The sequence below is a fragment of the Bacillus rossius genome, chromosome 1 (genome assembly GCF_032445375.1).
Source record: "Bacillus rossius redtenbacheri isolate Brsri chromosome 1, Brsri_v3, whole genome shotgun sequence".
Classification (NCBI taxonomy): domain Eukaryota; kingdom Metazoa; phylum Arthropoda; class Insecta; order Phasmatodea; family Bacillidae; genus Bacillus; species Bacillus rossius.
The window spans coordinates 9,637,533-9,781,711 of NC_086330.1; the positions used below are offsets into that span (position 1 = coordinate 9,637,533).

Consider the following 144,179-nt stretch of genomic DNA (forward strand, 5'->3'; position numbering starts at 1 on the left):
AACGTCTGCGAGTCTGTGTAGTGCCAGCGTATTTTGTCAAGTGTAATTGTGTAACTTGTGCCCATCCACACTATGTGAGATGCGGAATTAAAAACCAGCACCTAAATACCGTTTTCTTTATTTCGTAGACGCCTCCTGAACAATTAGTAAACAGTCCTCTACACTGTTTTGGGCCAGTGCATATTAGAAGCAGGGACTCCCTCCCACCATCAACAGCCGTCGATCCTAGTGGAACACGCAGGGGCAAAAACCCACGACCACCTCGGTTAATCTTCGAATTAACCTGGCGCCCGCCGGAGATTTCCTTTAGAGCCACTGAAAACCACTAGGACCGCCCCGGGTCTCGATCACGAGACCGCGGTTGACGGCAAAACTAAAACTTTTTATATTTTTAATTTTTATTAGAATAATGTTGATTCTGGCGCGTTTTCGTCATAATGCTGGCCGTCACCATCTTCCCGCGCTCCGTAAACTTCCGCGGGAGATAAAGCCCTCCTTGGCCGGGTCGCCAGGAAGTGGCAGTCGCAGTCAAACACTCATCAGGGCCGGCAGCCCTGCGAGCGTGGAGCATTTTTTTTGGCGCCAAAACCGACATGTAGTGTTCAATAGGTAAATTTTCTTAATGAGTTTTCATCCGTTCCACGGCTGGCCCAAACCGACCGTGCGATATTTTTTCGCGGTTCATAAATAATTCTTTGGCTCCAGGGAGTAAGAGTATAAGTCAAAATATTGAATTTTTTTTTTTTTCGGATATTAGTATTTTTTAAGTAGCCGACTATGTGTGTCTAAGAGTATAAGTCTCTACTGTACTTTGTTTCCAGTGTAATAACGATTTGAACCTAACAGTCCAAGAGAAATAAAGTTCATTATGTTGGGTGTAAGAGTACAAGTCAACTTATACTGTTACACCCAAGTCAAAATTATGTTGGGTGTAAGAGTACAAGTCAACTTATACTGTTACACCCAAGTCAAAATTATGTTGGTACTGTTGCTTGTTTACTGACTTATACTATTGGGAACAACTTCTCCCAGCTGTTGGTTGTGGTTAGAATTTAACTTATAAAGTTATAACAATAGTAGAAGATTCTGCGTTATTTTTCACTATTCCTCTGATTTTTACATTATAATGTATAGTGTGTAGGAGAAATAATGTATAGCAGAGGAAAAAAACTTGTTGAACTTGTAAAAACGAAAATAGCTAAAGAGAATACCTCCAGTTTAAATGCAGGTAAGTGCTAATTAAATTTAGTGTGGTACTCCATTTATGTCTGTAACTGCAGTAAAATCTTTTGCATTATTACTTTTGTCTTTTATTTTATTTCAGATGTGATTGAAAATGTGAAAGACATACCTGTTGTAACAAACGACCGAATTGAGGTTAGGGACGATATAGATGAGAAAGGAACTGTGAATATCGCGGAATACTGGTCAGGTAAGGACAAAAGTTATGTTGCTTTTATAGTGCAGTTATTCTCATGTTATGATAGTGCCCATATTTTATTTGTTTATTTATTGCAGAAAGAAAAACAAACGAGGACGATCATGTCTTTGTTCAAGATACTAGGAACACAATTTCGAATGGTATGGATGAAGAAATTTCTAATGTGACTGAAGAACAACTCGTTAATGTTGATGGCACACAGCTACCAAACACCTCATCATACAATTGGGAACTTGATGAAGTTTTATTTGAAGTTGTTGTTGAGGACACAGGCCTTGCAAGTAAGTTACATAGTATGAGTTGGCATGTAAGCGTAGATGTAAAACTATTATTATATTGTAGTCTTTGGCTTTATTGTGTGGTTATACTTACATCATTATTTTTATGTGTAGGTAATAATGAAGATGGAAGTTTGACAGTGCTCCAACCAATGGTTATTGAAGACATTGCAGATGCAAATAACAGAAATAAAGAAAATGAACCACATTATGAACAGAGTGAATTTTCCTATGATGTTGTTGATGAGGACAGAGGCCTTGAAAATACGCGGAACACATGGGCAGGTAAGAGAGTTGATACAAAACTAATCATTCTTTTAAAAGTCATTGGCATTATTGTGTGCTTGTAGCTAAAATAATTGTTTTACTTATAGGTAATAATGGAGATGGAAGTTTGACAGTGCTCCATCCAATGGTTACTGAAGACATTGCAGAAGTAAATATTGATAATGGAGAAATTGATCCAGATTATGAACCGATAGAAGAGAAAAGCTCAAGTGAAGATGATGTTTCCGTTAATGTTCCTCGCCAGAGGAAGGCTGGTCTCGGAGAAAAAGAAGACAATACACAAACAATTGAAGCTGAAGTGAAAAAATGTAGGTTTTCAAGAGCAAGAAAAAGAGAAAAGTGTGTAAACCGTAACAGAGGGGTGTCATACACAACTTTAAGCGGTAAAGTTGTCAAAGCTAGAGTAATGAAACCTCTTAGAGACTGTCGAGCAGAATGTAGAAAGAGACTTCCTGAAGACATAAGAGAAAGTATTTTTAAAGAATATTGGTCTCTTGGTAGTAGAGACAGGAGAGTAGCATATGTTGCCAGCCTTGTTGATACTATGGAAACCAAAACATCAAGAAAAAGAGCTTACAATCCTGATAAAGAGAAATTTAGAATGGTTACACATACGTTTCATTTTAAGATAAATGGGAAAAGAGAAAAAGTTTGTAGGGGATGTTTTATGAACACATTAGATGAGACACAAATGTTTGTAACTCTTGCAATCACCAACAGAAGTACCTCTACATCTGGTATCACACAGCAGGACAACAGGGGAAAAACATCACCTGGTAATGCAATTTCTGATGAACGACTGGATGAGGTTCGAAGGCATATACAATCATTCCCTTCTTACGAATCTCATTACACGCGAAGAACAAACAACAAGAAGTATCTTCCTTCTTTTCTGGATTTGAATACTATGTTCTCATTTTACAAAGAATCAACTTCTAATCCTGTGGGGCGTACTGTATATACTAGGGAGTTTAAGTCCTTGGGACTAGCCTTTAAAGCACCAAAAGTAGACACTTGTCATAGGTGTGACACATTACAAATGAAAGTGAAGCTAGCGAGTGGTGCAGAAGAAGAAGATATAAAACAGGAAATATCTGTGCATCATGCAGAAGCTGATAAAGCATACCTACAGAAAGATCTCGACAAGAAAACTGCTAAAGATGATCCTAGCAAAAGGTGTTTTACGTTCGACTTACAACAATGTTTGCCCACACCTTTTGTTCAGTCGTCTGTGTCTTTTTACAAAAGACAGCTCTGGACGTATAATTTAACTATGCACGAAACTAGTAAACCATCTGTTCGTTGTTATATGTGGCATGAAGGCGAAGGTGCTCGTGGAGCAAATCAAGTTGCCACATGTGTATTGAGAGAGCTTTCTGAGTTACCTGAAGATGTAACGCACATTATTTTATATTCAGATACATGTGGCGGCCAGAACCGTAACTCGCATGTAGCAGCAATGTTTCTGTATTTGATGCAACAGAAATGTAATCTTCAGTTGGTGGACCATAAATTTATGGTGAGTGGGCATAGTCATATGGAATGTGACACAGACCATGCACTTATAGAAAAGCAGAAGAAAAAACTGCGCTTCACTGTGTCACACCCCCATGACTGGTACCAGCTTGTCAGAACTGTTGGAAGGAAAAACAAATTTGAAGTTGTAGAACTTAATCATCAGGACTTCCTCAATTTTGCTGAGCTGTACAAAACTAGTCTCTTTCTTAGAAAGAAGGATAGTTCAGGAGAACCCTTCAAGTGGACTGAGATGAGATGGCTCAGATACACTCAAGAACGACGAGTGATTCAATTTAAGAACACACTTGATGAAGACGCACCTTTCAGAGAAATTTGTTTAAAACGACGGAACCGCAGTCCAGATGAGCTGTTACATCCAAAGAAATGTTATAACTCCACACTTGCCATTTCCAAAGAGAAAAAGAAGGATCTCTTGGAGCTGTTGCCATTGATAGACACAGTTTTTCACAGCTTTTATTTAAACTTGAAAACTACTGTGGATGCAAGAGATGTACTTCCTGATATAGAGGAATCCAATGAATGAATATTTTTGCACTTTCCGGAGCTTTACCTTCCAAAGGTTTTTGTAATAAGTATACGAATGTTGTCAATTAATCATTTTCTTAGCAAAAAGTGTCATCTAATTTAAGAAAACCTGCAATATTCTCACCAGTATAAGTCATGTAATTAATGGTCTTAAGAGTACATGTCTTTAAACCTGCAGTGTTCTCACCAGTATAAGTCATGTAAATGATGGGCCCTAACAGTACATGTCATTTATTTAATCTTTAGCAATAAAGAAAGAAATATTGTTGTAAAATGCTAATAAATCATTTACTAAGCATATGTAGCCATTTGGTTTATTTAAAATAATGGAAATTTGATATTGTCACTAATTTAAAATCTTTAAACCTCTCTCCTGAAAAATAGAAGTTTTTGACTTATACTATTACTCCCTGGAGCAATAGAATTGACTGTGGCTCAGACATGAGCATTTTCCTGTGTTACCTACGTAATTTCTCTTTGTTAAGGGTACCATGTCAATGGGCCAGTGCTTCACGCCTTAGTAAATCCACTAGGAGTCGGAACTTCGCCCACGCAGGGCCGCTTAGTAGCTAATTAAATGTAACGGTATACGACAGTGCAAACCAGACTCATGTATGTTATTTTGTGAATTTCCCCAATCCAGTTAGAGATCAGCGTGCTATGCTGTGTAGGGCCAATAGTGTATCAATAACCAGGGATCCCTCACACCACGACCACCGCCGCCATTCCTAGCGGGCCATGCAGGGGCATTCGCACCCAACGATCCACCTCGTGGTTAGCCATAGAGTTTGCCTGGCGCCCTCCCGGACACATTTTCAGTAAAAAACCAGCCTTCTCGCTAGGAACCACACCTGACCTCGAACACGAGAACCCGGATGACAGCAATGTCTTAACATAACTATAATACATTGTCTGTTCATATTTACAACTGCCGTCTGGTGACGAGTGGAATGTTGTGCCGCGGATAGGACTGTGACCCGGGTTTTAGTGTAAATAAAGAGGAGGTACGACGTCAAAGTAACATACTATTTAATTATATACTCTACTTTTTACAAAATCCAAATTTAATAAATCATCCAATAAATCATTACAAAAAAAATCATTTGAAAGATGATGGTTAAGTTTACTGTAATGATATAACATGATTTTGGTCAAGAACATATGGCGTCTATCAGCTACGCGCTCTTTCTCTCTCTTTCTCACTTTTTCTCTTTCTCTGTCTCACAAATATAGCTATTCTAGCGCTCGTTCGGCTCTGTATACAACGAAAATGAGGTTACATATATTCCATATTTAGTTCTTACCTCGTGTTTCAAATCTATGACAATATGTGACACATGCTATGAAAACATGAGGAAATGTAGTGGTATTATATTTTTATTTTTGTTGTGAAATTAATTTGTGTGGTAGTTTAACTGTTAAAATTTAGTATTCTGTGTATGTATAAAATGTGTCCTTACATTGCAATCATTTTAATTATATTTAAATTAAACTCTTTGGGTATGCGTGCAAGTAATGAGCACGCAACAGAATGGATTCAGAAACTTGGCAGGTAAACAATGGAACGTAAAGTTTTTAAACAATGGAGCACTAATATTTTAACTGGTTGACAAGATTTTACACAGAAGAACTATAGTTTACTGTTCATAATTGTTAGAATTTTCTAAATTTTATAATGTGCGTTTCTAAGACGGTAAGATAATTAGTTATGCGTTGGTAAAGTAGACAGTTTAGAAATCAGATGACGTATGTTAATGCATATTGTTTTGTATGTAGCACAACGATGAATAAGCCCTCAGGTGTGCAATGACAGTTGCAGAAGAATATTTGGCGTTCATTTTAGTGCATCCATTACATATTTTTGTTTGTACACGTTTATACAAAGATAATGGAAAAGTCATGTTATACCAAAATACAATTATACAATAACAACAATACATTTAAATCAATTAATATTATTTTATTTTTCTACTTTTTCTTTGTATCTGCAGCAAGTGTATCAGTCAGCAGTCTCCACATGTATGGACAAAAGATAAATTGGGAATGAACACAATTTTAATTACATGTTAAATTTTTTATTAGTTATTCAAATATTTTTGGATGGCATAGAATGGCCATTTAAAAAGTTTCTTTTGTTTGTAACTAGTTATAACTCAAGTTATATCTATGCCACGCATCTTGGTGGGTGAAAATCATTGGTGTGAGCCTGCGTCATTGCATTAAGGTGACAGTCTGTTAAAATTTTTGTCAGTGTGTGCTCACAGCCAAACTGTCATGAATGCCTACAATGCACTGTGATTTTTCAAGGACCAAATAGTAGGCGACTGGTGGATTCTTGCTGCATGCAGTCAACAAGTTAAACTTTGATATTTCAGTTTGTCAGTTTAATATAAGTATGTTTCCCACGACTAGCCAATAGCTCTGACTAGAGCTGCGAGTATTGAAACTACACAGATAAGGTCATGCCTGAGTTTAAGCTTTCAGTTACGTACTTGTGACCGTGACGTGTGACTTGTCATTGTAGTGTATTGAAATAGTTCAGACTTTACTACTTTTGGCCTCTGCAGGCGTAAACAAGTTTTAAATATTGATTTTTTTTCTTGTAAATGTTTATGTAATCCCTGCCAACAAATAAATAGAGAAGTGTTTGCACATAATCACCAAATTATGAATTTACTGCAGCCTACATAATTTTCTACCTTGGTTTCATAGGTTACAATCTGTATATGTGTGTTAAGTTTAGTTTATTGCATCTATTAGAACTTTACGACAATTTTTAGAAATCAGAACACTACAGGCATCGCTGTTTTCATGATACTAGCTGCAACCTGATCATGTGGTTCTCCAAAAATCCTTGAGAATACAGCATTGCTGCAAATGTTTTCTAAAATACAGGGATGTGTAATGTCAGAACGTTTCCCATCCTAATTGTTCCCAATTAGGGTGGAAAACAGTCTTGACCCCAACCATAACATCCTGACATGAAACATCTCTGCCTTTTAGAAGACTGTCTTGGCTACACTGTATTCCTGAGCATCTCTGGAGAATCACAGGATCAGTTTGCAGCTAGTATCAAGGAAACGGTAGGGCAGCGACAACAACCAGGGATATTTCTTGTGGAAAACAGTCTCAGCTGCACTATTAAATCACAACTTAATTTGACATCACTTAAGCGAGCACAGTCTACCATAATTAATTTGTCATTAGTTTTATATATTGGGGGCTCCTGGCCCTAGGTTCACGTGTATGGTGTCGGTTTTGGGGTCTGCCGTCTTGTATTGTGACATCATGGCAGCCATCTTGTATTGTGACATGGCAGCCATCTTGGATTACCTTGACTTTGGCCACAATCTTGGATGACCTTGACCCTGCCGGTGATATTGAATGACATTGCCCACAACTATAATCTGGGAATTGAGTGCCCCACTCCTGAACATTGTACTGTTCATTATGGTTGCATCACCATTAAGTGTCCCTTTCCAAAATGTTGCACTTTTCGTTACAATGGCATCAACATCGAGCCCCCTACTCCTGAGTTACATTTTTTCATCTGCTGGAGGCAAACATCTTGGATTCTGATTTCACAGCTGCCATCTTGTTTTCGTCTGCTGTAGGTTGCTATCTGGGGTGACATAATGTTCGCCATCTTTGTTTCCGCTGTTGCTTCTAGAGTGCGCTAGCATTATTCTATCTCATGCACGTAGGGTTGATGTTCCATTACCTACCAATGCTATTAGTGTTATAGATGTATTACATTTAATTTTTTATACAAAATATTTTGTAAGTGAAGTGATTCAAACCATGACAGCTTAGACCTCTGATATGCAAAACATGCCTTAGACCACACTGCCATTCAGACATTTACCAGATTGAGAATTAAATACAATATATGTAAAAATTGCACGTATTCTGACTTATTTGCGCCGAATGTATGTGGAATTGGTATAAATGATCACACTTGGACATCTGCATCACCTAAATTGAAAGTTAATGATATTCCAGCGTTGGTTAAATAGTGACAAGATATTGTACTACAGGAAGAAAATGTTGACAAGTTTCCTAATATGAGTAATGAAGGGATTGACTTTCCTACAGATCAATGTTATAAAAAGTCAATGTTCGGAAAACGATGGAGCCGGATCCTAACATAGTCTGTAAATGAAATCCTACCATATCCATTGATTGTATCCCATCGTTTGTATCCCATCGTTTGTATACTTCCATATCCTATCGTATCCTGTCAATCGTATCCTACCATATCATGTGATCGTATCCTACTGGCATATCTTATTGATCGTATTCTGCAGATTTTATTCTTTTTTATCCTGTGATTGTATCCTACCGATTGTATACTACAGAGTTGAATGTTCGTCCAAATTTGCATCCTTTTCGTCAAATGTCCATATTTAAGTCTGTAGTCAGAACTGAATATTCAATGGTTCAAATCTCTTAGTCTTATAGTAGGTGTAAAACATTAGTCAGGGAATCTTGGTCATACGGTAAGTGTAAAACATGCTTAGTTAGTTTGTCTGTTAGCTTATAATAGATAATATCCGTACCGTAGATCTGACAGTTTGGAGACTTGTTTTGTCTGCTTGAAATAGAACATGTTTGTTTGAAAAATATGACTATCAGTGAAGAAAGCCTGGTGGTTTGGAGAAACTTGGTCTTTATGCGCGATGTTCGTCATGGCTTGTTTGAAAGGCATGCCAGGTATCTAAATTGATGAAGAAGGCCTCATGGTTCGGATACACTTGGCCCAAAAGCGTGGCATTGGTCTTGGCTTTTTCAGAAAACAAGAAAGCCCTTCAAAGACTGACTCTGTTTGGTGGAATTTTTTTTAATTCGCAACCAAAGTCGAGTGACACATCTTGATTCAACTTACATTTGTAGGTATTAACAGTTATTAATGTAAAATCCTGAAATTCACGATACTTATTCAGAATTTTATGTTCATTTCAAATATCACTCGTAAAATGTAATTTAATGCCCAGAAGTACATAAAATTTATGTTAGCAGTGGAAAAAATGAATTACCAAAAAACTGTTAACATCAGTTCAGTAATCCTATTATAACTTTTTTCTATTAATCTTTACAATCTCGGGCTTAGTACCATTAGAAAGAGCACAAAATTTGTTACAAAATGGTAAATATAATCTGTGGATATTTACCTTTTCTCTTTATAAAAGCAAGTTCGTGGTAGGGCTCTGCTTTTACTTGCCAGGGGTCTCCTTCAGGTAGCCAAGGAAGAGGCATCTCTTACATCAGAGAGCTTGTATTTGTTCTCTGACAATATCATCCATTTGTTCAGTTCAAAATATTGTCATTTAGTTCAATTTTTTCTTTTAGTCTATTTAGCTTTAAAAAAAAAAACAACAAAAAAAACTCAATTCTCAGTTGCATAGCTGTGAAACTCAAATAACACCTTAATTACATAATTTAAGCGGTGATAGTTTTCCCGGAATGCAGCCAAAAGTGCCATTTCAAAAAGCAGAATTGAAATAGAGAGTTCTTGAAAGATATTAAATACCTTAACTTGAGAGTAAATTATTCTACATGTACCTGTGTAAACACATTTTCATCAATAAAAATTGCATTGTGTTTCTACCAAACAATAAAAATAAGTACTAAACACATTTGATAGTTAAGATCATACCAAAATATGATGACCACAAAACAATGTACTGCTTATATTTTCATACGCACACCCGCTCTCTCTCGAAAACTTACGTGTTCCGCCGCCTGTCTTAACTTTGCGTTGCCTTGCACTCTGCCTATAATATGTATTTATGTCTCATATGGATAAAATTATTTTTATTTGTAAAACTTGAACAAAATTTATGTGAATATCTACTTTTCAAAATTCATAGTTACTTTTATATTAAATGCAGTGATAAGCACTTCATATCAATTACAAGAAGCCATATCCAGTGAAAAACTGCCGTGAACGCTAGCTTTTTTACTGTTGGTTGCACAGATTTTGCAGAGCGTGACAGTAGGGTGGGGGGTCAATTGGGAAAGGGGGGGGGGGGGGTTATAAATGTGTGCAAGCCTGTAATGGCATGTTCTTTGCTTTGCACACTCATTAAGTGCATTTCTGCATACTTCACTCTCAGTTCAAACAGCTGTTGTGTAGTCACTTCTGGGTGCGCTAGGTGTAAGAATGTACTTCGCATGAATTCAGACATTGCCTTTTTTTTTATGAGGTTATTACGTATATTTATAAATACTTGTGTAAAGTGTTATTGTTCTATTAAAATGAGCTCTTTTATCTTTTAGTCTTTTGATAGTTTGTAATTGGTTCTTAGTTTAGATATTATTTTTAAACAACTATGAATATCACTGCAACTTTCATAAATGTTATGACCTAGGATCTTACTCTATGATGAATTAACTTACTTTGACAGAAATTGAAAATCTCACCTAGGGAAATGAAACTGATATATTCTTACTGTCTGCACATACAGTAGTCATATTGTATATGTGTCTGCCTGTGTTTATATTTGTCATTTTATATCAGTTATCATTATTATGTTATTCTATTGTATTATACAGGTAAAATAACTGTTGCTGCTGTGTCTATATATGTAAAAACTTAAGGTAAAAAGGGCTGGTATTGTCTGTTTCAAATCAATAAAGAAAAAGAATTTTTGAAAAATGTGTTACATGGAGTTCTGATAATCCGAACCCCGTTAATTTGAAAATCCGGCTTATCAGAATGAGGTTCATTAGGAATATAATACATTTTTTAGAATTATTTATGTCATCTTGACCCTATTGTTAACATGTGTAGTTAATTCTTGTTTGTAAAAGTGTTACAGGCTGTGTTACATGATAATGTTTATGTTTTATGGCAATTATTTGACTGATCCGAAAATATTTTAATCCAAACAGGTTTCGGCCCCAATTAGTTTAGATTAGTGGGACTTCACTGTAACAACACTGCATGATCTTGAATAAATAAAAAAAATTGCTTGTCTGTAAAGTTGGTTTACAGACGATAGTTTAACGCAACGTCATAACAAAACATTGATGAAATTATTGCATACTTTTATGAATAAAATTGAATCATTTCTATTTTGATAATTAAAGAATAAATACTTGAAATTATACTTGTAATCAGATATTTAAAATGCAAGAATAATTAACCTTTATTGCCGAAATTGTTGTTGTAATAAGCAATGAAAACCACATTAACTTTTCACTTCACTTTATAAACAGTCGACGAAACAGTTCACGTCTAGATGACTTGTAACTAATTTTAAAAACTGGCATTCAGCTATACAGTTTAAATATAATTATGAAAAAGTTTTCATATAAATTAACTGTAATCAAATATCTATCATAAATTATATGATTCACCATAATTCACAGCGTAACGGAACAATGTGCGTAATGGGACACTTTTTCGTGCGTGCAGCCGGCGTTCATCGATTTATAGATGTCACGTCAAAAGCACTACTTCATTCAAATTCATTTCTCTCGCAAAGTGCATTTCCCTTGCATATCTCCGTGGTGACGTGCGACGCGTCATTATGCCCCGGTCGGCTTGGGAAGCCGGAGTCTTGTTGCAACAGACAGCGCGCTAGACGCTGCTGAATGCCGGACTGTATCTCTCATGTGTCGTACACACTGTCCTAGAGGCCGGGACTTGCGACTGCTGACCGAATGATTTGGAAATGTAAACTGCAACATGCTGTGGTGGACTGTTCACGCCAAGTTGTGGTGAGAAAAGTGGTTTGTGGTTGTGCAGGATACAGAAGTAACAAAGGAGCATCTCTACCCGGCCTCTTAATGAAGTTCAAGGGGAGAGCAGACAGAAGCAACCAATGGGAAACTGTTTTTCTTGCTTCAAAGTCCCTCCGCCGGCAGACTTGTCCAACAATTCTTCCTTGGACAAGGGCAAGGACGGTGAGTGCCAGCGATGTTATATACTGGTTCGACACGATTGCCAATTGCAGTTAAACTCATTCGTGGACAGGATCTTTATTTCAGTGCTGTTGGTCTTTCGTAACCAATTAAAATAACGTGTCTTAAAAACAAAATTAAGAAACATATTAATGATATTAATAGAATAGAAAGTATACCAAAAAAAATTAAATCATCTGATTTGCTCTTAAGATATTTCCCATTCCCTCATTAACTTCACTAGCTGACCATAGAACTTAACTTTATTCTCTTATTGTTCAGAATTGCTATAGTTCTAAAATTAAATGTACCTTCCTCCTAAATAACACTGGTCTGAACGTTCCACAATTTAATAGTCGCCTCCCGCCAGCTTTCTGTACTCTCCATAATAATAATGATGATCTAATTTTAATTTCAAACTACCATAAATTAAACATGTAATCCTCTCTTTATTATGTAATTCATGATATTTAATCTAATTTGTAGAATAATGTATTTCATATTTACTAGTACATATTTCTAGTATGTCTTGCAGTTAATTAAAATTTTTCATTATATAAACACATTTCCTAATTCAATGTTTTGTTGATTATCTCATTGTTTTTATAACAACTTTGATGTTTTGTACCTTTATTCTGTTTTTTTTTTGTGTTATTTGTGATTGTGTCTGTCAGTTTTGTTGTTTTGTTTAGATCTCTGGCGCTGTATGGTGCACTCCCCCACTGTATGTAGGCCTTGTGTGTATCTGCCTACCTGTCATGGTTTCCCCTCAGATAGTGCTTAACTACTGTAGGTGCCAACAGTTGTGGGGTGCCCATATAGCGGCATGAGTTACTACTGTCCTCGTAATATATACCACCCAAGTCCTTGGCTGTTGGTGGGCATCTAACAAATTAAAAAAAAAAAAAAAAAAAAACATCTTTAGTTTTTTAAAGCTAATGTATTTACACCTCTTTGATATCTTTAAAAATTGGTTGTCTGTAAAGTCGGTATATACGGACGATAGTTTAACATGACATCATAACAAAACATTGATGAAATGATTGCATAGTTTTATGAATAAAATTGAATCATTTTTATTTTAATAATAAAAGAATACATACTCGAAATTATACTAGTAATCAGATTTTTAAAATGCAAGAATAATTAACCTTTATTGCCGAAATTGTTGTTGTAATAAGCAATGAAAACCACATTAACTTTTCACTTCACTTTATAAACAGTCAACGAAACAGTTCATGTGTAGATGACTTGTAATTAATTTTAAAAACTGGCATTTAGCTATAAATTTTAAATATAATTATGAACAAGTTTTCATATAAATAAGCTGTCATCAAATATCTATCATCAATTATATGAATCACCATAATTTTTTAGTCATTATTACTGCACTCCAGCGTAACGGAACAATGAGTGTAACGGGACACAGCGTAACAGAACAATGAGCGTAACGGGACACAGCGTAATAGAACAATGTGCCTAACGGGACACTTTCGTGCGTGCAGCCGGCGTTCATTGATTTATTAGACGTCACATCAAAAAGATCTTAATTAAATTTAATAAGGGTCCTTAAATTTCACTAAAACTGAGTGCTAGCAAGTAATCCGCTTTGCCAAACTCAAGAAAAGTTGTTTTCAGTTATTAGTATACAGAATATCAAACCATGTAGGCATGTTATTGCGATATTTAATTAAATAATGTGTTTTTGCTAATAATTTTTGTATTAATTTAGGGCAGTAACTTTTGTACCTTAAAAAATGTAGACAAAGATTCTATTTCAGCTCTAACATTTTTCTGTCTCATAATGTACAAATGTACATTCAACACCTGATTGTACATAAGTAACAGTACTCTATGAAACTGTTGTAGAGAGGGAGCTGGTGAATGTGATCGGCTCCCTGGAGGAACCGCTCCACTTGCCGCTGACTGCGGGGGAGCAGCAGGCCAACGGGAACAGGAACTCGGTAGCGGGCGTGGGCGACAGCGACACCTTGCCCCGGGAGAAGCTGACGCGCCCCTTCTACGGCCGCCTGCCGCCCCTGGGGCGCTCCGCCGGCGGCGGCGAGGCCAAGGGCAAGGAGGCGTCCGACGCGAAGCTCAACGCCCTGTTCGAGCACTACCGGGACGCCGGCGAGGACGCCATGCTGGCCGACGGCATCGAGAGGTTCTGCGCCGACCTGGCCCTCTCGCCCGACGAGTTCAGAGTGCTGGTGCTGGCGTGGAAGTTCGACGCCCAGCAGATGTGCCGCTTCTCCAGGTCCGAGTTCGTGGGCGGCTGCCGGGCCCTGCGGGCGGACACGCTCCGCGGCATCCAGTCGCGGCTGCCCGAGCTGGTGGCGGAGGTGGCCGGGAGCCCGGACCTGTTCAAGGACCTGTACCGCTTCACGTTCCGCTTCGGCCTGGACTCGGAGTGCGGCCAGCGCATCCTGCCGGCCGAGATGGCCGTCTGCCTCTGGAGGCTGGTGTTCTCGGTGCGGGAGCCGGCCGTGCTGTCGCGCTGGCTCTTCTTCCTGGAGACCCACCCCCACGTCAAGGGCATCCCGCGCGACACCTGGAACATGTTCCTCAACTTCTGCGAGGCCGTGGACGAGGACTTGAGCTTGTACGACGACACGGCGGCGTGGCCCAGTCTGTTCGACGACTTTGTGGAGTTTGAGAACGACCAAGCAAACCAGAATATTTCTAAAGACAGAGACGAACTAATCAAACAAGACTGTGAGTGAATGTTTTGCTGCGAAATTGTGAAATATATGAATGGTTAAAAAGTATTTTTGTGAGTTACATCAAAGACTGATGTTTATATTTAAAAAAATAATAATAATATTTTTTACAACATAAGGTAAATTGGGTTTTGTTTTGAAAAATAACTTAAAATAAACATACTGGTTTTCTAATCAACCTATATACTTGATAGCAAAATGTTATTTCAAATGTTGTTTCTGAAGAAAATACTGTTTTATGTTTAATTTTTGATCTTCATCCTTACTGAGCATGAAGTGTAAGCCAATCATGTTAACTTTATGTTGGATTATTTGTCAGAAATTGGAGGAAAATGTGATATATAAAATATTATTGTGTTCAGTTATCAGGGCAAAAATGTATAAACAGACCATCTTTCTCAAGAGAAAGACTGAATTGTGATTTTTATAGGTGTCAGCCTTTGTACATTGATTGATGTTTCGTCAGACATAATTCTTGGAAAAAAAGGTGCCTCGTAGAGAAATTTATTTATGTTGTAATATTTTCTATGCTGAAAGTGAGCGGGAACATTGGCAGTGTTATGATGTTATTGATTTTTGTTCTCATTAAGTTAGCTGCAAATTTTTAAGGCTTTGTAAATAAATTATATTATTTAGTTGTGGGATATTTCATATCAAGTGAATGTTCAGTGTTTGCTTGTAATATAAACAATGAATATTTTTGTTATTTTGGTAGCGGGGCATACAGTGCTCCCAGTTGCATATCTGCATGTTGGAATCTCGTGTGTCTTAACAATTTACTATATCTGTTAATAAACTGTAAAGTCAGTGATTGGTGAGAGTAAGCTATGTGTATCCTCCTCTTCCAAACAGCCAAGCAGTAACATTCATTGTAACGTGTACTAGTCGCTGCTGTTATACAAGAAAACTTTAAATTGGCACTCTTGTGTATTGTATATCATGAACACGTATTTTTGGGTTCAATTTTCTGTGCAGTCATTACGTGCTGTGGTTTTTGGAGGAGTCAACCCCCTTTTTGGCATACAATCCATGTTTAGCTGATGAGTAGTATGCACAAACTTTTCACTTTATTATATTGTAATGGGTGGAGTTAAAAAATTGAAAATCTAAGCGAAATTGTTCAATAATAAATTAATAGTTCTTGCGTCAACTTCTTACTTGGAGCAAAATGGAACTCAAGAGCATTCAGTAACTTATTCATCTTGCATCATCAGTACAGTGTGTTAAAACTTATTTATTATTATTTTTCAATCATTTAGAAGATTGTTTCCCGCCACACTATTTTATTCACATACCTACTTCTGTAAATCACTTAAAGGCATCCTTAGTTTTGGTTCAAACATTGTTTACATATGTTCCTATGACATTTGTTATGTCTGTTTGACATAATTTTTTAATTTCAGGTCCGGTTCTTGTTGACAAAGTTTTGAAATTGGCGCAGTGTGATAGGCCACAGTTTCAGTGGCGCGGCGTTCAAAGATAAAATTGGTTGAATCTGTGAGCGTCGCAGCCCGTTGCATTGTAGGAATTTGGAAGGTTCCTAAAAGTACAGTAGCTCTGGTGCCTAGCTGTTAGCATCCTTTACAAAACACAATTGACGTCAAGCACAGTGTGCCTTGCCCGCTTTTTCAAACTTCCTGCCAACATGTGCGCGTGTACATGTGCAAGAGGGGCGCACAGAGTCTGTGCCATGTACCCTCATTATTAATTAGGTTAATATGTAATTGTCATTTTTCACTTTTATCTTAACCTCCCGTGCATGTTTTCAGACTAGCATGTAAGGACGGAACAGTGCCATGCGCAACCCTTTTGGAAAGCACCCTCACGTGGGCTATTTAAATTTGAACTTGAATAACAAATAAGTAATTATAAAAATAACATTAATACAGCTTAAATACTTGCAAATAATAATCATTATTATTATAGGCTAAAATAGTTGTCATGCTATCTGTTCCTTCACATAATGGTTTCAAAACCTAACTGTAATTACGAAGCTTCATGTTGCCATTGTTCTCTTTCTCAAAAAATCAGTGCCACCCAACCGTGAGTACTCTGTCTATCGACCAAGTGTACCCCTGTATTGGGATGGGCATGTGGGACGTCCAAAGAGCCCACCTACAATCACCGTCCGATTAAGTACTAGTGTGCTTGCTGCTGAGAGCAGGCTGGAAGGTAGGTTTCAATGCCGTGTTGGGAGATCAGAGCTTCGCTACCCACACTGTCCACGTCACGACCCAGGGGCAGTGTTTAAGCCGGGTCCACGTGGTGGCGCCCAAGAACATCACCAGTCCGCGACCTAATTAATTACATTAATTCCCAGTGATGACAGAATTGTCTGTTAAGTGTATTTTCAGCAAAAAGTGTGTCCAGTGAAGTAAGTGCTGAACCGTACTGTAGAGAGTTTGTAAGAGAAAAACAAACTATTGATGTTTTCCGGACATTTATATGCGTGGTCAAGCATCCTGCGGCTGACCATTTTTGATTTTTTAAAGGACTGTGCAAAAATGAGGTGATGCCAACATGTTTTTTAGCTGCTTATTGCATGTCCAGCAGCAAATAAACAATTAGTATGCCTCATAGAAACAGCCAATTTCTAGTCTGAAAACTGTATTTAAATGGAAACATTAATACACCACCTTAGTAAGCGTTACAAACGTAAAGGTGTGTGTTGCCGGAGTAGGCTAGCCCTGTACAATAGTGTGATGATAACTTTACATTTTGAATCAAACAAAATTGAGCCATTTTCTTTGCCATAAACAATATTTTTGGAACTTTTTAACTGTTGCAGTCTAGTGCACATTGTACTGGCACCTATATCTAGCTTTTGAAAGGTTATCTTATGCTTTTCCTTCATTAACTGGCTCTCAGTTTTCCTAGAACTTCTGTTCACACAACCATATGCAACACACGATGCCATAATTTATTAATATATCATGCTTTATAGATTGTCACACTGGTTCAAAATCACACATTCTACTTCTAAAACTGCCGCACACGGCCTCTGTGGAAGGCCCGGGAAGTACCTGATGGGTGCTACGGGCATCGTAGTGCTACTGTTTTCTGGGGGGGGGGGGGGGGGGGCAGGCTAGTGAGACACTAGGCAGTTGATGGTGGGTCGTAGGTACTCTGCCCTCGCGTGCCCTGCCAGGTACGCGGCTTGAAGTCTACCCTGAAATCCACTTGGCCGTGTGGAGGACGGGGGTGGCGCGAAATAACTGTACGTGACACCGGTTACGTTGATTTACGTTTATGTTAATGCTCTATGCGGCGTCTGACGTTACTTACAGAACAAAACACGACACTAATATCACACAATGAACTCGCCGCGGCAGTCTCGCGGGACGCGGTTAGGAATGTTCTGGAGACAGCCAGTACCGAAAGTCTTAGGGTGGCTCAGTGAGCGTGACCTTAAATTACACTTGTGATCGCAGCCGGCAGGCGTATGCGCGGCGGTTTATGAAAAGCGTGTTGGCTGGAGTCGGACAGTGCCGTACGTAGCGTGGCCCGCGACGCGGTGCGGAACCACTAAGGCGGTCGGGATAAGCCTGGGCCCGCAAAATACACGCAAGTAGACGTGAGCAGCGATGAAATAAAAGAAAAGGTTTAGGTATTGAAATGACTGCAGAATGACCGGTCGGTGGAACAAAGTGAAAGGCTGCTCACGGACACACATCTTGACCCGGCGTGGAGTGGTTGGAGACTGCCGAACATGGCCGCTTCGCAAGGGAGGGAAACTGTGAGTCGGCACCAAAAAACTATATTAACTTAATTTACTCTGTTATAATTTAAAACACTTTCCAGGTGCCCAATTAAAAGGTAGCACCTGGTAATTGGGTGCTTAAGGCTTAACAATGGTATTAATGTATTTAATTATTTAAATTGTGACATCAAGTTGGCGACTGTAAATTTACTAACATATTGTCCCACTGTGAATTGTTTTAGAGGGATTTCTCCTAGTCTGACTCGATCATAGTCACGGGCACTTTAATTAAGGTCAGTGGCAGCGGTGAATGTTAATGAGGTTTGTTATCTGCTCCATACGAGCACCGCACGCACGGAGTGGCTACGACGCACTTGTTTCATGTCGGGTAATTAGTAATTTTGTCCTAATGACTTTTCCCTTAATTGTTTTATGAGTTCGAGCCCCCGGGGTTCCGTGCCCTTAAGTTTCTTTACGTCTATTAGGGTCACGCCCGAGGCGCTCGCCTGACTCAGTCCCGCTGGCCTGGGGGTGCGCTCCGAAAATGGGATCGGGTACTAACGGTGCGGAGCACAGGCTTAGAGGCCATGGTCGGTACGACGTCAAAACAACCAAACTTTTGAAAAATTACAAAAGATTCACCTACAACACTCAAAAACCAAATGAACAATACATAAATCAACAAACTTTCAACTACTCGCAATGTAATCAAGTGGCGAAATCAAAGATGTTATTCACTAAGTAATATGGCGGAACTTCCCCCTCACCATTCCTCTCATGACTTCAACCCCCTCCTCAAAACGATGTGTTTATGTTCCATCTGGTCCATTTACTTATCTCTGTTTTTAATTATTGCGGATGCTGTTATCTATGGACCATAGAGTGAATAAATACTAGTACTCAACTTAGAGACTTCGATTAGTAATATAGAGTAAGTAATTATGTACTTTCATAGACACTTAGGTTTTATATATATATAATATTATATAACCTAAGTTTCTATGAACGTAAATTATTATTTACTCTATAGTACAAGTCAAGGTTTCGATGTTGAGTATTAGTACTTTATTAACTATATGGTCCATAGATAAGCACCCACGTCCCACGAGTTATGATGTGTTTTTGGTTGCCTAGTAACCTTTTTAAATTTTGATTGCAACCTTGTGTTGCAATAGAGAATTGGAAATGCTTTGGGGTAAAATCGTTCTTTTATTTGAATAATATTTGTAGAGCAAGGACAAGGAATTTTGAAACAAGCATTTTCAGGCTGCCTAAAAGTGAACACTGAAAGAAGAAGAAGAAATGGTGTGGATTTAACTTACCATAGTTTTCAAAGCTAAACAACTTTAAAACAAAAAATCCAGCATTTTATATCTTTCGCAACAGTTAAATACCTGTTATACTTTAAGTGTTGCTTATTTTGTATTACATATAATATTACATTTTTGTAATAATGATATGTACTGTAAGGTATCATTATACCTACATATGTTTAAAAATACAAATGTTCTCTAGTTCTCCCATCCTGAATGTAGACAATGTAGGTAGCATCTGCATGTAGTATAGTTTCAACAAAATATAAAGACATGTGTGATGTGTATTGGTACAACAGATTTTTTTTTTGATGTTCAATTTATTTTGTACCCAGTAATTGCATTTTTCTTGGTGATGTTTCATACTGTAGCCTTATATTTTTATTTGGCCTAAAAAGAACAAGAGAGGCTAAATATTTTTATAAAATCACTTGAGTATACTTTTTTTTTTTTGCTGGAAGAACATTGTATGTATCTTCCTTTAATTTTTTCATAATTTCACTGTGGGTGTTTACATTTGTTTAATGACTGTTTGTGGTTATTGAAGCAGGTAGCAGTTGAGTTGTCTGTGGGTTGCAGCCGCCCAAGAAGAAGGGCGCGGGGGCCGGCAAAGGAGGCAAGAAGAAAGCCGAGGGCTACATGATCGATGGCGTGTCCACCACGGAAATGTCGCGAGAGCAGCTGGAGGTGTTCGCCCACAGACTGCGCGAGGAGATTGATCGGGAGAGGGAGGAGAGGAACTTCTTCGAGCTGGAGCGGGACAAGATTCACACCTTCTGGGAGATCACGCGTGAGCAGCTGGACGAGTCTCGGGCCGAGCTGAGGTGATTGGTAAACTATTTGAAATATTTGCGACACTCTCTTAGAATAAAATGACTGAAAAACACGTTGGGAAGTAAAAGAAAAAAAATTATGGAATTTGTTTTTATTTGGTTTTCCAGAAAAGTGGCTCTCGTTCAGAACTACCCTCTGTTAGACTGACCAATTTGTGGCTGATATACACTGTTAGACTGACCAACAGTCTTAAACTTTATGACTGACCGACTCTGTTAAACCAACACACTGGTAGACATCCAACACCAAGACTGACTGACGCAGTTTGACTAAAGCAAAACTATAAAACTGACCGACATTATAAGACTGACAGACTGTTATAATATTATAATGTTATTAATAAAAAGTAAAAAAAAAAGTTTCCAGTGATGAGATTCAAAACACGCCCCTTCGGGTTAACAAGTACATGCTTCACCGCTGGGCTACCTGAGCCCGTTGACATATAGCAAGGAGAAATGTGTTACAATCATTGTAATGCCAGTTTTCTTAGGTATTTTAAAACTTGGGATTACTTTTTACTATGACTATTTTAGTTCACCAAATATATTCCAGGGTAGTTTCACTATCATAAAGTTTCATTTGGCACACCATTACGTTTGGTATGTATGTTAGAGTTTACAAAAGTGACTATATACGGTTTTATGTTGCTACACGTGGGACGGCCATCTTTGTGACACGTTTCCGTTCATTGACCTCTGTTTCATTTTCACAAAATTACTCCCACCAAATGCAGTATACCGAGAGCTAAGATGTTTACACATCAAAAATGCAAGAAAATTTTACTGAAAGGTCCTGAAAAAGTCCTGACATAAAACTAATATTTTTCAAAAGAATGCTGTAGTCACTGTCCTCTTGCCTGTATACCTTAACAAACTGACATTTGACTGAACCCAAGGCAACACTTCAGTACTGCACATCTGTTGCAGGAACAAAGACAGAGAAATAGAAGAGTCTGAGGAGAAACATCAGGCTGAGTTGGAAACGTTGAAGCAGAAAGTTAAATTGCTCATGTATGAGCAACAAAACGATATCGCTGAGCTCAAGGTACAACAATTCGTGCAGCAACCTTTTAACAGATGAGAAAACAAATAAAATCATAGTGTAACTGATTTGGTGCACATAATTTCACAATTTTGGTATAAAAATATACTTAAGTGATAGACAGTGTGAAATCCCAATTAGTGGAGACAAGATTTTATGGTTTTATTTTTGACCTGTATGTGCGAAAGAATGGACTATGTAATAAAATCTTTCCATTCAATTTTAACCAAATTTTTGACATCCAAAAGTGTTGAAGTTTTGCATACATATAAAGAACCCCTGACAATACAATATTTTGATACATTATGTCCATAGAGTTAAAAGGGAGAGGGGAGGCCAGAAGGTCAAAAAACCACTAATTTCGAGCGATGGGTAATAGCCATGCTTTTTGTGCATGGGCATGGTGAGAATTTTCTCGGGGTCGACTCCCCCTGGGGGAAGACCCAAAATTTTGAAATTTTTAATGCTTTTTCGATTTGGACGTTTCCGATCCAAAAGGTCAGACTATGGTGGAAAATGTGTTCCGGGAAGCAGGAAAAGGGAGGGAGTGGGGTGTATAAGGCCCATAAATTTCGAAATTTTAAAAAATATATATATATTTTTTAAAATTTCGAAATTTTAAAAAATATATATATATTTTTTATTTAGAGTGTTTCCGAGGTCGGGTTATGGTGGAAAATGTGCCCGGAGTTCAACTTTCTTCCCCTCGGAGGGGGGTGGGGTTAATGAACCTAAATTTAGAAATTAAAAAAAATATATATTTTTTATTTTTATTTTTTGAAGTGTTTCCAAACAAATAGGCTGGGTAATGGTGGAAATTATGCCAGGGGAGGGGTTATAGCCCTAAAATCTTTAATGCTCCCTTAACTCTCCTTGGAGGCTTATTTTAGGAAAACGATGTGCTCAGTTAATGCGTATGTAATATAAAGCAAATCCCTGCTGAGTTTCAAGTCTGTGGACATATTCTTGAAAGACGGTCAAGAGCTTTCATTTCACCTAGAACTCACAAATTTAGTTCACTCTTACTTTAAATTAGTTTTTTCAAAACCATACACATTTCGTATTTAATTTTAAAATAATTTTTAACTGGCAGGCTAAAACCATTGTCGTCTTAATTTTTATTATATTAATCGATTCCTACAGTTCTGTGGTAGTGCTAATGTGCCGTGGTAAACAATTAAGTATGAAAGGGGTCATGACAACTGTATCGAACATGGCAACATTTTATTTTAAGACTAAAAATGATAAAATAAACTTATAGATAAACAAACTAAAAAAAAAAAATTATCATCAATGAACTAAAAAATAAGAAATAAAAATTAAATATAAGTTTTTGGTCCAACAGTACAACTGTGTACAAGTAAAAGCGTGTGTGGTTGGCTGCGGCAGGCGGAGGGGCGGGTGACCTTGAAGCTGGCGGAGGACGGCTTCAAGCGGGATGAGCAGGGGCTGCTGGAGAACAAGCGGCAGCTCAAGGCCAGCCTGCGGGAGCAGCAGCTGCTGTTCCACGACCAGATGAGCGAGCTGAGCATGGTGACTGCCCCCCCCCCCATCCCCCATTCCCCCCTCGCCGCGGCCAGGGTGTCCGCAAGGGAAAAAAAAATTTCCTACCAACTTAGGCGAGAAAAAAATTAGTACTAGATTTGATAAGAAAAGTACTAAATTATAATTTTTTTATGGTTTCAACAATTCAGGAAGTTATTACGGCATTGCAATGCTCGAACTTAAATATCACACCAAACACACACATACATTCCATAGTTTTTTTAAAAATAATTACGCTTAATAAAGAAAACATATTGGAGTTGCTGTAATATTATTATATTAAAGAAAAAAAGTACTAGATCCGAGTGTAAATGTACTAGACGACTAAAAAACTTATGAAAGTACTAGATCTGGTACGAAAGTACTAACTGTGGATACCCAGCGCACGTTTGCGGCACACTCTCAGTCCTGGCACTTGTCTTGGTTTGTTCGCCACTTTCACTTCCTCTTGACGATTTCCTCGAGATCAGAGTCTCGCATTCCTCAACACCTCCACAAACTTGTTTAAACTATTTCCTACAACCTTTGTAACAGTATCAGTGCTGAACTGATTATGCGTTTCACTTGCATGAGTAGGTGCCTACACGGTGCAGGTAAGTTAGTTAGGCAAGCCGGCGAGTTAAAAAAAAAGCCACTGGAAACTGTTCCGTTGTGTAATTTACTCGCGGGCTGGCTGGCTGGCTGGCTCCACCGGGACAACTTCTCGTCCCAGTAGAAGAGCGAGTTGTCTCCAATGCAATCAGTGTAAACTGGACTGTGTATCCGGGATAAGTCGGATGGTGACTTTCTTATCAAATAAAATTGTATGAAAATATAAATAAGGTTCCTAGGAGGTTTTTAGACTGTGGCCATAATGTAGCACGGGGCTATGGTTCATGCTCAACTTCCAACACACTTATAATTTATGAGTATTGGATTGGTAGTTGAGTGGTTCAGATTGAAATTACATTCTGTAGTGCACCAATGAGATTTGGACAATGGCCCTCCATGCTTGCTAAATGAGTACACTGTTATGTAAAATAAATGTATAAAATGTGCCGTTCTGTTTTTTTATCAGAGCATTTGGTATAGAATCATACAGGCGAATGACTCTTTTTTTATAATGATAAATGTGGAAATATAAATTCAAACAAACTTTTTTGAATGGTATTTGCAAACTGTGACAAGTATATTAATATATTTGCTTATCACATTTTCTTTTAGTTAGTGTGTTTTTTTAATCTTTCAGAAAACTGAAACACACTATAAGTTACAAAAAAGTCTACATAGTAAAAAAAAGAGTTTTCTGTACAAAATACTTCAGTTCTTTACATTTTTGTATTTTTTACTTAGTACCCAAGACAAATCATATCAGGTAAAATCTTAAGGATGAATTACAAAAATTTATAAAAAAAATAGAAGTCGGTCATGGGGACTGTCGACAGAAGTGAAAACTTGACATTTTGTTTTTAATGTGTAATATGACATCATTTCTACGTCAAATATACGCAAGAAAATTATTTTGGTATTATATCACTAGCATGTCGGTGACGTGAACCCATAAGTTTTGCCCCTACCAATAATAACTTTAAAACTAGAAGAAATGAAGTTTTTTCACTGAAAAAAAAAATTACTAACTTAAATCTACAAATAATCAACATTATCTCTAACAAATCAATAACCTGACATTTTAAGAAATTCAAATCGTAAGTAAATAAACAAAATAAAAACATTACCTCAACTTAACTAACTACTAAAAATTATCCAATACTCGCAATATGTAAGTACCACACAATAACGTTAAAGTTTCCTTGGGAAAATGAAGATAAAATTAAACACTTGTATCTTTAAAAATAGAACAAATTAAGTTTTATCCTTGAAATATAAAAAAAATTAACATGTCACGTGATCGTGTCGATGACGACTTACATGAATTTACTCCGTATCCAAACATTCCTACAGAAGTTTTCACTTCAAAAAAATACGTTTTGTGACAGAGAACATGAACATCAAAACATTCATGGATTTAAGAGCCCCTGGTTATACCTGTACGATGGTTCGCTCTTTCCAAATTTCATCTTCATCAATAGTACAGACATGAATGGAGGACCCCACGTACCTGCTATACAGGAGCAAGATCTCAAATTGGGTTAAAAAAAAAAAAGATTTGTGACAGAGATCGTGAAAATCACACTTATCGAGCATATCGGTGCCCCTGTTTAAACCTGTACGATGCGATGGTTCGCACTATAATTTTTAATTTTTTAACGATAGAACAGACATCAGATCGGTTTGATTTGTTCCTTGCACAGACCCTAATACTAACCCATTAGAGAACCTTCCGAAAGAAGTTTTCACTTCAAAAATTTGGGACACGTATGAAAACTCTAGAAGTTTTAAGTCCCTGGAAACTGAACGCGGGCGGGGCGTGGTGCGCAGCGACACAGCGAGGAGGCGAGCGAGATGCGGGCGGCCTTCGCGCTGGAGGCACGCACGCTCCGGGACCGGCTGGAGCGGCGGCTGGCGGAGACGCGCGGCGAGCTGGCCCTCAGACACCGGCTGGAGCTGACGCAGCTGGAGGAGCAGAAGAACCAGCACATCTGCGAGCTGACCAGGGGCCACGAGCGCGCCTTCTCCGACATGAAGAACTACTACGACGACATCACGCTCAACAACCTGGCGCTCAACGGCAGCCTCAAGGTACCGCCACTCCTGCTGCTTCCCGGGTTCCCCCCCGGCCTCGTCAGCCTATACCAGTGGCGGATCCAGAGGTTCACCTCTAGGATTTCAGAATAGCCAGAGAAAAAATGTCTTAAAATAACTAAATTTGTATTTAATCTACTCACACTACACATTACTAGGGACACCTGTATTTCGCGAATACATTTCGTTTCAAGGTATTTCACAAAATACTGTAGCTTTTCTCCTGTGGGTATTGGCTGAGGTCGGTGAGAGGTGTCGTCCCGCTCTTGACGGGGCCAATGAGAATGTGGTCGCCGCACTGCTGCACCTCACAATTTGCCATGACTCTTAGAAAAAGCTACATTGTTTTGTGAAATACCTTGACATGAAATGAAATCGCGAAATACAGGTGTCCCTACACATAACATCCAACCACCAGATTTTATGATTCTTCAAGAAATTCATTAATTATATTAAAATAGATTATTGGTTTCAGAAACAATCATTTTTTTCGGCAATATTAATGTAGCAGACAACTGGATTTTTTTTGGGGGGGGGGGGAGGGGGGGGCACTTGCCCCTGGTGCCTCCCTTGGATCTGCCACTGGCCAATACAGACAAATTCTAGCAACTTAGAAACTTGTGCTTATTTGTGTTTAATAATTTAGCCCGACTAAGATTACGTCATTCTCCGCACAAAACTTTGTATGTTTTTTTTGGTTGTTTGCATACTCAACATACAAAAGTCGGGGAAAATTGCCTGCACCAGATACCTACAGTTAGCTTGTGTGACAATAACCATTTGTTTTATGACTACCCACTATAAACAAAATAAAAATATTCCTTTTAAGTGTTGTTTTTAGATGCAGTTTTTTTAAACCTAGTAGACCTACCAAATTATACAAAAGATTTTTTGCATTTCCAGTGAATTTTTAAAAAAATTTCTAGAGTACATTTTTTTTATTTATTATAAGTGCAATAAGTGATTTGGGCACCAGCTTGCTCTGCCTTCGGACTACTTCACAACAAAAGCTGTTATATTTTAAAAGGAGGTATTGAAGTGGGCTAAATAGATTTTGGAGACAAGCAATATCTTTTGTTTGGAATTTTGAGTTTCGAGTGAGGGGCAGATAAACTTATTTATGTAATTTTTATTCACAGACACAATTAGTTTGTGAATACTGTACCAGCAGAAAATTGTCTGCAATGGTTTCATTCTCTTATGCAAGCTTCTGTTAATAATAATAATAATAATAATAATAATAATAATAATAATAATAATAATAATAATAATAATAATAATAACAATAACAACAACAACAATAATATAGTGTTTGAGATTAATAAACAAAATATGTTATGGGCTTTTAGCAAACTGTTGTACAAACAATTATGCCATTGGCATAAAACACATCAAACGTATACAGTAACACCGTCAGAATTGTCACTTTGACAATCAATAATAACAATTTTATAACATTTAACAGGGCTGTCTGTATCTCAATATCATATAATATCCAGACTGTATCAACTTAAACTTGCTAATGGTCCGGGGGTATGAAGGGCACATCCAGATACAGCTTTCTTTATTAGTAGTTTTGAGTCAACTAATATACCGTGCAGAACTCAGGTTATGATTGATTACTACACAACACATCTGGACATGAGGTCCATGTGGCGCAGTGGTGGGGTCACAGAGGGCTCGGGGCTACCCGGTCGCGGCCACCATGTTTTCCGACACCCTGCAGGCGAGGGCTGGAAATGCTTCCTCGCGATTGGCCGAGGCCTCTGGCTTCCCCACTGTCCCCTTGAGGGGGTCGAACAACTTGATTATTTCCACTTGTTGATGAGAATAATACCATTTTTTTAGCATACGCCCCTGTCCCTGTGGTCTGTATGGTCTGTGTGGTTGTCTCCAGAGCCTTGAGTGTGCGAGGTGTTGAGGCGGAGGCGGGCCCCGGGTTCAGGAGCAGCTGGAGAAGGTGAAGCAGCAGGCGGAGCGCATGGAGCAGCAGATGCACGATGTCCTGGCCAGGAACAAGCAGCTGGCGGAGCCCCTGTCCCTGTGGTCTGTGTGGTCTGTGTGGTTGTCTCCAGAGCCGTGTGAGTGCGTGGTGTTGAGGCGGAGGCGGGCCCCGGGTGTAGGAGCAGCTGGAGAAGGTGAAGCAGCAGGCGGAGCGCATGGAGCAGCAGATGCACGACGTCCTGGCCAGGAACAAGCAGCTGGCGGAGCCCCTGTCCCTGTGGTCTGTGTGGTCTGTGTGGTTGTCTCCAGAGCCGTGTGAGTGCGAGGTGTTGAGGCGGAGGCGGGCCCCGGGTGTAGGAGCAGCTGGAGAAGGTGAAGCAGCAGGCGGAGCGCATGGAGCAGCAGATGTATGACGTCCTGGCCAGGAACAAGCAGCTGGCGGAGCCCCTGTCCCTGTGGTCTGTGTGGTCTGTGTGGTTGTCTCCAGAGCCGTGTGAGTGCGTGGTGTTGAGGCGGAGGCGGGCCCCGGGTGCAGGAGCAGCTGGAGAAGGTGAAGCAGCAGGCGGAGCGCATGGAGCAGCAGATGCACGACGTCCTGGCCAGGAACAAGCAGCTGGCGGAGCCCCTGTCCCTGTGGTCTGTGTGGTCTGTGTGGTTGTCTCCAGAGCTGTGTGAGTGCGTGGTGTTGAGGCGGAGGCGGGCCCCGGGTTCAGGAGCAGCTGGAGAAGGTGAAGCAGCAGGCGGAGCGCATGGAGCAGCAGATGCACGATGTCCTGGCCAGGAACAAGCAGCTGGCGGAGCCCCTGTCCCTGTGGTCTGTGTGGTCTGTGTGGTTGTCTCCAGAGCCGTGTGAGTGCGTGGTGTTGAGGCGGAGGCGGGCCCCGGGTGTAGGAGCAGCTGGAGAAGGTGAAGCAGCAGGCGGAGCGCATGGAGCAGCAGATGCACGACGTCCTGGCCAGGAACAAGCAGCTGGCGGAGCCCCTGTCCCTGTGGTCTGTGTGGTCTGTGTGGTTGTCTCCAGAGCCGTGTGAGTGCGAGGTGTTGAGGCGGAGGCGGGCCCCGGGTGTAGGAGCAGCTGGAGAAGGTGAAGCAGCAGGCGGAGCGCATGGAGCAGCAGATGTATGACGTCCTGGCCAGGAACAAGCAGCTGGCGGAGCCCCTGTCCCTGTGGTCTGTGTGGTCTGTGTGGTTGTCTCCAGAGCCGTGTGAGTGCGTGGTGTTGAGGCGGAGGCGGGCCCCGGGTGCAGGAGCAGCTGGAGAAGGTGAAGCAGCAGGCGGAGCGCATGGAGCAGCAGATGCACGACGTCCTGGCCAGGAACAAGCAGCTGGCGGAGCCCCTGTCCCTGTGGTCTGTGTGGTCTGTGTGGTTGTCTCCAGAGCCGTGTGAGTGCGAGGTGTTGAGGCGGAGGCGGGCCCCGGGTGCAGGAGCAGCTGGAGAAGGTGAAGCAGCAGGCGGAGCGCATGGAGCAGCAGATGTATGACGTCCTGGCCAGGAATAAGCTGGCGGAGCCCCTGTCCCTCTGGTCTGTGTGGTCTGTGTGGTCTGTGTGGTTGTCTCCAGAGCCGTGTGAGTGCGTGGTGTTGAGGCGGAGGCGGGCCCCGGGTGTAGGAGCAGCTGGAGAAGGTGAAGCAGCAGGCGGAGCGCATGGAGCAGCAGATGTATGACGTCCTGGCCAGGTACAAGCAGCTGGCGGAGCCCCTGTCCCTGTGGTCTGTATGGTCTGTGTGGTTGTCTCCAGAGCCTTGAGTGTGCGAGGTGTTGAGGCGGAGGCGGGCCCCGGGTTCAGGAGCAGCTGGAGAAGGTGAAGCAGCAGGCGGAGCGCATGGAGCAGCAGATGCACGACGTCCTGGCCAGGAACAAGCAGCTGGCGGAGCCCCTGTCCCTGTGGTCTGTGTGGTCTGTGTGGTTGTCTCCAGAGCCGTGTGAGTGCGAGGTGTTGAGGCGGAGGCGGGCCCCGGGTGTAGGAGCAGCTGGAGAAGGTGAAGTAGCAGGCGGAGCGCATGGAGCAGCAGATGCACGACGTCCTGGCCAGGAACAAGCAGCTGGCGGAGCCCCTGTCCCTGTGGTCTGTGTGGTCTGTGTGGTTGTCTCCAGAGCCGTGTGAGTGCGAGGTGTTGAGGCGGAGGCGGGCCCCGGGTGCAGGAGCAGCTGGAGAAGGTGAAGCAGCAGGCGGAGCGCATGGAGCAGCAGATGTATGACGTCCTGGCCAGGAACAAGCTGGCGGAGCCCCTGTCCCTCTGGTCTGTGTGGTCTGTGTGGTTGTCTCCAGAGCCGTGTGAGTGCGTGGTGTTGAGGCGGAGGCGGGCCCCGGGTGTAGGAGCAGCTGGAGAAGGTGAAGCAGCAGGCGGAGCGCATGGAGCAGCAGATGTATGACGTCCTGGCCAGGTACAAGCAGCTGGCGGAGCCCCTGTCCCTGTGGTCTGTGTGGTCTGTGTGGTTGTCTCCAGAGCCTTGAGTGTGCGAGGTGTTGAGGCGGAGGCGGGCCCCGGGTGCAGGAGCAGCTGGAGAAGATGAAGCAGCAGGCGGAGCGCATGGAGCAGCAGATGCACGACGTCCTGGCCAGGAACAAGCAGCTGGCGAAGCCCCTGTCCCTGTGGTCTGTGTGGTCTGTGTGGTTGTCTCCAGAGCCGTGTGAGTGCGAGGTGTTGAGGCGGAGGCGGGCCCCGGGTGTAGGAGCAGCTGAAGAAGGTGAAGCAGCAGGCGGAGCGCATGGAGCAGCAGATGTATGACGTCCTGGCCAGGAACAAGCAGCTGGCGGAGCCCCTGTCCCTGTGGTCTGTGTGGTCTGTGTGGTTGTCTCCAGAGCCTTGAGTGTACGAGGTGTTGAGGCGGAGGCGGGCCCCGGGTGCAGGAGCAGCTGGAGAAGGTGAAGCAGCAGGTGGAGCGCATGGAGCAGCAGATGCACGACGTCCTGGCCAGGAACAAGCAGCTGGCGGAGCCCCTGTCCCTGTGGTCTGTGTGGTCTGTGTGGTTGTCTCCAGAGCCGTGTGAGTGCGTGGTGTTGAGGCGGAGGCGGGTCCCGGGTGCAGGAGCAGCTGGAGAAGGTGAAGCAGCAGGCGGAGCGCATGGAGCAGCAGATGCACGACGTCCTGGCCAGGAACAAGCAGCTGGCGGAGCCCCTGTCCATGTGGTCTTTGTGGTCTGTGTGGTTGTCTCCAGAGCCGTGTGAGTGCGAGGTGTTGAGGCGGAGGCGGGCCCCGGGTGTAGGAGCAGCTGGAGAAGGTGAAGCAGCAGGCGGAGCGCATGGTGCAGCAGATGCACGACGTCCTGGCCAGGAACAAGCAGCTGGCGGAGCCCCTGTCCCTGTGGTCTGTGTGGTCTGTGTGGTTGTCTCCAGAGCCGTGTGAGTACGTGGTGTTGAGGCGGAGGCGGGCCCCGGGTGCAGGAGCAGCTGGAGAAGGTGAAGCAGCAGGCGGAGCGCATGGAGCAGCAGATGTATGACGTCCTGGCCAGGAACAAGCTGGCGGAGCCCCTGTCCCTGTGGTCTGTGTGGTCTGTGTGGTTGTCTCCAGAGCCGTGTGAGTGCGTGGTGTTGAGGCGGAGGCGGGCCCCGGGTGTAGGAGCAGCTGGAGAAGGTGAAGCAGCAGGCGGAGCGCATGGAGCAGCAGATGCACGACGTCCTGGCCAGGAACAAGCAGCTGGCGGAGCCCCTGTCCCTGTGGTCTGTGTGGTCTGTGTGGTTGTCTCCAGAGACGTGAGAGTGCGTGGTGTTGAGGCGGAGGCGGGTCCCGGGTGCAGGAGCAGCTGGAGAAGGTGAAGCAGCAGGCGGAGCGCATGGAGCAGCAGATGCACGACGTCCTGGCCAGGAACAAGCAGCTGGCAGAGCCCCTGTCCCTGTGGTCTGTGTGGTCTGTGTGGTTGTCTCCAGAGCCGTGTGAGTGCGTGGTGTTGAGGCGGAGGCGGGCCCCGGGTGTAGGAGCAACTGGAGAAGGTGAAGCAGCAGGCGGAGCGCATGGAGCAGCAGATGCACGACGTCCTGGTCAGGAACAAGCAGCTGGCAGAGCCCCTGTCCCTGTGGTCTGTGTGGTCTGTGTGGTTGTCTCCAGAGCTGTGTGAGTGCGTGGTGTTGAGGCGGAGGCGGGCCCCGGGTGTAGGAGCAGCTGGAGAAGGTGAAGCAGCAGGCGGAGCGCATGGAGCAGCAGATGCACGACGTCCTGGCCAGGAACAAGCAGCTGGCGGAGCCCCTGTCCCTGTGGTCTGTGTGGTCTGTGTGGTTGTCTCCAGAGCCGTGTGAGTGCGTGGTGTTGAGGCGGAGGCGGGCCCCGGGTGCAGGAGCAGCTGGAGAAGGTGAAGCAGCAGGCGGAGCGCATGGAGCAGCAGATGCACGACGTCCTGGCCAGGAACAAGCAGCTGCAGAGCCCCTGTCCCTGTGGTCTGTGTGGTCTGTGTGGTTGTCTCCAGAGCCGTGTGAGTGCGTGGTGTTGAGGCGGAGGCGGGCCCCGGGTGCAGGAGCAGCTGGAGAAGGTGAAGCAGCAGGCGGAGCGCATGGAGCAGCAGATGTATGACGTCCTGGCCAGGAACAAGCTGGCGGAGCCCCTGTCCCTGTGGTCTGTGTGGTCTGTGTGGTTGTCTCCAGAGCCGTGTGAGTGCGTGGTGTTGAGGCGGAGGCGGGTCCCGGGTGCAGGAGCAGCTGGAGAAGGTGAAGCAGCAGGCGGAGCGCATGGAGCAGCAGATGCACGACGTCCTGGCCAGGAACAAGCAGCTGGCAGAGCCCCTGTCCCTGTGGTCTGTGTGGTCTGTGTGGTTGTCTCCAGAGACGTGAGAGTGCGTGGTGTTGAGGCGGAGGCGGGCCCCGGGTGTAGGAGCAGCTGGAGAAGGTGAAGCAGCAGGCGGAGCGCATGGAGCAGCAGATGCACGACGTCCTGGCCAGTAACAAGCAGCTGGCAGAGCCCCTGTCCCTGTGGTCTGTGTGGTCTGTGTGGTTGTCTCCAGAGCTGTGTGAGTGCGTGGTGTTGAGGCGGAGGCGGGCCCCGGGTGTAGGAGCAGCTGGAGAAGGTGAAGCAGCAGGCGGAGCGCATGGAGCAGCAGATGCACGACGTCCTGGCCAGGAACAAGCAGCTGCAGAGCCCCTGTCCCTGTGGTCTGTGTGGTCTGTGTGGTTGTCTCCAGAGCCGTGTGAGTGCGTGGTGTTGAGGCGGAGGCGGGCCCCGGGTGTAGGAGCAGCTGGAGAAGGTGAAGCAGCAGGCGGAGCGCATGGAGCAGCAGATGCACGACGTCCTGGCCAGGAACAAGCAGCTGGCGGAGCCCCTGGAGGCCACTCGGGCCGCCCTGGCCGACCTGCAGCGCAGGACTGCCAACTACGACCAGGACAAGGCCTCCCTCTCTGTGAGTCTGCTCGCTCGCTCGCTCCCGGCTACCAGTGTAAATTCATACAACATGCAAACCGGCATTTAAATATAGATTAAGTGGAAACACTATAGTTCCTGCCTTTTCTGTGTAAGAGGCATGTCTGGCTATAATGACAAGGAAATATGTTATCGATCCATGTAAGGATTAAAATAATCATTTCAAAATAATCTCTCTCCAACATCATATAGCTAAGTTGCTATTATTTTCTTATTCAGTATTTGCCTTTTTTTTTAAATCCTGAAAGGAAGGGGTTTGGAACCCAGCAACCCTCTCCCCCGGGCTATGTCCCTGCGTGGGGAATTGGTTAAGAATGCTACTTATTTTGAGAACTGTCTCTTCAGAGGCAAGTTATATGACTGACTATACCTTTTTGATGAATAGTCAGAAAACCATGCTTCCACAATTATATAAATTGTAAAAAAGGAAGTGGAGAAGTAATAAACTTGGGGTATCACTTCCATTTGCTGCAACGAAAAAAGCAGTGTATATTGTGTGTACGTTTGTAAATGTGTTGTTTGCTTGTTGAACACTCAACAAGTTTTCCTTACACTGGGAGAGATCATGTGAGTGAGTAAAGTCGAATTTTGTTTTTCGGAATGGAGCAGTGTGGGATCATTTCTTGTTGTAGAGTTACATGCACTGAAAAAAAAAGTCCAGCAAAGCTTTACCAATGATGTTTCTTTCAATATGTATTTAGTTTAAAATTGTATCACGTCTCATAGACAAAACTAGTTTTTCCAGCCGTAACTTAAGCCACGTGAAAGTAATTACCTCACTCTACGCTCTTTACTACTCTTGGAGTCTCACTATTGTTATGAGCAATTTGTTACATCAGAAGGGTGAGTTATTTATTAGAAAAAAAAAGGTTGTTATTTCAATAACTTACTTTTTTATTTATGTTTCAGAACATGAAGATTCGGCTGAACAAATGTTATAAAAAGCTGGAAGACTTAAAATGTGAAAATGAATTCCTGCAACTGCGCTATGAGAAGGTATCGATTCGAAACAAGTATCCGTTCTGGAAAAAAAACAAATTTAAATAATAAGGAGCATGAGTAAGGCTTAAAATAGATGTCCAGATAGTAAAAATGGACTTAAGTAAGTTTTAAGATGCTTTTTATTTCTGAATAATTTAATATTCTTGCCGGCTAAATCTGTGGCTGTGATAGCTAATCATTTATTTTTCAAGTGACAAAACAAGCATTATCATTCATTCCCAAGCCCGCTGTTCAGTAAGTGCTGTCATATATTGTATTAATTGTTGCCTTCATATTCCCGATGGCCCGCTCTTCATAGTCCTTCCCTGGTGTTCTAGGAGCCGCCGTTCAGTTGTGTCCGGTGGTACGAACGTCCTCTTCATTATCCTTCTGACTCTTCTGTTGCAGATGATCATTTCGTCAATGTTTTTGTAGTCGTATAAATTTTAACTTGGAGTTTTTCTCTTTATTGCATGAAAAAAATTAACAGCTTTGTTTGTGTGGTAACTGATTGTATCAATGCATCTATCATCCATTGGCGGAACCAGAGGAGGGGGGAGGCATAGCGTCAAGCCCCCCCCCCCCCCTTCTGAACCCTGAATAATTTCTGATTTTCCTAATCATAGTTTTCCAAAATTACTAAAGTAATTATTTTACTGCAGTGCTATAAATAATAGGACGTTTTTGAACCAGGAATCAAATGCACACGACTAAATCACAACTACAAAAGTATTATTCAGCTTCCAACCCACTGTCAAATACAGTAGCAAGCTTACTGTTCTGTATTGAAATTCTAAATATACTAGAATTTACTAGAAAAATTAATTTGGCCCCTCCCTGAGCCCCATTCTGGATCCGCCCTTGCTATCATCTGAATACGTATGTGATGTACAGTACACTCCCGATTATCCGTGAAATCAAGTGGCTGGGCCACTGCGGATAGTGAAGATCGCGGATAATCCGCAAAAGAGCCGAAAATGGAAAAAAAAAAAAAAAAAAAGGAAACAATTTCAACTTAAAAATCTAAAACTTTATGTACAGTAAAAGTTACAATAAATTAACCGTAAAATTTTTTTTAAATGATGCTGAAATTTTTAGTATTTTACTGAATAATTAACATACAATACATTAAAGTAATGCAAACATAAAAGTGCTCAACCATAGGACTAGAAACAAAGCGGCGACAGAGACAAAAATAGCAACGTATGCCAGCACCTACCAAGCGAGTTCCGAGGAAAGGCCTGTGGCGTTTCACTGTATACTGCACGCAATAGTACACTCGTCCGTACAGTTCAAATTTGCTCACTTGTAATAATATACAGGTTTACATGTGTGCTGTATTTTTTTCGTAGCATGCACGGGTAATAAGGAGTTTACTGTAGTTAGATTTGCTACTATTTGGCCAGTCATAACATCCACTCGAGCGGACGCAGGTTCACAGCGCGGGGGGCACGGCAGTTGCAGGCGGAGCGGGACGAGCTGCAGGCCCGGTCAGTGCAGGCAGCACAAGAGCTGCAGCAGAAGGCCGCGCTGCGCGTCGCGCTGCTCGAGGAGCGCCTGGGGGCACTCGCGCAGCTGCTGGAGCAGAAGGAGGCGCAGGTCGCGGAGGTGCTCGCGGCCGCCCAGCTGGACCCCGTCGCCACGGCCGCCCTGCGCCACAAGCTCGACAGCCTGCTCGACAGCAAGAACACCGTCATCAAGGTAGCCCTGTCCTCATTGCAGTTGGACATTCACCAACACGCTAGAGTACAGTTGGACATTCACTAACATGCTAGAGTACAGTTGGACGTTCACTAACACGCTAGAGTACAGTTGGACATTCACTAACATGCTAGAGTACAGTTGGACGTTCACTAACACGCTAGAGTACAGTTGGACGTTCACTAACACGCTAGAGTACAGTTGGACATTCACTAACATGCTAGAGTACAATTGGACATTCACTAACACGCTAGAGTACAGTTGGACATTCACTAACACGCTAGAGTACAGTTGGACATTCACTAACATGCTAGAGTACAGTTGGACATTCACTAACACGCTAGAGTACAGTTGGACGTTCACTAACACGCTAGAGTACAGTTGGACGTTCACTAACACGCTAGAGTACAGTTGGACATTCAATAACATGCTAGAGTACAATTGGACATTCACTAACACGCTAGAGTACAGTTGGACATTCACTAACACGCTAGAGTACAGTTGGACATTCACTAACATGCTAGAGTACAGTTGGACATTCACTAACACGCTAGAGTACAGTTGGACATTCACTAACATGCTAGAGTACAATTGGACATTCACTAACACGCTAGAGTACAGTTGGACATTCACTAACACGCTAGAGTACAGTTGGACATTCACTAACATGCTAGAGTACAGTTGGACATTCACTAACACGCTAGAGTACAGTTGGACATTCACTAACATGCTAGAGTACAGTTGGACGTTCACTAACACGCTAGAGTACAGTTGGACGTTCACTAACACGCTAGAGTACAGTTGGACATTTACTAACATGCTAGAGTACAATTGGACATTCACTAACACGCTAGAGTACAGTTGGACATTCACTAACATGCTAGAGTACAGTTGGACGTTCACTAACACGCTAGAGTACAGTTGGACATTCACTAACACGCTAGAGTACAGTTGGACATTCACTAACACGCTAGAGTACAGTTGGACGTTCACTAACACGCTAGAGTACTGCTGGACATTCACTAACACGCTAGAGTACAGTTGGACATTCACTAACACGCTAGAGTACAGTTGGACATTCACTAACACGCTAGAGTACAGTTGGACGTTCACTAACACGCTAGAGTACTGCTGGACATTCACTAACACGCTAGAGTACAGTTGGACATTCACTAACACGCTAGAGTACAGTTGGACGTTCACTAACACGCTAGAGTACTGCTGGACATTCACTAACACGCTAGAGTACAGTTGGACATTCACTAACATGCTAGAGTACAGTTGGACGTTCACTAACACGCTAGAGTACAGTTGGACATTCACTAACACGCTAGAGTACAGTTGGACATTCACTAACACGCTAGAGTACAGTTGGACATTCACTAACACGCTAGAGTACAGTCGGACGTTCACTAACACGCTTGAGCCTGGTGTGGCTAAGAGGCAGCAGTTGACTTCAAAACCTGAGCGCCAGGTCGCCGTGATGGCTAACTATTCAAGAAACTGGAATGGCATTTAAGCTAGTTTGCAATAATTTAATCTGTGGTGCACAGCATAACATAAGCTTGTACATAATTAAAGTATTTGGTGTAGATTGGTGGTCAGCATCCCCCATGTCAGACCCACTCAACACGAACACAGCACCATTGTGTACCAAATGCTTATGAGCATCGCACACTTGCAAACTAGACGATGAGCTCCTGGATCAAGTTCCTGGCTCGTGAACATGTAGAAATTGTGTAGACCTGTGGTTCCGAAACGTTTTCGGCTGGCGACCCAACTTTCCTTATAGGAATACCTCCACAGTCTATTGGTCCAGAGTGGAGTAAAAAAAACCTTATTTGTCACGTATCCCTTTCTTATGTATATATAATTTACCATCAAATATTGCATATGTGTGCTTTTTTTTAAGATACCGATTGATTATTGATAAACAGTTTGTGTTCTGATTTGAAAATGGTTGACAAAATATAAGTACTTTGTAGCAAAAAAGTTACCTATTTATTTAACAATAGATATGTGATTGCACACAATTCCATTTGTTTCGATTTTTGTCATCTTTTTTCTGATGGTTTTTTAAATGGTTATCGATAGTTTTAGGATAGAGTTGCGACCCACCTGTAACCCTTCTGTGACCCACCGTTTGGGAACCGCCGGGTGTAGAGGCCTGTTTGAAGTGTTTTTTTTTCCTTACCTAACCTAACTAATAACTAAGTGTATTTGGGAGGGGTCTGGGTGGGGAAGACTCTAAGTGCGTCTCAGGCCGAAGTATACTCTTTAAGCATGAAGGTTATGAACCATTCAGGAGAGGAAGCATGCATCATGTGCTAGGATGGGATTGGCCAGCCATGGCAACGTTTTAGCCATGACTAACTCCCCTCACTGACTATTCTAGGTTAAAAACTAGATAAGTTGGGCCCAGGTAAAACCTGCATAGACACGGGGAAAACCATGGGCACTTACATGCGGGATGCAAAATTTCAGACATTAGTTACATGCGGGTTGGCTACGGGAATAGAAGGATGGCTCAGGAAGAAGAGTTGGAAGAGTAGAAAATATCTACTGAGCAAGGGCGGGCACTTGGACGTTTTTGTCCGCATTGGGGGTTTCGGGCATGACTGGTAGTTAGGGAGCGACTACCGTCGTTTCCCGCCAGGCTGCCAGCCAGCCAAATTAGCTGTCAATTCTTTGTATCCTGCCTTCTGCAAGTTTTTGGTCAAAGTGGGTGAAGGGGGTACAGGCACAAGCGCACGAGCAGCTCTAGATCCTGACAACCGGAAATGTTCCCGCGCTTCTTAGATCCACACCGGCCAGAACACTCAAATCTGAGGTTACGTCTCGCGCCGCCACACGGCTAACGGTAAATAACACCGCGCCGGGAACACAAAAACAAGCGCCACCAAATGCGACGTGACACACACATCACAAATGTTTGAAGTGCTGGGGCCCTGAGTGGCGTGGCGTGGCGTGGCGTGCAGGAGCTGAGGTACGAGCTGGCCCGGGCACACAAGGCGCGCGACGACACGCTGCGCGCCGTGCAGGCCAAGCTGCGGCAGCACGGCATCCCCGCCGAGGAGCTGGGCCTGGAGCCCCAGGAGCCTGCGGTGAAGGGCCCGCGGCTGGGCAGGGGCCCCGCGGGGCTGGTCACCGCCAACCGCTGACCCTCCCGGAGACTCTCCTGTGGTAGCCAGTGTCCTGCCATCACACAGCCGGGGGATGGTGTACTAGTGCATAGTCATTCACACAATAAGTGTTTGAAGTGGGCCAGCAATGGGGATTGTGGACGCTGGAATTTTCCTAATTTTTTATTTTTTTTTTGACGTGATAACGTCTTATAAATGGATGAACGCCGGCTGCACGCACGGAAAAATTGTCACGTTCCGGCTGAGCCGAGCGTGCAAGAACCGGCCAACCACCGTGCGAGAAAATCTTCTATAATATAAAAGCAGGTAAAGGCAGGCTTTTTTTAACTAATTGTTCGTTAATTATATTTAAACAAATTTTTAAAATTAAATTTGCAAAAACTGTAAATAATATTTGAAAATTAAAAAAAGTATGCATTTTTTCGTCAAGGTTTTCTTATGACGTTATCACGTAAAATTATTGTCCGTAGACCGACAACCCCCTTTTTAAATTGCTAAATAGGTATTTAAGTTATTAAAAAAAATATATTTCTCAGGGTAGTTTGTAATTTCAATAATAGTAAGTGAGGGAAAAGTCAGGGAAATTTTATTGCAGGTCTGTGTGTACACCCTGCAGGGCGAAAGGGTAAGAGGTGGACTTGCTCTCGCTCCAGAACCACCCACGAGCAAGTTGCGAGGCAGTTCACGTATGGCTTGCAGTCAAGCACAACTGTGCTGCAGCGGCTGCTATGTCAGCGTGGTGGCACACCTGGAGCGGCAGCTCTCTGTCGCTGATCTTGCCTCCCTCGGGTCGTAGCTACCAGCTACTGCTTCTCTAGCAGGCCTGTGCCAAGCTTCCACCAAGTGAATCAATTTGAGCTCTTTTGACGTGACAACGTCTAATAAATCATTGAACGCCGGCTGCACGCACGAAAAAGTGTCCCGTTACGCACATTGTCCCGTTTCGCTGTGTCCCATTACGCTCATTTTATATTGCTCTTTGCTAACCTGAACCTACTAGCATTGCGACAAAATCCGTGGTGTGATTCTGTTTTCATGCATTTCAATGTAACATTTTCATTGCTCTTTGCTAACCCGTTCCTCCTAGCATTGCTGCAGAGTCCGTGGCGCAAATATATTATTTTTGACTGCGTCTTGGTGTTGGGTAAGCCATTTACCTTCACATCATCCTTGAAACACTCCCATTCGTTTCCTACTTTTCCTATCATCGTCCTATCATTAACAGAATAACACAGATTGGAAGAAGTTAAATAGCAAACATGTATAAAAGTTATAGTTAAAATAATCTTTGTTAAAGTAATAAACATATTTTAATTAATGAGTGCAAATAAAAGTAAATTCATCAATTAAATTGTAGATTTTATTTCACTCCTTCTTTGTATCCATACAAAATAGTGATAATTCAATAAAAATGATTCAATTTTATTCATAAAGTATGCAATAATTTCATCAATGATTTGTTATGACGTTGTCATGTTAAACTGTCGTCCGTAAACCGACTTTACAGACAACCAATTTTTTTAATATTCAGTTTGATTTTGTCAGTAAGTTTGCTATTTGTTTTATTTGACACTTTGATTGTGATGCAAAGCTTTGCGCCAGATGTGAAGCTTCATATTTGCTCGTAAAAATATTTAAATTTTTTTTGTTTTGTGTTGTATATGTTTTTCTTTAATAAAGTTTGTTTCTAAAAAAAATCGAAAGGTGGCATTCTGTTTGCTTTTGTGACAGTCAATATTAATATTATGCCTAGTTATTTTATAATATCCTATGAAAAGAACTGAAATGATGTTATAAATGGGGCCCAATTGGTTACTCACTTAATCAAATTGAACATTACAAAATTTAAATAATTTTTTTTTTTACTTCTATCCAGTATTTTATAAAAAAAAGTGTAAAGTATCTTTGCAGAGAATATGTTTTATGTGTTATGGTTCTTTAACCTTTGTTAGTGTTTTGTCTGTTTTGTTAATATCACTGCTAGTGTGTGGTACTCTTGCGCTCGTTTTTGGCCATCTGTAGATGTTTTCCTCCTATGGTACCGACGGAGGTGGGAGTCCATACACTGGTAGTGATAACTGTGTTCCTGTTATTACATGTAGTGCCCACCACCTAAGTCTACGACTGTTGATGGGCATGTGACAAATTACAAATAAATAAAAATAAATAAAATAAAATAAAAATATTCGCAACTTGATTCAACTTCGTGAATAATTTTATATACGCTTCGTATAAAAAAAATAGTACTCTCGCAGGCCTGCTCTCTAGCACTTCTTATGTCAGCATCTCTGATGTAATTCATTCAAGTTTACTTCCATAGTTACTGGAACCGTGCTGAAGTTACTTTCAGCTACCAACTGTGTATTCTTCCATTTGGCAGCTGTCACATTTTAAAACTATGTTACTTAGAACACAAAATGATATGTTTGTGCTGCCCTGTAGTTGCGAGGGTATTATATATTATTACTTTTACGTTTCCAGAAGTATGACAGTCATTTTGGAACAATATTACACTATATTTTATTATTTCAGCAATTAACTGAAAATATTATTGAGTGTTATTTCGTATTCACATCAAGAATTTTCTGTTATACGTGCTTAATGATGATGACACAATATATCTGAAAAAGTGCTACTATGTTTTTGTCAGTAAAAAAAAATCTACCCTTCTGTTAAAAAATACAGTTACATATTTCAAAAACAGCTGTTTAAAATTGGTTTTGAAATAAAGTTAGTGTTTAAATTTCTGTGATATTTTTTTTTAAAATTCTATTTACACAATTTTCCCTATCGCACAATTGCACAATTACACAGTTGCACAATTGCACAATTGCACAATTTTCCCCAGTGTTATTGAGGAAAATGGTAGAAATTAAATAAGTGAATGATGGAGACAAACAGGATTGCTCGTGAAAATTCTCGGAAGTTTGTAGTGAAGCAAGGAAAATGTTGAAAGAAACAAATGGTTGCATTGAAAATACTTACATGTATTGAAAATACTGTGCACATATATGTTTGGGTGTCAAAAAAAGTAATTAGATTTTAAAGAAACCAATCTGTGATTTAAGATTCATGTTATACTTTCTCCCTCTCTCTTCTTCCTTCCTCTGGAGCGGCCTTCGGGAGCTCGCTCTAGGGCTCCGGCTGACTCCCTTTCCTCGCACTTTGCCTGACCCCTCCCCTCCTCTTCCCCATGCCCAGCAAGAGGGCTGGCAAGAGGCACCTCAAGAGAGACAAGAGAGACAAGGAGCAGCTGTTGGCCTATCGACGAGGATACTTCTCGGTCCTGCGGACTCAGTGGCGCCCAGCCTGGAATACAGCCCCCTCCTTAAAGTAATTGAGGTTTTTTGGTTTTATCGGTAGAGCTCTACTAATGACTACTTTAATTGTTTTACACATATGTTTTTTTTTCCCTAAGTAGCCTTTATTTTTTAGACTTTATTTTGAATATGTGAATAAAATATGATTGTATTTTTTCTCTTAAAATTCCATGTAGATACTGTGAAAATGCATGTTGTGGCTCTAAAAAGTTGGAGATTCTATTTACTTAATAAGTCTGCCGACCCCTGACCTAGGGTATTTTATGGTGGTCTGGGAAGATGCCCCTGTAAGTCCATTATTGTGCTTACTGAGTATGCTCTCATGTTCTTCGGGAACTGCATACTTCGTATTGCCTGGTTCGACTGTGCAAATGCCAGCGTACAGACAGTCTCTGCTGTTTGTCAAATGACCACTCTGGGGGGTGCCCATCTACCTACTGTACAATATGTTCACTGTTTATACTATTTGTCATTTATTATTTCTTTAAGGGTGCTTTGAGAATACCTTTATATATGCAAGCCAACAGTAAAACTGATAAAAAAAAATAGTACTTTTTGATTTTGTGTCAGGTGATGGGATGCTATAGCTTTTTAATGTATGAATGAATGCATGGCCAATAAAATGCATATCACTAGTTGGAACGAAGCAAGTTTGGTGAAATATACTTTAAACATGGCATATAGAGTTTTATTGTTAAGTTATCACTCGCAGCAGTCACAATCTCTGTGGCCTGGTTAATGAGTGAGTTACCTACGTCCAGTTATTTCCATCCCACTCAAGTTGTTAGAGCTGGGTTTATTTGCTAAAAATAATTTTAACTGAATATACTTTAAAATTAAGTTAATTAAAGAAAAATAAAACTTATATTTTTATAAGTCAACTAAAAAAGTTGAAAATATTTTTTTTTTTTATGGCTGGCTCTACAAACTACACGAGGAACACTGTAACACGAGGATACAACATGCCTCTTTGCTAGAAGTCATTATCGTGCACAAAGCAGAGCAGTTGCAAGATGGCACCAACCCTACGACCAGAATTCGTTAAAGCCCAGGAAATCAATTTATTCTCCGGGCTGCTTTTCCAATTCCAGTTTATCCATGAAAATGTGTGAAACTGTCAGTAAAATTTATTTAACAACAGAGATCACGTTGCACACAAAAGAGAGAGTAGTACTTATAGAAATATATATACACACAAAGTTCTGCATCTGTAAAGTTTACGACCACTTCAAACATGGGCGCAACAAGTCCAAGAGCAATAGGCGGTAAAGCTGGCCGACGCTTGCGAAATGCTGGAGGAATTTATAAACTGTTATCGGAAAATGTCATTTTAATTTTTTTTGACGTGATAACGTCTTATAAATCAAAGAACGCCGGCTGCACGCACGAAAAATTGGTCACGTTCCGCCAGAGCCAAGCTTGCAAGAACCGGCCAACCATCGTGTGAGAAAATTCTTCTATAATATCAAACAGGTTTAATGCGGGGATTTTTTAACTAATTGTTTGTGATTATATTTAAACAAAATTATATAGGTAAATTAAACATTTTGCAAAAAAAAAAAAAAAAATGGTTGTCTGTAAAGTCGGTTTACGGACGATAGTTTAACGTGGCGTCATAACATAACATTAATGAAATGATTGCATACTTTTATGAATAAAATTGAATCATTTTTATTGAATTATCACTATTTTGTATGGATACAAAGAAGGAGTGAAATGAAATCTACAATTTAATTGATAAATTTATTTTTATTTGCACTCATTAATTCAAAATATGTATGTTTATTACTTTAAAAAGAGATTAGTTTAACTATAACTTTTATACATGTTTGCTATTTAACTTCTTCCAATCTGTGTTATTCTGTTAAGGATAGCACGATGATAGGAAAAGTAGGAAACGAATGGGAGTGTTTCAAGTTTAATGTGCCTCGAAAAAGTCAAATCGATGGTTGTTCCAATCGAGTGGAAGAGAGACAGATGCGGCGCAAGCTTACAATGAGGGTAACGGGACACAGCGTAACGGGACAGTTTGCGTAACGGGACACTCATCGATATATTAGACGTTGTCACGTCAAAAACTGTAAATAATATTTGAAAATTAAAAAAGAAAAGAATGCAATTTTTCATCAATGTTTTCTTATGATGTTATCACGTAAAATTATCGTCCGTAAACCGACCTTACGGACAACCCCCCTACGTTGCGCGGTGCAGGAGCATGTTTGGGATGCGCCGGAGAGAAAAGACCCGGGGGAAGTTTGGAAGCTCGCCGACCAGTAGGAGCAGGAGAGCTGGGCTGAAGTCACGTCAGTTTACAAATAGCCGGGGCGATTGTCTCCTGGCGCGGCCGTGCGCAGCGGGGGGGAATCTCTCCTGACCGGGGTCGAGCCGGCGGCCGGAATGCCAAGTCCGCGGGGGCGGGACCCGGGGGAGTTGCTATGGACACCGTCATCAGCGGCCGGTCCGCCCCCCTTCCCGGCCCTGAGACACGCACGAGCGGAGATACCTCGAGTCCGGCTCGGGGAGACTGAAGCACCGGCCGCGAAGAGCGAGAACAAATCCCGAAACAAACAACAACGGCGCTGGAAGTCGTCAATAGAGACCGGAAAAAATTCGCGCTTTCGATGACCTGTAGGATAGACAACACAACCCCCTACACACTCGGTCAAATTGCCACATGCTCATTGGCTACTGTACCGTGACACCTGTCGACTGGAATGCTTGCGATTCGATATTTTTTTTTTTTTGGTTGAAGGTTTTCCATTGGCTCAAAGTCTTTCAGATAAACTGTGAGCCAAACAGAGAAGCAATATAAAGGTACAGTTGGTTGGATTCTAGCACATCGTGAAATGAATGCGCGAATTTTTCCGGTCTCTAGTCGATAGAAACCGGAAAAAATTCGCAGATTAATTCGTGATAGTCCGAAATCCAAACACGTGTACAATTCTGCTCTTTTTGCTATTGGCTCGCAGTTTAACTTGAGCTCTTTGGGCCAATGAGATTATCGACCAAAGAATCGAATCACAAGCTACCTATTGGAGACGCCTCACAATTTAGTACCCAATGAACACGCGTGTTTACTTGAGAAATGCAGAGGATAATGGAGGCTATCCTAGAGGTAATTGAATCCGCGAATTTTTCCGGTCTCTATATATATGGGTTCCCCATTGGCCAAGTAGAATTTTAGCTCACCACAAAATGAATCCGCGGATTTTACAGTCTCTATGAAACAAAAAATTAGATATATGATAGGTAACAAAAATGTGTCGATGAATCATCAACTCTACTGATGCTCTTAACAAAGCGGTGTAAATGAAACTAATAAAAAAAAAGGGTTTTCATAGTCAAATTTTCATTACAATTCTAAGCCTGGAGCGCAACCGCAAAGGTAACAGAAAATATTTCGTGTCGGAAATACAGTCCATTCCGTAATTCCCCCGCGCATTTCCTCGTGCGAGTCACCAGGTGTCAGCGGGGAATAGGTGAGAGAGAGAGAGAGAGAGAGAGAGAGAGTGTGTGTGTAGGAGGAGGAGGAGGAGGGGTAGAGGAAAAGGGGGTGGACTTTTTTTTATATTATATATATATTTATATTTCCAGTGTGACACAATTTGCAAAATGCCTGACGCACACCGGGCGAAGTGTGGAAATCTAATTTCGGCCCTTATTTGATCACGTCGGGACCTTTTGATGGTTCGACGCGCGTTCGGCGTGTCAACTCTCTCCGGTGCTGATGTGCTTTTACCTCCCCTCCCCCCCACCTTCACCCCTCCCCCCGTCAACACGACCACCTTCCCTCCCCCTCTCGGGACTGTACCATCCTTCCTGACACCTCGACACCTCGACACCTCGACACCTCGACACCTCGACACAGCGGGCGAGGCGTCGCTCGCCCGCCAAGCAAATATAATTTTTGGCACTTTGAAATCTTAATTCGATCAGCAGCCGGGCAGGGCAGGTACAATCGCGCTCTGAAGCAAACGCTACCCGCCCGGCCTTGCATGTGTAGGCTGGACGGACAGCTGCCAGCTGCATCCGGGCGAGAGGCAGGCTCTGTAGCTGCAGCTGCAGCTGTATCGAGGGCCCGTCTCTCTCCTGGGACGAGCGACCACGGACGTGATTAGCTTCGCCGGGCAGCGCAGTGAAACCTTAGCAGCGGCTCGCGTTCTGAGACCAGCCGAGAGCTGAAACATCGTAGCACCGTCTGTGTTTCCCGATGGCGGCTTCAGGATGACTTTTTGGGAGGGGCTATCGCACAAAGAAAGGTCGTAGTTGCAAAAAAATTAAAGTGGTCAGATATTGGCCTTGTAATATTATTTACAAATTACAGGTTTCAAATACAGAACCTTAGTAGCTCCATGCAACTTTTGATGAAATAAAAGTTTAACATATGAAATTATATATTTAAGTAAACATAAATATACACTAATCAATGAAATTGGTCTCGGGAGGGGCTATCGCCCCCACCGCCCCCCTTCTGGAGCCGCGCTTGGTGTTTCCTTCAGGTGAGTGTCACGAAACATGGACGATGCTGCAGTTTCGTAGCTCTCAGCTAGCCTCGAGACATCTTCTCCGCGAGAAGTACATTTAAATTACAATTAAAGTACAATTAAATTCCTTTTATTTCATTACAAATGGGTTCTTTTGGTGCTTTTTCGTGTAATTTAACTTCATTTTATTTATTCGATTACATTCTGGGCACAGATCATTTCATTTGTATTGTATCAAGTCATTTTGTTTGTTGTATTAGTAGAGACCGGAAAAATTCGCGGATTCCTTTCGAAACAGCCTGGAATCCAAAATCGTTTAGCTTAATGCTGCGTCAGTGATTGGACCACAATTTACCTGAAGGACTCTGAGCCAATGGCAAACACTCAACAAAAGAAGTATCGAATCATAAGAATCGCAGTAAACAGGTGTCCCGAGTCGGTAGCCAATGACCAGGTGATAGTGGCCCGAGTACATAGAGAATCGAGGAGTCTATCCTAGTGGTCAGTGAAACTGCGAATTTTTCCAGTCACTACTTATAAAATAGTAACCATAATTATGTATTATCAGGTTGAATAACATTGTAATAAGAGTGTAGGTAAGAAATAACCATGTAATTATAAAGTAGCGCGTGACTGTAATATATTTTGGGGGGGGGGGGGAACAGTCTCCGATCTTGGATCCAGGGCCCGTGATCGAACGTGGGGGGCATGGCTCGGGAACATGTCGCGCCTGGGGCGTAACTGCTCGTGCCTCGTGGCCGGCGAGGGATTGGCGGGTAGTCGGGGGACCCCCCCCCCCTCCCTCGGGGCCCCACAGCCGGGCGAAGCCCTGCAAGGAGCGCTGCTTGCGGTACAGTTGCCGGCAGTTGCCAGGAATCCACCGCTGATCCGCCGCAGGCTTTGCCGGGTGTGCGGGCAGACACAGAGCCCAAGTTAAATTAACAGACTTCAAGTTCGGCGTAAAACGGTCTGCTTCTCCTTTGTAGGAACACGAATTATCTGGAATCGTCTGGTTGGCTGAGTGAGGCAGGGGGTGACGATGGTGTCTATGCTGGGATGGGTAGCCTTAGCCTCTGGACATAGCCTGATCTCTAACACCTCTCCTGTTACGTGTATACGTAGAGACAGAAAAATTTCGCTGGTTCAATGACCTCCAGGATAGACTCCACAATCCTCTACACACTCGGGCAAAAGCCAACTGCTCATTGGCTGTTGACTTGTGAGTCGTCTCGATTGGGCAGCCTGTGATTTGACACTTCCACGAGTGATGGGTCTCTAATTGGGCCTCATTATTCCAGATTAACAGTGAACCAATGGCAGAAGCAGCGCTAAGGTATTATTATTTGAGTTGTAGCATGACACGAAATGAATCCGCGAATTTTTCAGGTCTCTACTGATACGGCGTATCCGTATCCACGCCCGCGGGGGCCCCAGGCCGGCAGGGCCTAACGGCTAACAGGGCTGGGTTACCAAATAAAAGGGAAGAAATCCCTCAGACAGTCATGTTGCTGCAAAACCTACCATTCAAAATATTTATTTCAAAAACTTTCAATGAATGCTATAAATCAAAATCTCCAGAGCGTCAGCCAGGTGTTATTTACCTTACCATGCGGGATGGCTTGTCTCAAGACTCAAAACCAATATAATGCGCGGAACACTTAGCTCGGGTTTATATGCTATGCAAACAAAATGAAAGCTGCAAAAAGTTAAATAACGGAAGTTTTTTAAAATAATCTTTTATAAACTATACGCAGGATTAAAAAAAAAAAAAAAACAACCAAGAATCGATCAACGTTAACTATTGACGAGCGTTTCGGATTGCCTTATTTATCTGAAACGAAGTGTTAAGATGCAGATGTAATGAGTGAAGAAGGCTACGGTTTTCTTTTAATCACACGCATCACGTTTTCACTTAACAAACTATCGAACAGTGAAAGAAAATGACGCTTACAAAACAAATTAAAAATAATTTCATACTTTTTATGAAAAACAGTAACTATGAAAAATTGAAAAGAAGCCTAGTGAAAAAGATTTTCTACAGTTTTATAGTTTTAAGTACTTAGGGCTAGGATGTCGTGGAACTTGCGTAATTTACGAACTACCGTGGTTTTCTTGTGTTTGTTGAGTGTTTCATCCTTTGACTCTTTCGTTCTTTGCAACGTTATGAACCTAGCGTTGTGCTTGAGAGGAGTATTTCGACGTGAAAACGTTATTTTTTTTTATAATTATTCTTTAGACGTGTTTTTAAAAAAAATGATGAGAATGAATTTTTACGATGCGTGCACAGCATGCAATGAAATTTTCATAGGATGAAAAAAAAGGGTACATACATACAAATAAAAATTATACATATATATTTGCTTTTAAATATTTTACTTTAGTGATTGGTAATGAATATTGGTCCATATGATATAAAACATTTATTTATTGCGAATAGTATTGATATAAATTGTGTTTAGAATTTTTTTAAGTGTACCTATTTATATAAGTGAGGTTATGTTTCCGTGTGTATAATTTATGTGCATTATATAATATCACTTAAGTCCTTTTATTTCTTATTTATATTAATTATTTGTATGCAAAATTGAGTTAGTTTTTATCTCGCCAAGTAAATATAACTTCTAACACGCGTACATAAGTAGGCCTATTTCTTAGAAAAATTGGCGCGTAATTTTACATTTTAATTGAAGTTTCATTCCAGCATAAATTTTTTAAAACATGGGAAAAGAAATATAACATTCAATAATTTGACTTTATTTTGTTTTGCTGTGCTCATTAATATGCTCAATTAATACTGGCAAACTATTCAGGGAACTGTTTACAAATAACTATTAACTATCGGAGGCGATGGGACAACACAAAGCATGAATTCCCGGGGTGGAATCGGAACCCAGTATTACCGCAGACACTTTTTTTTTGTGGTTGTACGGTCGTATACGTGTAAACGTGCGTATATATGTAAGTTCGCGTGAATATATCGAGAAACCGGAAAAATTCGCGGATTAATTTCGCGATGGTCTGAAATCCAAACACAAGGTACAATTCTGCTGGTTTTGCTATTGGCTCGCAGTTTAACTTGAGCTCTCTGGGCCGATGAGAGATTATCGACCATATATAATCATCGAATCACAAGCTACCTATTGGAGACGCCTCACAAGTTAGCACCCAATGAAAACACTTGTTTGCTTGAGAAGTGCAGAGGATAACGGAGGTAATTGAATCCGCGAATTTTTCCGGTCTCTATATCTGTTCCGTCCGCGGTGCTAGAGGAGATGTTCCCGGTCGCTGGCTGCAGCTGCAGCTGCAGATGGACACGCGCGCAGTAGCAGGTGTAGCGGGGCGACGAGGCGACAGGCTGTCCTCCGAGGCGACTGGGCCGGCCGCTGCATGCCAATGACCTCGTCGTCCAGGGACCTGCCACTCTGCGCCTCCCTAGAGCTTCCACGCCGCAGCTTTCGTACAAACCCACACATCCAAAAATTGTAAATTGTTCGTTCGTTCGAAAATCTTGACTCTCCGAAAAAAATTCTTCACCGCGATTTCGTAGAGACAGGAAAAATTCGCGAATACATTTCGCGATAGGCTAAAATACAAATAGTTACACCTCATTGCTGCCTCTGCTATTGGCTCACAACTCACCTGGATGACTCTGAGCCGATGAGAAACACCCAACCAGAGCTGTATCGAATCACAGGCTGCTACGTTGGGACGTCTCACAAGACAGCAGCCAATGAGCGGGTGACATTTGACCGAGTGTACGTAGAACTATGGAGTTCATCCTACAGGTCATTGAACCCGCGAATTTTTCCGGTCCCTACCTATGAGTAGAGACTGGAAAAATTCGCGATTTCTATGACCTCTAGGATAGACTGCACAATCCCCTACACATTTGGGCAAATGCCACCTGCTCATTGGCTATTGACTCGTGACACCTGTCGACTGGGACGCTTGCGATTCGATACTTTTTTGGTTGAAGTTTTTTTCATTGGCTCAAAAGTCCTTCAGATGAACTGTAAGCCAGTCACAGAAGCAATATAAAGATACAGTTGTTTGGATTATAGCATATCATGAAATGAATCCGCGAATTTTTCCGGTCTCTACCTATGAGACTACAACAATAGTCATACCCGCATCAGAGGTTTCTTTCCTTGAGATTGGCGGCCGTCTGCCCAGAGAAGTCGTTGCCTTATTTTTGACCCGGGCCATTTCAGGACGCTTTTGCTTCCGCGCTGAACTAGGTACTGTGAATGGTTTAGTAACAATCGACATGTACCTGAAAGAAACTCAACCAATCACGAAACACAGACGATGCTACAACGTTTTTAACTTTCATCTCGTCTCGGGATCTTTTCGCTAAATAGGCCTATAGGTATGCGTGCCCCCAAACGAATTGCTTTGAAATTTTCACACAACGTTGCATGCGAATACGCGCGTGTTTTTGACGCGATAACGTCTTATAAATCGATGAACGCCGGCTGCACGCACGAAAAATTGTCACGTTCCGCCTGAGCCGAGCGTGCAATGAGCCGGACAACCACCGTGCGCGAAAATCTTCTATAATATCATACAGGGATAAGGCGGGCTCTTTGACTAATTGTTCGTGATTATATTTAAACAAATTATTTAAATTAAATTAGCAAAAAAACTGTAAATAATATTTGAAAATTAAAATAAGTAGGTATGCAATTTTTCATCAATGTTTTCTTATGACGTTATCACGTAAAATTATCGCCCGTAAATCGACTTTACAGACAACCCCCCTTTTTCTATATACCTATGTGTGTTCGTCTTCTGTTTTGTAAAGATGAAGATAGGAAGTTATATACACGGAGAGATAGAGAGAGTGAGATGTACATATATAGAGAACTAGAGTTAGAGGTATGTAGAGATACTATCTGTTGTCCCCGCGACTCCGTGTTCACGGATGTTGATAAGAATTACCGCCCAAGAGTGTAGCCAGGGAATGCAGCAGCCAAGATGGCTAGGGACCGGAAAAATTCGTGGTTTCAATAGCCTTCAGGATAGACTGCACATTCCCCTGTACACTCGGGCAAACAACGCCAGTTCATTGGCTGCCGACTTGTGAGTCGTCTCAGCTGGTTTGTCTGTGATTCGATCCTTCTTTGGTTGAGGGTTTATAACTGGTTGAGATTCGTACAGATGGACAGTAAGCCAATAGGAAAATAATCTAAAAGGTATATGTGTTAGACTTCTAGCCTATCGCCAAATGTATCCGCGAATTTTTCCGGTCTCTAAAGATGGCGGTGCGGCGGGGAAGACGCACGGCCGAGCTGGGTTGCAGGGCAGACCTCGGCCACTCCACTCCCCCGGGGGCCGCCGCCCCAAGTTCCCGCTCCCCGTCCACGGACAGCAACTACGTTACAAGTAGCCGGCTCGTTGCCTGATTGGCCGGCTGGGGGGCGGCGGGCAATTAGATTGCGCGCCGCGGACACCTCGGGCGGCGGTAATCCAATCAGCGCCGGCGAGACACCCGACACCAGCGCCCGCCCGGGGGATGCGGGAACTACGACGCCTGCTGCCTCGGCCGCCTCGAGGCAAGCCTTCTGTTCACAGACGAGAGAGCCTCACGCCCGATCGTGCATCTTCGGGTTTTCTTTTTTGTTCATTGCAACTCATGATAACTAATGGTCAATTAGGTTAGGTTAGCTACATTATAAATACTTTAAAACATTGTGGGACGGTTGATTTGGTTAGGATAGCTACATTAAAGATACTTTGAAATAATGTAAACGGTTTCCTAGCCCTGGATAGCTACATATTAAAAAGTTATTTGCTAAGCAACCATAAAATGATTTTACAGAATTTTTAATGTAGCTATACTTACCTAATGTAACCAACAATCCACAATGTTTTAAAGTATTTATAATGTAGCTAAACTATCTTAATCGAAAGCAAAATTTAATGCCACACCGGTTTATACAATGAGATAAAACGGGGAGGGAAAAAGCGAGCACGAACTTCGGGGAACTTCGGGCGTGTCTCTCTCGTCTGTGAAATGAAGGCTTCCCCTGCCTCGAGCCGTCTTCTCTGTTGTTTCGGACGTCACACTGCGCAGACACTGCGTGTTGCGTTCTGCCGCGAATACTTGTTCTCTGGAACCTACCTTCTTGTAAACGTAACGTATTTATTCGTCATCACACCTATTAAGCTGGATTCACGATTTAAAAAAAAAACTGGTTTTCTGTAAAGTCGGTTTACGGACGATAGTTTAACGTGACATAGTCATACGATGCTAACCGCACGGCCACGAGGCCATATTGAAAATAATTGTTTCAGATTATATATATATTTATAAAAATTTTGTTTTGTGCTGTGGGAGTTTTGAAAACGAATGTAGTCTGCCATATTTATTTCTTATAGTGGTAGGCGGGAAATTAAAAATTTATTGTCGGCTGCAAATCGGTGGACGATCGTTAAATTACATAATATTAATAATTCAAACGACGAAAATATGATTGAAAAGTCAAATCGATTGTTGTTACAATCGAGTGGAAGAGAGATCCCACGCATGCGTACAATGAGCATAACAGGACACATCCGTAGTGGGACATCGGTAGTGGGACAAGGTGCGTTACGGGACACTTTTTCGTGCGTGCAACCGGCGTTCATCGATTTATTAGACGTCACGTCAAAAAAAAAAAACGAAAAGGCAGTCATAAGGACTGTCGACAGAAGTGAAAACTTAAAACTTTGTTTTTAAATGTGATATATTACATATAATTTCTACGTCAAATGTACGTAAGAAACTCACAAGATTTTACCCATCCAAAAAAGAGTCCAACATGCACACGATTCAGTCGAGTATATATACAATGTATTAGTGTATATTCGCGTATACATGTACCCATGGGCGCAAATCTGTAGGATTTCCAGGGGGGGCCCGTGAATTCTGCGGTTTAAGAATTTTACGCTAGAGGTCAACCGAAACAAGTCTTCTCTGGATGATAAGCTCGTATGTTATACACTTTATTTTTACGTAAGTGATATTAACAATAAAGCAGAGCAAAATTTGTTTTAGTAATTATTAATTAATTACTATAAGCAGTGATCTCTCAAACATGTTTGAATAATTTGGTAACCTAAATACATAAAATATCCACGAAAAAAATATATAAAAATAATATACGTGAATATAATGCAAATATATAACACCCCACCGATACATTACCATTTTCCAAAAGTGTTTATTCTAATTTCAATTTAAAAATAAATGATTAAATTAAAATAAAACAAATATTTAAGGGGGCTCCCATACAATAAACGTGAAAACAGAAAAAAATTCACAAATGATGTATTTCTGTTGCCGCTATAACAAGAAATACTAAAACAGAATAAAATAAATATTTAAGTGGGGCTCCCATACAACAGACATGATTTTTTTTTTTTGCCGTTTTTATAGATAATGGTACGGAACCCTTCGTGCGCGAGTTAGACTCGCACTTTGTCGGTTTTTTTTATGCCACATCACATAATTACTGCGATTCAAATGCTGTTCGTGAAATTCTTTGTTCAAAGTTTTTGTTGCGCCCTAAAAACCCAAAGCGCCAAAGCTAATAAACGGATCAACATCAAATGAACGATCGAATCATATTAAAACCCTTAAAGAATATTTTATTTAGTAAAGGCATCAACCAGGTAAAAAAGAAAAAAAACTTAATGATACAAATGAACAATCTCGGAGATAGAACTATGAAATTTATCCTTCAGCTAATTAAACTACATACATTTCTCGGCTTATATTTAGTATAATCAGTGTTTTGGCAGTGAATTATTAAGTTAAAATATGCCGCTTGATTAGTTATTAAATAGACGCGTTTGCTTCCTTATTAACTTAAATACGGATGTGTAACGTTTAAATACTTATTTCTCACTCTTACTTCTGTTTACTCGTGCAGTGTTGCAGTTATCAAATAACAAATGTTATAAAGTGATTATCGGCCATGAATTGTGAAAATTATCGATTGATAATAAAAGGGGAGTGATTTTAAATTCCATATTGACGAGGAAAAAAATTATTCCCTGTATATTCACATGTAACGTACAGAGCAGCTAGCCTTACAGAATGAAGATGAGCTAAAAAATTTCAGAAAATGGTATATAAGTTTCAGTTCGTAAATAAACTAAATTCTGCTATAATTACTGTTAAAGTATTAAGTTGTTTATTTACTGGAAAAAATATTACATAATCACTTAAATAAAATATATTACCTAAATAATAGTCACTACTTATAAAACAATCAAGCTTACCAGGTGAGAAACAGATTCTGTTTTCCGTGTCTTCCGCGTCACGAACTTATCCATGTTGATGTTTGCCAAGAAAGCAGAAGACTGGCGCACACGAGAGCAAAACCACTTTAAAAACAGACTACCTGAAACCTATAATACTGTCGTTTCAGAGGACAAGGTAGTGTGGGTAACAATGGGGAGGAAATGCTAACGGAACCCTACCCTAGCTTCGTCCTTTGGAATGAACGGTTTCTAGGAATTAAGGGTTTCAAAGTTCTCACTGGAAAACTCCATACCATGGCTTTCGCAGAAGGGGTAGGGGAAAATAACTACGGAACTCGAAGGTATGAATGTAAAGCATGTCAAAGTGTCTGTCGTCGTTGTAAATAATAATCTGATATATATATGATGTGTACACCATTAACTTTAAAATCACGAAGTGGGCCCCCCCAAGGGGGGGCCCATAAATTCCAGGGGGGGCCCGGGCCCCCCTGGCCCCCCCGGGATCTACGCCCATGCATGTACCTACACAGGCCGCTGCGATTCGCCAGTCTGGCGCAACACGTCACTAGCATGTCTGTGACGCGAACCCAAATGTTTTGCCCCTACCAAAAATCGTCCAACGTTGCTAAAGAAGTTTGAACTTAAAAAAAAAAAACCATAAACGAGTGCATAGCATGCCAAGCTCACGACCTGTTCGAAATCGGTTCACAAATGGAAATCTTACTGTTGATTTCAGCCGATGAAATTTCGCGATGTAGCCGAGGTTTGCTATATTAATTACCAAATGATTATCCCACCACATCTGTCTAGTAATGTGTGAACACGGATCTACATTTATGCTAGTGACTTTTTAAAAGCAATAGCAATTATTATTTTTAAAGTAGGGATTACATACGCCTGGGCGTTGTAATACCTCGAAAATTCCATGCCATGATATGACTGATAAATATAAACAGTCCTCTAGTCCCGCAGAAACGGCTTCCTACTCTACTCTCATTGATTGTTGCGCTACGCGTCCGTGACAGAAATGAAATACATTCATTTCCCTGCCATGCCTACGACCGTCCTATACGCTGTTGTGAATCAGTAGGTTGGAAAACATGGCGGTCAACTCTTGTGCGCACGGCCTGCTGTCTCTGTTAGTTCTTCAACTTTCGCCAACAGCACGCGCACAGCACAGGCGCACGGGAAAACTTAACGCACACAAACAGATAGCAGCTGCCTGCATTGGAGAATGGCACATGCACAGAAAAACAGCACACACGCTTGGCTCACGGCAAGTTGTCGAACTTTTGACTTTTCTCTGAGCTGTGCTCCGTCGCGGACGAACAGCGTTTACTGCGTCAGCGGCACAGAATAACTGCCGGTTAATATTTCGTACTCTCTCTCTCTCTCTCTCTCTCTCTCTCTCTCTCTCTATACATATATATATATATATATATATATATATATATATATATATATATATATAACGCAAGCAGGCAAGGAATAATGCCCAAACAAAAAGTGAATAAACCGAAGCAACCACTAACCGACCGCCTCGGCTCCCGACGCAGAGATATGTCGGCCTTGTCTTCTAAGAAAGAAGGAAGCGCAGGGAAAGGCATGACGTCACACGACGTCTCCAGCTGCAGCCGTCCTCATTGGCCCAGCCCAGCGATGACGCGGCGGGCAGAGGATCAGCGGACGTGGACAACCAGAGCAATCACAACATCGCACCCGATCTAGACAGTTCTGTTTGATTTTACTCATTCCTTCAAAACATCCAAAGCATCCTACTTTGGAACTTGAATCGAATTCACGCAAAACAAAATTGGTTGCCTGTAAAGTCGGTTTACGGACCATAGTTTAACGTGACAACGTCATAACAAAACATTGATGAAATGATTGCATACTTTTATGAATCAAATTGAATAATTTTTATTGAATTATCACTATTTTGTATGGATACAAAGAAGGAGTGAAATGAAATATACAATTTAATTGATAAATTTACTTTTATTTGCACTCATTAATTCAAATATGTTTATTACTTTAACGAAGAGATTATTTTAACTATAACTTTTATACATGTTTGCTATTTAACTTCTTCCAATCTGTGTTATTCTGTTAAGGATAGAACGATGATAGGAAAAGTAGGAAACAAATGGGAGTGTTTCAAGTTTAATGGGCCTCGAAAAAGTCAAATCGATGGTTGTTCCAATCGAGTGGAAGAGAGATAGGTGCGGCGCAAGCGTACAATTAGCGTAACGGGACAATGTTCGTAACGGGACAATGAGTCATCATTTTCGTGCGTGCAGCTGGCGTTCATCGATTTATTAGACGTTGTCACGTCAAAAAAAAATAGCCACCACAATTTTTTTTTGTTTTCATGATGACCATGATTCATCAAAATAAGCACGGTATAAATATTTGTTTTATACTGTTTTTACAGTTTTGAATAGTGTTGGCTTACGGATTGCGTGTTTAATAAACGACTGCGTGTTTGCTGCGTGTTGCGTCCTGTGCGTGTTTTTACGAAGCCAGCCTGAACGAGGCGTATAAGACTTGCCTCTGCAGCGTCGCGTGACAACCGTCGTCTGTCCCACTCTCGCAACTCCCTCTCTCTCTCTCTCTCTCTCTCTCTCTCTCTAGCCGTGTCCTCTCAAACAAGGCTCGCGACTCTGAAGAGCCTCTTACACAATGTCACTTAATTAAAAAGCTTTTATAGTTGACACCGAGCGCCAGGCAGCCCGAGGGGCGATGGAGCCAAGTTTTACAACACGGCACAGACAGCAGTTAAATTGCGTTAAGATCTCCCCGCGCCGGCTGCCGGCAAGAGTGGGCCAAGTCCGCGGCACATTGCCGAACCACTGGCGCTCGTACTTGCTGCGCTGTGAGGAATTACAGTCAATTTTAGCCTACGGAATCTTCTACGAAGAAAATCACCCCAAGTAAACAAAGATCTCGGGTGGCGCGTCTTTTGTGGTTTAAACACCCTCCAATGTTCTTACCCTACTGAATGCGACGTAAACTTGGCCCTTTGCAAAAAATAAGTTTTCCAACGTCAACAAAATAAAGGAATGAAATCGGTTAAATTGGGGGTTTACAAGGTAAAATAGACTTCTCCTATTGTTAAAGTCGGTTAAAATGTAGCCAATGTTACCCGTACCACAATAACGAATCGATTGACACCTTATTCATCAAAATCGGATGAATAGTTTAGGCTCTACGGAGGAACATACGTAAATAAATACATACATACATAGAATGTTAAAATTATAACCCTTCCTATTGGCTTCGCCGTAGTTGGGTAAAAATTTTAAGGCATAGGTACGCTTTTGCTGGTTTTCAATGTAGCCATGTCATAGAGATACCCCGAGCACGAAAAAAAAAATGAATACACAAACACACACAGACCAACACTAAATCAGTCGATGGCTAAAGTTAAATGCACAGACAGCAAAGAGATTCCGCGGGAGGATTACATCAGAAAAATATCACAGCACAAACAAACACAGATGGAGGAGACAGGACGACTAGTTGCAACAAGAAAAGTAAATACAGACGTACCGAACAATGTCAACAAAGAGACAATCTCTATGACAAAAACAGCTGCGATGTGTCCGGATCTGACATCTGCTGCCGTCGTCAGGCACAAATACACTCATGTCTAATTCGTTCCACGGGATTTTCTGTGCTGTCTACGAATTTAACTTCTGATATCGGCTGATATCGGCTTGTATTCTGTGTTTTTGCGTATTAATATCTTTGTCTCTCTTCGAGGTGTCCATATGCCATACAGTGTGAACCAGTTATAGCTAAGGGCATGCAGATTTCGCGAAAAGATTTGGAGATTAGATGAAAGTTAAAACACTGTAGCATCGTCTGTGTTTCGTGATTGGGTGAGTTTCTCCCAGGTACATATAGATTGTAACAACACCAATCACAGTAATTCAGTGCGGAAGTAAACGCGACCTTAGTGGCTCGGTCAAACAAGGCAACAACTTCTCTCGCAGACGGCCGCCAATCACAAGGCAGAAACAGCTGGTGCGTGTATAACTTGTTGCAGTCTAATAGGCATTCAGCTTTTTTCGCGAAAAACGCCTGCCCCTAGTTATAGCGTATGGTTTTAATGCAGTTTTTAGACATACGCCATTGCAGTTTTGCACTGTTCGCCATGGAAAAATTTCGAAAGTAAAAAAAAATATACGAAGATAAATAATTCACAGAAAACAAGACTAACTCAGTCTTCATATTATTTAGTTTTTATTTTTGGAAAATTTCCCAAGACAAACAGTGCAAATATTCTCCATTGCTAGAGACCTGCAAACTTCGCGGATTATTTCTGTGTTAGGCTAGAATTCATTCACATATACCTCTTAGATAATTTTGCTATTGGCTTACTGTTCATCTGGACGAATCTCAACCAGTTATAAACCTTCAACCAAAAAAGGATCGAATCAGACAAACCAGCTGAGACGACTTACAAGTCGGCAGCCAATGAACTTGCGTTATTTGACCGAGTGTACAGGGGTAATTGCAGTATATTCTGAAGGCCATCGAAACCGCGAATTTTGCAGGTCTCTACCCATTGCATAAATCATTTTAAAGAACGTAGCGATAGCGTTTGTAAAAAATAAAAATAAAATGTTTAAATAAATCTACCCCATTGCAAGGGTAATTGGAAGAACATGCTTTAACTAGACTCTGGGATATAACAGTGTTGGCCTGCTTCAAACCTACCTTCTTGCACTAAAGCCACGCGTTGTCGCGCCTAAGAGGACACCGGGAAGTTGCGACGCAGCGGTTTCGCCAGTCGACTGTTTTACAACACTGTTTCTTTACTCTAGTTACCTTTACTTCTTTAGGCGCGTTATGGGAAGAAAAAACAACGTTGAGAGTGAATTTTAGCGATGCGCACGGACCATGCAATGAAATTTTCATAACATGGAAATAAAAAGGCTACATAGGTACAAATAAAAATAATTGGTTGTCTGTAAAGTCGGTTTTCGGACGATAGTTTAACGTGACGTCATGAATAAACATTGATGAAATAATTGCATACTTTTATGAATAAAATTGAATAATTTTTTATTATTGAATTATCACTATTTTGTATGTATACAAAGAAGGAGTGAAATGAAATCTACAATTTAATTGATAAATTTACTTTTATTTGCACTCATTAATTCAAATATGTTTATTACTTCAACGAAGAGATTATTTTTATAACTTTTATTCATGTTTGCTATTTAACTTCTTCCAATCTGTGTTATTCTGTTAAGGATAGGACGATGATAGGAAATGTAGGAAACGAATGGGGGTGTTTCAAGTTTAATGTGCCTTGAAAAAGTCAAATCGATGGTTGTTCCAATCGAGTGGAAGAGAGATAGATGCAGCGCAAGCGTACAATGAGCGTAACGGGACACAGCGTAACGGGACAATGTGCGTAATTGGACACTTTTTCGTGCGTGCAGCCGGCGTTCATCGATTTATTAGACGTCAGGTCAAAATTATATTGGTATATGTCCTTTTAAGTCTTATTCATTTGTGATTGATAGAGACCTGCAAAATTCGCGGATTCATTGACCTCTAGGATAGACTCCACAGTCCTTTAAATACTCGCGGAAATGACACCTGTTAACTGTTTACTGATACGTGAGACGTCTCAACCTGTCCGTAATTCGGTACTTTCTTGGTTTAGTGTTTCCCATTGGCTCACAGTTCCCCGGATAAAATGTGGGCCAATCGCAGAAGCGGTACGAAAGTATAGTTGTTTTGATGCTAGCCTATCGCGAAATGAATCCGCGAATTTTGCATGTCTCTAGGTCATTAACCTTCCAGGCATGCATCGATATGGCGGATGCCTTGGAAAGCTTTGGCCTTGGAATGTTACCAATCTGCCATATGAACGGTAAAAAAAAAAAAAAAAAAACCAGTACGTGGGGGTCATTACCAAGAATAACATATCCATTCTGTTTTTCACAGCCGTGCCTGAAGCCAGATTAAATCTTTGTCAATATTGTCATTGAAAGCTATGCCTTGAACGGTCAGTGGAAAGTGGGGCCACACTAATCCTATTCTTTATAGGCGTTTATTTTAACTTTCATCCTCTAGATATAAACCCCTAGAAGGAATTTTCTTTTCCAATTTTTTTTCGATTCTATAAGTTATAACATTATTAGCCACTACTTTCTCTTTAATTCTTTTATTTTGGTTTAGGGCATAATTAGGTATATATTATATATAATTATTTATATTCATTTAATGATTATATAGGTTAAATGCGATTATTATATATATATATATATATTTCAGCAACATGTATTTGCTCAATAGAATTTCCGCTAGTGAAATCCGTTTGAAAGCCGGTCCACACAGCGGGGCCAGTCTGGCGACCAGGGCGCCAGAGGGTCTTCAGCACGAGTCGCCGGGAAACTCGTCTCTGAAGCTCGGGCTCGGGGAATTTCCCCTCGCGACTCGCGACCCGACCGCCATCTAGCGCGCCAGGCACGTAACATTCTTTATTTCCTTTCTTTCCCACCCCTCAAGCCTAGGAGCCGCTCAGCTCAATCCCTGTGCCTGACCGCGTGGCGTCGGATCATCCGGCGCTGGCTCCCATCCGACATATCCCCCCCCCCTCCGCAAATTGTCGACTGCTTAGCTTTGATCCCCCGGGAGCGAGACCACCCCTCCCTCCCTCCCTCCCAGAGCCTCCCTCGCGCTACAGCCCTCGTCGATTCACCGCTAATCCTCTGGAAAATCAGTTTTTCTAAGCCCATTGATACGGCAGCCCCTCCGCAGGCAACAGCGCTCCCTCCGCACATTCGGCGCATGCGCGCGCGAGTCGAACAGAAATATTTGCCGTGATCACCTATGCCCCCTCTACACCCCTCGGCGCAGATCAGTTCCACCTGTCAGTCTATAAAACCCAAGACCAAGAGACACAACCGTTGCGTCCTACTTTCTCAAGTGTATTGAAAAGAGGTGACAAGACAACAGTACAGAATAAGGAAGAATGGAGTACTGTGAGACCTAAGAAGCAGGTCATTGTGGCATATCCAGAGGATGTCAACCAGAGCAGTGAGGAGACTAAAAGCAAAATTATGCAGAATGTGGACCCTGTTAAGGATCAACTTCAGGTCCGAGGTGTACGAAAAATTGGTAAAGGCGGGATTCTAATTGAATCCGATGACAGTGGAACAATTGAGAAGCTCAAAAATGCAGAACGACTCAAGGCTCTCGGGCTAAGGTTTGAGACACCTAAAGGGAGAGGACCCAAGGTTATCCTATATGATGTTCCCAGGGAACTCGACGAGCCTGAATTATTAGAAACTGTCTATGAGCAGAATTTTAAAGGTACTGAATTGACGCAAGAGCAGTTCCTTTCTGAGTGCACAGTTCGGTTACGCAGGGGGCCGAAAGAGAATAAGGATAAGGTCCACCTGGTAGTGGAGTGTTCCCCAAAGACCAGGAACATGCTGATAGTTAAGGGCCATATCTACATAGGGTTTTCCTCTTGTAGGATTCGTGACTATGTGGTTGCAACCAGATGTTATAAGTGCCAGGGATATGGTCACACATCCCTCAAGTGTAGAGGCCAATTGACATGTTCGTGCTGTGGGGAGACGGGACATAAGTACTCGGAGTGTAAGGTTAAAGAACAGGGTGAGAAGTGTGCTAATTGTAAGAGATTAAAAAAGGACTTTAACCACAGAGTGGATTCTACAGACTGCACAGAGTACCAGAAGGCCTTGTCGAGGGAACTAAATCGAATTGATTATGGATAACTTGAGCAAGAGCATCCTAATCGGGCAGATAAATCTTCAAAGGTCTGCTGTAGCAACAACTGAAATCCAAATGGTTGCTGAGGAAATGCATCTGGACGTTGTGTTAATCCAGGAGCCTTATGTTGTACGTGGAAAGCTGGTGGGCATGCCTGACAGGACTTATACCTCTGGGAAGAATCCCAAGGCTGCTGTATGGATTCGTAATCCTCGGATTACGGCACTTTTCTTACCAAAGATCAGTGGGGAGCATCATGTGTGCGTGCGCTTAGAGATTGGATCCACTATTATCAATGTGGTTTCCTCCTATTTTCAGTTCGCTGAAGAAACAGAGGTTCTCCTGCAAGAATGGGTTAAAATATTACAACATGTACGAACAAGCAGAATACTGTTTGGTGGTGATATAAATGCGAAGTCCCCTCTCTGGGGGTCACCAGTTATGGATGATAAAGGTGAACTTGTAAGCAACTTTATAGTTGCTAATGACCTAAGAGTCATTAATGAACCTGGATCCATGGCCACATATGTGTCTCCGGCCCATGATAGTGAGTCCTTTCTGGATGTCACCCTGACATGTAGGAGATTAAAGCATGCAGTTACAAATTGGAGAGTAACTGACGAGATTACAAGTGATCATCGGTTGATCTTGTTTGAAATTGCTACTCAAGACCAGCTACCTACTCACGAACCCTCTGCAACCAGATATGGATGCAAGAGGGTAGACTGGAAGGCATTCAATAACATGCTGAAATCGAAAATGGACGAATATCGGTCCAATATGTTGCAAGAGGTTGAAGAAGATGCAGTCCGTCTTAGAGAAGCAGTTATGGCAGTTTGCGATAAGCACATGGAAAAGCTTTCAGGCAAGAACAGAAGACATAGCTGGTGGACGCAAGATCTGCAAGATCAGAGAACAAGACTCAAGTCTCTTCGGAAACGAATGAAGCGGCAGACTGATCAAGAGTTGAAGAGTGCTTCACTCGTGGAATACCGAAGAAACAAGAAAAGTTATACTAAAGCAGTCAGGGGTGCCAAGAGAGCTTCATGGCGGAAAACCGTAACGGAGACCGGAAGTACTGATACATGGGGTCTGATATATAAGATGTGTGCGAACAAACTTAAGCGACCCTTGGAGATACCTTCTCTGTTGGATGAAAATGAGGAACCATCTATAAGGGCAAACTTGCATATGGTGCTACATGAATTGCTCCCGGATGATAGTCCAGAAAATGACACAGAAGACCAGAAGGTCAAGAGAGAAGCAATGATTGCCATTCCCTCTACGGAGGATACGGCCCCATTTAGTGCAGCCGAATTATTGCAGGTTGTTAAGACCCTGAGATTAAAAAAGGCTCCTGGGCACGACAATGTGACATCTGAGATACTTCTTAGAGTCTATGGAGAAGTCCATAAGGATTTGCTAGCACTATATAACAGTGCATTGTTGACGGGGACATTCCCAAGTGACTGGAAGAAGGGAATATTGAAGATTTTATATAAGGGCAATGGTAAGGATCCTGGCCATGTCAAATCATATAGACCCTTGACCATGCTTCCTCTCTTCGGAAAAATCTTGGAAAAGCTTATAACCTTACGCATCACTCAATTCTTGGATGTCCATAATGGACTGAGTGATTTGCAGTATGGATTTCGGAAGGGTAGGAGCACGGAAAAGGCAATTCTGCGAATGATGCAAAAAGTTAACACCATCAACGCACAGTATGTCATGGCTATTACACTGGATATTGCTGGGGCCTTTGATAATGCCTGGTGGCCCCAGATCATGTGGAGGTTGAAGGAGCTAAACTGTCCAAGGAACCTATACAAACTGGTACTTTCCTTTTTTCATGACAGAACATGTGTGTGCACTATGGGATATGTCTCCTGCAATAAGGTACTTACGAAGGGATGCCCCCAAGGATCCGTCTTGGGTCCTCTCTTGTGGAATGTCTTGTTTGATGAACTGCTCAGATTGGAGCTCCCGTATGGGTGTGACATCTTCGGATATGCCGATGATGGCCTGCTTATCATCCCAGGCAATTCAAGACGGCTCCTCGAAGAAAAGGCGGAGGAGGCTCTTACCATTGTCCGAGACTGGACCATGCGGTGCAAGCTTAAGATAGCCCCGGATAAAATGGAGTCTGTTATGCTAAAGGGAAGACTTAGCTCAAATAGACCCCCGGTGATCAGGTACGACGGAAGACCAGTGAAAGCTGTGTCATCTCTGAAGTACCTAGGGGTTTGGTTGGATCAATGTGGTCAATTTAACACACATGCCAAAGAAACGAGCTGCAAGTCAACTATCCTCTTTCATGAAATGCGTTCAGTGGCTCCGGCTGGATGGGGGCTAGTGTATAATACCATGATGAGGATTTATGAAGCCACCTTTATTGCAGTAGTTTGTTATGCTGCAGTGGTCTGGTACCACGCAGCACTACAAGTTCACATCAAGAGAAAATTGCTTACTGCACAAAGAACTGCATTGTTAACTGTGGCTAAGGCGTATCGGACAACATCTACTGAGGCCTTGCAAGTAGTCACGGGAGCAATCCCTATTGACTTACTCCTGAAGGAACGAGGAGAATTGTCATTGCTTGCTACCGGTGGCCCAGTCTCAAAAGGAGACAAGCGGATCGCCAGAGAACTCACTCTTGATGCATGGCAACAACGTTGGGATTCTTCCAACAATGGCAGATATACGTATCGGATACTTCCGAATATTAGAGAACGCCTCAAGAGACGGACTATTCCAGTGGACCATTACTGCACTCAGTATCTTACGGGTCACGGAAATTTCAAGGCTAAATTGTACACCATGAACTTGGTGGACGACCCAATGTGTGCAGTCTGCGGGCTTCCAGATACTGCCATCCATGTTATGTTGGAATGTTCTAAGGTGCATGACATTCGGCAACGTTATGAAGACCTCGCATCAAATTTACAATTGTCCCTCTGGAACATTTCTGGTTTGTTGGCTGATCCAGAGGGTCAAAGAATATGGAAAAATTATTGCAATGAGATTGGCAAGAGATTAGAAGAGTTCGATAGCTGGATGGCAGCAATGGACCTTCAAGAACATCAAGAAGGAGAATAACATCTGCAATTGTGGGGAATAGTTAGACAAGAGACAATAGTTGAAGAATATCAAGACATAGCCCATACTCGGATTTGGTATTTTATTAACTCACAAAAGTGACAACTGTTGATGGAACTAGAATGATTAAGTAAGGGAATTGGAAGCAGGTGTTGGAGAGGGTTGCGGATGCAACAGATGGACTGGATTGGCATTTTATGATAGAACTATGGAAGGAAAAGAAGAGAAACACTTGCTGGCTGTGGAATCGGCGCCCCTGCATGGGTTCGGTGCCGGGTACTAGTAATCGTCCTGTCACCGGGGACATGCGGGGTGATTCCACGTGGATTGATGAGGTAAAAGTTTTATATATCCACCGCCGGTTTATATAATTGTGGACACAAGAAATGCATATATATTTGAAAATTTGACAAAGCTATAACCTGGCTGCAGCGCCGGCGGTGAAAACAGGTTGGATGAGTTATTCTGGTTAATGGCCCTCGAGTGACGAAAATCAAGTCACTCAATGGAAACATGGGAATATAGGCCAAAAATTGGAAAATTAAAGTAGTGCACTTGGTACACCCCTACTGGGGTTTAGTTCCAGGTGGAGGAGGTGGTGAGGCTTGGCCGGGCTTTTGCCCAGAATAACTTGTCAGTTCGGACTCGTCAGTCGGAACCGCCGCTTGTGCTCTGCTAAACACTTCCACCCTTCAATTTGTGAAGAACGCTGGTTCTGGTTACAAAACCCATGGATCTCCGTAAAATTATCTTTAAATTCGTTAACTTTACGGGTACAAAGTTCACTTACTGCGAATATGAATCCAGTACAATAATCTTTGTATGAATGAAAAACCTTCAAAAACTGGTTAGGGCTCACGTAAACACACACTTATTTCTTCCACGTGTAAGTTTAACCTGTTTATACAGAAAGAAAAAAAGAGTTCAGAAGTTGAAATACCGCGTATTTTCTTTGAAGATACAGCTGTTCGAAATAACTAAGAACTCTTCGTTTGAAAGTCCATACATTTACTGTAATTGTTAACAGTGCTGTCAGTCGGAACTGGTGGCTTCCCATCCAATCGGACAGCGGGCTCGAGAGCCCGCGAGTCCTAACTGCCCTGCGTGGGAGCAGCGTTTCGCCAGTCCAAACTGTCAGTCCATCAACTGAGTGTCATGGCAGACATCTTTGTTTATACTCTTTGGTTGCTGTGCTGTTTTTCTAACCAAAAGTGCAACTGCAATTTATTGCAACATCCGAAGTTTATTCCATGTTCTACGATGAAACTATACACAGCCAACGGCAACAGCAACCACAGGACTGGTCGTGTGTGGGGGAGGTTTCAGTTCAGTCTAAATTGACTGTCAAGATTGTTCGTTCCGAACTGAAACTCTGGACTGATGGCGAGTGAAGATGTCGTCAATTCAGTCCAGACTTTCAGTTCTGGCTGAGCAGTCCGAACTGGAGGCTGTGTGGGGGCCTTTGCACACTCCCCGTGATTTTTTTCCAGTCTAAGTTAATCTAAGTGTATGTGTGTGTGGGGGGGGGGGAGGGGTTCAGGTTAGGGGAGGACCTAAGGGTATCTCAGGCCGAAGCCTATACACTATACCATGCGGGGTATTAATCATGCATAACAAGGGCGCGTGCATCGTGTGCTTGTTTGGGGTTCATTGGCCAGTCATGGCTGCGATTGTCGTCATGGCTGGCGCCCCTTTGGTTCCCTAGCCTAAAGCTAACTAATGTGACCCGGGTAAAACCTGCACAGACACAGGGAAAACACTGGGCCGGAACATGCGGGGATCAAATAAAAATGCATTAAAGCAAGCAAGACAACTACTGGACAAGAGGGGAAAAGGTCCGGGCAAGAAGAGTTGTACGGCGCAGAAAGATTCTGCACCTTCTTCGAGAGAGTCCATGAGTAGGATCCGGAAAAATTCGCGGGTTCACTGACCTGTAGGATAAACTCCATAGTTCTACGTACACTCGGTCAAATGTCACCCCCTCATTGGCTGCTGTCTTGTGAGACGTCCCTCGGTTGCAGCCTGTGATTCGCATAAAGTCTTAGGTTGGGAGTTTCTCATTGGCCCAGAGACATCCAGGTGAGTTGTGAGCCAATAGCAGAGGCAGCACTGAGGTATAACTATTTGTATTTTAGCCTATCGCGAAATGAATTCGCGAATTTTTCCGGTCTCTATCCACGAGTCCTCTTGCTTCCCACAGGACGCTGCGCTGGTCGGACAAGCATTTCGCCCAGTCGCTCGTCCTCCCGTCGTGCGCAACGACGAGCACTGACGAACCCTTGTAAACTACAACATCTCCACGGCCGTCGACACAAAGATTGCACGTCCGTAACAAGCGAGATCCCGCGCAGGTCTCGACGAAAGCTTCCACGAGATAAGCGTCAAGCCAACGTGCGAACAAGCGAGGTTCTGTAGGTTTTCCGTTGTTTTCAGAACGGGAAGCCTAAGATACACAACAAGTTCTGTCCCTGCCCGAACACGCCCGAATATTCACCTTCTGCCAACCTCGGGATTTGTTTTATTTTTGCGCAGGAAAAATGAATTCAAATATTTAAAGTGGTCGGTTAGGTTAGCTCCATTAAAACACTTTAAAACACTATGGACGGTTAGTTATGTTAGTATAGCTACATTTAAATAAACAGAGAAATATAAATATATATAAATAAACCCGAGGTTGGCCGAAGGTGAATATTCGGGCATGTTCGGGCAGGGACAGAACTTGATGGGCATCTTAGGCTTCCATTTCAGAACACCTCACAATATTCCACTCACAGCTCCCGCAACTAGCCCATTCGTGAAAATGATTCCAACTTATAGTATTACATTTGTAAGTCACTGGTGATCGTTTTCCAGTAAGTATTATCTACGAAATACAAAAACTAAATTATTTCTCCGCGAGGGGCTAAATACGTATGTTGTTATGGATATTTTTGTGTTTACTGCACAAGAATATTGAAAAAATGACCGTGGCAGCTTTACAACTTTGACGTGCAACGACTAACAATCTTAGGAAGGATTAAATATTAAAAATTTTCGCATGACAAAGTTACACTCTCAACAGACATACATTTTCACTAGCTATTCAAATAACTGTTCGTATGGATTTTATTATTATTATTATTATTATTATTATTATTATTATTGGTAGCGTTATACGACCACCACAAGAAAGACTCAGATTTGCTTCCCGGGAAAATAAATCGCATCCAAAATGTTACGTGATCAGTATAAAAAAAATTCCGGACTTGTTTATTCATCCACGATTTTGCACTGTTAGATAATTTTTGTTTGAAAAGTTGACTTCACAATTGTAAATAAATATAACGAGTTGAAAAAAATAAAATGTGAGCGAATCTTACAGTACTCGTCATCTGACCTCGGTAAATAGCAAATTAATGTGTTCTCATGTTGCAAATAAACACGGACACGAAATTTAACGTATAATTATTTGAAATAATGCTGAACGTGATAAATATACGAAGAGTGTTATTTTCGGGAACAACTGTAAACATTTTTCTTCTTTGAAAAACCTAACAAGATGCTACTATTGATTTCTCAGGGCTAGCCGAACAACAGGAGTACCGAACCTGTGACATTTTCCCCTAGACCAGAATTATCATCGCCTGCTTTTTTAAAGATATACTCCGTTTGGTGCATTGAGAGTGAACTTTTATAATGCACCATAAATACAATGAAATAAGTTAGCATTACACTACGAAAATTTAATTTAAAATTACCATAGGTTAAAAAAAATTATTTTTCCCGTCACTCAAAATATGTCCTTTTTTTTTTTTTCCCCGCGCGTCCAATCCTCCCGCCCCTCAGAAAAGCTTGCGCTCGGGACAAATGCCCGGTTGGCCCGGGTGTAAATCGGGGCGTGACTACATACATGAGCTATTGTTTAAAGATTGTAAATAACTTGGTTTGAAGGGCCTCGCGAAGCGTGTGCAGCCGAGTCCAGAACGAGATGTCAACGTCTTTTTTTTTTTTTTTTTTTTAATTCCCCCTTTCCTCACCCCAATAGCTTTTGTCCGGAGCAGGCATTACTAATAAAAGTAGTGGAAGTAATAACGGACAGAGTTTTTTTTTGTCGCGCTGGAAAGTCGCGGAAGTGCGCCCAGCCGCGATGCACTTTGTGCCCCCCCTCCCCCCCCAGCTGGTGGTAAGGGAGGGGGGTGAATGCTGATGTGCCCGCCGCTGCTACAGAAACAACACACAGGGCGCAGCCGAGCGCTAACATTTAATTGCTTCCGGCGCGCCGCTCATCAAGTCTGAGGGAAATATTTCGCGACCAGCCCCCCTTGGAGGCTGGCCGCTAACGAAGATGAACATGATAATGGCGAGTGGGGGGGTCGCGATTTGCGGGCGGGGAGAAGGGGAGGGTAAGGGGTTGCCACCACCCGCCGTCTATCAGGACTCCTGAACACCACAGGGTCTTCCCTGAGATAATAGAGTCCTCCGTTCCCTCTCGAAGGACGTCGGGACCTTACATCCGAGGTTTATCTGTACCTACCGTATCACTGCGCAGGTCTCGACAAGTCAGGGTCTATAAGTAGAGACCAAAAAAATTCGCGAATTAATTTCGCGATAGGATAAAATACAAATAGTTATACCTCAGTGCTGCCTCTGCTATTGGCTCACAACACACCTGGATGACTCTGGGCCAATGAGAAACACCCAACCTAAGACTTTATCGAATCACAGGCTGCTACGTTGGGACGTCTCACAAGACAGCAGCCAATGAGTGGGTGACATTTGACCGAGTGTACGTATAACTATGGAGTTCATCCTACAGGTCATTGAACCCGCGAATTTTTCCGGTCCCTAACTATAAGGGGTGTATCTGTGTCAGCGACGCTCGCTGGTGCTTCCAGGCGCGGTGTCTACTCTGGACTGGCGAGCAGTCTTCTCGTCGTGCATATGAGCGGTGACCGTAACATTGAGTGCTTTCAATATTCTTTACCGGGCGTTTCGTGCCTGAAAAATTATTCTGAAAACACGCGTTTCACACTGGCATATCTCGACCAGTGCGTAATTTTCTTATGAAGCTCTGCAACACCATATGCGTGCCCAGGTATGCGTGGCCCTTAAGAGATATCGGTACTTTCCACACTGGACTTTTACAGACATAGTCTGACTACGTTCTATAAAGAAGTTTTTAAGTATCTAACCTCATCATTTACCTACAGTTATTTTTGTCACAACAGTAAACTAATCAAAATAAATGTATATATATACCTATTTTTTTCACTTTCATTTCACAAGAGAAATAATTGATGTCGCTCAAAGCTTTGAATATATATACTGTATAGAAGTCGCCAGCCCAGGTTAAAATTTCTAATACGGTTTTGAGGTAGTTGGTTAATTCACCGCCGCAATCGCCACCATCTCTAGGGCATCGAATGGTGGTGGTCCCTAGCGGACAAGTGTCGAACTCTTCAAACACCCCTTCCCCCTCCCGTTGAACGACGTTGAGCTGCAGTGAATGTTGGGTTGGGGGTGCGGGGAATTACAGCGGGCGACAGCGCTGCGCTCTAACGTGTAAATAACAACTAAGACGATACAGGGCGTTACGGCAGCGCACTGCAGCGGTGAAGTTCCCAAGCTGCTCATCATAAGCTTCTGAAAAACGTAGAGTAAATCCTATCCACTCGCGACTTCTATACATTATATATATTCAAAGCTCAAAGTGAACTGGTTCCAGAAAATCTGTTAGGGGGATTATGTAAGCCAAGATGAGCTTGGATTTTAATTTTTGCACCTGTCAAGTAATTTACAAAGGGGTTTAAAAAGTACTCGCTGGAGAGGATCTCTCCACTTCGACCTGTTATCACCGCAGATCCGACCAACGGAGACGACAAGAAGCCTGCAGACGAGCGGTCAGTTGGGAAGCGACGAGCTGAGGAAGGGAAGGGTTGCTCTGTCCGGAACTTGGAGGGCGGGTCTGTGCCATCTCTACGACCTCGTCAGCTCACAGCCGTTTTTTCTCTCTCCCCACTCTGGTACATAGAGGGCTGTGGGGGCTGTAAGTAAAAAGTTAAAGTTAAAATGGCGGGCATTGAAATGTTCAAGCCAATAGAAAAAAGTTAAGGAAAAAAAATACAAAAATATTTGTTTAAGTTAAATAAAAAAAACGTGTTTACGAGCTTGAACATTTCAATGCCCGCCATTTTACTTTAACATCCCCTCGCAGCCCCCACAGCCCTCTACCGGTGTGGGGGAGAGAAGAAAAAAAATTGGTTGTCTGTAAAGTCGGTTTACGGACGATAGTTTAAAGTGACAACGTCATAACAAAACATTGATGAAATGATTGCATATTTTTATGAATAAAATTGAATAATTTTTATTCAATTATCACTATTTTGTATGGATATAAAGAAGGAGTGAAATGAAATCTACAAATTAATTGATAAATTTACTTTTATTTGCACTCATTAATCCAAATATGTTTATTACTTTAACGAAGAGATTATTTTAACTATGTATAACTTTTATACATGTTTGCTATTTAACTTCTTCCAATAAGTGCTATTCTGTTAAGGATAGGACGATGATAGTAAAAGTAGGAAACGAATGGGAGTGTTTCAAGTTTAATGTGCCTCGAAACAGTCATATCGATGGTTGTTCCAATCGAGTGGAAGAGATATAGATGCGGCGCAAGCGTACAATGAGCTTAACGGGACACAGCGAAACGGGACTATGCGTAACGGGACAATGAGTCATCCTTTTTCGTGCGTGCAGCCGGCGTTCATCGATTTATTAGACTTTGTCACGTCAAAAAAAAGGTTGTGAGCTGACGAGGTCGTAGAGATGGGGTGTCGTGTCTGGCCGGGAACTGTGAACCACGAGCCCTGGTGGCCACAGAGTAGCAGACAGGCCTGCCTCCAGACGCCCACAAGTTGTCGCCTGCAAGTTGAAGTGTCAGTTGCGTGAGGCAACATGACCACCCTCTCACACCAACACATGCTCATTCCAGTAGGCATTCTTTCCTTTGGTAGCACATGTACTTGTGTTTATACACCTATTTGTTGTGATTTGAAATTTTATATATTTTTGAACCAATTAAACATTTTAACAAACTACAAATTATTTGCTCTTTTAAAAATAAGATTAAAAATTATAATTTTTTGTTTTGTTTATTTGTTAATAATGTTCGCAGGCTTTCGCGGCCATTGTCTGAAGTAGCTTGGCTTCTGGGTTGTAGCCGTGTCCTTGGCAGATAATTCACCGACGTTTCGGTCGACATTGCAGTCGCCATCATCAGGGAGCAGTTACCTACTGAGTAGGACACGGCTACAACCCAGAAGCCAAGCTACTACTTGTTTATTTGTTTTTTTTATTGTTTGTATTTTTGTTATTTTTTTTGTAATATTTTATTACTTTTTTATTATATGTATATCATATTATACATAAAATACAGCACGTAGCATAGAGCGACTAGCGCGCACAAGCTTGCTCTTACGAGTTTTCCTCTCCTGGAAAACTTGTGATTGAGTAAATAGTATAAAATAAGAAAACAAATAATAATTATTTTACCAGGAATGTTTATTTTCAGCATAAATTTCGTTACGATTTCAGTTCACTTCTGTGTTTTTTTATTTAAACTCATTAGATGACGAATTAGACCACAACATCTTTCTTCAAGATAATTACAATTAATAAACTTGTAAATGCAACCTACCTTAGATGTGAACTAGGTAGAAAATTAATATTAAACAGTTGTCAGCTACAAGTCTGCAAGCGACAATTATTGTCAAAAACACAGGGTATTTTTTTTTAGTGGCCTACAAGTGAAAAACTCGTTGAATTGTGAAAATTTACTTTACATAAACAAGTTTCCAAGAGTGCTTTTCCGAAATACTTACGACGGGATGTTTTCACAGACTAGTAAAACGTCACCTGTTAGTTAGAGCTTGTTTCTCTTGTGAACCGGGCTGCAGGCTTCTGTGAGCCCCAGGCTCTGGTGCACTGCGCTCCAGTCCAACAGCAAGCTGGGCACACAGGAACACGTTGAAACGCATTGTTTATAACGTTCTGCAGTGAGACTATACCGTGCTGGTACCGAAGATTTGATTTCCGCTAACTTGTAAATATACAACTGAACTGTGTTCTACCCAGTGGCGCAAAAACAGGGGGGAGGGGGGGCAAGGGTATTTTGCTCCCTCTCTGAAACCTTGAAGTGGGGGCAAGGGTATTTTGCCCCCCCCCCTCTGAAACCTTGAAGTGGGGGCAAACGGGGCAAATAAAGTGCTGTGTAATCAATTTTTAGATGATAAAACTGCTTAAATAGAACCATTTTCCACCTTGAAATACAAATTTTCCCGGGGGAGGACCCCCCCCCCCCCCCCCGCTTCAATAGGGCGGATCGATGATTCTTTATAAAAAGGTATATTGCCCTCCCTTTGGAAATTTAGTTGTTGCGCCCCTGGTTCTACCCCCTCCCCCCTAAATGTAACAACTTTGTTGCATTGCTACCCAAATGGGCACAGGGTTTCCAGTTGATGTTACTTCTGCTTTTATTTTTTGGGCGTGCGTTTTGAGGTAGGGATGGGGTGATAAACGAGAGGCGATCAAACAAAATATACTGTGGATGAATTTTCATAGCAGCAACTGCTGATGCTACGTGTATTTGAAGTAATCAGCCCGATAGCCTGGTCCGTTGAGATCGGTCAGTGTCAGGTTGGAACAGGTTGAGACTTGTCCAGAGCCGTGTGTGTCTGTGTCTGTGTCTGTGTCAGACCCACCACATCATTCTGTGGGCCTCGTTGCTAGAAGTCATGATGCCCCCCCCCCTTCCTCTTTACTAACAAAGATATAAAAAATTGGGCCTTTATGTATATTGTTTTAGTTGTATTAATTTATAACCTTATCACAATTATTTTTCAACACAGTACATTAAAACTAGTTTTAAGTCAATCTTTAGATTGTCAAAATGAATTTATTTTGAATAATGGCAAATACATGAGTGTAAGTGTTCTGCACTGTCAACATGGTGTCACGTCAGATGGTGGTGGTTTTGTTACTCACAGTTGTATATTCAGACACGTTCTGTACGCACAGAATATTCCGAATCATATTACTCTCGTGTAATATTTCATAGGTAGGGACCGGAAAAATTCGCGGTTTCAGTAGCCTTCAGGATAGACTCCTGTACACTTGTGCAAATAACGTCAGTTCATTGGCTGCTGACTTGTGAGTCTTCTCAGCTGGTTTGTCTGTGATTCGCTCCTTCTTTGGTTGAGGGTTTATAATTGGTTGAGTTTCGTACAGATGAACAGTAAGCCAAGAGAAAAATCATCTAAAAGGTATATATGTATTTGACTTCTAGCCTATCGCCGAATGAATCCGCGAATTTTTCCGGTCTATATTCGTAGGTAACTAAAATTAGGCCTAACTGTTTCATTGTTTTCTATGATTTATTTCAAATTGTATACTTTTTTTGTTTTAATTTTTCTTTCTTTCCTTCGAGGGCCCCCCTAGGCCCACGGGCCCCGTTGCCGTAGCAACGGCAGCACCGGCCATGAGGGGGCCCTGGGCTGTTCAGTGTCCGTCGCGGATCTTGGCGTGGACGACGAGTGACGCGCCATCATTCAAGTCTTGCTCGCGGCTTCCTTCTTCATCTCAACGCGCCGCGCCGCACCTCGCTTCTGTGGCACACGATGATCTCGGCCGAATAATTACACTCGTGTAATCGACACTAGGACAAAAATGCGCGTCGCCAGTCAAGGAGAGTATTTTGAAGGATTTCATGTAAACTTAATTACTGTTGTTCGTAATAAAATTATTCACCGTGTGTTTTTTTGACGTGATAACGTCTTATAAATACGATGAACGACGGCTGCACGCACGAAAAAAAATTGTCACGTTCCGCCTGAGCCGAGCGTGCAAGAACCGGCCAACCACGTTGCGAGAAAATCTTCTAAGTATAATATCAAACAGATTAAGGCGGAGATTTTTTAACTAATTGTTCGTGATTATATTTAAATTAAAATTTGCAAAAACTGTAAATAATATTTGAAAATTAAAAAAAAAATTATGCAATTTTTGATCAATTTTTTTCGTATGACGTTATCGCATAAAATTATCGTCCGTAAACCGACTTTACAGACAACCCCCCCCCCCTTTTTTTTTTAAAACACTCACTTCGAGTACACCCCCCTCCCGGACAACTGAATCCTAAAAAACAAATCTCTAGTTCCTGTAAGTATCTCGGAAGCAAAGAGCGGGTAAAGCTGGCGGGCTGGAGGAGTCTCTTAGGGGGGGGGGGAGGGGGCGTGCTCCTTGGAGCGCTGTTGCCCCGCGAGGCGCTGCAGTTGCCCGGTGCAGGGGGGAGGTGGTGGGGGGAGGGGCAGGCAGCCCTGTAATCTGGAGGTGCCGAGAGCGAGTGGCAGGCAGGCCGGAGTGTTTGAGCTGCCCGCCGCCAGACACGGCCAGACCTCCACACCCCAGCCGGTCGCAGTCCGTGCAAGCTCGGCTGAGCTGCGCGACCTCCCATTTCAGGGCAACATTTCTTATTCACAGCAATCACTAGAGACCTGGAAAATTCGCGGATTCATTTCGAGATAGGATAGAGTCCAAATACTTTTGACATTATTTTGCTTCAGTGATTGGGCCACAGTTTATCTAAAGGATTCTGGACCAATGAATAATCTTTAACAGAAGAATTAGCGAATCACGATCATTCCAGTCAACAGGTGTTATGAGTTGGTAAACCAATCAGCAGATGTAATTTGCACGAGTGCGTAGAGGATCTTGGAGTCTATCCTTTAGGGATTTGAAATCGCGAATTTTACAGGTCTCTAGTAATCACAGATATAGGGATACTTGTAGACTTTTTAAATTGTTAGAGACCTGAAAAATTCGCGAGTTCATTTCGCGATAGACTGACATCCAAAAATGTAGCTATAACTTCGTACAGCTTCTGCGATTGTCCCACATTTTATCTCGGGGAACTTAAACGGGCCAATGGAAAAAACATAAACCAAGAAAGTGCCGAATCATGGACAAATTGTTTGAGACGATTTACGAATCAGCAGCTAATGAACAGGTGTCATTACCCCGAGTTTGTTAAGTACTGTGGAGTCTATCCTGGAGGTCAATGGACCCGCGAATTTTTCCGATCCCTATCAATTGTTCAACTTTCACGAAATGAAATAATATATACAGCGCATACTTCTTTGCATAATTAGCCGCCAAAGTTACATTTTTAACGTTTTTTTTGTGTTGTACAAATAAGGCGAATTTAATTTATTGCAAAACTGAAACTTTTGTTTAGGTTTAACTGCAATGCCACTGGCTACTTCAAGAAATGGTTGTTTCCATTTCTTTCAGAAAATATTAATTAATTTTAGTTGGCATTTAAATATTCTCAAATTTTGTTACGATTTTGACAGCCAAGAAACATGAAACGAGTTTAGTGATAGAAATTCCAACTATTTCTTGAAGTATCCAGTGGCATTGCAGTTAAACCTTAAAAAAGTTTCAGTTCTGCAATAAATTAAATTCTCCTTATTTGTACAACCCGAAAACGTTAAAAATGTAACTTTGGCAGCTGATTATGCAAAAAGTATGCGCTGAATATATTTTTAATTTCGTGAAAGTTAAACAACTGAAAAAGTCTACAAGTTGATCAGTGATTAATATACCTAAATATAAAATCATGACCTGAAATGGGAGGCACCTCCTTACATTCCTTCAGGCGCCTCATCGACTAGGTAGCTATTCAAGAGGCGCGCGCACCACGCAACGGTAATACTTGACAGAACGAATGAAGTCTACATTCACATAAACATAATATATAGGTATGTAATACGTGCTTTTAAACCACGTACTTTAGTGATTGATGTCGAATACAGGTCCTTATAACTAAAAAAAAAAAAAAAAAAAAAAAAAACATTTATTTGTCAATATTAGTGATATAAATGATATTTATACCCTTTGGTCAAGTGTACCTATTGACGTAAGTAAAGTTATGTTCCCGTATGTATAATTTATTTTCATAATAATTGTTAAAAAATGAATTCAGCATAGTTTATTGATTTAGATTATTAATTAAAATTCATCTCGATTTTTTACTAAATTAAATAACGAATTTTATACACATGTTTATATAACTAATGAATACTCAGTATTCATTTGATTCTTTTCAATTTAACTGAAATTGTACTTTACCAATAAAATTTATAATATCACTCCAGCCCTTTTATTATTTTATTTCTATTTATTATTTGAATACAAAATTAAGTTAGTTATTTTTATCATACCAAGTAGGTAAGTATAACTTCTAACGTGACTACATAGGTACACAAACCCATTTTTAATCTATTGGCAAATTGAGGACTGTATAAGTGTCTACATTCCCAATTATGAAATTTGGATTAAGTAATTGTAATCCACTGGCAGCCAAATTTAGTATATAGTAGCTAAATATATTTTGTTTTACTGCAAAACCATATTTCTTTCTGAGTCCATAAATTAATAACATTTAAAGTGCACTGACATACCTACAACAGTAAAAAAAACATTATCTCTAAAACACCACCTCAACAACATCATAATTTTTTTGTAAAATTGTGTTTTATTTGCAAACAAACACTACTAAATCTTGCCCAACATATTATCAATATTTTTTTAACTGCAACGATTGTTTTATACTATGTATGGTCCAGTGTCCCAAATTGAAGAAATGTTTAGATGTTTAAAACTAGAATTGTTACTAGAAATGGTCAGTCATTTTGGTCAGATAATCACAAGACTCTTATCTTGATTCTTGCCTCGAGTATTTCAGGTTGTGCGAATATTCTGTAATATTACATTAGTAAAAGGTTTTGGTTGATGACTTGGTTATCTGTTTTGTGATCCTTAGGTACATGAGAATTTTATACGTGTCATATTGTGAGCCATATTAAATGTAATTATTATAAAAATAACTTATATTTAAAAAAAAAAGATTGCTTCGGAGTTACTTGAAAGCTTCAAACTTACGTGCAGACTTTTTGTTTAGCTCATTAAAAGATGACCCCGACATTTTATTGTAAGAGTCAAACGAAATGTTTGTTCTGGAAACTAAAATATTTCTCATTCAGAATAACTTAAAAAAAATTCTCATTTTAGTTTTTTTTTAAAATCGAATGCACTTTAACGAACTTAATATAACTGACAATCATGTAGCTGAGTATATGTTTCCTAAATGTTATCCGAAGCAGTCACTGGCATAATAATGTTCAGTAGTTTTGCAATAACGGACGCATTAATAAAAATATACAATTTAAGTTATCTCAAATCATCGAAAAACTCTGGTTTCCAGAATTTTGGGAAAATCTATCGTTTTTTTATTGTAGGTTGATATCCTAACACTAGAGAGTTTTATGACAAACACTACATACAAACGGTTCGTTCAAAGTTGTAAACAATTTCATTACGAGATCTCAGGTTGAAATATATATTTACCTGAAGCGTTCTTAACAGAATTAAATAAACAATTATTGAATCGATAAAACAATCGATTAACAAATAAATACAGCCAACAATTGAGGAAATTACATGCTTAATTCACGAACCTGACGGTGTTGTTATTATTATTTCTTTAGTACCTTTAGTTACGCGTATGTATACACACGAGTAGGAATAAGTACCAGGCATAATGTTCGCGGAAGTATGTTGCTTCATAAACGACCATTCTATCGATATCCTTTGTAACTAACAGTTTGCCGTCCGATTGGCTTACGTTTCACAGGCGGCGGAAAGCCTGCCACGGTAAACGGCAATGTTTTTTTTTGTTTTGGGAAGGGGGGGGGGGGTGGTAAGGGTCTCTCAGAAGGGGAGGGGGGAAGAGAAGACGGCCGGAGATGGGCATCTCCAGAGATGACGCAGGCGGCCTGCTCAATTAATGACTGCGCCCGTCATCCCGCCCTCCCTAGGTGTTGTCTCTAGCGCCGCCACTGGATTTGCTTTGGCTACCGCACCGCCGACAGGCTCGGTGCTAGAACCGCACAACTCGCACTCCGAGCTCTGTCCCAGCATCGTGATGTGCGGTCATCCACCATTCATCTTCCATTCTGTTGTATGTAGCTCTTTTGTGGAGATCACCATCTACAGGCGCTGAGTGATACTGTGGACTTATAAGTATTTGTTATTTAAGCACTTAGGATGGGCTGGGCTATGTTAAATAAGTTACCCTGGGTTGAATTAAGTTACCTAATTTCAGTTCGATCTCAGTTGAGTTAAGTTAGTTTGGGATATGATGTTATCAATTATCCGTTCAGCTACTGACTAAAATATACTAAAATACGGCTTTGAGTGATACTGTGGACTTCTAAGTTTATGTTCTTTAATCACTTAGGATGGGCTGGGCTAAGTTAAATTAGTTACCCTGGGTTGAATTAAGTTACCTAATTTTTAAGTTCGATCTCAGTTGAGTTACGTTAGTTTGGGATATGATCTTAAAAACTATCTGTTCAGCTATTGACTAAAATACACTAAAATACGGTTTTGAGTGATACTGTGGACTTCTAAGTTTATGTTATTTAATCACTTAGGATGGACTGGGCTATGTTAAATTAGTTACCCTGGGTTGAATTAAGTTACCTAATTTCAGTTCGATCTCAGTTGAGTTAAGTTAGTTTGGGATATGATGTTATCAATTATCCGTTCAGCTACTGACTAAAATATACTAAAATACGGCTTTGAGTGATACTGTGGACTTCTAAGTTTATGTTCTTTAATCACTTAGGATGGGCTGGGCTAAGTTAAATTAGTTACCCTGGGTTGAATTAAGTTACCTAATTTTTAAGTTCGATCTCAGTTGAGTTACGTTAGTTTGGGATATGATCTTAAAAACTATCCGTTCAGCTACAACTGACTAAAATATAGGTACTAAAATACGCGAAAGTATTTTACATATTTCAATGCAAGGTCGTATAAACGTTTCTTTTACATTCATTTAACACAGACGGAAAATCTGAAAACAAACAGCCATGTGGTGACATGTCTTTAAAGACTTATTTTTAAAGCAGTCAAACTTGAATTATTTTCTTATGAAGACATACTAACGCGCTGGCCGTTATTTTAAAAAAAAAAACTTGCTACTGAAGACCCGACCTCACCGGCCGTGTTCAGTAACATCTCTTCACGAACATTGTCTAGAACTCTAGATATTATACGTATTTCGTTTTGAATTGCGTTTCCAGACACGTGCAACAAGGTATACCTACATTCTTTTTAAAACGCCAGGCTTTTGATATACAGCTTACAGAAGGTCTGTTTTAAAGTAAGTATTAAAAAAAATCGTAACTTGAAATAGGTAACGACTGTGAAAGTTTTTTTAGCAACTTCAGGTACGCGCGTGTGTGTGTGTGTGTGGGGGGGGGGGGGGGGTTGGCGTAAAAATTTATGTGATAAGTTAATTAGCTTAATAGGTATACCTAAATAATTAATTTTTTTAGTTTTCGAAAAGGCCTACAGTGTAGTTTACATAAGTTTTATTTTTATAATTTATATTAGTTTTTGTTCTTGTTTTATTTATTTTTAAATTTTACATTTTATATTTGTATTGTGTACTACTTCTGTGTAAGAAACGAGACTAACATTAAAGAGCACATATTGAATAAAAAATTTAATTAATAATTATACATTTTTTTCCTGTAGTTTTAATTGTGAACTATTTTCTTAGTTTAGTCTTGTTTTTAACTGATCAACTCTGTGTTTTACTATTTAATGTTTTTATTTGTGTCAGTAATGAATCATTATTTTAATCTGTGGTTAAGTGTAAGACAAGCTGAGGTACACGCCACGTGTAAAAAAAAAAGATAAATAATTAGGGACAGGAAAAATTCGCGGGTTCAATGACCTGTAGGATGAACTCCAATGTTCTACGTACACTCGGTCAAAAGCCACCCACTCATTCGCTGCTGTCTTGTGAGACGTTCCTGCGTAGCAGCTTGTGATTCGATAAAGCTTTGGTTGGATGTTTCTCATTGGCCCAGAGTCATCCAGGTGAGTTGTGAGCCGATAGCAGAGGCAACACTGAGGTATAACTATTTGTATCTTAGCCTATCGCGTAATGAACTCGCGAATTTTTCCGGTCTCTAGTTATAGGAAGCAGCACTTTATACTTATAGCCGCGATCTGTAAAAATAAAAATAAGTATGGTACTTTTCCTCCTGTTTTGACGTGGGAGGTGGGTTGACGGAAGACTGCCATACTGGAAGACTACCATACTGGAAAACTGCCAAACTGAATATGCTACATTCCTATATAACCTATTTGCATTGTCTATTTATTAGACGATCGATCAGTAATGCACTTTTTATTATAAACATTTTGTTACCATTTTGGTTGGTTCAGACATAATGACTCGGTTTGGATTAAGAAGTCTCTATAAATAAATAACGCTCGTGTAGGAGTGTGGCCTCCTCCCGCAGTCTGCCATCGAGCGCCCCGCTCCCGGGCGCTGCATGCCGAGAGAGCGGCTCGCGGGTCGCAGGTAGGCGGCCTGTGACAGCGACCGGCGCATTCCTGCCCGTCTGGCCCGCCGCATACCTCCACCCCCCTGTCCCCTGGGGCGGTGGTATCGCCCACAATTAGATGCCCTCTCTCCCTCGCGGCCGCTGGGACAAAATGGCGGCCAATTTGGGGAGGCGATGCCATTACAATCGCTTTTCGTTTGTTTGTGGAGCGGCGCTGCCATGACTCGCGGTTTCCCCTCCCCCCTCCCCCCATCCCACCGACACCCGGCCGTGTTGCCAATGCCGACACACGGCGTGGCTCCACGGAACAGGCTTCCATCACATCAAGGCGAGTTCTCCAGACCGATATCTGGAGTCACGTCAGGTGCCTACTGTGTTCTTAATTTTTTTTCAAGTGAAAACTGCTATGGGAAGGTTTGGATAGGGAGTAAATTCATTTAAGTCGTCATCGGGTCGTGACCACAACGCCGAAATATCACAACGCCGAACGTACAATAACGCCGAATACCATAACGCCGAATGCCAAATTGACCGCAACGCCGACAGCTAGAAAACTGCTGTGTAACACAACGCCGAAATACAGTAACGCCGAAAAATGTACCACAACCTAACCTAACCTAGGCTAGCCTAACCTAGCCTAAACTAACCAACCTTACCTTACCTAACCTAACCTTTGTGGCAGTCCTGCAATGACATTTTTTGGGGTTAATGTATTTCGGCGTTGTGGTAATTCGGCGTTGTGGTACACAGCAGTTTTCCAGCTGTCGGCGTTGTAGTCAATTTGGCATTCGGCGTTATGGTTTTCGGCGTTATTGTACGTTCGGCGTTGTGGTGCGTCCCCGTCGTCATCGACACGGTCACGTGACGTCAGCTGTGAATGTGTGTATATATATATATATATATATATATATATATATATATATATATATATATATATATATATATATACACACACACACTCAGTGTGGTGCGCGCGCAGCCAGTACACATAACACAGGTCGACAAGTAATGCACACGACATATACCAATACATAGGGACACCTGTATTTCGCGAATACATTTCGTGTCAAGGTATTTCACATAATACTGTAGCTTTTCTCCTGTGGTTATTGGCTGAGGTCGGTGAGAGGTGTCGTCCCGCTCTTGACGGGGCAATAATAATGTGGTCACCGTACTGCTGCACCCTCACAATTTGTCATGACTCTTAGAAAAAGCTACAGTATTTTGTGAAATACCTTGACATGAAATGAAATCGCGAAATACAGGTGTCCCTACCAATACATATCTTATAAATACGCGTATTCAGTCCCTCTACATAAGTGCTGTGCATTATGTGAATCGAATGTGTGTATGCAGTAAAAGGTGAGTATAAAATACATTAATATTCTCATATAGACATATAGTTTAAATAACGAAGAAAACGGAGTCTTTTCAGCAAGATAACATAAAAATCAAGAACATCATTTTTTTTGAATACCTACAATTACTATGCAATTCCCTTTTTTATAGTAATTTTGGAGTTATTTTACTAAAGTGATAAAACAAATTTGTTGTGTGATAATATTTTTTCGTAAAAATTGCCAAAAAGTCTTTGATTTTTATCAAAAAATATTTTATGTTACACAGTTATCTTTAGTATTTCTTATTTAAATTGTATTTGTATTTTATTAATTCCTTTATTAATATTAATCATAGTTACTTTATTTACAAGTTTTAATTTAAGATCAAACAATTAATTTTGGTATCCAAAAATAACAACTGTTTGTTTATAGTTTTAAGTTTTCACTTCTGTCGGCAGTACTCATGACTGCTTTGAAATTTTTTATTATTTTTACTTCGAATTCTAATTTATTTAACCAATTATGCTGAATTGATATGATGGCAAAGATGGTCATCACAGAATGACTGGAGTAAGATCCTAGATTTCTTTTAGAGGGCCAGATATTATTTTTGAAACTTATCTGCGGGCCTGACACAAAAGAATAATTGATATTAAATATCTTAAAACCGATTTTTTAACGTCATTTTATTCCGTACGATAACCAATAAATACAATATGGTAAAGATAAGAAACAAATTATCTTTAAAAATAGTGTTTAGCGTAGAAAAAATAACAAACCTTTAAATGTAAGAAAAATAACCATGTTTGGAAAATTTTAATTTTTTTTCCTCTAAGTATATTTTTGTGAGAATATTGTGGTTTTCTAAGAGTGTTTATGAATGTGCAAAAAAAGCCAGCTCACACCTAACGGTACACCTCATGACTAGAGACCGGAAAAATTCGCGGATTCAATTAGGCCTACTTCTAGGATAGCCTCCATTATCCTCTGCATTTCTCAAGCAAACAAGTGTTTTCATTGGGTGCTAACTTGTGAGGCGTATCCAATAGGTAGCTTGTGATTCGATGATTCTTTGGTCGATAAACTCTCATTGGCCCAAAGAGCTCAAGTTAAAACTGCGAGCCAATAGAAAAAAAACCAGCAGAATTTTACACGTGTTTGGATTTCAGACTATCACGAAATTAATCCGCGAATTTTTCCGGTCTCTACTCATGACATTTCTTTGTTGGAAGATTGTTAAGTCGGGCCGCGAGAATCACGTTGAGGACCGAGTGTGGCCCGCGACTACCACTATAAGTAGGGACTGGAAAAATTCGCGGTTTCAATGACCACTAGGATAGACTCCACGATTCTCTATGTACTCGGGCAACTATCACCTGGTCATTGGCTACCGACTCGGGACACCTGTTTACTGCGATTCTTATGATTCGATATTTCTTTTGTTGAGTGTTTGCCATTGGCTCAGAGTCCTTCAGGTAAATTGCGGTCCAATCACTGACGCAGCATTAAGCTAAACGATTTTGGATTCCAGCCTATCTCGAAAGGAATCCGCGAATTTTTCCGGTCTCTAACTATAAGACAGTTCGTGTGCCACGTGAGAGCGCCACTGATGGCTGTGTTACCAGTTCACCGTTTGGTCAGCACAAGCCAAGAGAGCGGACAGTTGGGTCTGTTTTTATACAGATCTAGTCAGAATCACTGTAATAGCTTACGGAAACACACATACACTATTGCTATGGTTAGAGACCGGAAAAATACGCGGATTTGTTTCGCGTTATGTTAGGATCAAAACAGCTGTACCTTCATGTTACTTCTGTGATTGGCTCACAGTTTATGTTAAGGACTTTGAGCCAGTGAAAAACCCTTCAACCAAAGAAGTATCGAATCGGAAGCATTCTCGTTGACATGTCTCAGAAGTAATTAGCATGTGGCATTTGCCCGAATATGTAGGGAATCGTGGAGTCTATCCTAGAGGTCATTGAACTCGAGAATATTTCCAGTCCCTAGCTATGGTTCATCGGGAATGATGTAGCTTTATAGCTGATGTGTAACATCTTAGATGTCGGCATTTGGTTGGGAGTAGTTTCGCGTGAATGCGACGGAAATGCGTGACAGGAAGCAAGGAGAATCACTCGCCATTCAAGTGTCGGCGAGAGCAGACACTTCCACAGAGAAGGGGACAAAGAGAAAGAAGACGCAGCTCTTTACCGTTCGATTCGCTAACAGTAGTTCAGAACAGCCTGTGGACTTATGAGATATATATAGATACCGGAAAAATTCGCGTGTTCAATGACCTCTAGGATAGACTCCACAATCCTCTACACACTCGGGCAAATGCCAACTGCTCATTGGCTGTTGACTTGTGAGTCGTCTCGATTGGGCAGCCTGTGATTTGACACTTTCACGAGTGAGGGTTTCTAATTGGCCCTCATTACTCCAGATTAACAGTGAACCAATGGCAGAAGCAGCACTAAGGTACGCGTATAATTATTTGAATTGTAGCATGACATGAAATGAATCCGCGAATTTTTGAGGTCTCTAGATATACAATATAAATTCAATAATTTTATGAGTTGTAGATATTAAAATACGTGTTGTGTTATTACAAAGTTCGTGATACGAATTTCATTCCAGGAAGTTATTAGCTCAAAGTGGGTATTAATAAATAAGTCCTGTGATTCGTATTATAAATTTAAAAATGGAATGTGGTAGGTATATTCGGTGGCGCTCGAGTTTGAAATGCGTGTTCTCGAGAGAGCCAAAGAGCAACAACCAGGCGCAGAATCCAGCCGTCCCGACTGTTATCTGCGAGCGCTCTGCCCCCTCTAGCGCCGACTGAAACCCACCGCACCTTAATTGCTACAATTTGTACATGCTTGCCAACATTTGCTTCCCGAAATCCCCTCCCCAACCGACCCCCCTCCCACCCCCAGGGGAGCGGCCCTCGGTCGCTGCTGAAATTCGGGATGTTAACCCCCCCCCCCCTTCCCCCGGCAGGTCTCTGCACCCTCGTCATCCAGGACTCATTACCTCGCCTGCTGGGGCGGGGGGTAGGGGAGGGGGCGGGGTTGTGACGAGTAGAAGCGCCCGAGGCCGCCATTTGCAATGCATGAGGCAGGCCTGCCATATCTGCAAGCTCGCTGGTTGGAATGTATGTATGCGGTGATGTTCGTCCATTCACAGGTAGGCCTACTAACTTATGCGTTGAACATGGATCCTCAAGAATAATATTTGTGTTTCTTTTTTTCTCTCTTTCAAAACGTTAAAAAAAAAGAGCGCGTGTAACTCAGCACGTGATAGAAGTGAAACTTCTTTGGTAATTCAAACCTCTACTCGTGCGTATATCGTAAGGGGTAAAACGGCAAATAGAGAGAGAGAAAAAGAAATAAGACAATTTTTTTTAAACAAACATGTATTAATAATAATATTACTCATTTCAACATGGAACATAAATATTCATGTAAACTTACAAAATTTATAATTTTTAACATTTACATGAAAACAATTGTATCACTACAAAATAGTGTTCGCAGTAATAATGGGTTCGGATTTGGGGCGACCGAAGACTACCATATCGGAAGACTACCATAATGACAGTATTCCGCCTGCCCTCTTCGAAAAAGGCGGAAAAGTACCATAACGGAAATCTGCCATAGTCCAAAGGACGAGACGGAATTCTGCCATATTTTCTTACACCCTCCATGGAATGAGTACAGCAGCATTGTCCTCGAAGTAGTGTATAGAATACTCGGTAGGTAGCGCTGTCAACCCTCTAGCTGTTTTTCAGGTTAACTTTAAAGCGTACAGATAGCGCTTCAGACGGTGATAGTTGCAATAACAAATCATATTCAGATCGCGGACGAGAAGAAAGAAAAGTTTCCAAAAAAGTTAAACTGTATTCTTATTACGACGATTAAAAAAAATACATTTGTTACCAAGTATTCCATTCTGCCAAAATTTCTTATACATTCTACGGAATGAGGAAAATGGCCTTAAGGCCTTTTCACAATACCGCGATGCGACGCGATCTGGCGACGCGATGTAGCGAAGGCAGCGACGTAAATATATGTCGCCAGCTAGTGCACTTCATAATAGCGCGACGCGATCGCCATGCAGCTGGCGAAAAAAACCGAACCAGCCTGCACTCTGCTGGGGATATTTTACAACATGGTTGTAAACAAACGTTTTTTGCGGTAATATTCAGAATGTTGTTATTATATTTGTACACTGACTGACTGGTAGAAGCATTTAATTATGAATAGGAATCGCGAAGCCCATAATATATTTCTAGCCAAGCATTATTTTTCTCCGTTTGATTACAATGTTTGTTACTAGAAACATCGTACAAACACGGCTTTTTCTGAACTTCATCAATCAGACGCTCTTCAATACTCATTTCAATTGAACAAAATCCACGTGTTGTTTACTAACATTACTTAGATGCATTACATCGTTTCTTACCTCTTGTTTTCAGTACTTCTTCTTCTTTACCACAATCTTGTTTCTGATTGGCTGTTATTTCTGACGTCATTAGCGACATCGCCGAAGCGACGAAACAGCCTCGTCGCCAAGTGAGCTGTCGCGCATCGCGGGCGATGTAGTTGTGATTGGCTGGTTAGGTATGACGTCACGTCACATCGCGCCGCGTCGCGGTATTGTGAAAAGGGCTTTACTCGTAAAATTGTAATGTTACTAGCTTCATAGAATTTACATTTTTGCACACTGGAATGATTGAAGTAATTGTAGTTCATTATTTAATGAATGCAAATCCAATGTTTTCTGTGACTGAACACAAAAAACTCAGATGTTAAGGTTATTAATGTATATAATAAATCATTTAATGTCTACAAAATTCGTTTTCAAGGTACTGAAATGCGCTCTAGGGGATACATAGGCTCGTACATTTCAAATGTTGATGAGCTTTTGCACAGGCGTGCAGTCTTTCAATTATATCTTTATATTAGAAAATAAAAATCTAATTGAAATTCAGTTTTTGTGCCTTACAGCACCTATAAACGAATATGACATAAAATAATAACAAAAACACATTAACACAAGATATACACTGGTACACATCAATGCGACAAAACACGAAACAACACAACACACAGATAGATAAATATTGATAAAAAACACACAGATAGATAAATATTGATAATGTTCAGTTAACCAATATGTTACTTTGGTTTTCACAAAAATCTTAAATCGAAACTAAAATGGTGTAAGTATACAAAATAAATATGTAGATTACAAAAGTTTTACCAATGAATATTTGTAGATTATTCAAAAGGAGTTATATAATTTGGTTTTTAAAGTGTCACTAATTCTGTAATTGCAAGTTGTAATTCTTAATCCAAACCGAGTCATTATGTCTGAACCAACAAAAATGGTAATAAAATGTTTATAATAAAAAGTGCATCACTGATCGAACGTCTAATAAATAGAAAATTCAAATAGGTTATACAGGAAAGTAGCATATTCAAATTAATTTAAATGCCTGGAATTTTTAAATATTAATTTAAGAACTTTTTCTGCATACTTAAAATTATTTTATAATTAAAATCGGTTGATGCAGAGAAAGTTTAAAATTTAAAAAGACCTAAAGATCTTTATGTGTTGCTAATATTAGTATCTACATGTTGGTGAAAAAAAGCTTGGCATCCAATATAACTCGAAGGTCTTAAAAGAGGACACCACGTTTAATGTCATTACTTACTATGTGATAATTTTGATTAATTAAATTAGTATTTTTGACTAAAGGTTATACGATAAATGCTATCGTAATTCAGAGACGTACATATGTTAACTTGAAAATCAGATCCGGACAGCTGAAATATCTTGCTGAATAGTTTCACAAACATATTTCCCAAATATATATATTTTTTGATCAACATATTTTCTTGATAAACTCTGATTACAGTTGGATTACCATTTATTAAATATTAAAGAGTAGTTGAGATAAACTACTACTTTGCGGAACACCTAATACCATGAAATTGCATTTGCAAATTTGACTGCAAAGCGTCTATTTGTAAGATAATTAAAACATATATACCACGCATTGCTTGACAAGGCCTAAAATTGACAATTTTTAAATCATAAGATTATTTTGGAAAGTAATAAAGGTTTTGCTCATGTTGAAATAAATAGAATATTTTATTTACATCTGCATTTATACTGGTACACACACACCTACATAAAGCGTGTGTTAAAGACGATATTATTGATTGAAAACTATGTGGTTTTACAGAATAGGAATAAAATGCATGTGCCTATAAATATTTTTTCGTCAAAATCTTACTACAAAACAAAGGTTTCTAAATAGAAAATTAACCGTCAATAATACTTCAAGAAAATATATAGGTTGAACACACAACCACTCAATGACTGATGCACACTTAAATAAAATATTTTTGTATAAAGGCAAAATTTTAAAGTTTTATTTATATCATGTTGGAATGATAATGCTACAGTTACTAAAAGCTAAAATGCTACAAAACTACAAAAAATATTTTTGCAAAACTCCGTTCCCCCGGAGAAACCCCCGGAATGGCCACCGCATGGGGAGCCCAAGAAAAGAAACGGGCTCCCCATTTGGAAGCCACCTGGAAGGTTTTTTTCTGTTCCACCCACCGTTTCTTTGGTAGCCTGACTTGTTACAAGGGATTGTATTCCTACCAGAGAAAATGCCACCATTTCATCTGGGCAATCCGCCTTGGAGGAGCCGGGGCGCGAACCCGGGTCCTACAAGTCACAAGGCAGGCGCTCTACCCCAGAACCAGAGCGGTAGAGCGACAATCGGCAGTCTTCTTAACACTGACATGGTGGTATTCCATGAATTTACTGTAGTTATTAACACGTGTTTATTTCTGGCAGTTAATTTGGAAAGTATCCTGTACCTACAGTACGTATTACATTATTAAAAACAAACTGTGAGTTGTTCTTTCAGTACTCGTCAGGAATATGTAACATCTAACCTCGGTAATGAGCAATTTAATGTGTTCTCATATTGCAAACACACTTGTAATACAAAACAAAATCCATTTTGGCATAGCCTACAGGCGTAGGAAAAGTTGTGGAAACTGCTACAAACTTCTGCTACCACATGATATGTTATCCAATATTCCAAAATGATCGAAAAAACTTTTTCTTATATTCCATGCAGCAAAAATGTTTCGAATGTTTGTAACTCAATGCATCAATCATTAAATAGCATAGTATGAATTTTTTACTATGCCAAAAAAGGTAGTTATGAATATTTTGAATTACAAACACTACTTTTCATTATTTGTACATTTGCTCTGGACAAATGTTTAAGATAATATTAAGATTGTTTAAAATAACTATTTTTTTTATTTCAACTCCAGTTATAATGGTAATTAGTTCGTTTCATCAAAAATTGTTTCAGCCACATGTTCATATAATGTTTAAAATGTTTACAAGTAATTCTTTTTTTGTCTTTTAACCCTAGTTATTTACACTCCTTGCAGTAATGGTTGGTTACATATAAATTTTGAAAGTATAAAATAAATAACAAAGAATTTGTTAATGTAAGTATATGTCAAGGAAGTTCATCTTATCAAAAGTGTTCAGACCAAAGTTTTGGATAATGTTTTAGAAGATTTAAAACTATTTACTTATAGGTTACCTGATAAGGGAGTTAGGATTATTTTTATATTCTTTAGTCCCTATTTATTTCACCCTTAGAAGCAATGGTTAGTTGTAACAAAAAATTGTTTCATACAAATAATTTAAATAATATTAGTTACAAGGTTTACAAACAGCCTTCAAGTGTGATAGCTGATTGTAGTGTATTTCGAACGTAAGTTGTAAATAATATTTTAAGGTCTCACAATATATAAAAATGGATTTTATATTATACATGGTTAAACCTCTTGCAGGAATGGTTTTCTTACCAAAAATAGTTTCAGACAAAAGTTTTAAATACAATTTATAAGATTTACAAATATTTTGAACTGATTATATTGTGAACCTACTAAGGGAGTTATGAAGTTGTTTGTCCTCTAAAACTTGTTTTTTCCACCCCTTGCAGTTATGGTTGGCTTTATCAAAAATATTGCACCTACGAGTTATAGAATATGTTCAAACGGAAGCAATATTCGTTATAATGGGAGTTATATATAATTGTATCCCCTTATTGTAAAGAGTACCTTTCATACTTTTTGTGGCGGTAGTGTAGCTGGGTACCCTTTCCAGTTTCTTAAAATGTTTTAGTTTTAATGCAAATATGGACTGGAAAGGTATCCCCTCGGAAAGGGTACCTTTCAGGATTTTCTGTACAATGACACAGCAGGAAATAAACTGGAACGGTACCCTTTCCTATTTCTCAAAATGCATATTATTTTCTGCTTTAAAATCCTGAAAGTTATCCCCTTGGTTAGGTTAGGTAGGTTAGGTTAGGTTAGGTTAGGTTGAGTTAGGTAGGTAAGTATAGTGCACTAACAGAGACAATACACGGGATAAGAATTTGCCTCCGATCATATGTTCTGATCGAAGCAGAACAAATGACAATTTAAAATGTTGCGCTGCATAGGCGGTTAGTTTGCTAAGGTATTCTGTGGACACTCCCTACCAGCGCTACCTAGTGTTAAACTGAGGCACTAGGTGCTTGTATCGATACATTACTTGTCTGGCAGCCATTTTGGGATATGTTTCCAGAGGGGATAACTTTCACGATTTTAAACCAGAAAAATAACATGCATTTTAAGAAATCGGAAAGGGCACATTTCCAGTTTATTTTCTGCTGTGTCATTGCACAGAAAATCCTGAAAGGTACCCTTTCCGAGGGGATACAATCCTATCGCCCCAAGACGAGCAGTTAGAGACAGCCACTGTCGAGCCGAGCGCCAGTGGGGGGAGTGAAGTGTTGTTATCTAATTATTAGTGTAAATAGTAGTTGGTAAATAAAAATGTACCTATTTGACTAATTGGGCTATCATTTTAGAACATGTTTTCTCACTTGTAAAAATAATTTACATTTTTAGTTCGGAATCCCAATGAGAAACCCTCAAACAAAAAAAAACAAACAAAAAAGCAGTATCGAATCACTAACTGCTACGTTGGGACGTCTGGCAAGACAGCGGCCTATGATTGGGCGACGTTTTCCCGAGTATATAGGTATATGCGAAATATTTCGGAGCCTGTCCTCGCGATCATTGACACCTGGAATTGTTTCAGTCCTTAGACATTAGTTCATATGTTACCACGCTTTTATTAGCTTCACCTTGTATGTATGTATGAATGGACAATGTAATAAAATTTTTACTTTCAATTTTTACCTACTTTTTCGACGTCCGAATGTGTTGAAATGTTTCTTACATACAAAGAACCTCTGACAATACAATATTTTTAAATCTTCAAATCTTAGTGTTAAGAGGGAGTGGGGGGTCACAGGGTAAAAAAATGCAATGTTTTCTTTTCGATTTGGAAAATGTGTCCGCGTAAATTTTCGAAAATTTTAAAAAATATATATTCTTTTCTACTTTGAGTATTTTCGAGGCCGTATTATTTTGAAAAATGTTCTCAGGCTTCGGTTTTGTCCCCCTCGGAATAGGGGGGGGGGGGGGTTAAATACTCTAAATTCGAAAATTTCAAAAATATATTATTTTCGTTTAAGAGTGTTTCATCCGATGACGGTTTATGATATAAAATGTGTCCGGGGTTAGTTAATGGTAATATGGGTACTAAAATTATCTGGCCACTCTTACGGACATCCATCAGTCCGTGTTGATTTCGGCACACATGGTATACTTACATATAATTAAACCAATAGCCATTCAGTTCCAAGCGAAATACAGCTATGGTACTGCTGAAAGGCGAATATTGGGCATCTACCGTTCATAAAATGCAAGGCTGCACTGTAGATTATGCAGTTGTTTATTTGGGATCGCATCTCTTTGCAGCTGGACAACCTTATGCAGCTCTTAGTCCCGTAAAGTCACTGAATGGTCTCCAAGTAGAAGAAAATTTCCTTTTAATGTTGACGTATTACCTGAAATGACTAGATTACGCGAAAATTAATCACTTATTTTAAGTTCGTTGTAAAGAATTAATACTTTAATCATTAATATTCCATGTTTTTATTTTATTTTGAGACGGAAAAGAATAAAATAAACTTATAGTTTAAAAAATTAAAAAAACGGAATTTACGGAAATAAATTTTATTTTTGAAGTTATACTTCTTTAGGCGCGTTATGAAAAAATGACGAGAGAGAAATTTTAAGATGCGCGCGCATCTCTGTAACACAAAATTAACAGGTTGAAGCTGCACATGCACCCATTTTTTTAATTGTTAGTTTATTCAACGATAAAAGCGTATTTTAACTAAAAGTTTAATTTATTCTTTAGCCACTGTAAATTACAAAGCGATATGCCGTCAAAAGCATTTTTTATATATTATATTTATTCGTGTTATTTTTACATGTGGCTAAGTTAAGGCGTGGACACCGCCTGTTTTACACAAAAACACAGATTATATATACCTATATATATGTATATACATATATATATCTTTTACAAATAAAAAAAATAAATATCTATTAGAAAAACAAAGAATTTAGACCTATTACTAAGAAAATTAAAAAATTCTCAGTATTTAATATTAATTTAAACAAGTGTTTATAATTAATTTAGTAAAATAATTGAGAAAAAAATTAAATATAATGAAAATCAATAAATGCTGAATATTTAGTCTAATTTCTTTATTTGATTTATTTATTAAATAATTCAATAATTCATAATTTATAATGCAAATAAATTATACATACGGGAACATAATCTCACATATATAAATACATTTGAAAAGGTTTATTGCCCCCTACATTCACAGTTAATAATGTTTTTTTAATTGTATGGACCAGTATCCAATCTCAATCACCAAGGTATAAGATTTGAAGAACATATATATATTTTTTTCTTTTATCCTGTGAAAATTTCGTTGCAAGTTGCGCGCGCATTGTAAAAATTCACTCTTGTAATATTTTTCATAAAGAGCCTAAAGAAGCATAACTTCAAAAAATATCGATTTTAAACATAAAATTTAAACGTAAATATAAAAACCAAGAAATAATCATTAAAAAATGACTAAACCAAGATAATGTATAATTAATTTTTTTTTCAATTTGCACTCTTAAATTGTGGTCTTTTTACTTGCAGAAAAAAAGTACACAGTATAAATATAAAATTATAAAAAGATAGATAAAAAATTACAACTACAAAAAAAAATAAAACTGATGTAACCACACGGTATTACTTTAAAAACTAAAAACTATTCCTTTTTTAACTATAAATTTTAAGCTAGTTAACTTATCACATAAAATGTACCTATAGGCTAACCAAACACACAAATGGACACACTCGTACATGAATTTGCTTATTAAAAAAACAAAAAGGGCTCACATTCACTGCCCATGTCGACTTCTACGTTCCGCGACGAGTGACGAGAGTTAAAAGTTGTTGTCGTCGGTGGTCGGTCGCGGCTGGAACTTGTTCCGCCGGGTGTACGCGCCGACGCCATGCTAATGCGCGGGGCTGGCTGGTGTCTTCTTGCTGTTGGCGCGGCGTCGCAACATAACAAGGGGTAGCTGGCTGGCGCGGTTGGCAAGCCTGCTCTCCGAGGAGGGTTGGGGGGGGGGGGGACTCCCCGATCCCAGGGCGTCGGCGGGAAGTAACAACTTTGTACATAGCAAGCAAATTCCCAGCTCTGTGCATTCCGCCAACACGGGGAGGCGGCGATGGCTGGAGGCTGCCTCCCCACACACACCAGAGGGAGCGCATTTGAATAACGCGATAAAAGCGAAACGTCAGCGGCGCTTGGCGCGCGGGAACGCAATTAGCATTCTCCGGGAAGCGCTCCGCTCACCCGGGGCTGCTTGCTATGCGCCGTGCGGCGCCTAGAGGGGCTGGTGGGGGGTGTTTGCTCGGGCGAGTACCTGGCTCACTGCCATCCTCCCTCATGCCTGCGCTTACACACGTCAATACTTCCGCGAACTGAGGGTTGCAGCCTCGTTGACATCTCGGTCATTTAGACTCGTGCATCAGGGAGAACGAAAGGGTTTTGCTGTCATTAACCCAGAAATACACAGCTTAAGAAGCATACGAGATAGAATCTGCGTGTTTCGAAATCTATGACGATATTACAAGTCACGCGGTTCGGATGTTTTTTGTGTTTCTAAGTTATTGACAGTTCTAAGTTACGAAGTTTTCTAAGAAGGGTGTTTCTAAATTATTTGGAATTTTTTTTTCTCGAGAATTATAAGTTATGACTGTTCTAAGTTGTGTGTTTCTAAGCAATGCGTGGATCCCAGATTGAAGCAGGGAAGGAATGAAAGACAGGAGGAAACTGGAGCACCCACGGAAATGTCCGCCACGTCCCCCACTGTTGGAGACTGCTGGTGTGACCTGGCCTGACCTCTGAACCGTGATCAGCCACTGGCAGGCAGCCACGGCGTGGCGGGGTGGCTGGCACTGCCTCCTTGCGCGATGTGGAGGGACAGCACGACACCCACAAGCTTTATGTAAGCTTTTGGACATACGCCATTGCTAAGCACATGCATGTCTGTAGAAGAAAACTACAAAAAAACCAAAAAGACAAAAACACAAATTAGGCAAACAATTGCTGTTGTCAACAGGATATAAACACCACATAATATTCCATGACAGGAATATGGTCAACAAATAAAGAAAAAGAAAGAAAAATTGATTAACAGAAGGGGAAAAAAACCCACAAATGATGACAGCACAAAAATATTGAACCCAAAAAAATTCAGCACAGCAGTAGAAACGAGACAAAAACACGACAAAACGAAAAGACGAAACAAACACAATAATTTTTCAAAACAGAAGAGAACGAAAAAAAAAAAAAAACCCACAAATGATGACAGCAAAAAAATATTGAACCCCCCCCCCCCCCCAAAAAAAATCAGCACAACAGTTGAAATGAGACAAAAACACGACAAAACGAAAAGTCGAAACAAACACAATAGTTTTCCAAAACAGAAACAAGCGACGTTTCGGGAACTGCTATCTGCTCCCGTCCTCAGGCAGAGACGCACATGGTACGAAAAAACAGGTGCCACCAAGCCAACAGCGTGAACCTGATTAAAACACAGACCATACTTAGTTTTGAATTGTCCTGTTAAGGGGCCCGCCTCGTCAGGGGTGTATCTGTGTCGGTGAGGCGGGATGATAAGTGCGACGCTTGCTGGTGCTTCCAGCGCAGTGCCGCCTCTAAGAGCAAGGCTGTGGATTGCTGTGCAGTCTTCTCGTCGTGCAAAGGTAACTATGGTATTTGAGCGGTAACCAACATTATATGATGGAGAAATGAAGATAAAGGTGTAATGCAATTTCCCTGAGTGCTTTCAATAATCTGCACCGGGATTTTCATATCTAAAAGCATTTTGGCCAATTTTCACTCTCCTAAAACTGCAGTTTAAAACGAAATACGGAACCGACCTCACTTGGATATCTCTAGCAGTTTTCAAATAGCGTGGTTTTTTCTCTCTGAAGATCTACGCACCGAATGTTACTAACGTTGAACTACTTTAGTTATTTCCTGGGATAGGGACGAGTTTACAACAAATTTATTTCAATACATAAATAATTCGTTCAAAAAAAAATATATATATATAAATTCAATGGCTATGTGAGAACCAATAAAACAACCCACAATATCTGTACATGCATTCGCACAATTCTGAGGTAAAGTATTAACGTACCTAGCAGTTGTCGCCCCGAAGCACTTTCAAAAGTCACGCATTTCTCAACAGAAGTACACCGTTATGTTATCTCCCACCATGTGTCCATTAACGAACACAGAAAAATTAAATTACTGCAAACGCAAACTTATGCCCGAAAAGCCATTTCATACTCGCACGCAAGCAAAAGAAAAAAAAGTAAGAAGCTGAAATCAAAACCCCCCCCCCCCCTTTTCAATAGAAAGCTTTTTAAAACGTTAACGCTGTAATCGATTGGGCGTCTCAAAGAATTCGATTCAGCGACAAACATGTTAAATAAAATTAATTTAATGAGTAGTTAGAAATTAGGTTTGAAACTAAAAATGAAAGTGATCTATAGTTTTCTGGACAATCAATGAAATCTAATATATTATCTGGACTATATTTCAGTGGTATTACCTACTTTTTCAGACAATTCCAGAAAAATGTTTTAAGTTATAAACATTAAAAAGTGACATTTAAGCGTATTGGTAATAGGCTTATTGTAGTCAAGGTCTTGGCAAGTTTAAAATTATATATTATAAATTATAAAAGAAATTTTCAAAATTATTTTAAAGTTTAAATAATTACTTAATTAAGTTGCATTTACGTAACGGGATAGTTAACAGCCTTGTACTTAGTAACTTATATAACTTATAATTTATTGGTAGCTAACTAATATTAGGCTAGCATGGCTTCGGTTTATAACCATTTTATATAAATTTAGTCAGTCAAGAATTGTATTGGCACCAAAATAGAGAATGATATTTGTATAAGTAGTATTTTTTGTGATTATTTATAGTAATTTTTATAACTGGTATTACATTGTTGCTAGTATGGCTTATGTGCTTTAGAATGTTCTGGTAGTGATAACTATTCAATTAAGTTATAAACTTATTAATCCATTAGGTAACTGGTAGATAACAGTTTGGTAAAAATATGTATGGTAGCTTATTTTCTTACATACTTAACATCTACTGGAATCGTAAAGTGTTTTAATAGCTAACTCCTAAAGTTTGAATCTTTTTGGAAACGACGTTTTGTTCAAATTATTTAATAATTTTATCCTGTTCCTACTTGGAGTTGATTTTCCCCTACACCAGAGGTTAAAAGATTTTTGTAATTTTTTCTCAGGTCTATGGCGTTGAGTCAAAATAATATCGTTCATAAAATATGGTATTTTTCATGTCATATGTAATTGTTTTCTTTTTTTTTCGCTTTTGATAGTACCTATAAAACTAATTATTTAGTGATTCAAAAACTTTTTTCATTCAGAAACAAATGTTTTAACATTTATATATAAGCCTACTATCACAAACCAACAAATACGTTTATATGTAGGCCATTATAGTATTTCAAATACCATACATAAATATAAACTAAATATTTTTAATGAAATTTTAATTTATTAAACTCTTTAACTACATAAATGTATGTAATGTAAGTAATTTGTATTAGAAATAAACTACGGTTGGCGTGTAGTTTAAAAATCGAAATCAGTAAACTTTTTTAAATATGTTACCACTATCTTTATTAGATTTAGAAAATATATCCAAAACCTGTCAGGCACTCACGCGTTATTTTATCGTGGGTAAATTAAATTACGTTGCTAATACATTTATTATTTATCTTTGATGTTTGTAACTAGATTCCATCAAGATGGCAACATTAAATAAATCATTAACCTGAAGCGCTTAACTCTTCCCGGATATAATTAGATTATGTATTTTCTGTCATACTTTTACTGTTGGATTCTGTTTTTGTTATTGTAAATCGTAGTATAAGATAGAGGAGGTTATTCATTTTCTTTTCGTGACAATTAATTAAGTTAATTTCCTGAAAATTTATTCCGACATTCCTCTTGCATTTGTTTGTTGTTGGACACGAATTGTCACCGGAAATTTAATGAACTTTATATTCTATCAGTTAAATAAATGGCACGCTAGTGATCATAATAAAGAACATGTGATATCCATAAAAAAAAAATTCCCTGTATCAATGTTATAACAGTTTAATTTAGACTACTTACAACACATCATACATCAAACCGAAGGCAAATCAACCCAATTTTTATTACAAATGTTCCATATGTGCATATTTAGTTATACGGCACACATCCAACCTAAAGTCTAATTTTTTTCATACTCTGGTTAACACGTCTGGAGTAATGGAAGAAATAGCCTTTTCAGTTCTGCGTCTCAACTGTGGTAAATCATATTAGGTAGCGGCGGAACGTAGACACGATCTTTTATAAAGCCCCAAAGGAAAAAAAAAACATCGCATGGCGTAATATCAGGTGAACGTGGAGGCCAGCGATAAAAGAGCTCTGTCGTCTCGACCATTAAGACCAATCCAACGGTCAGGGACTTGGACATTCAACCACTCTCGTGCAAAGAGATTCCAACGAGGAGGGGCTCCATCCTGTTGTCGAATAAAGTTTACAGGTTCACCCTCTGCTAATTTCAAGAGAGAAAAACAACAAAGCAGTACTCGCGCATGCGGTTATATAAAACTGTCTGAGTTACTCTTTAATTGTGACCTCGAACCAACACTTTACAACGCTTACAGTTGATACAATTAAAATTTATACCTGACACATCCTTTTATGGACTTACTGTACAATAGAGCTATCATTATGAGTAAATTATGTCTATTATCTTAGAAAGAATTTGTAGAAATATGCAGCACACAAAGTCTTGTGATTCTATTTCATGTGTTAACTCCAGGTCACTAGTTGAAACTAAATGCAATCTAGTGACTGAAAATCTCAATTCCCTGACAACCGACGGTTAAGTAAGTAAAATATTGCATGATTTATATCATATGTTTAAAATGCCACGACAGATTGTCACTATCACGTGTATAACCATCTATAGTACTGAAGTGGCAATTAAATTGATTTAATTTTACGTCATGTCAATCAAAAGAACGATAAAATAAACTTAAGCATGAATTATTTCACAAAAAAAAAATTGGTTGTCTGTAAAGTCGGTTTACGGACGATGGTTTAACGTGACAACGTCATAACAAAACATTGATGAAATGATTGATCCAGAAGAAAAGGAAATATCATATTCGGCCTGAGACTGAGCGGTAATAGGATTTGCATCCAAACCAGTTAGGCATTAAAAATATTATATTCTTCGAGGAAGAAATTTTTATTTTTAATTATTCTATCTTTTGTATGATAAAATCTACCTCTGCATACTTTTATGAATAAAATTGAATCATTTTTATTGAATTATCACTAATTTTTACGGATACAAAGGAGTGAAATGAAATGTACAATTTAATTAATAAATTTAATTTTATTTGCATTCATTAATTAAAATATATTTATTACTTTTGAAATGTTGCGTGCGCCGTATTTCTTTTTACAAGTTCAAAAAAAAATTTCGCAGCTGCCGGGATTCGAACCGACAACATTTGGATTAGCGATGCTGACCGCACGGCCACGAGGCCATACTTGAAAAATAATAGTTTCAGATGTTATATACATATTTATAAAAATTTTGTTCACTGTAGGGGAATAATATTATTTCGTTTTTATAACACGATTTTATAACAAATACGCATCCCAAATACAACAAACTTATTTATTATGTGTTACAATATTTTTTAAAACATTGTGCAAAAGATCCCGGGTGTAATTGGAATTATGTGTAACTGTAAAACACCATTGTTGGTTCAAAACGTATTTGAATATTCGACTTTACTTTTAAATAATCGTACCGATTATGCTGAAAATCGGTGGACGATCGTTAAATTACATAATATTATTAATTGAAACGACGACAATATGATTGAAAAGTCAAATCGATGGTTGTTCCAATCGAGTGGAAGAGAGATGCCACGCATGTGTAGGCCCTACAATGAGCATGAAGAGAGATGCCACGCATGCGTACAATGAGCAAACAGGACACATCCGTAGTGGGACATCCGTAGTGGGACACTTTTTCGTGCGTGCAGCCGGCGTTCATCGATTTATTAGACGTCACGTCAAAAACAATAAAAACGAGAAATTGACTACGTACTAAAATTTTAAATTGAAAACAGATACTAAATTGTAGCTTACTATTAATTTCAATTAATATTCGACGAAAATTCTGTTTAACGTTGGCCTGTGATATGATAAATGAGATACCGATGTCATAAAATCAAAATTAATGTTTTTTGGTGAACGTACAATCTGTATTGCCCAGTATACACAATCACACGAATCACCGCGCTATTACATCTGAGTCATGAGCTACACTGAACAGAAATTTTTTCCAAACCTAAATTAAAACTAAGTAAATATGGGAGGTCTAGGTAAGGAAGACTTTAAGATGATACACACCTTTTCGTCAGACTTTCTCTGGTACCCATATGTTTCGCTGTGATTTTTTAGACGTTTCACGTCAAAATTATATGATAATTACCAGTCGGGATTTGAACCTATGTTCTCTTGAATACGAATATAGTGTCTTACGACTCGGTCAATAAACTTTAATAGTGTATCTTTTCTCATCATCAGATTGCCTTCTAATGATTCCTTATGCTACAGGCGTGAGTGTAATATTATTGCATAACAGTACAAATACATAGTTTCAGAATATAGTACTCCATGTAGGCTATCATCACATGTCTTGAAAAATTATTGACATCTAATATTATAAGTACAACTATCAAATATGACGGTCTCCTAAATTTTAATTCACGTCTTTTGAGTATATCCTGTACTAGTGCGTGTAACTACATGTGATTTTGTTTACACATTTACCATGGGTGTAGACAGTATTTGAAGGGGAGGGCAGAAGCCAGTCCCTCCTCCGGAAACTCTTTTACAAAGATAATGCTTGAAAATACATTTTTAGGTTAATTGACGATCCCTTAAGTACTTTTTGAAATTCCTGCCATTGTAATTTTTGTAAAATAAAATTCTTTGTCTAAATAAATCTGGCAACCCTACATTCCCCCCCCCCCTTTTTTTTTCTACGCTCTTGACACTTATTGTTACAGAAACAGGTTCCTCTTTTGAATAAGCTTCTCTGCACTAATACCTGCGCCTTGTTAACAGAAGTGTAAACAAATATACACATAAAACAAACAAAACACAAATCTGTTTAAAGAAAGTCAGTATATATGTGAATATCAACAAATTCAGTAGGTATAGTTCATTAAATAAAATTTCCACTGACAAACAACATTTTAAATAATAGGTAAATTAATTCAAGATGTAGTTTCGGACAAACGCCATTACTAATTAAACTGTATGTCATGACAGACATCAGTCTGTTTGTGCCTTAAAATCTCTTTCCCGAAACGTCGCAAATGTTCTCTACGCTAACATCGTTGTAGTTTTCAAAATATTTTTTTTTTTTTTTTTTTCGCTCAACTGTTGCTTACGGTGTTTGTCTGTGCTGTCATCACTGTTTCTTCACATCGCTGGGTTCACCTGTGCATCTCTGTATAGCCTTTTTTTTTTTTTTTTTTTAAATCTTTATCTGTCAAGTTTCATCGTTGATTTATTCTGTTTGCCGTTGTGAACCGTAAATTTTCTTTGTAAATTGAACAGAAATTTTCATGTAACCTTAACTATTTGTTCATTTAGATGAATTTACATGTATCACTGCAAAATAGTGTTATCATTTATGCTTCGTGTTGCTCCAGTACCTCCAATATTTAATTATTTTCAAACATTTGTTTTTAAATAGCTTTCCAGGGATTAGCTGTACATGTTAAGCACGGTAAGACAAAAGAAAGCCAAAAGTAATATAAAAAAATTAACTTTTCTGTGGCTTTAAAACCAAATAAATAAAATGTTTATACAATAACTCCATGCTTGTAAGCATACGAATATTTTAACTAAACACACTCTTTTAATATCTAACATTGATTTCAGAAAACTTTACCATCGACAGTACAAGCTCTAACATATGTTTTTACTAGTCTATATTTCTATACTATATAATTATTTTAAGTTTTTTTGCAGGAAATTAACTAAAAAATTGCCAGACTAGTTATAAAAATTATATTTCACTGTTATGAAATTACATAATTCATGCAACGAACAACATAAGATAACATAAATTTGTTCGTTACCGAGGTTAAATGTTACTGCACGTACTGCACGTGTTAATGACACACGAAACTACAGTAAACTCGTGGAATAACTTCATGTCAGTGTTAAGAAGACTGCCGATTGTCGCTCTACCGCTCTGGTTCTGGGGTAGAGCGCCTGCCTTGTGACTTGTAGGACCCGGGTTCGCGCCCCGGCTCCTCCAAGGCGGATTGCCCAGACAAAATGGTGGCATTTTCTCTGGTAGGAATACAATCCCTTGCAACAAGTCAGGCTACCAAAGAAACGGTGGGTGGAACAGAAAAAAACCTTCCAGGTGGCTTCCAAATGGGGAGCCCGTTTCTTTTCTTGGGCTCCCCATGCGGTGGCCATTCCGGGGGTTTCTCCGGGGGAACGGAGTTTTGCAAAAATATTTGTAACTATTTTTTAATTTTTTTAGTTATAATGTCATAATAATAGTGAAGATTATGCGACTTATATCTATCAAAAAAATAATTGTACTACAATTTGTTTATATTTTTCGATACTTTTAACGCTTGTCAATATCTTAAAGAATATTATTTTAATTGATGTGTCCGTTATAAGTGTATTTGAAACATGAGGAATTGCTCGTTATTGAAAGACTAGCTCATTTTTTTTAAAGATGTCTCGTTTTTAATGCTTTAGCTGATCCAGTCTCTCAAGATGTAAGTTTTATGGAGCTCTCAATACTACGCAACTTATACATCTGATGAAAAAATAAAAATATATAATGAAATAGGTATATAAACAAAAATACTATAATTTAATATCACTGACGGAAATATGTTGACCTACGTGTTACCTCCTCAAAAAAAATACACGCACAAGTACGCATATCTGTACCTTACTTGTTTGCTAAGAAACTAAAATTTTTCCATAAATAATTAAGTCGTGACGAAAGTTTGCCGATTTAGTGCTATATTTGTATATTTTGTATATTTGTGAATGCTGCTCAATAAAGAATCAAAAATAAATATCAGGGATATAAAATATATTTAATATATATATATATATATATAATATCAGGGATGTAATGCGGCTACAGCCAATGACCACGTGGCAACGACTTCATTACTCGCATGCTTGTGGATTCCAGCATGGTACCAAGAACACATCGTGAACTTTACAGGTCTGTAATCATTTGCTTTAAAAAGATTACTGTAGCCATAAAATAAAATTAAAAATGTTACATTCGCCTGTTTAGATGCAGCACACCTGATACTTAGAGACCGGAAAAATTCGCGGGTTCAGTGACCTCCAGGATAGACTCCACAATCCTCTACACACTCGGGCAAATGCCAACTGCTCATTGGCTGTTGACTTGTGAGTCGTCTCGATTGGGCAGTCTGTGATTCGACACTTCTATGAGTGAGGGTCTCTAATTGGCCCTCATTACTCCAGATTAACAGTGAACCAATGGCAGAAGCAGCACTAAGGTATATAATTATTTGAATTGTAGCATGACACGAAATGAATCCGCGAATTTTTCAGGTCTCTACTGATACTGAATGTTTGAAGTCTGGCGTGTGTTTCCTGCCTGTAGGCGCGGGTCCGGCAGTTCACCTGGGCCGATGGTGTGGTTGCACAAACACCGCTACCTGCCGAAAACACTCCACCCTCCCGCCTCCGTCTCCACCGCATTCTTCACGCCCTTGAGGAAACACACCCGCCCGTCGAGACACGACCGCGCTAGCTAGTCGTCGCTTGTTTATCTTCCCCGACTGTGTCCCCCCCCCCACACACACACCCTCCCTCACCTTAACGCCCTTCCTCCCCCACGTGGATTCCAGGACGTACAACCGCCCCATGTTGGGAAATTATTTACCCAGCAAATAACACCGTGACGTCACAAACGTGTGTTGAGCTTCGTACCCTCGGATAACGTTCGAGTTTCATATTTAATGTACAGGGAAAGGCAATTGTTAGAGACAGGAAAAATTCGCGGGTTCGTTTCTCGTTAAGCTGGGATCCAAACTCCTGTACCTTCATATTACTTCTGCGATTGGCTCACATGTTTATGTTAAGGACTTTGAGCCAGTGAAAAAACCCTTCAACCAAAGAAGTATCGAATCGGAAGCATTCTCGTTGACAGGTCTCAAAAGTAATCAGCCTATGAGCATGTGGCATGTGGCATTTGACCGAATATGTAGGGAATCGTGGAGTCTATCCTAGAGGTCATTGAACTCGCGAATATTTCTAGTCCCTAGCAATTGTCGCGAGGGAAAAAAACACGGATATCCATTAGACTGCAAAAGGGTATGCCTGCGTCAGCGTTTTTTCCCCCTGTGATTGGCGCCCGTCTGCAAGAGAAGTCATTGCCTTTTTGGCCGGGCCATCCAGGACACATTTGTTTTTCCGCACAAGAGTGGCTGTGCCAACAGTAGTCATGTAATACTTGAAAGAAACATGCAACTAGTCTCGAAATATTTTCGCGAAAAATCATGTCCCAACTACTATTTAAGTTAGTCTTATAGTTTTTCAAAAGTTTCTTTTTTTTATCAGCTAAGTGCGTGTACTTTGCTACGGCAGTCTACAGACAGAACACTGCACATGTCCATGCATAGTGCGCGATGTTACGCCGTAGATAACATCGAGTGCACCAGCCACATAGTTGTTCGGTAATATGTTCTATTCCCACACTATGTTCGTCAGTGATTCGTATGTAAATGACTAAAATCCGGAAAAAAATAAAATAGTTCTACCAACCAAATATGTTGAAAGAGCTATGCTAGAATTAATTTTCTGGACACATTAACATTTTCACGAACCACAACTGTCTCCACATCCTCTTTCTAAACAAAAAAAATATTTTCCATGTACTTTTACAAAAGATTCCTATGGAAATTAGTTGCCCAGAATAGTTAGTAATATGAACTACAAGAAATATATTGTACATTTGTACAAAACATGGCTGTTTTCGCATATCCGAAATACGTTTTTTTCCGTAATAATAATGAGTATTTACTACGAGACTTGGAGGTTAATTTTACAATTTAATTGATGTTTCATTCAAGCAAAATTAAAAATCGAATATTCAACAAATTTGACTTTATGTTGCTTAATATGTGCGAAGTTAATACTTGAAAGGTATTCAAGGAACGGTTTACAAATACATAACAGCCCGGGTAAGAATCGGAACCCAGTACTTATTACTGCGAACACTATTTTGTTGCAATACAGTCGTTTTTAATGTAAAATGTACAATTTTTTTAAAAAAAGTCTGCGGTTTTACGTGAATATTTCTGTTCCGTTTACAAAGAAAAAGCACAGAGGAGAAAGAGTGTTTGTATTGGTCGCCAAGATCACGCTGGGGCGGACGAAAGCGGTCGGCGCGGGAAAGAGTTGCACTCGAGCGCGCTAGATGGCAGGAAGTGTCGCTGGTGTTTGTCCACCACTCCTGGCACGCCAGTGACGCGACCGGGAGCTCCCCCCCCTCCCCCGTGGGCACCCCTGTACCAATATTTGCGGTGTCCGCCGGTGAAAACTGTCAACACCGGGGGCCTCGTCGCGCGCACGGGAGCCGCGAGGGGCCGGCGTAAAAACAAAACAACGTCGCGCGGGCGAACCAGGTATCGCGTTACACGACCTCCCCCCTCTCCCACCCCTCCCCGCGCGCCGAGGCGTGGGTGGCCCGGCGCGACTCGCAGCTGGCCCCGAACCCACCATTGTTCTCTACTCACTCGACAAACACTCCCCGGCCGTAGGCGTGACCCCGTGCGATGTTGCAGCGTCCATTATCATCACCGCAGCCACTCAGCGTCGAGCAGGGTCGCGGTGAAGAGGGCTCGGTTCGGAAACTGCCCGACATTCGCGTCATTTCGCGTTTCACCTTCCCACGGTGTTTGTCCTGAAAGACACACACAGTCGTCCCCACCCGTGTGGTGGGACCATCGTTCATTTGACAGCTCATCGAGTACGGTACACTAGTGAAGTCTATTGTCGTGGTAGAATAAACCTGAAATAATAGGGATGTGAGCTTCTAAAGAATGTATTTCGTGATCACTGTCAGTTCACGGACTTTCCGACGAAAGAATCGCTTCAAATAAACGAAGAGCTATTCGTACTTTCAGATAACTGGCATTTCATTTTAACTACGCTGTACTTAACCTTCCCAGTGTTATGACTTTTTTTCTTTACAAATAGAATTATCATACACTTGTAAGAAATTAGTGTGTTCTATTTTTAATTTTTATGTTGGTTTGCTGGTATACCAAGAATATTCTAGTGGATTCGTGCTCAAAATAAGTGATCTTAGTACCTACAAACTTACGAAAATAACGGTATATTTACGAAGATTCCTGGATAATTTGTAACAAACGTTCTTTGTAAATTTTAGGTGAAAAATTCTAACAGTGCAGTTGTCTTAAATATAGACACAACTCACACACGCTAGCAAGAAACATACATTGACTGTTTTGTATTTATAATATTTATCGTTAATATAAATACTACAGTACTAATTGTTCGTATATAATTTTAGTTTTAGTTTTACCGTACACTAAGATAGGACAACAACAAAACAGATTTGCAAGGGAACAGTCACAAAACTCCAGTACCAGAAATAGAATGATTCGTCTGCAGAAAATTATAAACCACAGTTAATACTAGTCTTGAGAGTTTCAGGAACAGTTGTATGTCAACAACTGCTCTAAATATGAGACATTTAGAACTACTGCAAACCAGAGTGATTTCACTGGGAAATAGTTTAAACCGCTTCGCACAGATTCATATTAACAGTCTGTATGGGTTGTGGGTACCAAAATGTGATTACAAAAAAATTGGTTGTCTGTAAAGTTGGTTTACGGACGATAGTTTAACGTGACGTCATAACAAAACTTTGATGAATTGATTGCATAATTTTATGAATAAAATTGAATCATTTTTATTGAATTATCACTATTTTGTATGGATACTAAGAAGGAGTTAAATGAAATATACAATTTAATTGATAAATTTACTTTTATTTGCACTCATTAAAACAAATATGTTTATTACTTTAACGAAGAGATTATTTTAACTATAACTTTTATACATGTTTGCTATTTAACTTCTTCCAATCTGTGTTATTCTGTTAAGGATAGGACGATGATAGGAAAAGTAGGAAACGAATGGGAGTGTTTCAAGTTTAATGCGCCTCGAAGAAGTCAAATCGATGGTTGTTCCAATTGAGTAGAAGAGAGATAGATGCGACGCAAGCGTAAAATGAGCGTAACGGGACACAACGTAATGGGCAAGGTGCGTTACGGGACACTTTTTCGTGCGTGCAGCCGGCGTTCATCGATTTATTAGACGTTGACACGTCAAAAAACAATACTTAAAAACAAGTTAGAGATGGAACTAGATTTGTAGCCCGTGAATAGAGGAGCCTTGGTGTTCCTGTGAGTGACGTCTGTATTCGTGACCACATCTGAAGTCACACACGACGCCATCGCACAGAGATTCCTAGAATCGGCATGCTACGTCGTCAGTCGAGACATAACAATGACTTGTCCTATGTGGTGTTTACTAACGAAGCACACCTATTGACTGCTTATTGCAAAAAAAAAATATTTGCTTGAGGCTGCCCCCTTTATGGCGACTTGAAGGTTAAAACACGTTTCAGTTTTCTGTGATCTGATGTAGTATCAGACTAGTAAGACGCTTTTTAGTCACCCGGTGGTTGCAATTCAGATTTTAAGAAGAATATAATAAATAAAAGTTTAAAAAAACTAAAAAACACGCTTTTATAGAAAATCCAACTAAAAAATAGAAAATAAATTTTAATAAATTTAATTTAAAAATAGTGTAAAATAAAAAAAGTATTTTTATTTTAAAAAACCGTGGGGTGCATGGTGTCAATAGTTATAATTATTTTACTGACAGATATGAGTAGAAGGATTATCATTTTGATATCTTAAAAAGCACCCCACGCTTTTTTTTTTAAAATAAAACTACATTTTTTATTTTACACTATTTTTAAATTAAATTTATTAAAATTTATTTTCTATTTTTTAGTTGGATTTTCTATAAAAGCGTGTTTTTTAGTTTTTAAACTTTTATTTATTTTTTACTTTTTAGTTTTGTTTATTTATAAAAGCGTGTTTTTTAATTTTTTTAAACTGTTATTTGTTATAATCTACTATTAATTCCGTGATAACTATAAGTAACTGTAATTATTTTACAAATTATTAATGTGTACAGCTGTATTGATAGTCAAATCTCGATTTTAGAAGCCATTCAAAAATGTTAACGTTATCAATATATACAGTGAGACTTAATGGTATAAGGTTATTGACGAAAAGTGATATCGACCAGTCTTACATACTGTACTAAATTAATGCTGTGAAGCAGGAAAGTATGGGAGTTACGGATTAATTATTACGTGAAGCGTTCCACATTTACGTAACAGGATTTTTGGGAAGGATAAGGATTGATAAAGGATGAGGAAAGGACCTGCTCAATGAGAGTGTATACAATATGTGAGAAAAATTCGGATAGACCGGACTGGGATTCGAACCCAGAGCCTTCCGATGACATGTCGGCTGCTCTACCATCGGGCGCTCGATATACGATAAATATGATACAAAGCGCTCCACGCCTTTTTCACAATAATACTAGTATTTTTCATTAATTATTGTTTTAAGCTTATTTTAAAAATTATTTCCTCAATTTCTTCCAGGTAAAAATACTTAAAATGTAAGTTTTTCTCTCTATCCAAATATGTTTTTGATATATCATTTGTCAAACTTATCCATATTTTCCGTGTTTGATGTCTTTTATTTAATGAGTTACTGACCTTGGCATAGTTTGGAGTATTTGTAACTGCTTGGTGTAGATTTGCAGGTTGTTGTTCGAGTGGAATTTCAAAAATCTGCCCATCAGGTGTAGCTATTGAGGTTATGCATAATGGTGTTTTATTTCCCATCTGCTGTTGGTTTCACAGCAAAATCAAACTTCAATTTTCCCATGTTACGTGAAATATTTGCAGAAAATGTTGTTTTATAATAAGTTTTCACTCTTGGTTAATTGGTAAAATGAAACAAAGACGTAATTGTGTTTCTCTATTTAACGAAAGAAACAACATTTAAAGCCCTTATTTCAGGTTTTTTTTTCATATTTTTACAAATATAGATAATATTCTCCTCAAGAAAGTATATTGTTCACAATAAACATAACCCATTCTCACTTTTCATTTAATTAAATGTCACAATATTTAGTAGGCTTTGTTTATAACGCGCCAAAGACAGACAAACTGAAAGAAAAGAGTTCGCACATTGTAAAGAAAACCATTTTGCTCATGTGCGAACTCCTTCTTGTGAAATTATATAAATTGACAAAAATCTTATTTTGCAAATTGAATAATGGAATAATCTTATCAAATTAGTGTATTGTCATCGGTCCTCGATAAATCTACAAAGTTTGAATGAAATCTGGCCGTTTAAAGTGGGTCAAAATCGCACCCAAAGGAGTCGGTTACAAACATACAAACAAACATACAGGTGAAGCTAATATAAAGCGTGTAAAAAATTAACAAGCATGCAAAACTGTTATATTATGTCGTGCTAAGGTTCAAGAATAGAGTTCAAAGGTTTCGTAAAGTATAATGGCTGAACATTAGTGCAATACAAATATGTTTGTTTCAAAATAACTTAACTCTGAGTGTAATTATCTTCATTATACTCGAAGTTAACGTGTTGTTTTGTTAGGAGAATTCGCCTTAGTTTGTTTTTACTAACTACGTTTTACCTAGTGAAGTTTTATTTGGAAATGTCGGGGATTTTCGATTACAGCGTTTGGACTAGTGACAATTTGAAGTATGCGAATGTTGTTTTGCCTAAAAACGTTTTACCTAACGTAAGTATTTCGCCTGAAGGCGTATTGCAATGCGAGATCCAACACACACACTAAAATAAAAGAAGGAAACTCGTAAAGAAGTTGTACCGCGAAAGTAGTGAGCACAGCTGAAAGCAGAAGCGAAGTGACCGTCGCTACTTGACCTCTTGCCGAAGACAATAGAAAGCAGGAGCTACTGAGCGCGTATCTCCTGACGAACTGAAAAAAGAAGCTGACGTAATTCACAAACAACGTGGAGTACAGTGTATTCAGCTTTCTGCGTACAAAATCAGTATAGATACTGGGATATGTTACGAAAGTTTTTCAGTCAAGGATATTTTTCAACACATAAAACATTTAGTTGTAAGAAAAAAAATTCTGTTCTCAAAACTCCTCCAAAATGACAACAAAGGATTGGATTGTTATTACAATGTAAATGTATAAACCATACGGTTTATAATGTTTGACTACGGATTGTTCTGTTGGTGTTGGGAATCTACCCAAGTTTATTACTGCTACCCAGTAAACCTATTGAAATCTGTTACGTTGTTAAGGCTTTCGCCGCCATTTTGCAATAAACTGTCTTGGCTTTAGAGGCTTAGCCATGTCGAAGTGGTAGATAGTACCATCGTTTCGCTCTGCACTGCAGCTGGCATCTTCAGTAAAACGTCAGTAGAATCCACCACTTATACGCGGTTTAACCTCTAAAGCCAATATAGTGTATGTTATGTTGTTAATTTCACCGTTAATTTTCATAGTAAAAAATGTAAAGCGTTTCTAATTTTTTTAATTGCCTGATTTTTTAAAATTTGCTTAACTGTTTATTGGCGATTTGCAGTCGTTAAATATTAGGAAGTAGACCAATTGAAACTACGGTAATGTTTTATCACAATGACTGTCAATAGAAAAAAACACGTGCACATTATGTTCAAATATGTGCCCATTAAAAATAGACGTTCACACTATAGTATACATATTTTAAGTTTAATTATACCTATATCAGGCATTTGAATTACAAATATGGTTTGCAATTGCATGCTTAACGGAAATTGAGTTTTAAATTTACCAATATATTTGCTACGTAACAATTTTCCAAATTTACCTAAAAATATATGGTTTAAAAAATGTGATTGTATCTATTTTATGAGTAGAAATAATAAAAAATAGTTTTTTTTAACTACACATAAAATAACCAATTGCAACTTATAAATCCTAGATATGTTTCTCTTCTTTCCTGACCTCTTCATAGCACATTAAAAGTGTGCACTAGTTACATTTCCACCCTTCAGATATTAATGAATTCACACATTTTTGGTAAGTCATTGTTGTTCTCTGCAGGTTATTTTGAATATATATGTAAGTTTTCGAATAACCTTTTGATAAATGACCCAGAGAAGCCTTACGACTGAGGATTTTCTTAAGTACCTACTGCGATAAATTTTCATTATCATGGGTGCTGAAATTCTTTAATAAACAATAAAAAAACTGACACCCTGCATAATGTCAGTGTGAAGAATAATTGCATCCAAGCATTGTACACTCCAATAACGAGACGAAAATAACTTGTGACTCACACGAAACCTCAGGGAATCGTTTTATGCCCAAGCCTTTACTCAGCTACATCCGAGAACGAACTAATAAACATATGTAAGTAGGTAGCATACAATTATCACTGGTTTTGAGTCAAGGCTGCTGTGGAATTGCTTTTCAAACAGATTATAAACCACTTATCGAAATAATAAAAAGTATGAATAACAGAAAATATCCTGTCGTTTAAAACATAACTCTCATCAGTGCAACGTCTGGAGACTATGACGTCAATGACATTAGGAGCAACATTTTTCAAGATTTTTAAGAAGTTTCCTTGAAAGCAACACGAATAGATCAGTGCTTCCAGGATAGAGACAAGTTTAAACTTCTTAATGCCACCATAATTGCCGCAGTGGTTCGTTACAAAGAACTAAAACTCGTTTTTATTAATGACGTACTAAGTTTTGTTAATTCCAATCTATTAGAATTTTTTTTTTTCATGTTTAGTTAGCTCATAACAAGGTTCACCTACCGAAATATGATCGGATCAGATACTTGCTCTTAATGAAAATATTTATTATGTAAAATAATAATAAATAATGATACTTCCTGGAGCAGTCTTATAATAACTGTAGGCCTACTATTGCAGGTGACATCGATTATTCCAAGTAAAATCATAATGTTTCGGATATTAATTTATTTAATACTTACATATACTTTGAACGAGTTATATATAACACATCTAACATTTGGTTTATAATCTTATGAAGTTATGAATTTCAGTTAGAACTTTTTTCAATTGTGAGCTGATATTATGGTAAGTGATATAATAAACTAATAGGCTTCAACTACAAACTTTTCGGTTCATTGTATTATTGTCTAGAAAATATTAAGGAGCACTGGGGTTTAAGGTGAGCATGTGTTTGCTTTTATCTTGCGTTATTTTTGTTTTGATTACCATCATATCTATTTTGGCTCTTTACAATATGTATTTAGTAAATCTGTTTAGCAAGTATTCCATATAAAATACATTCGTTATTTTATATTAATATGTAACCTATTTTTCATCCTGTGAAAATTTCGTTGCATGGTGGCGCGCATCGTAAAAATTGACACTCTTCATTTGTTCATACATCGTTTAAAGAAGTATAACTTAAAAAAAAAAAAAAAAAAAAAGAAGTTAGTTGCGGATTGCTGAGATTCGAATACTTTCACACGTGTGTTGCTGACGACAGTTAACGTGCAGAGACGCCCGAGCGAAGAGGTGGCCAATCACAAGGAGACCTCGCGTGTCAGCAGCCAATGAGCAGAGCGCTGTGGAGTCTGGCCCGGATGTCTTGGAGCGTACATCAGGAGGACTGCAATCTTGGCCCGATCTGGAACACGCATTGCTGCCGCGCACAGAACAATAAGCTGTACTTCTACAAAAGACTCCTTTGGGAAACCAGTTGCCAATACACAGTTTGTAACACTACAATAAATATATTCTATTTTTGCACAACACACGGCTATGTTTATTTTTGTATACATAAAATACGTTTTTTTTACAGATAATACTGATTATTTCTTACGAAAATTGGCTAATGGTTTAATATTTTAACTGATAATTAACATATATATATTTTTTAAACCGTGCAAAATATAATCGAATATGTAATAGTTTTACTTAATTTCGTTTTATTATGCTTATCAATGTGCGCAGTTAATACTGGGAAGCTATTCAGGGATGGTTCACAAAAAAAAAACTTTTAAGTATTGGAGGTATATGTAAGTTTAACTACTGAGGTACTAGGACAACACAAAGCATAAATGCTCGGGTAAGAATCCGAACCCAGAACTACTGCGAACACTATTTTGTAGTGATACGTTTGTTTTCATGTAAATATACAAATTCACAAATATCTGTAGTTTTTACATGAATATTTCTGTTCCGTTTACAAACAAAAATTAACACTGTAGCTCGGTGACTGGAGGCGTTGATATATGTGAGGACGATTCTAATAATCCACGGCCATAGTACCTAAGTCTTTAAGCGGTGACCTCGAAGGAAATTACTTACTGTTTCGGTGAGCCGACGTATCTCTTGAGCGTCTGTAAATCAGCGAACTATCAGCTAACACATCGTAACTTGATTGGTCTAAACTTGCACAGCGGCTGAGCTCCCGGCTGGTTCTTGTAGCCCCTAGCAACGTCGCTGGCACTCAGACCACCCTGAAGTAGGGCTTGACTCTGCCAGGCTTATAGATTGGCGGCATGGACTCGACACAGGTACAGTCCCGAACCCTGAGAAAATAATAAATATTTAGAGACCCGGAAATTTCGCAGATTCATCTGGCTTCAGAGTAGAATGTAAGGTAATAGGTGTGCTCAACCCATGTTCGCTTTCCCATTGGTTGATTTCTTAGCGAGGGCATGTTTATTCTTGTTAATCGGCACTACCCGATTCGCCTACTTCTTTCTTAGCTGGACATCGTTGGCTCACGGTCGTAGAGGGGCGTGTCCAAACAACTGCGGGCCAATCATGAACACAGTGCGAGAGTGTTAAGGTTTGCATTCTAACTTGCGACTAAATGAATGCGCGAAATTTCCGTGTCTCTATTTCAAGGTCGGTAACACAGCCTTAAGTGCCCGCCCCGTCAGGGCGGATAAGAGCGACGCTCGCTGGTGCTTCTAGCGCGGTGTCTCCTCTGGACTGGCGCGCAGTCTTCTCGTCGTCACAGGATAACTGCGAGATCCGAGCGGTAACCGTGAGAATAGATGGCTGAGGCATGGAGATGAAGGTGAAATACTGAAATGTGCTTTCAAGAATCCTTACTGGGCGTTTCATATGTAAAAAAGGGGTGTTGTCTGTAAAGTCGGTTTACGGACGATACTTTTACGTGATAACGTCATAAGAAAACATTGATGAAAAATTGCATACTTTTTAATTTTCAAATATTATTTATAGTTTTTGAAAATTTAATTTAAATAATTTGTTTAAATATAATCACGAACAATTAGTTATAGAAATAAAATGAAATCAAATCAATGTAAATAAATTGTTAATTTAAAATGACGAAATTGGAACAAATAAATCAACTTTTTTAAATTGCTGCTTTTAAAAAGCCCGCCTTAACCTGTTTGATATTACAGAAGATTTTCTCGCACGGTGGTTGGCCGGTTCTTGCACGCTCGGCTCAGGCGGAAAGTGACAATGAGTCATGCTATTTCGTGCGTGCAGCCGGCGTTCATCGATTTATAAGACGTTATCACATCCAAAAATTATTAAAGAAACGCCTTTTAGTCCTTTTCACTCTCCTTAAAATACAGTTTAAAAACTAAAATCGTAAACAGAACTAACCACCAGTCCTCAGAGCATTATTAAGTGATGTTCGTGAACAGACACCCAGGGCCGGATTTAGGGGAGGGCAACCGGGGTGAAAGCCCCGGGGCCTCCACAAACGGAGGGCCCCCATAATAGAGACTTTGGAAAAAAAATCTTTCAAATTCCGACAAATAAACACTAGTAAGCATCTTTTCCTTTGATATTATTTTTTCGCTGTTTTACCTTTACCTACAGTACTTTATACATACATGATTATATTATTGTTAAATATTAACATAAATATTCATTAACACTAAAATTTAATTTCATATAATTCTTGTCTCTGATTATATTCATGTATGTTTTTTTTAATACTAAGAGAATCTACTTGATTTCACAATAAATTATTTATTGGAAAACTCGACTGAAAAACATTGTTTATTTTATTTGTAAAATAATTTGGGGCCAGGAAACCTCCGCTCCTCTGTTGCCCCGAGGCCTCCAGACCTCTCAATCCGGCCCTGCAGACACCGCTGTGGTAGCGGGAGCAGTTTTCAAACGGCATGGTTTCTCCGGGCTCCGCGCGCCGTAAAAGGCGGGGGCCTTAAGGGGCATACGGTGCGCAGAACTTCAGGAAAAACCACGCAATTTGAAAACTACTTAAGATATCCGAAAGGGGGTCTGTTTACGAAAAGCGTTTAAGGGTTAGCTGAGGGCCGGTAAGTATGGCCATGCATATTTCGCGAAAAAGATTTCGAGATTCATTGAAAGTTAAAACACTGTAGCATCGTCTGTGTTTCGTGATTGGGTGAGTTTCTTTCGGCTACATGTCGATCGTTACTACGCCAAATCACAGTAATTCAGTGCGGAAGCAAACGCGTCCTGAGTGGCTCGGTCAAATAATGGAGTAACTCTCTCGCAGACGGCCACCAATCACAAGGAAGAAACCACTGGTGCGGGCATTGCCTTGTTGCAGTCTAATAGGCGTTCAGATTTTTTTCGCGAAAAATGCCGGCCCTTACCGATAAGTAGTTTGTTTTACGAATCAAGTTTTCAAACCGTATTTTTTATGTGCTGAAAGGCGTTTTTTCAGAGTAATTTTTCAAGCACTCGAAAGCACTTAAGGGACTTGCATCGCACCTTTGTCTCGATGTCTCCGCTACATAAAGGCATGGTTGCCACTGAAGTCTCGCGGATGTCCGCGGCACTGGGAGAAGACGGCGCGGCGCGCTAGAAGCAGCAAGCAGCAGCTGTGTTCCAACCTTTTGGTCGGTATCCTTCACCACTTCTCCCAAATATGCGACCTTTAAGGGGGTACCTCCAATTTCAGGTCAAGATTTTATATTTATAGTAATTACTAGGAACCGGACAAAATTCGCCGGTTCAATGACCTGTAGGATGAACTCCATAGTTCTACGTACACTCGGTCAAATGTCACCCACTCATTGGCTGCTGTCTTGTGAGACGTCCCAACGTAGCAGCCTGTGATTCGATAAAGCTTTGGTTGGGTGTTTCTCATTGGCTCAGAGTCATCCAGGTGAGTTGTGAGCCAATAGCAGAGGCAGCAATGAGGTATAACTATTTGTATTTCAGCCTATCGCGAAATGAACTCGCGAATTTTTCCGGTCTCTAGTAATTACAGATAAACTTGTAGACTTTTTCAATTGTTTAACTTTCACGTAATGAAAAATATATACAGCGCATCCTTTTTGCATAATTAGCTGCCAAAGTTACTTTTTTAACGTTTTTGGGTCGTACAAATAAGGAGAATTTAATTTACTCATTGCAGAATTGAAACTATTTAGGTTTAACTGCAATGCCACTGGCTACTTCAATAAATGGTTTGAATTTCTTTAAGATAATATTAATTAATTTTACCTGGAATTTCCAAATTCTCAAATTTGTTACGATTATTTGTAGTTACAACCCAAAAAAAACGTTAAAAAAATGTAACTTTGGCAGCCAATTATACAAAAAAGTATGGGATGTATATATATTTTTTTTCATTTTCGTGAAAGTTAAACAATTGAAAAAGTCTAAAAGTTGATCAGTGATTAATATAAATATAAAATCATGACCTGAAATGGGAGGCACGCCCTTAAGGGTAGATTGGGAGTCGACTTACAGATCCTCTTTTTTTTATCACATTCCAGAGCAAGTAACATTGCGACCGAGCTTCAAGGGATCACTGCCTCCTTTGATCAGGAAGGTGTTGGAGCCTCAGCCTGACCCAGCACAGGCATCAGCCTCGCTCGGCTGACCGGACAGTTGGCTGTGTCCTCAGCACTGCTAGCACCTACCCTGGTCTCCCACTGGGAAGCCTGAGATGTACATCAAGTTCAGTCCCTGCCCGAACACGCCCGAATATTCACCTTCGGCCAACCTCGTGTTTATTTATATATATATATATATATATTTCTCTGTTTATTTTAATGTAGCTATACTACCCTTACTAACCGTGCATAGTGTTTTAAAGTTTTTTAATGTAGCTAACCTAATCGACCACTTTTAATATTTGAATTCATTTTTCCTGCGAAAAAATAAAACAAATCCCGAAGTTGGCCGAAGGTGAATATTCGGGCGTAGAACGGGCAGGGACAGAACTTGATGTACATCTTAGGCTTCTCTCCATAAGCCTGCCTAGTAGGTACTTACAGAAACTACTGTTAAAAATTATCACAACTATTAAAAATGTTGTTTGGCCTCTGGTTTGTGGCCGTGTCCTCGGCGAATAAATCACCGACGTTTCGGTCGACATTGCAGTCGCCATCATCAGGGAGCAGTTACCTACATTATTAAAAATTGTTCACCTTTGAATATTCGGGCGTGTTCGGGCAGGGACAGAACTTGATGTACATCTTAGGCTTCTCGTCTGCCACAGCAGCAAGCAGCAAGCCGCACCCCGCTGTGCCCCGGGCGAAGGGGGCAGAGCGCCTGGACGAGCCGGGGGGCCGCGAGCCCGGAGAGACGCCCCCCCCCCCCCCACAACTGCCCCCACCACCTCGAGCCTCGCTTGCGTCGAGGGACAGCCAGTCACAGGGTCCCGCTCCGCCAATCAAACCTTTTAACTGCGTGATGTTCGGTGTAAAACCTGTGTACCTACCAATTCATGAAGAAATAAAAAAAATATATTTTTAAAATAATATTTATAGTAAATAAAAAAATAAATATTATCTTATCTAAGAATAAGTACCATAAAATAATGTAAGGATTAGCAAAGTACAAATACCTAATATATGTTTCAATATTATTGTGAGAATGTCATGGGTTCATAGCAGTGTCTGCTGACAGCTTTATACCACGTGCATGCAAAAAACAAGATGGCACACACTCCACATATGAGAGAGAAAGATTCACCGAGCATACCTCCCGTCAGCCATCAGCCACCCGCGCAGTTAGAATGAACGTAAATTGAGGTTCCGTTGAGTATGTCAATTTTTCGTCATTACTATTTATTAATGGACCAGCTAATGCCCGGCATGCGTTGATTTGTCTCTTTCAATTATTTTTATAATTTGTTTTAATTAGGTAAACATATACAAAGCGTCACTCTCTCTCGTTCTATCTCTAGCTCTCCATAACTCTATCTCTCTATAACAGTGGTTCCCAAACTTTTTCAGCTGGCGACCCACCTTTCCTTATAGGAATAACTCCACGGTCTATCGGTCCCTGGTGGAGTAAAAAACCTTATTTGTATCGTATCCCTTCCTTATGTATATACAACTAGCAAACCCGGCGAACTCCGTTTCGCCACCAAATGGCTTCGTTTTATGTAACATTTCGTTTGGTGATTAAAAGATGAAGAAAAATTTTTTTTTTGTTTTATATTTGAAAAGGAAAAATTTTATTTCATTTCACAACAGTAATGAATTCATTTCGATTACAAAAATGAAGTGTTATTTAGTTGACTTCTCTAAGTAAATGAAAGTGAATCCAAAGTAAATACTGAATCGAAGCGTTATACGTGTCCGCAAATTATCCGTTTCATTGAAGTGCTCTTTGGTAAACCACATTTTTTGTTTTTTGGTCTGACGTTAACACAAAAAAAAGCGGATGGTTTCCCAACTCGTGTACACGCAACGTATAACTGCCCATGTGAAAAACAATGATTTTCTAAATTTATTCCGCAAACACTAAGCGATTGCCCATGAGAGAAGCACTCTTTTCTTAGGTCGATGCCAACAATCGAAAAAGTTTGTCCCTGTGATTTATTTATCGTAAGGGCAAACGATATCTTCACAGGAAACTGTAACCTTTTAAAGGATATAGACCAATCTGTTGGAATAATCGGAATTCGCGGAATGTGAGCGAGCTGTCCGGCCGCGGGCCCAGTGATGATTGTTGCTACAATCACATTGTCTCGTAATTCCTTTATCAAAAGTATTGTGCCATTACACATACTGGGAGGTCTTAAATTTCTCAATAGCATAATGCGAGTACCTCCTTTTAATTTTAGTTCGTGGGGTGGCAAGCCGGCAGGATTAATGGAATTTAAAAATTCTTATGGGTAGTGCACTGTATCTTCGATGTTACACACGGTGTTAATAGATTTGTAACATTTAAAATCACCCGGTACTATTTCCATAATCATTCTATTTATCTCATTTACTGATTCGTTTCTTGGTGACAATATCGCCCTCGAACAGAGCCAATTGAAATTTCTTTTTGTGGGATTTTCGATGTCGGGATAGATTGTGTCTATCAGAATTTCTGGACTGTTAACAGTTTGAGCTAATTCATTGTCCAACAATACTTGGGGGCTATATATAATGTTGAAAAAATGTAAATAAATAAATACTAAGTAATATGTCTCCCTTAAGATTAAATAAGTTACTTTAATATAAAAACGATGAACAAATTCGGATTGTAAGTATACATAGATAATGTGATACTGTGTTTAAAAACATATAGAAATGAGACAATGTATCACGCACCGGCGCCATCTACTTAAAATGTTGGTTTGTCCTGAATTTTTCCTGAATTTTCTTTGTTATAAACCTCACGGAGCCCGAGACCTTTCCAACGACTGCAAAACCGTGGAAATCGGTTCGTGCGTTCTGGAGTTATAGCGTCAGGAAGGAAAACCCGACTTATTTTTATATAGTAGATTTACCATAAAATATTGCAAATAAATATATATGTATGCTTTTTTAAAGATACCGATTGGTTATTGACAAACAATTTGTGTACTGATTAGAAATTGGTTAACAAAATATAAGAACTTTGTAGCAAAACATTTATTTATTTACCAATAGATATGTGTTTGCGCACAATTCGATTTGTTTCGATTTTTCTTATCTTTTCTGATGGTTTATTCGATGGTTTGTGATAGTTTTAGGATCGAGTCGCGACCCACTAGTGGGTCGCGACCCACCGTTTGGGAACCACTGAAGCATCTATACATCTCTCAATATCACTCTATCTCACTTTATATACAACTCTCTCTATACATCTTTATATTCCTCGCTCTATCTCTATATCTCTCTATATATCTGGATATCTACCTCTGTACCTGTCGCTATCTCTGTATAACGCTCTCTATATCTCTGTCGGTCTAAATATCTTCCTATGTATATCCTTATATTTACAGAACAGAAGACGAATACACAAAACGTTCATTTATATATATATTTTTTATCTATTTTATTTTACTTGTTGCAGGTGTGACTTAGGTAGTATTCTATGTATAAAACACACACATTGTGTCAAAATTTCAAAGCAATGGATGAAGAACTTTCATAGATTTAATATTTTGTAAGAACATTTATATTTAATATAGATTTTCAGGTTTTTTTTTCAAGTTCTTTGAAAAAAAAGCGTTTTATTGATTTACACAATAATTATTTTCTAAAAATAAAGAGTTTTATGTAAAATACCACATATAAACTTTAAATTGTAAACTTTGTAGGTAACATCCAATTACACTCTCTGAGTTCATACTATGAGATTGAAATATAATTCATCCCAAGCAAATGCCGGGAAAGTTCCTCATTATTAGAGACAGGAAAAATTCGCGGATTTCTTTTTGTAATGAGCTAAAACCCAACTATGCCTATTCATACCTATGAGCTGTCTCTGCTATTGGCTCACAGATAACCTGGAGGGTTCTTGGCCAGTGAGAAACCATCAACCAAAAAAGAGTATCGAATCATAAGTTAGGCATATGTGACGTCTCACAAGTCAGCAGTCAATGAACAAGTGACATCTTTAATATGCAGAGGATTGTGGGAGTTCATCCTAGAGGTCAACTAACCTGCAGATTTCTCCGGTTTCCTGCTCATTTATAGGCGTGGATGATACAAAATGTCACGGGTTCAAAGACTTGTGGCCAAAGACACAGAGAACATGCTTCTCGGGCAGACCACAACCAGTGACCAATGGAGTGTCTTCTAAGGTAGCCGCCTGTCCGGCCGCACGATCTCTGGAAGCCCGGGGTCGCTAAGGGCGACACTGGCTGGCGCACCACACGCCTCTTCGCCTCTACGCACCAGGCACCGAGCTGGTGTGCAGTCTTCAGGTCGGTCTATGGTCGGCGCCTCTATGGGACTTGTAGCTGTGACCCTATCATCTTATGGTGGAGTATCACGGGTCGTTACCACAACGTCGAAATACCATAACGCCGAATGTCAAAACTGACCACAACGCCGACAGCTAGAAAACTGCCGTGTACCACAACGCCGAAATAACAACTGAATGAATTTGTGTGTGTTTCTTAAATGTACCTTAACGCCGAAATACCACAATCAAACCTAACCTTACCTAACATAACCTAACCTAGCGTAATATAACCTAACCTAACTTAACCTAGCCTATCCTAGCCTAGCCTAACCTAGCCTAACCTAACCTAGTCTAGTCTAACCTAACCTAGTCTAACCTAACCTAAACTTTGTGGCAGTCCGTCAATTACATTTTTCGGCGTTAGTGTATTTCGGCGTTGTGGTGCGTCCCCGAGTATCACTATCACTACATTGTATAAAACAAAGTCGTTTCCCGCTGTCTGACTATCCCTATGTATGCTTAGATCTTTAAAACTACGCAACGGATTTTGATGCGTTTTTTTTAATAGATAGAGTGATTCAAGAACAAGGTTTATATGTATAATACATGCATAATATAGTAGAGAAACACTGATAATTTTAGAGGTTTCTAATGTGATGTCGTAAATAAACACATTTTTTTGCGCTTGCATTGCAAACACTGGCTGAACCCTACGAGATAGATCAAAATAATGTAGGGGAGAGTTGGGTAAAACAGGGTAGTTGGGTAGAACGGGGTACCACTGTTATTTTCCGTACACGTGGTGCTATCTGTGTGTACGTTTGGTAAGTTACTCCTCTATACGTCGTCACTAGAGTGAGGTAGTATGAAGTGTCGCACAGTATTCTTTCGTGCGTAATAATGGAAATTACAAATTTATGATGTTTCACTAAAATGTTTAGCGTGTATTGGCTATACAATATTTAATCAGTGGTTGCAGATATATTTTATGGTAAGTTGTATTCAAGTAAAGTATTATATTTGCTATGTTGTGCCATAGTAACCGATGTAATTGACGGGTGTTAAGATTTTCTGTTGTCTTTTTGCTTGAGAACCTGCATGTAGGGTAAAACAGGGTACACAGGTAATGGGTAAAACGGGGTAGTACCTCGTTCTGTCCAACCAGTTTCCTGTTTTAATCATCTTTTCGATCAATTGTGCAAATGACTTTTAAAATTAAAAACAGTTTTGTTATGCATACTAAATGTTATACAGAGTTACCTACAGTACATTTATACAGTCAACCAAAAGTCTTGTATCGGTGAGGAAAAAAATTGGAAACGTAAAAATGTTGTAGGCCCATGTAATTAAATTGTAATTTGACTTTATCTTTTTTTCTATTTTTAAAAATAAAAACCATGCTCGAAAAAACCATGTCGTCCTATTGTGTTTTCCCCCACACTGCACCCATAGGTTGCAGCCCTTAGATGTTTCCTTCATGTCCCCATTGATGCAGTATTATAGTGATGAAGCAAGGAAATGGGTTCGTTTACATCCTGGACGTCCCATTACAATTAACCAGATCGGGAAACTCTATGGCGCTGCATTTACGAAGGCCGCTTCTATGGAAACTGCGGTAAATGGTTTCAGAAGAACTGGAATATTTCCCCTTGATGCAAGTATCTTCCCAGATTGGATGTTTTAGCCAGCGGCAACAACTGACCGAGCTAACTCCAGGCCTTCAGAACCGAGTGGAAATGACACTGTCGGTGATATTCCACTGACTGCTGCAACAACTGACCGAGCTAACTCCAGGCCTTCAAAACCGAGTGGAAATGACAGTGTAGGTGATATTCCAGTGACTGCTGCAACAACTGATCGAGCTTACACAATGCCTTCAGAGTCCCATGGAAATGTCAGTGTTGGTAATATTCCTGGGACATCTGGTTTGGTATCTTCACCAACTGAATCTCGTTTAGGCCTATCTGATAAAAACAATCGAAATGCTTCATCAAACAGTAGCTTCACAATTCCACCGACTACAGTGATGCCGATTTCCCATGTCAAAAGGAATCCTGCAGAAGGAAGAGGACGACGACGTGGCAAGGCAGCTGTGCTGACCGACTCGCCATATAAGAACGAACTAATTATTATTCAGTCAGCTTCACCAAAATCTTTAAAAAGTAAAAATGCTGGTGTGTCTAAATCTCAAAACAGTTCTAAAACACATAAGAATAAAGAAGACAGCAACAAATCCATAACAACAGTAACTATGCGTGTGTCTGATGATGATGACGTTCCTTGCATTTATTGCGCTGAACAGTTCTCCACTTCAAAATCAGCCGAAAGTTGGGTGCAATGATTAAAGTGTCATTCTTGGAGCCATGAAGGATGTGCTGGTGTAGACACAGATGACTGTAGGCCATTTGAATGTGATTTCTGCCAGTTTGGAATAAAGACTCTGGCCTTATTTTGTGTTCTGATGGGCCTACTATGCCATATTAGGCTAATTAAACAATCATATGTTTTGTCAGATATTTGGGTTCACCGCATATGCAAGTTTGTATTATACATAGTAAGATTATGCTTTTAGACTAACCACTTCCTCAAAATTAACAGTGTTGTGTTATTGTTGTTCAAACAATGTTTGTGATTTTCCGCAAACCAATGTTTTTGTGAAGTTTTACTGCAAATACAGAGGAAGGCTTATAATTGATTTTTTTTTAAATTCTCATATTTTTACTGACATTTGTATTTATTTGTCATACTACATGTTGTTCAGAATTTTTTATAGTGCACATGTAAAATCATTTTAAAAATCTGCTTTCTGTACCCCGTTTTACCCAACCAGTTGGGTAAAACAGGGTAGTGTGCATACATTCAAATAAATAAATATCTCTGCAAGAATAATATTTCAGAAGACACGGTACTAGTTGCAGAATTAAACTCACATTCTAATCTACGCATGCTGATGTTTTCAGACAGATACAGCAATATTAAAACAATAAATTAAAGCGATTTATACTAAGTACCCCGTTATACCCTACTCTCCCCTACTACAGTATTGTACACCTTAAAAAGGTCTACAAAAAAGTCCGCGATGGTATATGTCTATCTCTTAGGGATAACCCACAATAAACATTTTTTATCTTTTACTTTTTACGAGAAATAATGTGGTACCGTAGAAGATGTATTGATTCCCCGAATTCCTCTGATACCATCGGATTTACCTTTCCAATTTAAACGCCTACAATTTTCGGTAAAGGCTTTTGCAGGCTTAGATTTGAGCGTGTGAGTGTTTTTCACATGGCCAATTATATGTCGCTCTTTCAAAAGAAACCTCTAAAGAAACATGTTTGTACTGTCTAATGACAAAAAAAGCTGTGAACGTTGTATATAAAGACATTCTGTAGTATATTTAGTAACAGCATTGCATCCGTGCGAAGCCGGGGCGGGTCGCTAGTTAAAGATAAAGGCTCCCTGAATTTACAATACTGTGTGAAGAACTTTTCTGAACCCAATAACGCCTGTGAAAACACCCGTTGTAGCCTTTTTCAACTGTCCAGAAAGTACACGTTATAGTTGAAACCTTATAACAAAACTCGTACAGACATGTGCAGTGGCTCTTAAATCCTATTCGTGATCAGACAACTGATAAAGGTTGAGCGGTTTGTAACACCTGGAGTTCTGCACGGTGTTTTAAAGCGCAGCCAGGCGGCTACTCTAGCCTTATTTGACTATAGTTTCTGCTGGGGCGGGTGTGCGGACTCTTCATTGCACGCAAGTAACGAGCAGGAAATATTTTCCAAATGTTGACTCCTAATGTGCTCAGGTTAGCGTGAGGGCCCTGGAGCACCATTGAGGCGACCGCTGAGGGTCTCGCCTCGTGGGGCGCCGACTCGCTCGACTGTGCCTCATTTAATAGCCGCGGAGTGGCGCGCTCGTCACCTCCATTGTGCCTCGCCTCGCGTCGCGTCAGGCAGCTGCTACCCGCCGCTGGGCCGTCCTTGCTCTCTCCTCCTCTGCTCTGCTCTGCTCTCCTATTCTCTCCTCTCCTCTCCTCTGATCTTCTGTCATGCCCTTTGCTCTCCTATGCTTCCTCTCCTCTGATATCCTATTCTCTCCTCTCCTGTCCTTCTCTTTGCTCTCCTCTCCTCTGCTCTCTCATTCTCTGCTCTCCTCTGCTCTCATCTGCTCTGCTCTGCTCTGATTACTCCTTCTCTGAACTCCTCTGCTCTGCTTACTCCATCTCTGCTGTCATCTGCTCTGCTCTCCTCTCCTCTGCTCTCCTTTCCTCTGCTCTCCTTGTACTCCCCTTCATTGCTCTCCTCTCTTCTCCTTTGCTCTCCTCTTTTATCTTTTGCTTTCCTATCCTCTGCTTCCTCTCCTTTGCTCTCCCCTTTTCTGCTCTCCTCTCAGACTCCTCTCCTCACCGTTTCTCTCCTCTCCTCAACTATTATATTCTCTCCTGTCCTGTCCTCTTTTCCTCTTTTCATGATTTGGGAATATTAATTTTAGACGATTAATATATATATATAAAGTATACATATGCATAAAACATTTAATGATAAGCCTAGCATATATATCTGTAAGAAATATGCATACGCATAAATCTTATATCGATATGCTAAGCATATATGCAATTAATTTTAAATTATGAACACGCATAAAAAATATATAAATATGATAAGTATACGTATGGTATTAAATTTGTAATATGTATGCAAGCATAAATATAAATGTACTTATTAACAGAGTATGATTTTAAGTAAACTTCTGGTGTTTTTCTCCGTGTACTCCTGGTTATTCCTGGCAAGACCTTTGTCGGTTTTCTCCGTGTGGTCCTGGCAAGACATTTTTTCCATGTGTTACTAGTTGTTACTGAGAAAACAATACTCCATGTATATTTGTTCATTCACAGAGCTTAATTTTGCAAGACTTCTGTTGGATTTACTCAGTGTGCTTCTAGTTAATCTTGAGACATCAATTCTCTGTAGAATTGTTTTCCTTAAAATATATATATATATACACATTGAGTCATTTAATGATGCGACATGTTGGTAAAAAAGAAAAAAAATCTGATTCATTGGGGTTTCAAAATGAAAGAAATTAACTCTCGCTGATGGATGATTTTAATTCAATTTTAAGTCTTTTATTTAAATATGAAATAGAAGTATGAATCTGACTACAGTCGCAAAAGCTATTATGGTTTCCGGATCTATGCCTGCAGCATTATCGAAAGCCCACATACAGGTGTAGTTACTGTAGCAAGGCGTTCACTCGGAGAAAGAATGCTAGACGTTACGAGAAGAATGATTGTGTTAAAAGCCCACTACGCAAAATGTTAAGTTATGATCGGCGTGGCAGGTTTTCTTTTTACGCGAAGTGATGGCTTAAAAAGACACGGCAGGACTTTTTAAAAGCCATGCACATTTACAAACCAGATAAAGGATAACGATAGAGCTACTACGTACGCTAAATAATAGTGTGCTGCATTACGAAAATAATTTTCCTTGTCTTGAACGTTATTATGTTCATAGCTCTCCTGGTCTCGATAAAGAACTCGAACTGAAGGACATTGAAGGTTTAAGGAAGACTGGAATACAATGGAAAATTGTGACTTCATTCAAGCCGATTTCAGGAAGATCTTCCGAACTTTGGAAATATGACGGACACTTAGAAAGGATGCGTTTAGACGATGAAGAAGCTTCGATATCGTTAAAGATTTCGGATTGTTACAGTAATCTAGATGCAGATTTTGATAACTAAGATGATAACAACTTTCAGGCTTGTGATAAAACAAGACTATAGAGACGCCGAAAATATTGACGGTAAAGGTGTAAAGAAGATGGAAGCATCAGAAGAGACGGATTACGCATCGTGGAACGATCCAAATGGATTAATTAACAGGCTGAGACATTTAATTGCTTCTCTGTGTGCAGGAGATTATTCTCGCAAGGATGAGATAGCCTCCATACTTGAAGTCCCGAGAGAAGCGTGATTCACAGAATCAAACATCGATATGTTGGTTGAACGTTGTTTATAGATTTTTTTTTACATTTGTGAGGTGAATAAAAATAATAAATCAGTAATCCAATTTTTTGTGACCGATTGAAACATAATGCTTATCCATGATGACGAATGTGTGTCCAATTGTGCGTCCTTTCCATTGATTATGGATCCAATTGTGCGTCCTAGTAGTACAGGGGTACTATATTGTCGCTAGAGACCAGGAACCTTGGCAGTTACAGCAACTTCTAGGATAGACTCCACAACCCATTATGTGCTCAGACTAATGTCATGTGTGTTTGGCTGCTCATCTGATTAGAGATTTATTTGATTACTGGTTTCACGTTGTGTCAGAATTATCTACATAAACTCTAGTCCAATAATAGGACCATCCCAAAAGTAAGACAAAAAAAAATCGAATTTCATAGCCCGTCGTGAAATAAAAACCGCTAATATTTACGTTCTCTGCTCACAGAATGGAAATTTTAAACATACTATTTTGTTGGATACAGTATTTTATCGGGATGATGACGTAATAGATAAATAATCGACACTATAAATATAATTTAATTTTTTAAACAATAAATTCAACAAATATGACACTTAAATGCTCCATGATACTAATTTCTTCAAAACAGTGTCATTTTGACTGATACATGATGAACATTTACAATATAATAATTTGTATTAAGCATGTGTACAACAGAACTACTGGGTAATTGGCAAGTATTTTTGTGGCTGAAAAATAAACCAATTTTGTAATGTAAAAATGACTTATTATGTTATTATTAGATACCTAACAGTTGCAATATCAGAAAAGTTAAATTTATTTATTTAGTACGTACATTTTCGTACAAACTACATAACTAAATAATTGTAACTTCAAAAGTAATTTTTTTTTTTAACTGTATGCCAAAGTTGTGATTTCATGACCTTTGAGGATAAGTCGTGGAGAAACACATGTCATTCTATCGAGATGAAAATTTAGGTTAAAATTTCCAATCCGATAAAAATTATCTGTGTTTTCTCAATTTTAAAAAGTAGGTTGGTGAGACCAGCCCTAAATGAGTCCTAGGTATTCCCACTGTGGCTTGGAAACACTCTCCAAGTCAGCGGCATCTGTCTGACTCAAGCCAGAGAATTGGCACTGTGAACGTATCAGTGTCATCTGAGGCACTGTGGTGTGCAATATGTTTGTATGTATTGCCATCCCAACTGTGCATTATCTCACCAATTGTAAGAAATCAGGAACACACTAGCAGTAGTTAATCATGAAAGACAATACTACAACCTGTGCAGTTTCTAATGCTACATATTTCGGATCACGTACCTATGTGTGTAGAGTTTCTTTGTGCAAGGGAGAAATGAAGGAAAAGGCGAATCGGTTGACGAAAACAGTTTTGAATTAAATAGCTGCACGATTATCAACGAAATTAAAATTTTTTGTGATGGTTACAAAATATTTTTACGGAAATTCGACCTGCCTGGTTTGTTTCTTGATGATAGATTTTTTTATGTTGTGACTCAAAACGATTTGTTAGTGACTACCAAATTTGTGTTAGCCTACACCTTACCTACTTTTTTTGTTATACATATAGGCCTACTTGTCAAAGTGAAGCTCAACATTTGTTTTTACTATGAGCAACATATAAAAATAATTAACTTAACTATGTGTCATTTATAAAGATGGCAGGCTTTCGCGTCCATTGTATAAAGTAGCTTGGCTTCTGGATTGTAGCTGCGTCCAAGGAGAATATATCACCGACGTTTCGGTCGACATTGCAGTCGCCATCATCAGGGTAGAGTTACCTACTGAGGTTATTATAATAACGTCGGTGATATATACGCCTTGATTGTTATAATAACCTCAGTATACGTAACTCTACCCTGTTGATGGCGACTGCAATGTCGACCGAAACGTCGGTGATAGGTATATATTACCTTGGACGCGGCTACAACCCAGAAGCCAAGCTACTATGTGCCTTTTTTTTTTTTTTTTTTTTTGCATTTTGTGTCTGATTGCAAAGAGCGGTAAGATAATTCGAACTGTTATAACTGTTTATGAGGGAGAGGGGACAAGAAATGAAAGTGAGCCGCGTATGCCCGCACGTAGTTCTACGTCGCTTCGTTGTTTGATGAGTGGCAGAACAGCGGCCTGCCTGACAGCCTGCCAGCCTGCCAGCCTGTCAGCCTGCCAGCCTGCCTGCCTGCCAGCCTGCCAGCCTGTCAGCCTGCCAGCCTGCCAGCCTGCCTGCCTGCCAGCCTGCCAGCCTGTCAGCCTGCCAGCCTGCCTGCCTGCCAGCCTGCCAGCCTGTCAGCCTGCCAGCCTGCCAGCCTGCCAGCCTGTCAGCCTGTCAGCCTGCCAGCCTGCCAGCCTGCCTGCCTGCCAGCCTGCCAGCCTGTCAGCCTGCCAGCCTGCCTGCCTGCCAGCCTGCCAGCCTGCCAGCCTGCCAGCCTGTCAGCCTGCCAGCCTGCCTGCCTGCCAGCCTGCCAGCCTGCCAGCCTGCCAGCCTGTCAGCCTGCCAGCCTGCCTGCCTGCCAGCCTGCCAGCCTGCCAGCCTGCCAGCCTGTCAGCCTGCCAGCCTGCCTGCCTGCCAGCCTGCCAGCCTGCCAGCCTGCCAGCCTGTCAGCCTGCCAGCCTGCCTGCCTGCCAGCCTGCCAGCCTGCCAGCCTGCCAGCCTGTCAGCCTGCCTGCCTGCCTGCCTGCCAGCCTGCCAGCCTGCCAGCCTGCCAGCCTGCCAGCCTGCCAGCCTGCCAGCCTGCCAGCCTGCCTGCCTGCCAGCCTGCCGAGGGCGCTGTCTGGTGCCGCCTAGCCAGACTCCTCAAGGACTCCGCGCCTGCTCTACTTCCCACTTCGCGGCAGCCAGACACACCCGCGCACACCTCGGCCCCCGGGGGGTGGGGGGGGGGTTTGCACGCGTCTACTCAGGCGAAGGCAAACAAATAACAGCCGCATTACTCTCTTTTAAAGTTGTCACCACATTGGCCCTCCCGGACCAAGGCGTGTCTCCAGTTTCCCTTAGGTGGTTGAAGGTTTAGCGGTGAGGGGGGGGGGAGTTGTCGAAAGGACACAATCCCTACTAATCTCATTCCTTCAATAAACCCGCACGTCAAAAGCTTTTCTTCCCTTCCTTCCAAGAGTGTTGACACTGTGAGAAACCCCCCCTGTCCTGGAGAGGCAAAGCGCATTACCAAGGTTAAGACGGGCGGAAAGGCTCTCTCGTTGCAGGGGTGCCACCACGGGCCCATTGACGGCGGGTGAAGGAGGAGGGGGGGGGGGGGTGGTGAATAGGCGCGGGCCACAATGGCGTGAGACTCGCCGCCCAAACAAGGCTAATGAACCCGGCCCTCGACTCGCGCCGAGCTGCAGCGACCAGCGGGCAGATGTCTCCCCCTCGAGGCCGCGCAGGCACACCTCGGTGGTCCCCGTCGCAGGCCCAAAGTGTTCCGTCCAAAAAAAACCCGTGGCCTCAGCACTTCACAGGCACAACACCCATCTTCAGGAGTTATAGGTACAGACCTGTAAAATTCGCGGATTCATTTCGCGATAGGATAGAGTCCAAATACTTTTGACATTTTTTTGCTTCAGTGATTGGGGCCACAGTTTATCTGAAGGACTCTGGGCCAATGAAAAATCTTTAACAGAAGAATTAGCGAATCACGATCATTCCAGTCAACAGGTGTTACGAGTCGGTAACCAATCTGCAGATGTAATTTGCACGAGTGCGTAGAGGATCATGGAGTCTATCCTTTAGGGATTTGAAATCTCAAATTTTACAGGTCTCTAGTTATAGGTAGAGACCGGAAAAATTCGCGGTTTCGTTTCGCGTTATGTTAGGATCCGAACAGCTGTACCTTCATATCACTTCTGTGATTGGCTCACGTGTTTATGTTAAGGACTTTGAGCCAGTGGCAAAAACCTTCATTCAAAGAATTATCGAATCGGAAGCATTCTCGTTGACAGGTTTCAGAAGTAATTAGCCAATGAGCATGTGGCATTCGCCCGAATATGTAGGGACTCGTGGAGTCTATCCTAGAGGTCATTGAACTCGCGAATATTTCCAGTCCCTAGTTATAGGCAAACAGACATTACAAATTACACCGGAATATTCGTGATTTCTGCTTGGTTCGGATTACAAAAACCAATCCGTGAAGAATCAAAGGGAAACTGAAGGAAAAAAAAATATCACACATAATATCTGATAAGCTTTTATTTTATGGTAAACTAAAAATTTATTAATGGTAGGTATATATATATTTTTTCGATTTACTAAAATATTTTGAGACAACAACCTCTTTTTGTCTTGACCCCAAAAAAAGTACCATAGATGGTAGATGATGACGGATGATTATTCATTATTTCAGATATTGAAGACATTTGGTGATATGGATTGATCATCCCCATGGCTGATTGCAGATCTATTTCTAGCCATAGTGGGTTTAACGTGGCATATTTGATCAACGTTATTCTGCAGTGGTCTAAAATTACCTCCTGAACTCTGAAAGGCTATATCTCACAGGTGAAAAATCCCCTCGTACGAGAATCGAACCCATGGACCTTGTGTTTTCAGGTCAGAGGTCATGACCGCTAGACGAACTAGCCGTCAGCAAACATTTTTGTGAATTATCGTTTTACGGATTAGAGTTTTTTATCTACAAAAATAATGAACGGAATACATTAAAGAGACATTTTTTAAAAATTATGTACGTACCTATTATCCTATAGAGTGACTAATAAATGTTTGAACAAGAAGTTTTCAAGAATATTTACATAGCCTACATGTATATTTTTTTATAATACCTACATGTCACTGTAGCGAATCTGTACTGAAGTAATCAGTATTTTTTCCAATAACACTATAATGGATTTGTTAAAATAATTCTGCACCACCCTGACGTGGATTTTCGCTTTGGCCACTATATTCAGAATAAACTCTAAAATGTAATTTATTTTTGAAGAAATAAATAATATTTTAGCAAATTTAGATATTTACACTGTGTTTAAACTATGGCTTAACAATTTGGGTAAAAGTGATTAAATTGTGTTGTCATTAAAAGCAGTTAAATCTATTAAAATGTTAATGGAACCCGGTTTTATGTATAAAAGAAAACTATTTTGGCCGAATTGGAAATCGTTACGAGAGCTGCGGACTTACACGTCAGCCTAGTACAGTAGGCCCACAGTTTTACTGACACTTGTATTTTTCAAGAATGAATTACCATGTGAATATATTTGGTTTGCATATTTTATACAAAACAAGATTTTGTATTATTATTTTTATTATGCTTGATGTCTTTCTTGTTTACGGGGAAAATTTCGAATTCGTAACAGAATTTTGGTTCTTTTAGCCTTGGAGAGAGAGAGCTTTCTTCTTTAAAAAAAAAAACAAGGTTAGACACAACTAACGGAATGGTAGCAGTGGTGGAAAAACCAAAGACGAGACATGGTACTGGATGGATACTGAAAACGTTTTGGTCTCTGCTTATCTTAGTTTAGATTATTGGTAGTGATGACATCCCTTTGAGAGGGTAGATTAATAGCTTTGCATAGAGCAGTCGTGTTTCAAAAGATAAGAAGGTATGTTGTTGGCAGCGGAGTAACCATGTGATAGCGGACTGCTACACCAAGTAAATGTTGTAGTTATTTTCAAGGTATATTTAGTCAGTTTATATTATTAATATAAACAATTATTTCTTGAAAATATTTAATTTAATTAAAATTTTTACTTTTTTGTATACACCTATTATGCTATTCGGCTATTACTCAGGTAAAGTAAAATTATATATTTATTTTCAGATGGTGTTTTGAAAAAAAAGGGAGTCTGTATAAAAAATGTAAATGGAAACTCAGAAGATGTTTAGTAAAGTAATGAGTCTTCGGACAGCAGCAACTTTAATTTATTAGCCTACCTATTCAGTTTTCCATTTTCACATAATGTTTGTCTGGACATCACTTCAGAAGATGAAGAAGAAAATTAGCCATCGGAACAAGAAAAGCCCAAAGGGAAACATTCTCAAAGATTTTCCACCAGACACTTAATTTCTGAAGAACCGCTACACAGAAACTAAGGTGAGACTATGTCTCAGGATGGAATATCAAGCATAATTTTTTTTATGCAGCAGCCAAGTTACAAGGCAGAATGAAGAAGGATGAAAACACTTCATGTGGTTTCTGTGTACTTCCGAATTGTTCCTAAAAATCTACAAATAACTATTATTGGATTGGACTGTATGTAAAATGTGTCAAGTGTGGTTTCATACAGAAAGTGTTTGCAAATTTTGAAAAATTAATTTTGCTGTGAGCGGAATATATGAATGTTTTGCCATTTATCCATTTTTAATGCTGTCAAGTTGCAGTTTAGGTTTAATCGCATTTACGAATGTTTATGTAGGCTTAAGAAATACTCTTTCCTATGGTTCAGTTAAAATTTTACATAATTGTTTTAAAAAAAAAAAGTTACAAGTGTTTAAATTGAAAGTAAGTAGAATAGACCCACCTTGCCCTAAATGAAAGTTAATTCTTCAGATTTCAAGTCACATGCTGTACTAGTGTGTAATTATACTGTCAGTTCACGTTTAAATATATATTTTTTTTAATGACCACAGTAACTACGGAGTATAAGTAAATAAACATTACAAACTCCACCAGAATATTTTGATTTCTGCTTGGTTAAGATTATAAAATCCATCCATGAAGAATTGAAGGACACTGAAAGAAAAAAAATCACACAAATTACCTGATAACAAGCTTTATTTCATGATCATATTTGGAGTAAACTAAAATTTATTCATGGTATTTTTTCGCTTTATTTAAATATTTGAGACAACAGCCTCTTTGTCGTGACCCAAAAAAAAAGTATCTTAGAATGCAACTTCAAAATCCTTTCACTTATGGTCTCAGTTCATTAATTCAATCCTTTGCTTCGGAAAATAAATTAAATTTAGCTTAAAAATGTATCATGAAGCAAGCTATATCAAATAATAAATAAAATTATGTACCTAAATAAAAAAAGCTACTTTTCACATTTAAAAACCAACAAACATAGCGAAATATGCTTAAAATTTTGTCTATTCTATCCATCCTACTAATATTATAGACAGAGTATGGTTTTTTTTTGTCTGAAGTAAACTCGACAACTACTGAACCGATTTTCATAATTCCTTCACTGTTATAAAGCTACATTATTCAAGATGGACATAGATAGTGTTTTATTTATTTTTTAAATAAAAATTAATAATAAAACACTTAAAAATAAGTGTCAACAAATACACCGAATACATATGTATAGCTTGAAGACATAGCTACATGTCAGGAATAAACAAAGTTATACCTACCAAAGAGGTATGGAAGTGCGTATATATACCTATTGGGTGTGATACTCAAATTCGTTACCTTTTTTTTATTTGTACCAATATTAACATGGAGGTTAAAAAATGTACCTCTGATATGTTAAATTTTAGATATTAAAAAAAAAATGGTTGTGTAAGGTATAAGGTATAGCCTATTTGTAACTCAAACCATAAATTCTCAAGTAAAACGTTAAAAATATAATATATATTTTAAATGTAAGCAAAAATGCAGTATGCTACTTCCTATTGCATAGTATCAAATATTTATATCATGTTATCGTATACATATTGAGTACCTATTTACTCCTTTCTGCAGTTTATAATGCATTTGTTTGGAAATTAGCAATAACTTAAATATAATTTTTATTAAGATTCTTCAGAATAGTTGTTTCTCTGTAAAAAAAAATACTTTCTACCCAAGCGAAGCTGGTACGTGCTGATATTTAGGCGAATAACATTATCTTTGGCTTACTGTACTGCTACAATCTTTGTCGGTTTTAGACCGGGTTTATTAACTATGCAAGAAACTAAAAACGTAAAAAGGTTCCACAACAAGATTTTCAAATACCCGTTTTTAAACTACGCACAGCGCAAAAACTCAACGCACTCATCAACCAACATTCAACTTCTTACGTTTCGTCTTGCGTTTTCACCATCCGTATTTAAAGTGAAATGCTCCAAAAAATTTAAAGATTCAGACGATATACGCATAGAAGGGAACAATTTTGTTTTTACATTATTCATCAGGTTTTCATTGTTAAAATCACCCTTTTAAATATTCTTATGATAAATATGAATTATAAAAAAAAGTCCAGGAGAATTACCTAATTTGTTTTCTAATGTTTTACGATTTCAGATTGTAGGGTTACTTGCCTGCTTTATAAATCGCATTGCGCTGGTTACGTGTTACTTGTTGTGACCATTTGCGTGGTTTATAAACCGCACCTTAATGGCAATGAATTTAAAGCAAATAGTGATTTCTTACATCAGAAAGTGACGTAATATTTTGAACTTAATTAAGAACACGATAAAGTTTGAAGATATTCACGTATAATTTATCTAAGTGTCTGGTTGCACTTTAAGTTGGTTGTAATTAGTATTTTTTTTTACTCCAGGAACATTTGTGAGTTTAAATTCACGACTTTTTTGTCCAGGAATATTGTTGCTTATTTCAAATCAAATAATGCGTAGCGATTCTTTAAATTATTATTTTAATAAAGCCATGGCTTGAGTGTATACTGTTTGTTATTAATAATTGTTTATTTAAATCTAAATCGTATAGTGTACCGATATTTCTCTGGTCGAACAATTTTAAAACAGTATTCAAGCACAATTATCACTCCAGATACTGGGTTGACTTAACCATAAAAAAATCATATGAATATGGAAAGAGTATTAACCTTGTTCATTCAAAAAAAAAATACTTCTCAACTTTCTCGCCTGTTTATAATAATATCCCACTATGTAGATGATTTAGTACTTAATTTATGTCAGAATATTTTCTTTGTAAGAATAGGAAATCCATTTTTACTGTATAGGCTGATAGATTTTTTATAATGCAAGTTATACATTCGCTCATATTGTCGTTTATAATTGCTGTTTTTTTTTCGGTGGTAGGTATTAATTCGACATAAGTACTTGAACGTTCATTTGATAGATTTCATATATATAGTCACACATCGCATTCTACTAACGGTTTGTTGAGTTCAATAGTGCCACGAATCTGTATGTATGATTCGCTGTAAGTTCATAGGAATATCTACAAATGCATTGTAAACTCATAAATTAACCATATCAGCGTATATTCGTTGTCCTCCTAAATCAAACATTTTCAAGTCTTTAAAAATTATAACATTAACAATTTTTTTCCACTTAGTATCCAGCTTACATGAACTTTATTCTTGGGAATATATAACTTGAAACAACGAAACAGCATTCAAAAATTGTATATCTCTAAATAATTTCTTAAACATGAAAATTAATAACGAATAATCATTAAACTATTGGAGAGTTATCGATTGTGTTAGATATTGTTGCTCAAAGATTCAATACTACGAATTGTTGTACTGTATAGGAAATAAAGACATGTCATGATTTTCTTCAGCATAAACTGTAAAATAATATGGCAACATTCGTAAATATGTACACATTGCAAATATGTACATAACCTATGGGAAATTTACTGTAGGTACAGATATGATACATCACCTATGCATTTGAGACTTTTCCGTAAACAAAAGTAGGATGAATTTTTTATCTCAAAAGTGTTCTGGATCAAAATATTCTACAAAACACTGTAACTTAGTCATACAAGTATCGTTATTGAAATAAAAAGTTTCGAAATGTTACATTTAGAGGAATCACAGATGTTCTGTGGGGCAACAGTAGCGTTTTGATTGGCTCACGCAAGAGGCTTGTAAGCTTCTTTCGCTGGACAGAGCAAGTAAGATGATTAGATAAGTATGTACAATATTAGTAAATTTTTCATGCTGAAGCCTAAAAAAGAGACAAATTTTTCCATGGTAAAACACCATAGATCTACCTACACAATTTTATTATCACGGGAAAATCCGACTTACTTGTTTAGGCATATAGTTGTTTGCCCAATATAAACTAACCTTTATTTCGTTAAGTTAGCCTAAATATTACATATTTAAAATCCACAGAAAAGCTGAAAACCTCAAAAGCTTAAGTACTCACCGATTACGTGTATTCGCTTGTAGGTGTAGGTATGTGTAGGCTTCGAAACCACACACGTTTGGGTCACTTTTACAAAATTCATCCGGAATAATTTAAGACAGCTGGATAAACCCAGATGCTGAGTCTGTTTCCCCAAGACGTCTGCAACCACCAATGAAAACAATGAAGAACTTAGTAAAAAGAACCTATCAAGAAAACAACAAAAATGTCATGATAATAAGATTTATAATGTATGACTTTAAACCAATCCAAATAAATTTCATAGGTATTAGCTAATTCAAAATTTAAATTACATCAATATTTCAAAGGCAGAGAATATTTATTTTCTTAGGAACTCGAATTATGTTTTGTAAATAGTTCAGCGTTTACTAATAGAAGTATGATTTATAAACTAAGGTACCTATAGAATATCATCGCACAAAATATTTTACATACCAGCATTTTTCTTCTTAAAATGTCAGTTTTATGAATTCAAGCATTACGCAAAGAAAATGTTCGGTATGGTTCTTTTAAAGTTATATTTAGGTAAGTTTTTTTTACGAAAAACAAATTTCTTGGTAAAATTTTATGTTACTAGATTTTTACTTTTTTTTACATCCGAGGATATTCCACTCATCGTAGACTACGCGGCTATTGCACTCAGTGCAAATTCAGCTATCACACTCAGGTAAAATAACTTAGTTTTTCTTTTTAGATAGTGCGTAGTTATAAGTGTGTTAAAAATTTAAAAAGTAAACATGGAAATGGTAACTCGGAATGTCTTTAGTAAAGTAACTACTCTTCACAGAGCAGCAACTTAATTTGCAATTCGATTTTCCACTTCCAAGCATAGAGTTAATTTGATACAGAAATGTGAAACTTTTTTTGAGGCAATTCGTTTTTCACGCATGGTTTTTCCTGACATCACGCCATAAGAATATGTAAAATTAGCTACCGAAACATGAAAAGCCCAAAAGTGAAAATTTTCGGAAATTTTCCACCAGACACTTAACTTTCAAAGAACATTACACAGAAACTAAGGCGAAACAAAGTTTCAAGATGGATTATCCCGAAAATAAAACTATTTTAAGCGTGAAAATTTTTCTGCAGCAGCTATGCTACGAAAATGAAAATGAAAATGCGTCATGTGATCACTGTAGACTATCGTATTTTTTTTTAGAATAATTGACAAAAAAAGATAATTGGATTGAATAGTATGTCGTAAGTTCAGTTGTGGTTTCATGATGTCTATGTTAGAAGCTACAGGAAAAATATATACATAAATGCGGAAAGTGTTTGTAAATTTTCGAACATTTGTCTAAGAGCGGAAAAGCCCCCCATGTGAGCAGAATTACCCAGCAAATGTGAATATTTATCAGTTTCTTCGTGTTTGATGTATTAGCTTGTCAAGCTAACGTGTTTGATTCCATTTCTGAATGTTTATCTCTTCATAGCTAAAGAAACACTCTTGCCTATGGTTTAATAATTTTTTTTTAAAAAATAATTATATAACAATTTGTATGGTGTTGTAAATGAAGGTTAATGGAATAACCCTGCTCTACCTATAAAATATAGCTATACATTTTTCTGTTATGTACAACTTAAATAATAATTTGCTTAATTTATACCAGTTTATGTACTTACTTAGTATATATATATATATATATATATATATATATATAATGAGTATGGATGTTATGCTTTGCTGATCGCAAAACAATATCATATTAAATCTTTTTTTTAAACATAAAAACATGCTTCTCTTGTACAATAATTCAGTATCAGTTCCAGGAAGGTGAAGTCTGGTTAGGACCAAGGATATGTAAACCTATTTATTCTCAAAAAAAACACTGAGAAAAAAAACATATGCTGGACGAAACAAAATATCGATGCCACATATTTTAAAAGTTACCTTAAAATTTAGACGACTCTTTGAACAAAATATTTCATTTGTATCATGATTGTGCTGTTCTAAGAAATCGTTAGCGTTTTATTTTAATTCTACGCACTGTATGATTTCTATTGTAAATCGAACTGAAATATTGATATAAGATTGCAGATATTTGTAATTTTTTTTACATTTATATGAAGGCAACTGTATCGCTATAAAAAGTGTTCGCAGTATACTGGGTTCAGAAACTTGCCTAGCCGTATATGCTTTGTATGTTCCAGTACCTACAATAGTTAAAGTTATTTATAAACCTTTACAGTATCAACTGATTACATTTATAAGCACATCAAAACAAAATGAAGTAAAATAGTTGATTACTTGATCATCTTTTCCATGGTTGCAAAAATATAATAGTAGGTATGCTTGTATAAAACATGAATCAAAATTTAAAATCATGCACCGATTTTCGTAAGCGCAACAAGAAATATTCAGTATTTTTTACAAAAAATGTGTTTCATATGTCAAAAATAACCATAGCAATGTGTTGTACGAAATTTACAATAGTTTTCCTGTAGTATTACAAACATTTCTTGTCAGTTGTTTCCAGAGGAATCTTTTGTTAAAGTACAAAAAAGATTGTTTTGTGTTTAGTTAGTTGATTTAATAAATAAGGCTTGTTCATCACATTTAGTTGTAAACTCATGTGGCATATATCTGTAAACATTAAAAAAGAACTTCTTCTCGGTGAGTATTTAATGTTCATCTCCAAAGCATAATTTTGATTTTTTTTCCCCGTAAAAAAAAACAGCAGTGCATAAGGCCTACATATTAAGCTATTACAATACTTCAGCCCTCAATGTCAGCCAATTAACCAGGCAAATTAGTTCTTTCAGAATGCCGTTTCAAGACTTAAATGTCACCAACCATGTTGGTGCAGTACCTATAGGTATAAAAAAAGGCTCTATACGCAGTTACTCAGAAATTCTTACCATGGTTAGGTAAGATTATGGTTAAGATGGTACCATAACTTGATTCTTAAAATTTATTGATTACACGTATTAACTGATATCAATAACACCGGAAAACACATAGTAATATTCACTATATATATATATAAAGAAAAAAAACCGTATCTAGTGGTCACTCTTGGCAAAACAGAACATTGCGAAAGGTTGTGTAAAGGCTGTAGATTGTTGTGGTTACAAAACAGTTTTCTTTGTTAAAACATCACCGGGCTACTTCAGTACCTACTCACCAGTGATGTGTAAACATCTGACCTCGGCAACGAGCAAACTCATATGTTTTCATGTTGCAAATACATTTATAATGCGAAACTCGGAAACGAAATTTAACGTAGAATTCTTTAAAATAATGCCGAGCGTGATAAATAAACTAATAGTCTGTTTTCAAATACCAACATTTCTGGAAGCGAATCTCACGTAGTTCAAGCACCTGCCGCTAGAATTCGCTGCCTGGATCGTAATCGTTGCTTGATATTACCAAACGTAGATAACAATTAGCAGCACGAAACAACAGGAAATTTTAAAATATTAGGAACGGTTCCGATAAAACCCCGGTTTGAACCTGATTTTCAACAAGGAGTTTTATTAGAATACTGTCCATCTTGTAGAAATTCACTAAACAGTTAATCATATTAAATTGACGCACTCGTTAAATGTAATTACTCAAGTAGCTTGGCTTCTGGGTTTTAGCCGCGTCCTTGGCGAATAATTCACCATCTTGGTGAATTATTTTCCAAGGACGCGGCTACAATCAGAAGCCAAGCTACTTCAGACAATGGCCGTGAAAGCCTGCGAACATTATTAAAATTTTAATCTGAAACATTTTAAAACACATATTTAAACATAAAGAATATGTTTGTATATTTGTTTTTGTTTCAACGTCTGAAATCAGTCTGTAAACACTTTCTACAAATAATCCTTAAACGTATTGAGCTGATTAAACATTATTATTGTATCATATTTTTTTATAAAGTTATCAAATTTTTTAAAAAAGAAGTTAATCTTGTGACGAAATTTATTTCGTTCATCTACTTACGTTCCATTTTCACGAAATTACGCCCACCAAATGCAATATATCGAGAGCTAAGATGTTTACACATAAACAATATCGCTGTAAGAAAAACAAAATCTGTATCCAAAAAATTTTAAGAGTTTTAACACAGGAAATGATAAACGAGTTTTTTCTGCAAAACATGCAACTGGTATGAACGATATATACGAATCATTTTATGGTTGATACTGAATTCTTACAGCTCATAGGTACCTATACCTTGTAAACCTATTACAGAACTATTATACTGTTCTTAGCCTGCTCGTTCTTTTCAGTGAAAATATTATTTTCACTATAAAAATATCAGTGGATTTTCCACACAACATTTTGTGCTGGCAGCAATAAATTGTAGGTATTGATACCTATTCGGTGCATAAACAGAACACCACAAGGAAAAAATATATATAGGTATAATTATATTAAAACATTTGAAGGAAATTTTTTTCATTTGGTTTGCTATTTTTATTTTATTATTTCTCATTTTGTTAAGCTATAGTGTGTTTTTTTTTTCAAGTATGCGGGATAGTCAATTAATTAGTTATCTGTAATGTTTGTTGAAATTAAAATAAAATTGTTAGTTTTAATCAACAAAATATTCTCAGGTATTTGGAAACAAACATGTCGATAGCCATGAATAAGTAATTATTTATTACTTAAATATTGGGTGTGGTAAATCATAAAAAAATTTTTTGTGGCATTTCGATTGATGTAGCGTTATATAAAAACGAAACAGTAGTTCTAAAAAGCCCTAGGGAATAATAGCGAAGAATTGATATTATTGTGTGAGTCCAGGCAGTTTTGTACTCGCCTAATATTAAAGGAACCGTCAGTTTCGTGGGGCCGGCGTATCTGCATTGACGCTGCCTGCACTGGAAACAAAAAAAAAAACAGATTTGTGCCCGACACAAAATACGTCGGCACTCGTGGCTTGCAAACTATTATGTGGTTACAGCAAAATAATTTTGAAGTGTTCACAAAGTGTCTTATTAGTAGAGACCTGCAAAATTCGCGGTTTCGTGGCCTTCAGGATAGACTGCACATACCCCTGTACACTCGGGCAAATAATGCAAGTTCATTGGCTGCCGACTTGTAAGTCGTCTCAGCTGGTTTGTCTGTGATTCGATCCTTCTTTGGGTGAGGGTTTATAACTGGTTGAGATTCGTCCAGATGAACAGTAAGCCAATAGCAAAACTATCTAAGAGATATATGTGTTTGAATTCTAGCCTATCACCGAATGAATCCGCGAATTTGGCAGGTCTGTACTTATTAGTAGAGACCTGAAAAATTCGCGGATTCATTTCGCGATAGGATAGAGTCCAAATACTTTTGACATTATTTTGCTTCAGTGATTGGACCACAGTTTATCTGAAGGACTCTTGGCCAATGAAAAATCTTTAACAGAAGTATTAGCGAATCACGATGATTCCAGTCAACAGGTGTTACGAGTAAGTAACCAATCAGCAGATGTAATTTGCACGAGTGCATAGAGGATCATGGAGTCTATCCTTTAGGGATTTGAAATCGCGAATTTTACAGGTCTTATTATTAGTGACAGCGAAGTTAGGTTGTCAATGGGTCTGCCGAGGC

The 144,179-nt window shown here is 39.5% G+C and overlaps 2 protein-coding genes across 6 annotated transcripts; both read left to right on the forward strand.

Moving 5' to 3' along the window:
• The first annotated feature begins 5,371 nt into the window (after positions 1–5,371).
• Positions 5,372–15,510, forward strand: LOC134532034 (DCN1-like protein 3). 4 transcript variants are annotated; one of them, XM_063368194.1, is made up of 3 exons: positions 5,372–5,437; positions 11,825–11,982; positions 13,849–15,510. In XM_063368194.1, exons 2-3 carry the CDS (start codon positions 11,901–11,903, stop codon positions 14,700–14,702), a joined length of 936 nt encoding a protein of 311 aa, XP_063224264.1. In that variant the 5' UTR covers positions 5,372–5,437; positions 11,825–11,900; the 3' UTR covers positions 14,703–15,510. The 4 variants fall into 4 exon arrangements, with proteins under 4 accessions (XP_063224264.1, XP_063224237.1, XP_063224247.1 ...); XM_063368167.1 differs by having other exon boundaries at positions 5,374–5,623; XM_063368177.1 differs by having other exon boundaries at positions 5,399–5,764.
• A 3,788-nt stretch (positions 15,511–19,298) lies between these two features.
• LOC134541010 (dynein regulatory complex subunit 4) lies at positions 19,299–39,318 on the forward strand. Of its 2 annotated transcripts, none has more exons than XM_063384248.1 (9): positions 19,299–19,704; positions 20,292–20,536; positions 21,473–21,590; positions 22,977–23,120; positions 25,551–25,811; positions 32,917–33,084; positions 34,014–34,100; positions 35,544–35,786; positions 38,765–39,318. In XM_063384248.1, the coding sequence occupies exons 1-9, from the start codon at positions 19,702–19,704 to the stop codon at positions 38,945–38,947; spliced, it is 1,452 nt and encodes a 483-aa protein (XP_063240318.1). In that variant the 5' UTR covers positions 19,299–19,701; the 3' UTR covers positions 38,948–39,318. The 2 variants fall into 2 exon arrangements, with proteins under 2 accessions (XP_063240318.1, XP_063240241.1); XM_063384171.1 differs by having other exon boundaries at positions 19,699–19,939.
• Positions 39,319–144,179: the final 104,861 nt, after the last annotated feature.

What these genes read in the sequence shown, in the direction of transcription:
- LOC134532034 (XM_063368194.1), top strand. Translation starts at nt 11,901, where the DNA reads ATGGGAAACTGTTTTTCTTGCTTCAAAGTCCCTCCGCCGGCAGACTTG. An exon ending in CTTGGACAAGGGCAAGGACG is followed by an intron (nt 11,983 to 13,848) that starts GTGAGTGCCAGC and finishes AAACTGTTGTAG; the next exon opens with AGAGGGAGCTGGTGAATGTG.
- LOC134541010 (XM_063384171.1), top strand. Translation starts at nt 19,853, where the DNA reads ATGATATGTACTGTAAGGTATCATTATACCTACATATGTTTAAAAATA. An exon ending in AGATGAGCGAGCTGAGCATG is followed by an intron (nt 23,121 to 25,550) that starts GTGACTGCCCCC and finishes CGTGGTGCGCAG; the next exon opens with CGACACAGCGAGGAGGCGAG. An exon ending in TGCAACTGCGCTATGAGAAG is followed by an intron (nt 34,101 to 35,543) that starts GTATCGATTCGA and finishes GGGGCACGGCAG; the next exon opens with TTGCAGGCGGAGCGGGACGA.